General features: G+C 34.4%; 15 protein-coding genes, 2 long non-coding RNA genes and 1 pseudogene across 20 annotated transcripts in view; 11 read left to right on the plus strand and 7 right to left on the minus strand.

The window, feature by feature from the left end:
• Positions 1-10,025: 10,025 nt before the first annotated feature.
• Positions 10,026-12,548, minus strand: LOC145598355 (uncharacterized). Its single transcript, XM_081654699.1, has one exon. It carries the CDS (start codon positions 12,055-12,057, stop codon positions 10,537-10,539), a length of 1,521 nt encoding a protein of 506 aa, XP_081510825.1. The 5' UTR covers positions 12,058-12,548; the 3' UTR covers positions 10,026-10,536.
• Positions 12,549-19,425: 6,877 nt separating this feature from the next.
• LOC145598693 (mitochondrial import inner membrane translocase subunit Tim13-like) lies at positions 19,426-21,755 on the plus strand. The gene is made up of 2 exons (XM_081655073.1): positions 19,426-19,620; positions 21,331-21,755. Exons 1-2 carry the CDS (start codon positions 19,504-19,506, stop codon positions 21,478-21,480), a joined length of 267 nt encoding a protein of 88 aa, XP_081511199.1. The 5' UTR covers positions 19,426-19,503; the 3' UTR covers positions 21,481-21,755.
• Positions 21,756-22,850: 1,095 nt separating this feature from the next.
• On the minus strand, positions 22,851-25,951 carry LOC145598069 (soluble inorganic pyrophosphatase 1-like). The gene is made up of 9 exons (XM_081654367.1): positions 25,796-25,951; positions 24,530-24,684; positions 24,416-24,444; positions 24,221-24,286; positions 23,942-24,049; positions 23,745-23,810; positions 23,530-23,650; positions 23,320-23,401; positions 22,851-23,221 (listed from the first exon to the last, which is right to left on the minus strand). Exons 2-9 carry the CDS (start codon positions 24,678-24,680, stop codon positions 23,179-23,181), a joined length of 666 nt encoding a protein of 221 aa, XP_081510493.1. The 5' UTR covers positions 24,681-24,684; positions 25,796-25,951; the 3' UTR covers positions 22,851-23,178.
• A 1,431-nt stretch (positions 25,952-27,382) lies between these two features.
• LOC145599024 (uncharacterized) lies at positions 27,383-30,613 on the minus strand. The gene is made up of 4 exons (XM_081655436.1): positions 30,244-30,613; positions 29,871-30,043; positions 29,708-29,771; positions 27,383-27,739 (listed from the first exon to the last, which is right to left on the minus strand). Exons 1-4 carry the CDS (start codon positions 30,500-30,502, stop codon positions 27,528-27,530), a joined length of 708 nt encoding a protein of 235 aa, XP_081511562.1. The 5' UTR covers positions 30,503-30,613; the 3' UTR covers positions 27,383-27,527.
• A 1,623-nt stretch (positions 30,614-32,236) lies between these two features.
• On the plus strand, positions 32,237-38,783 carry LOC145597740 (beta-1,6-galactosyltransferase GALT31A-like; annotated as a pseudogene). Its single transcript, XR_014103395.1, has 11 exons — positions 32,237-32,609; positions 35,234-35,333; positions 35,433-35,493; positions 35,615-35,826; positions 35,912-35,975; positions 36,081-36,153; positions 36,825-36,945; positions 37,035-37,122; positions 37,200-37,325; positions 37,412-37,521; positions 38,330-38,783. The product of XR_014103395.1 is annotated as a beta-1,6-galactosyltransferase GALT31A-like (transcript).
• Positions 38,784-40,345: 1,562 nt separating this feature from the next.
• On the plus strand, positions 40,346-47,869 carry LOC145596612 (uncharacterized). The gene is made up of 6 exons (XM_081652812.1): positions 40,346-40,833; positions 45,171-45,333; positions 45,495-45,671; positions 45,777-45,860; positions 46,871-46,952; positions 47,056-47,869. Exons 1-6 carry the CDS (start codon positions 40,502-40,504, stop codon positions 47,502-47,504), a joined length of 1,287 nt encoding a protein of 428 aa, XP_081508938.1. The 5' UTR covers positions 40,346-40,501; the 3' UTR covers positions 47,505-47,869.
• A 1,842-nt stretch (positions 47,870-49,711) lies between these two features.
• Positions 49,712-51,039, plus strand: LOC145599013 (uncharacterized). Its single transcript, XR_014103681.1, has 2 exons — positions 49,712-50,576; positions 50,685-51,039. It is a non-coding gene; the product is annotated as an uncharacterized LOC145599013 (long non-coding RNA).
• A 3,306-nt stretch (positions 51,040-54,345) lies between these two features.
• Positions 54,346-59,503, plus strand: LOC145599463 (granule-bound starch synthase 1, chloroplastic/amyloplastic-like). Its single transcript, XM_081655843.1, has 14 exons — positions 54,346-54,490; positions 55,393-55,742; positions 55,846-55,926; positions 56,035-56,133; positions 56,238-56,327; positions 56,585-56,648; positions 56,766-56,866; positions 56,961-57,070; positions 57,189-57,432; positions 57,635-57,811; positions 57,906-58,097; positions 58,193-58,279; positions 58,765-58,893; positions 59,025-59,503. Exons 2-14 carry the CDS (start codon positions 55,401-55,403, stop codon positions 59,142-59,144), a joined length of 1,836 nt encoding a protein of 611 aa, XP_081511969.1. The 5' UTR covers positions 54,346-54,490; positions 55,393-55,400; the 3' UTR covers positions 59,145-59,503.
• Positions 59,504-66,446: 6,943 nt separating this feature from the next.
• Positions 66,447-68,864, plus strand: LOC145598609 (glucan endo-1,3-beta-glucosidase 11-like). Its single transcript, XM_081654984.1, has 3 exons — positions 66,447-66,810; positions 66,939-68,086; positions 68,631-68,864. Exons 1-3 carry the CDS (start codon positions 66,717-66,719, stop codon positions 68,697-68,699), a joined length of 1,311 nt encoding a protein of 436 aa, XP_081511110.1. The 5' UTR covers positions 66,447-66,716; the 3' UTR covers positions 68,700-68,864.
• A 509-nt stretch (positions 68,865-69,373) lies between these two features.
• Positions 69,374-80,474, minus strand: LOC145599498 (ubiquitin carboxyl-terminal hydrolase 10-like). The gene is made up of 14 exons (XM_081655866.1): positions 80,217-80,474; positions 79,873-80,089; positions 76,409-76,642; positions 75,581-75,725; positions 75,200-75,259; positions 74,965-75,063; positions 74,199-74,591; positions 73,949-74,089; positions 73,022-73,192; positions 71,907-72,164; positions 71,661-71,806; positions 70,996-71,490; positions 70,613-70,889; positions 69,374-69,981 (listed from the first exon to the last, which is right to left on the minus strand). The coding sequence occupies exons 2-14, from the start codon at positions 80,019-80,021 to the stop codon at positions 69,841-69,843; spliced, it is 2,709 nt and encodes a 902-aa protein (XP_081511992.1). The 5' UTR covers positions 80,022-80,089; positions 80,217-80,474; the 3' UTR covers positions 69,374-69,840.
• A 1,048-nt stretch (positions 80,475-81,522) lies between these two features.
• On the minus strand, positions 81,523-89,730 carry LOC145597751 (uncharacterized). The gene is made up of 8 exons (XM_081653994.1): positions 88,414-89,730; positions 87,990-88,291; positions 83,984-85,141; positions 83,668-83,826; positions 83,164-83,479; positions 82,996-83,066; positions 82,769-82,891; positions 81,523-82,353 (listed from the first exon to the last, which is right to left on the minus strand). Exons 1-8 carry the CDS (start codon positions 89,333-89,335, stop codon positions 82,003-82,005), a joined length of 3,402 nt encoding a protein of 1,133 aa, XP_081510120.1. The 5' UTR covers positions 89,336-89,730; the 3' UTR covers positions 81,523-82,002.
• Positions 89,731-102,187: 12,457 nt separating this feature from the next.
• Positions 102,188-106,785, plus strand: LOC145597303 (polyadenylate-binding protein-interacting protein 11-like). 2 transcript variants are annotated; one of them, XM_081653438.1, is made up of 11 exons: positions 102,188-102,567; positions 102,677-103,056; positions 103,177-103,284; positions 103,362-103,406; positions 103,574-103,646; positions 103,739-103,851; positions 103,965-104,024; positions 104,114-104,161; positions 104,251-104,319; positions 106,148-106,209; positions 106,310-106,785. In XM_081653438.1, exons 2-11 carry the CDS (start codon positions 102,742-102,744, stop codon positions 106,365-106,367), a joined length of 951 nt encoding a protein of 316 aa, XP_081509564.1. In that variant the 5' UTR covers positions 102,188-102,567; positions 102,677-102,741; the 3' UTR covers positions 106,368-106,785. The 2 variants fall into 2 exon arrangements, with proteins under 2 accessions (XP_081509564.1, XP_081509563.1); XM_081653437.1 differs by having other exon boundaries at positions 102,192-102,567; positions 103,174-103,284.
• A 2,075-nt stretch (positions 106,786-108,860) lies between these two features.
• LOC145599233 (uncharacterized) lies at positions 108,861-109,481 on the plus strand. The gene has a single exon (XM_081655636.1). It carries the CDS (start codon positions 108,861-108,863, stop codon positions 109,479-109,481), a length of 621 nt encoding a protein of 206 aa, XP_081511762.1.
• Positions 109,482-112,746: 3,265 nt separating this feature from the next.
• On the plus strand, positions 112,747-119,635 carry LOC145599025 (uncharacterized). 2 transcript variants are annotated; one of them, XR_014103682.1, is made up of 7 exons: positions 112,747-112,835; positions 114,305-114,395; positions 114,748-114,844; positions 114,979-115,103; positions 116,386-116,635; positions 116,759-116,856; positions 119,270-119,635. It is a non-coding gene; the product is annotated as an uncharacterized LOC145599025 (long non-coding RNA). The 2 variants fall into 2 exon arrangements; XR_014103683.1 differs by lacking the exon at positions 114,979-115,103.
• A 5,945-nt stretch (positions 119,636-125,580) lies between these two features.
• Positions 125,581-127,634, plus strand: LOC145599315 (NAC domain-containing protein 43-like). The gene is made up of 3 exons (XM_081655713.1): positions 125,581-125,862; positions 125,988-126,274; positions 126,823-127,634. Exons 1-3 carry the CDS (start codon positions 125,691-125,693, stop codon positions 127,390-127,392), a joined length of 1,029 nt encoding a protein of 342 aa, XP_081511839.1. The 5' UTR covers positions 125,581-125,690; the 3' UTR covers positions 127,393-127,634.
• Positions 127,635-131,605: 3,971 nt separating this feature from the next.
• Positions 131,606-132,715, minus strand: LOC145599357 (uncharacterized protein At3g28850-like). Its single transcript, XM_081655751.1, has one exon. The coding sequence runs from the start codon at positions 132,675-132,677 to the stop codon at positions 131,658-131,660; it is 1,020 nt and encodes a 339-aa protein (XP_081511877.1). The 5' UTR covers positions 132,678-132,715; the 3' UTR covers positions 131,606-131,657.
• A 5,196-nt stretch (positions 132,716-137,911) lies between these two features.
• On the plus strand, positions 137,912-140,476 carry LOC145599446 (protein IQ-DOMAIN 17-like). The gene is made up of 5 exons (XM_081655829.1): positions 137,912-138,062; positions 138,152-138,424; positions 139,050-139,292; positions 139,402-139,539; positions 139,737-140,476. Exons 1-5 carry the CDS (start codon positions 137,931-137,933, stop codon positions 140,469-140,471), a joined length of 1,521 nt encoding a protein of 506 aa, XP_081511955.1. The 5' UTR covers positions 137,912-137,930; the 3' UTR covers positions 140,472-140,476.
• A 1,189-nt stretch (positions 140,477-141,665) lies between these two features.
• Positions 141,666-142,289, minus strand: part of LOC145598847 (uncharacterized) — a 2,936-nt gene continuing 2,312 nt past the window's right edge. Inside the window, exon 4 of the mRNA XM_081655242.1 lies at positions 141,666-142,289. This exon is cut by the window's right edge and continues 352 nt beyond it. Within this exon, the coding sequence (XP_081511368.1) occupies positions 142,101-142,289 (189 nt within the window). The 3' untranslated portion in view covers positions 141,666-142,100.

The raw sequence follows: 142,289 nt of genomic DNA on the forward strand, positions 1-142,289 counted from the left end.
TTAACAATTGTGGTGTATACTTCAATATAAGAGATATTAGGGTTAAAGTTAAATCTTGAAAATAATGTGTGCTTTGTAGATTACTAGTATAAGTGCATAACTAATAAGTATGAAACAATATAATTGAAGGGTAATTTGATTATAAAATATAAAATGTATAATAAGACTAATAAGAGGATGAAAATAAAAATACAAAACATTCAATAATCACAAACAAAATGTAGCGTGATTAGGTCATAAAGTCCCAACTTAATAAGGACATTTAGGGAAACATACTAACTGTCCTATTACAATAAATGGAAAGTACGTATCTGCAGCAAAAAAAATTAAATAATGGAAAGCAATGTAACGGTTTATGTATAGAGTATCTGATTGGCTCGATTATGAATGACTGTATTCATCCGTTGTAAGAAAGTTGGTGAGCAGTCTGAACACACTGAGCTAATATGATGAGCCAGCTTGTATTCAAGGCTAATGAAACAATGTATTCACACGATTTGCCTTAGAATTTCTGAATTCACCGCCCTCTTACTTATTAGCTTGCATTCATTCATCAGCTGCCACACTTCTATCTACTTCTTCAACTCTGTTCGGCCTGATCCCTACACATTATACGTAAGTCACAAAGGACAACGATATAGATTCAACAGAGTAATATAATTAACCTTATTACCACATGGAAATAATTATTGATTGTACCCTTTTAGTTTTTGAGTTGTGGCTATTTCTTTTTTTTTTTTTTTTATGCATGCACCAAGTTAATTAATTCTAATTGATCTCTATGAACAAACGAACAGTACATGTTGAACATGTAAGCTATATAGTACATATATGCGTAACACATGTTAGGTACATGTTATATATCAACATGTACGTGAAGGTACCTTCCAATTTGTGGACTATAGTGAAACATAAATATATTAATTTTGTCCGAAATCAGTTGTCACATAACTAATTTATCAAATTACAATATTAACGCGAGAAATACCTTCAAACAAGTAGAGTTATAGCATTAGTTAGCTCTCCGCGTGGGAGCCTATATACCACGCACCCATGAGGCTCGCAAAGCCCTAAATGAAAGTATGTACTAATGTGAGTTCAATTCATTGAACCAAACTAGCTAGGTCTAGAAACATTAGCATGAATCGATCCAAAGGGTAGAGGTTTGGTCGTTGAATAATACTTTCATCCAATTGGTTTTATAATTCGCTTATCCAAGAAGCTAAGGACCTGAAAGTATGTTGTGATGAGAAAGTGGTCCATAACATGAGTTTAAAGAGTATACGCTTATTATGATCACGTACTATTGGTACGTGGACTCATACAAATGCACTAAATTAGCTTGCTTTGACACCATATAATATAAATTTTTATATTGAATAACTTGAAAGCCAAATGTATACAAACAAAAACAACTACGTTTTGTACTTGTTTTTGCCATAGAGAATGAGAGGGATAACACTGCTACACATAAGCTCCAATAAGTGTACTAGTAACTTGTTGACGTTTCACTATATATGTATGTTATACAATTATTAATATAAGAGCTTAGAACAGCCAATCATAAAGAAAGTGATGAATAGTAACTACTCTAATTATATTACTCTATATTGCTTGCTTTTAGATATGGGAAAAGTATGCTATATGCATATTGCATAATGGCATAAGAAGGCTGTTAGCTAGCTATTGCAAAGGACTAATTGAGAAGGGGACCTCTATAGAATCATGAAGGAGGAAGTGTATCTGCCTGAAATACTTACAAGACATGCTGAGTCATAAATGAGTATGTGAAGAGTTAAAAACCTAGGGTGGGCAAAAAAATGTGTGTCACTATTTATATGCACATATACAAGTTTGTTGTCTCAAGTATATAATGTTATATAGCTTTCTTAATTTCTTTGGTACTACGGGACGATGATATGATGCCATCACGATCTAGCCAAACTAATTTGAGCGAAAGCTATGTTTCCATTGGTACTAACTACTAATAGCATAAGTTGAAGGGGATTAGAGAGTAGAATTTACTAAAATTTAAGGAGTACGACATTAATAAATAAAATGAATAGCAAGAAAAATAGTAAAAGTAGACAATGGTGTTAAAATATGCTACAAAAAACATTGTAATTAGTTCCTATTTTCATGTATAAATTGTTAGTGTGTTAATGCTTTACTTAGTCAGCAAAATGATTCTATTTAGTTGAGAAATGTTAATAGTTAGTGGGATCTTGTTTATTCTCACGTTCCTATATTTAAGTTAGTTATTGGTATTTTAAAATCCTATATAACAGACTTTGTATGGTGTTAGTTTGTGAATTCAATACAAGTTTATATACTTCTTTCTCCTCTCTCTCTCTCTCTCTACACTATAACTTCGACAAATGGTAATTTTCAAAAGGAAACTTTTGTATACACCCGGTTTTCAGTAATTTACTGTACATCGGGTACATGCACTTTTGTCATATTTAGTGTCACTTTTGTCAAATTTAGTGTTACTTTTGTCAAATTTATCAATGAAGCATAAATAACTCTTGTATATGTCAGGGTAACTGTTGAATCCCATTGTAGCCCACTTATGAGTGTCCCACATTGGAGAAAGAGAAGAGGTGGTTCCACTTTATAAGGTAGAGGAGTAACTTCTACTATTGTCAATTGGTTTTAGTATGGAAGCTCCAAAGCCTTGTTTGTGGAGCAAACTCTTCTCTTCCTTGTTCGGGTTGCCCAGGCCCATTTCATATTGTCTCGAAATTTAACATGGTATCAGAGCCCAGGTTTGTTGGGCCGTTTATAACTGGGTAGTTGCCAAGCCACTGGTTAAGGGGCCTCTATTGGATGTTCATTCCCAAAGAGGATTTATATTGTACCTTCTGGTGTGCTCTAGTTCTAAGGACACTCATAAGTGAGGGGGAGTGTTGAATCCCATTGTAGCTACTTATGAGTGTCCCACATTGGAGAAAGAGAAGAGGTGGTTCCACTTTATAAGGTAGAGGAGTAACTCCTACTATTGCCAATTGGTTTTAGTATGGAAGCTCCAAAGCCTTGTTTGTGGAGCAAACTCTTCTCCTCCTTGTTCGGGTTGCCCAGGCCCATTTCATATTGTCTCGAAATTTAACAGTAACTTTTGTGCGTTTTAGTGTAATTTTTGCACATTTTATTGTCACTTTATAACGGATGTTCAATAATTTACTGAACATCCTTTTTATTTAAAAGTTTGTGTTTCGAAAGCAATAATCTTAAAATCTTCGCATGGAACGGTTCAACCCTAGACCTTAGGTTGTTTATCTAAGTTTTCAATTTGGTAAGACATACAACTATACAAGTACATGTTCATCTAATAAATTTGAAACATATAATTCAAGGTTTTTTATTTATTTTTTTTTATAATTAAGATGTAGTAATATAAATTATTTTCTTCTCCTAAGACGATTGTATAACTAATTGATATCAAAGGAAGTAATCAAACAAGCTTTATTATTACAGGGTTCAACTTCTAGAAACTGTCAATAAATGGCACAATTCAAATCAACAATTATTAGCTCCACAAATAAACAGCCTAAAAGGGCTCTAAAGTTAAGCACAAATACCAGAATTATTTCACTTTAAAGAGTTATTTGGTATGATTATTATTGATGACCATCTAATCTAGAATTAAGGTTGGACCAAATAAAAAGCAGTATTAACTAATTAATTAATTAATATGCTTAACTAAAGCTACTAGAATTCATCTTTTCATAAGAGTGGTGCCTAAACCCTACCTATACTCCTGCATAAGCTAGCTAGCTATTAGCTAAGTGAGGGAAAAAAGAGATGGGGCCATATATCATACATTCATACCATATCTATAACTATCAAAAATGTAGTCAGATGCCTAATTATAATTAGGTTATATGGCCTACATATACTCCCTCCGTCCCCAAATGATAGTCCCTTATGGCTTATTTTTAGTCCCAAAATGATAGTCCCATTTGCTTTTTTCAAGTACCATTAATATCAATTTTTTATCAAAATTATCTCTAATTACAACAATATTTGTGCAAATTTATCTTTCCTATATAAATTTTGTTTTCCAATGTACTTTTATTACTTTCTCTCTCTACTATTTTACATACCCAATGTAAATTTATCTTTCCAATGTAATTTTAATACTTTTATTTAAGTTTCTTAATTCCCGTGATTTTTGCCCATAAGGGACTATCATTTGGGGACGGAGGGAGTATATACTATAGCTTAGGTTATATGCATATTTCATGATCATACAATAGCATGCATATTATATATAGGAGTACCAATATTATTATAGTAGAGTATGTAATTTAAATTATATAATATAGTATTGGAAAATATATATAGGGACATTAAGTGAAATGCATGCATGTAATATGTGCGTAGAAAGTAGGGATTGTTGTGTGTAAAAATGGTTGGGTGCAGGTGGGTTGTCTGTCCTTGTAAAGCATGACAGAATTGCGACAACCTTGCTAGCTTTACTTCCATTAACCACTTTTACTACGTACACTTATTTTTTTTTATTATTCTTGTCAATCTCAACTATAGAATTGCTCATCCAATTCCTGTTTAATGCTGCAGTTAGTTAACTGTCTTGCCACAGTTCTCAGCCGTCATATTATGGCCAGGTTCAACTCATTAGAGCGTTGAGCCGTAAAGGTATGGAATTCTGATTGGGGATCGGATCAGATCAGATCAGACTCAGATAAAATTTGATCTCAAGTTTTGATACCACTGCACCTTTTATAAGTTGGACTAAATTAGACTTCGGTGTATAATCACTATAATGTGGGGTTGAACAATACATTACACTTAAACCCTAAAAATTAATTAAGAAAAAATATACTTGTTCCATAAAAGAAGTATGGTCTTTAAATAACGGGGTACGATAAATTTAAGTAATTAGTAAATATCAAATACTACATTAGTTTCTTTACGTACTTCCTAACTTGATATTTTTTTTTCTCTCTCTATAAAATTCCAAGTAAAAAGTATTTAATTTTCTGTCTTTTATTGCATGTCATACAAACATACACATAATACATATATTCTCTTAACTTTTGTCCCCTTTTTTCTCATGCTTTTCATGATACCAAGACAATCATAGAATTCAATTTGTGATTTGCACAAGCTAAAAAGCTAGTTAGAATCTAATTTACAGTTCACACAATGAATAATTATAAAATTCATATATGGTTGCGAATGAAACCAAAGTGCTCTACTAGTTACAGTAATTTAATCATCATATGAAATTAAACTACATACATACAGTATTGGAAACATCACTTAAATTTGTAGGTCTATGTGAGTAGTTAGGTCAATAGCTATAATCTTATTGGAAACATCACTTAAATTTTGTAGGTCTATATAAGGAAATTTTTTAACAGTATGACCGGTAGTTGGGTAAACCATATGTTGAATTAGGTTCCATATTTTACTCTCCCCTCCACTATTATATATATACTTCTGCCCTAATCTTTGTGCCATATACAAATTTAAAAGGTTTCATTTATATATATACTCCCTTGACTTTATATGAAACAGTCAACTTTGAACACATGTCGATACTGTTGAAATAATAAAATAGAGATGAGAGAAGGGAAAGAATAATAAAAGTTGTATTCAATCCATTTAAAATTGTACTACCTTGCAACATATATATAGTGCAAAATATAACTAAAAATAAGGAACATAATCCCATGATCATTGATCATGCTAACATTAACCCCCACTAAACTAACCCACTACTATTATGATTCCACTAACATTAGGAGTTAACTAACCACTAACAATTTGAAGCAAATATTCCAACAGATACATCACTTTGACTTTATTTATATATAATTAAATATTAATGAAAATTGTTTTTAAAATTATATTACGAAATTTTATATTAATACCTATCTAACAATATATTTTATTGTTTTATGATAAAATGTGATTTTATTATGTTACTAAAGAAATTATGGTCAAAGCTAATACATGAATAGTGAAAAAAGTTCAACGTCTCAGATATTCTTGGACAGAGGGAGTATATCCAATATAATTGTATCATAGTGTACCTACCTCTACGTACATCTGTATATAACACCTCTCATATGAGTACAATCGTAATAATATTATTGTTTTTTTTTTTTAATATTGCATCTTTTTCACTGAGCAAATATAATGACTTAAACTTTGTCATGATTTTAAGTAAATGAAAAAAGTAAATTGGGTCCATGACTAAAATTGAGTTACATATTCTACAAACCTTTTTAAAATAAAAGTTTTTTGTACTTCCCAATTAATCATCACTTCATATAAATCATATTGAGATAAGTGGTCCAAAATATTGGTTTCTTAAAATTTGGACATTTCACCGTATAAATATATGTCAAGTCACGGTTAGTAAAAGAGTAAAAATTACTGATTTTCAAAAAGGGTCCTAAAATGTTTACCATGTGGTGTAGTGACTAGTGATTTTTGGATTGGTAATTTTGGAGCGATTTTGAATATTCTTTATGCATTATTTTACAAATTCTATGCTTAATTTGTGAATAATGTGATCATTAATAAATAGATAATAGGTGGAAAAAGCTATTCTTATCTATTATGCTTTATAGGGTAGTATAATAGCATTTAGGGATTCTTGGGGGGGGGGGGGGTGCCCTCCTTTGTTTGACTACTATATTCTCTTGGATTTGAATAACATTGTCTAACAAACTAAAAAAAAAAAAGATATATAAACCTAATCCTTTTGGTGCAAAAATTGTTAATAAGTTGTGTTACAAATTTCAAAATGATTCATGCATGCTTTCTCTCAAAAACAACTTTAGAAAATTAGAAACATACTTACGACATAACTTTAATTTTTCAGTATAGATTGCAAGCTTGCAACTTTCAAATAAACGATTCAGATCATCAAATAAGATAAGAAATTAAATTATGAAACTATTAAGATTTATGAAATTTTTTAATTATTGTGTTATGGAAGAGACAGAATCACGATGACTAATAAATTCGAATTGATGTAAAACGAGCATAAAGAGAATCCTAATTGTTTAAATTAATATACTCATCACATTATTTTAAACAAAAATTTTCCTGGCTTTAGTCTAACCAGAGTCCAGAGATATGTAACACTTTACATACACATATCGTCAAAAACAAGGACAAACATAGGCAAGAATCCCATAGGCATGCGCATGATTGCAACATTATCTCTAGGAAATACGTTAAATAATCATCTTCTTATTACATATGATATGTATTATCACCAAACTCAATATTGATATATAGAATCATCTAGGAGCATATATTATATATGTTCCCTGGTCATCATGTACCGTCAATAATGTGATCATTAAGAAACCCTAACAATAATCTCAGTCACTAGACTCGAATCACAACCAACGACGAAAATCTCTATTAAATTAGCGTGTATCAACAGAGAAAGCGAATTGATCGAGTGACAAACTATCTATCAACTGGTAAGGAATATAGATTAAGACAATATCATCCTTTTGTTCACCTTGTATGTACTATTATATATCTTGAAGAACTAAGAATATAATTCTACATACCTCGAGATAAAAACAAGCCTAGATTTTGTCTCCTTACCTTTTGGAAAAGAATTTAGCTCTAATAATAAACTCTTAAACAATGAGACTCCAACTTGAATTGATTTGAAGGTCTCAATGTTCATTTTTCACATTAAATAAAAATAATTTAACAACTAAAAAACCAGCTATCTATTTAAGCTAATGTAGCAAGAACACAGCAGCAACAACAACTCTATAACTTCATATATTCACCCTATACCTTTTATGGAATTGAGATGGCTGGTCTAATAAAAAAAACCTAGGAATCTGACTGGTATAATCTAAATGTACGGATCAGATAAGAACTAAAAGAATGTCGTAAACAACAATAAATTTATTTCCACAATATGAATTTCACAAGCGAGCTAGTAGGGCAAGACACACGTATCCAACCATCAACACTCCGGCAGCCAACTCCGACGATCCCTACACAAACGGGCTAAAAAGCATAATTCAATTTCCTAGCATTCCAATATTCTAATAATTCTAACTTTCATATATGATGCTTGTTGACCCTGCATGAAATCGAACCAATGCATGTTTTCCTCATTCATGTAGAATATTATCAATTGCTCGAGAATGGCACCGTTTCCTGTTCTACATATTGCGTTTCCTACTATACATTCATGAGATAGATGGATTTCTAAGTAATATACAGATCTAACACTTATATTCTAGAAATGTAGTAGATAGATGAAACTATGTATACCTAATTGTTGATGTAAGTAGAGAAATGAGATATCCTCACTAAAGGATTGGAAGCAAGCCCTTAATGGAAGTTGATCCGATCAAACAATGTTTTAAAGGACAATGATAGTGAGCTATCACAAAATTTGCATGAGCTAGCTAGCAAATAATGTTCAAACTCGTTCATGAATAGACATAAGCTAGTATATTGTGTCCAAGTATGGACTCACCTATTTTGTACGGAGTATATAATAAAAAAAATCCATCCACATAACTATATCAAAGATATGACTACACTTATATACTTGAATTGAAGTTAAATAAGACACTTCCTTAACATAGGATTTAGTCGTACTCTCAAGTCTCAATCACCATCTAGCAAACATGCACGATACATTTATACAACTAAAAATCAGAGATTTTTGAGAAGGATGTACTTATATAAGTTCTTGTGTACTAAATAAAACTCGGCTCTTTAGCTATTTATGAGCCTCAAAACTTCTGGTTCACCATAGAGATATCTTATCTTCATATGCGAAAAGTAACAAGTTAAACACATATCAATGTATATCAATGTAGAGGCTAATTCTAAAACTAACGAATAATGATATTTCAAATGATCACATATAAAGTGTAACATGAAAATTAAGGTTTTCATCTAGTTTTTCACATGGCACATTATACTTGAAGCATTCAATAATACAATTACATACTAAAGTGAATGCGTTGAAGTTAATAATAATGCATTAAGTATAATATAGATCGAGTTGTAAAGGAATTAGAAGCAGATACTTTAGGGCTAGCTCTAATCAAGTGCCTAGGTAGGCTTAAGTATATCTTAAGAGGCAGGCAGATATATAAGATAAACATATGTACTAATCGTAGTACCAATTCTTAGATCGACCATACACACATGTATGGATGCTCATCGTACACATGCTACACACATTTTTTTTCCCATACCGTGCATGTTCATTCAATGCAAGATATTAAGAACAAATCATACAATCGAAAATTACTAAGAATTTTTTTTTTTTTTTTTTTTTTTTTTTTTTTTTTTTTTTACTGTAATACTATTAATAACAAAAATATAGAGGATATAACTGATTGAAGAAAAAATTGCATTTAACTGATGAGAAAGACAGTACCTTATAAAAGGGTCTGAAAGTGTAAATTGATAGAGGAAATTAGTTGTTTCAGCACCTGCAGGCATGCCGAATTCAGCAGCTAGCACTCTAGCAGCGAGCGACAAACAAGAACAAAAACAAACAGCCTCTACGTACAAATTTTGTCATAATATAGTGTAATACAAACACACAATATTAACAAAGAATTACATATATATCATCATACATTCAAAACTTACACAGTATATAATTATTATATATTTATATTAATATATAACTGTATATACTTCTCCTATATGATGGGGAAATAGACATTGTACCTTAAAATTACACAACTTTGTTAGCTTCTTAAGTCAGAAAGTTCGTTAAGAAATAAATAGCAGAAACACAGGTGCAGAAAAAGAAAGTAGGAGAGAGAAACAAGGAGACAGAATAAGAAAAAGACTGAATACTGCAGTTATTGAAATTTGGAAACCTTGATCAATTGGATGTACATACACTTATATATCAACAAATAAATTATAAATTTGATCATGATTGAGTAATTAATTAACTTATAGGAAACAAATATCTATAAAAAGTTGTATCATTCATATAAATTATATAAGTAGGAAGAAGCTAAGTCAAATGCAGTAATATAATAAATATATTGATATATAAGATGTAATTTACATGATGGAATTAAAGAAATTATGATGAGTAATATGATAGTAGGACTGAGTGAGGTAGTAGTGTAGTACTACTGATTTGGGGCGCTTTCGACTCGTCTTTGATCAATGGAGCTTGAATTTTCATCCTTTGTTTCCTTGGTGAATGCGGCAGTAACGTTGGTGTGATGGTTGAGAGGGATCCATGATTTTTTTGGATGGTTAATGGGTATTTTAGACCTACTATATCTAGTCTTCCTCTATTACAGCAATTGATACATTTTTTGAGGGGATAACTAATTATATTAATAAGCTGCAATTTTTTGAATACTGAGATTATTATAATATAATAATAATAATCATACTTAATTACCTCTTGTTTTTTGCCTAATAAAAAAAATGAACCCTTTTGTGCTCTCTGCATCTTTCTTTCATTCTGATGTCTAACATTTCAGATGTTAAAAAAAATAAAAATTGGTTTAGAAAGCATTTTCATATGTCCAAATCTAAAGACATGGATGATGATGATGTGGATGACTTGCCTTTGACAGGAGACGCACCGCTATAGAATGACCTTAGTTGCAAGGGAAGAAGGTGGTGGTGATGTTGTTGGCTAGGCGAGGAGGAGAAGGAAGAAGATGATGACGACGAAGGAGGGCCCATTGAAATACTAGTATTAGTATTATGCTGTTGTTGCTCTTGTTGTTGTTGTTGTTGTTGAAGAAGATAATGATGATGAGGCGAAGGGTGGTTGGGGGTGGACGAGGATGCCAAAGAGGAAGACAAGATGTCAAAATCATGAGTTTGATGGGAGATGGGGCAGTCCATATTCACGCCAAACAGCCTCAGCCTCTTAGCTGCAGCTTTGCCTTGGACCACCGGCACCGACTCGTATACCATGGGCTCAATCCCACCTTCCTCCCTCTGCACCTGCATCACTGACCCTCCTCCACCCTGCACCTGCTGTATCTGATGCTGATGCTGATGCTGATGCTGATGATCTTCCATATTTTGTGGTACCGATGATGTTGAAGAAGATGATGCTCCTAATGTTGATGATGAAGATCTAAGAAAAATCAATGATCCTGTTACTGGGTACTGCGGGTTGACTACATTCCCAAACCCAAATCCATAACCACCAACACCACCACTAGAGGTACTCGTGTTATTACCCCTTCGAAATGGATGTGATTGTGAAGGTATCACATTCATTAGACTCATGTTAGATAAATGAGTAGTATTATTATTAGTACTACCTTGGTGGTCCCAAACTACACCCCCTCCCCCTCCCCCACCCCCGCCTTGCTGAGGGTAAGGGTAAGGCTGAGAATACGGATGAGGATGAGGATGACCATGTGGATGAGATCTCAACACAAAAGTAGGACTACTACCAGTCCAAGCAGCAGCAGCTGGAACAACACTCCGGTGGTGATGGTGGTGGTGGTAGTGATATTGCGAAACCGATTGATGAGGATTATACTGATGATGATGAGGATGAGGTAGCAAGGTAGATGCATCAGGCCTTCGCCTCCAATCAATAAACAGCTTATCTTTACCAATCTCACCAACACCCCTTTGAAACGACACAACATCACCAGCATCCAACTTCTTCTCTTTCACAAACCGACTCCAACCTTTGGTCATCACATAACTCTGACTACTGTTCCAATACGAATACCGAAACCGCCACGGCTTCCCCGTGCGATCCTCAAAATTCAGCAACAACCCTTTCTCGTTGTTAGACGAATCCAATGGAAAATACTTCTCCGCGTGCTGCTTCGGTATTACTAACCGATTTAATTTCCCAACATCACTTGGAGTTACAACTTTGTCAAACATATGCTCCCTCTCTATTACTACTACCGATTTGTTCCCCTCTTCCTCGTCAACCACCTCAATCTTCGTTGTCGCTGCTGCCCCTGATGATAAATTATTATTATTCGTAGACGACGATGACATCCACTCTATCTCTCGATGTACCAAACCTTTGTAAGAAGACGGAGTATACTCCATTTTTTTTTTTTTCTTTGCTCTCTATTTCGTTTCAAAATCTCAACTCGACGAAAATAAATGTAAAGGGTAAGAAACCATTTTAAAGAGTGATGAGTAAAAATACTAAAACTATATAGCTAGTTAGGGTTTAAAGATATTTTTGTCTACCTACCTTCTGCTATAAACAACATTTCCTATTGTATTTTCCAAACTTTCATTAAAACAGATGAGCAGTGGTATAAGAATTCAGAACTATTAATTAGTTCAATCCCAATTTCTAGCTAGCTACCTAGCTAGGTAATTAATTTGATTTAATATAAATTTTTGAAAATGATAATTAAATTTAATTAAAATTAAAAAAAGATGGGGAGTCCTGGAAGGTTCTTTTGAAAGAAAAAAGAAGAGGTAGAACAAAATTAGGAAATAGTTATATAAAAAAAAAATGTGATGGAAAAATGAAGGTAATTAATTAAATAAAATTAAATTACAGTATGTTTGGGGAAAAAAAAAAAAAAGTTGAATAAAATGAGAAGGAGAAAGAGAGGGAAGACTTTATAGTAGAGTGGGGGACCCCCATCAAGTATCTGGTTGGGCTCATGTGACCACGTCTCTCTCATTCGTTTGGGTGCTATTTACAAAGATTTTATTAGGCCCATTAGCCAGCTGTTTTCTTTTTCATTTTTTTTTTATTTTTGAAAATAATCTCATTGTTTTTAATTATTGTATACGAGTAGTATTAATTAATAAACTACTAATACATGAAGGTGTACTTTAATTTGTACAGTATTTAGGAGTACGTTTATTTTAACAATACATGACACGAGCCTCTTGTATTATTCTATTCTCATTTCTCAGCCGTCCAAATAAGATACTCCTTTTGTAGGGATTTTTAAAATAATATATATTTCTAATGGTCTATATAAATAAAATACGCTTTTTATGTATCAATAATATTAGGAGTTGCAATTAGGATCAAGGACCGAGTTTGGTCGATTTTAATTAGGTTAAATTTTTAAAACCATAAAGTGTAAGTTTTAGTATTAAATAAATAAGATATGATATAGAATAGGTAAAATAATAAAACTAAGGGCTTGTTCTCTTTAGATCATTTTCAGTTCGGTTCAATTCAGTTCTTAATTTCCTTCTCTCATAAAATATTCAGTTCAGCTCCAATAAGTACAGTTCAGTCAATCAGAACAAGCTCTAAATTCGATCTAGCTTATAGGTTCATTTTAAGTTTGGTTCATACTTCAATCATAATTTGGTTAAAATAAAATAATCTTGTTAGATTCATTTTCATGTATGTATATTTTCATTAGTAATATTAGACAGTACTATATATGAAATGCAAACGAGCTAAGTGTAAAAAAAAATATCCTCTATCTTCTAAGAATTCGATGGATGAACAATCCAAATAGAATGAGTTACTTTTTATATGTTTCAAAAAAAAAGCTTGGAAGGAGCAGTATTCATAATGTAACATATATTTGCTAGATAGTTGTATGTTTAGTGAATACTACCTCCATTTCTTATTTCTCGCAACAAAGGGGTATTATTTGTGAGATATAAAATATTCATTTGTTGCAAGAAATAAGAAACGGAGGTAGTACTTAATTTTCTGACAGCGTGTTAGTTAGTTTTAAAATCAAACTTATTATATACTAATGACTGTAATGAGGTACTTGTACTAATCTAATGTAGTACAAGTTTATAATATCGATAATGCTTGTAGTTTAGTGTATGATGAATAAAGTATACTTGTTTCCTGTTTATGCAACATGGAGTGATTAGAAGATAGTAAACAAATTTATTTCGACCACTTTGATTTTGGACCTTTTCTCTTATTTTATGTATATTTTTAAAACTTGAAAATAAAATACGTGAAACAAATGACATATACTTTGTACTTGGAAGTTGGGATTCTTTTTCTTAAGGTCCTACTAGTAATTAAATAAATATAAGATAAATTAAATTAAGCATTTGAAATAAATAAAATAAATAATTGTAATGGAATATGCATTATGCATGCTCTCACCAACTAAGGGGATTAGACTTTGACTTCATTCCCATTAATTTCGTACGGACCACTCTATTGTTGCGTTGCTACATGAGGCAATTGAGGGGGCCATTACAGTTTTAAGAGTCCCAACTTTAAGTTTTCCTAATTTAGTGTAAATTTATAAAGTGAAAAACAACAACAATTGTGTAAGTCGTTTCAAGAGCTAACAATAATTAAGAAGGGAAAAGTAAGCAAAAAGTAAAAATATTAAGTAATTTTGCGAGTCGTAACATTTTAGCTTTTGTATTATTTATAAACTGTACTGTAATTGATTATAACTTTTTAATACGTAGGAATTTAATAAAAAAAAATTGTCAATATGTACAAGATTGTTGGATAAATAATCCCAAATTCCCAATGAATGAGCTTTATATAATACATTTTCAAAATACCAACCATATCATACTCCCATAGTCCGATCCCATTGTTTATTCTCGTTGTTCCTATTTAATTCAGGTTAACGCTTGAGAATAGAGGGGGGTGGGTTCGAACTTGTAACCTCAAATCTGCACCCGACTCCAACAAACTTGCTTCTTTTTTTTTTTTTTTTTTTGATAGTTGTATGAGCATATATAGGCACCTCACATAGATTAAGTGAATCCAGCTTTATAGGTCAAACAAGATTCAATTATATTGAATTTGAAATAAAATCTATAAAAGAATCCATAAACAAATGAAAAGAGTAATTCATATCAAATCAAATTACATATACTCCGTACAAGTATTCCTTGCGCTCTTTTTCTGACGGACCGTCCATGAGAATGGTACTGGTAGTAAAATTGGTTACGCTCCGTTCGTTCCTGGCTAGTTCCTACTACGGCTCATTGATTGCTAGTCACAATAAACACAGCCGAAATTTAAGAATAAAATGGAGGGAAACAGTATTAAAGAAACTAAAGTTTCTTTGATGCTTTAAAGTTTTGAGACATTTTTAACTAGACTATAATTGTGGAATGTTTCTAGACTACATTAATATTCAACAAAGTACTATTGTGATTTATACCAACCTCTTTGTAATACATACATACATACATGAACTAGTTGAACAATCCCACTCCATCTCTACAACATTATCACCACATTTTTCCATCATAGTTACTCATTTATGGAAATTTTATTTGAATAACGATAATGATACATGTAACTATTATACATTTAGGGTTACTATGTTCTTTCAATTAGTATGAATTTAAGATTTAAGATTGATTTACAAAGTCATGTCTTCATCAATATAATTAATAAGTATGTATTTGATTTTATAATTAAGCATTCCATTTTTGGCTCGCTCTTTATTTGCAACCCTATTATATATCTTGCTTTGCATATGAATAATAGTATCAGTTGATTCTGTTAAATATTTCAATTAAACGGCCTAAATCTTTGAATGTTGAAAATGGTGTATCACATCCATGAAAATCGTATGAGCGCATTTATAGGTCGATACCATGCACCTAACACGCTTACATACACCCAAAGATTACAGTTGTCGATCGACATGTTGTGTTGTGAGGCAAACTAACCATAAATCATATGTATAGTTCATCTCAAGTTAAAAACCTCACTAATAAGGGAGATTTGGGGATGAAGTATTTTAAATTGGAAAATTGAGAGGAACGTACAAAAATGATCATGGATTAGGTCATACTAGCTAATTAACTTTTAGTGCATAAAAGGCCTTGTATATGTAGCCCTAAATAACTCATATATCAATTTCCATTTGATAATTTCTTAAATTACATGGGATTGCTTTTATTTATATCACTGGACTATATATCATTTGATAGTACAAGTAGAGGTTAACATGTAGAATCTCAACATAAATGTCAAATTATGTGTCACTATTACCCATGTAATATATGTACCTATCAATTGTTTACCACATGCCGGGTCGCAATTGAAGTGTTCCACAACCGGACCAACTAGCTTTTAATATATATGACTTGGTCAAGCATACATCCACATTTTCTTTTTTGAAGTCTTTACTAAAACGAGTGATTGAGATTTGGGTAAATTATTGTAAAGTTAGCTAATGAGCGTTGGAAACGAATCATGAAAGCTAGGGCAAGCTTGAGTATCGCTTTTGAAATTTTCTATTTAAGTAATGACATCTTTTGTGTAAGTTCTAAGGTCGTTTTGACTCTAAGTTAGAGTTAAAACATATATACTTCGTATATTGTTACTTCTTTGTCGTTGTTACTTTTGATAGAAGAGGTAATCTAGAAGTAAGCTTTAATAAGTAAACTTAGAGGTTGGCAAGGTATGGGTTGTGTAAGTCCACACGTGTGAAGTCAGCAACCCTTTTGTCGAATTGTGCATGAAATATAAAAAAGGTCAAGTTTTGTTAAACTTGTACTGTGTTAGACTTGTACCGTGTTGAATTTTAAACAGGTTCAATATACCATATGGTCTATGTGTCGAGATGATGAATCATACCAAGTATTGAACTTGATTCTAATAAGCAATTAAAATCAAACTGTACAATATTGAACTCAACTTCTACCACGCTAATTCTGTTTAGCAACAAAGATTTCGGTCACATTAAAAAAAAAAAAAAAAAAACAAAAACAAAAACAAAAACAAAAAAAAAACAAAAAACAAAAACAAAAACAAAAACTTTTGTATACACCCGGTTTATACTAATATTAGTGCACATCGAGCAGTATAAGGTAACTTTTAGCTAATTTTAGGGTAATTTTTTGCCTTTTTTGGGTAACTTTAAACATAATACAATTTTTAAATAAATAGACAACATGAAAAGTTTTATAAAGGTAATTTAATAACATTCAATCACTAATAATTGATTTTTAGTCATTTAAGATGTGATTCTTTACAAATAAAGCGTAGATAATTTTTATTTATATTGGGTTACTTTTATGCATATTGGGGTAACTTTTGATCACTTTAGGATATCCTTATAATGGTGTACACCCGATTTTTTTAAAAGTTTTAAAAATATAGTAATAAACATTTTGGTCATATATACACAATTCTTTTTTATTCTATTTTTGGATGTCATACTCATTTACCATCCCCTAAATATATCTAATTATCTATGCTACTTGTTAGTGCCAACAATTGTAACTAGCTAACAAGTAAATGATGTCAATCTTATGTTCTTCCTCTAAGTAAACCCCTCATGTTCATTTTCTAATGTTAGATTATCATATCCTCGTGTCCAATCACATCTTTTTCACATTAGCTAGTTTAATAAAGATTAATGAGTATAAAAAATTATTAATTAGTGTATTAATTAATTTAAGTATCAACTTTTAGCCTATAACCTTTTCCAATTACAAGACATGACTTTGATTATTGGAATATTGGTCCTAACAAAACTTAAAACATCGCGTTCGTCATGCCTCATGTTACGGCTGACGTCCATGTTTTATTGAACTAATCTATCATAGGAATCTCTACCTTTAATCCTGTTATTAACAAATAATTAATAATATGAAATGTATATAGTATTAGCAAGTATTATATTTTTATATACCTAATTGTCTTTTTCTTCCCGGCTGCGAAGAAGCATGTTAATTGTTTAAGTCTTGTTTTTTGGTCTTACAACAATCACTGAATCAAGTTGCTCATGTCCTTCCCAAAACCTCAATTAGGGACTAATTTCTTATTTTATTAACGATTAACGAGACATCTACCATGTACTTCGTAGTGTTCGTACTACGTAGTAACGTAGTTTGTTTGTGCCCTCATATAATTATTTTTTAAACCTTAAATCGAACACATCTTATACTTCTATAAGAAATATGAAATCCTAAATCGAGGTGATGGATTTATATGGGCTATATGTTTCGGGATTATGCATTGGGCCTCCAAAATAAATTGCCTTTTGATGTACTTGTATTGAACAGATATACTTTGTGATGGACATTGGCGTAGTACGTGCCGGAGCGCGGTGGTCGAGGTTTGGTAGTGAGTGGAGGGTGGCCGGTGGTGGTGCAATATTGGTGTAGAGGTGGTTCTAGGGTTTACTTAGTTGATTAAGATTTAAAAGTAACTAATTAAAAATTAGTCGGATACTCGGATAATGATATCATTAAGGGCCTGTTCACATTTACTTAATTTCACTTCAGTTCAGCTCCAATCAGTTTAGTTCAGCTCTTAATTTCCTTCTCTCATAAAATAATCAGTTCAGTCCAGTTTAGTTCAGCTCTAATCAGTTCAGTTTAGTTCAATTAAGCTCAATTCAATAAATGTGAACAGGCCCTAAGAGATTAAATTGCCTAATTAGGGAATAAATTTGGAATTTTGGTTTTTCTCTGAATTTGGTCAGCCCACCTCTCCGCCGCCAAAGATTCCATGATTAGGAAAAAGGGTAGCAATCACTTGAATTAATCAATTTTACGGGTAGTAATTAATTTTTTTTTTTTATAGGGGTAGTAATTCACAAAGCCTCTATTTTTGAGGTAGTAATTAACAATTTTTCTTTTATTTTAGAGTGAAAATAATACTACTGAAGTATAGGTGTCATTAGAAATGTCCTGTACTAAGCAAGTTTTGTGAAGTTGGTGTTGCGTTCCCACCAATTAAGTTTGGAGGTAGAGGGATTCCCTTATCCTCCCCACTCTACTCTAAAATAGTGACCTATGAGAGATGTTAGTTCGATAAGATTATTCAGGCTTCGGCCAAATCATCTAATCTTAACCCAATAAGCTCACCACCAAACCCTTCAAGTCCCTCACTATATTTTTGGAACGAAGAAAGTATTGCGATTGTTGTGAAAGTTTTATTATTATGGACAACGAAAATAAATAGGTATCGAACTAGCCCAGAATCTCCAAATTGATAAATTAGATATTTAATTAGACAACCTAGCTGTTGTACAAGCTATTAATCAACAAGAAGCTAGAAGAGGGGAATGTGTCCATGACATAAGAGAATGCTTAAAGCTGATATGCGATGATCGATGGCAAGTTACAGTTGCGCACGTGTTTAGAGAAGGCAATAGAGCAGCGGATTGGTTGGCCAACTGCGGAGTAATTCATGACTCTCAATTGGAATTTTATAGTAATAATGTGCCGGTCGAGTCGTATTTTAGAGGAGGATATAAGAGGTGTGGCCATGCCTCGATTTATCCCTCCGTAGGTAGTTGCTTATTTTCTCGTTGTGTGCTTGGTTTAATTTCTTGTTATTTTCCCTTTTTCTTGGAAACTTGTATCCTCATTTGAATAAAAAAAATTAATTAATAAATAAATAAATAAACAATGGACCAAAAAAAGGAGTCCGAAAAAGTCCAAGGCACAAAAAAAACGAAGAGAGCCCAGCCCATCCAGCTTCCAGCTTGCGAAAGGGGAAAATACGATATACTCCGTAAAAGGTTTAAGCTAGGGTTTATCAGTTGAAGAAAAAGGAGAGAGAAAATCGCCGGTGAATTAAGGAGGAGAGAGAAAATCATGGATTCATTTGGATCTTCCACGAATGGATCATCTGCTGCTCAACCTAATCCCGAAGCAATTATGGATCAGGTCAAAAATCAGCTTGCTCAAGCCTACGCTGAAGAATTTCTTGAGGTATTTTCCGATTTTTTTGTTAAAATTTTGTTTTTTTTTGAATGAAATTTAGTTGATTTTTGCATATATTGATTTGTTTGAAGTATAATGATTCCTACATTATTCATTTAAATTGTTGAAGTTAGAACTATTAATTATTGTTGAACTTGCCATGATTATGATTCATGAGTGTTGTGATTACATCAATTGAAGTTGAGATTTATTGAATTATAAAATGTGTTATTTTTTTATTTATTTATAGAGCTTGTTGAAAAATTGTAAATTTGATGAATTAGGGGAAATTTTGGTATTTGAAGGAAAATACTGAATTTTGAAATTTGAAAATTAGCTCACCGGTCTAGAAACTGTTGTCTATACTAGTTTAGAATGTTCGGAAACATTTAGGGTTTATGATTATAAATTCTTCTTAAGATTGAGTAATGAGTAGAGCGTGAGAATAGTTTGACAGATTCGAAGGATCTGTATGTATTATTTTGCTGTATATGATTGATTCAACAATGTCTGATTTGGAGCCCTAAACACTTTTGGATGGAGAGGGTGTGTTCGTACATATGTCGATTTTAAAGCTTTGTTTTCTTATGTATGGCTTCTTGTCAAATAAATAAAGTAGAGGATGGGAAGAGGGAAGCTAGAGGAGATGTGTGTTACGAAGGAGAGAAAGTGAAAGGTAAGACTGGCCGCAGGGGATGAAAAACTATAGTATTTCTTGCTATTGGGAGGCTGTGAAATTATTTTTTATGCTTCATAAACTTAACAGAGGAGAATGCATAAATTTGTTTTCTTGTTATGATTTTTCTTCTCAATTATACTCGAGTTTGATGGTTATAGGTTAGTTTTCTCATGGCTATACTCGGGTTCTCTTAGGTTTTGGATTGTATGTTATTACACGCTCCTTTCATCTGTACATTTCATACATTTGAAATATAGCAATAACCCAATATTAGTCCTATAGAAGGAAGTTTTGGTGACCTCCAAATGTTCACAACCCTAACCTTTTATTATTGATTACTATTGTAGTCTTGTAAAGCCTATTTGAATGACTTCCACATTTCTCAATATCAATAATAAATATATTTGTAGATTATGGTTTCCCTAATTGGAAATTTTCAAGGTCTTTTTCGAGTTAAGTGATGTAGAGTGGATTAAAATAATATCTGTAATATCAAATAATATTATGAAGTACTTTTTTATTTCCTTTTTATTTTGGAAAAAAATTAATTAAATTGGTTAACTATGAAGAAGGGATGACACAATGTAGCTATATTTGTTTTGTTGAAAAACAAATTGTAGTACAGACTACAGAGTATATATTAAGTTCTCACTATGCTACCCTTAGTTTAGTTTAGTAAAAATGTTGTATTGAGTTGGTGTTTCTTTTTTACTTTTTTTTTTTTCCCAACATTGTAAGAGTATAATTGGAATAATAAGAATTGAGACCATTTTCATCTGATCATTAATGAAAAGCTTAATGTTACATTGTAGCTTGATGGTCACTTGTATTGCCAAATAGATGGGGTTTTCTTTTGTGAGCTAACAACAGATGAAAAGAATACAGAAATAACAGCTAACTGTGCTATGCTTGTGTTGTTAACCATTTATCTCTGTCCAAATTCTCTTGGTGTTTAGATATGAGTAAGGTGGAAAACTAGAACATCAGCCTTCATAATGCATGCATTGACTTTTTACCTATGTATATTCTTATGTCTACAGACTGTCAGGGGGAAGTGCTTCGAGAAGTGCATAACAAAGCCTGGGTCAAGCTTAAGTGGAAGTGAGAGCAGCTGTATTTCAAGATGTGTGGATCGGTATATTGAGGCTACTGGTATAATTAGCAAAGCTCTCTTTAGCCAGCAACGATAGTCTTGAGGGATGCTGAGCTAAATGCAAGTTATACATCATGCTTTGAATAGATTTCATTTAAAAAAAAAATACAGATGTTGCAAATTTAATGATCATTTCATAACAATGCAATTTTCCAAGTCCTTGATAAATAACTCTCTTACTGAGTGTTACTTAGCTTTTGTCGCGTTATATGCTGAAACTTTGAGCATGAACATTGTGGTACCATGCATGCCAATTACCAATTGTGCTCATATTCATCAGTATGAAAGAACTCCAAGTTATGATTTATTCTACTCTGTTTGGACTTCTAATTAGTTTTTATAGTTTGAGAAAGAAAATTTTCCTGTATACAATTTTGACAGTTTTTCTACGGAGAGCCATGTATTGTATGCTTAACCAGATTGAACAGAGGGATGTGAATGAAGTGATTTTAATACCACATATTGCAGGGATGTTTGTATGGTTAAATTTCAGATATAATGTCTAAAAACAACATAGTAGTAATAACTTCATTCTCACTTTCTTATCCCTTATGAGCTACCAGCCTATCATCATTTTTCTGTTACACCTGCCTGAGTGCCTGCAGCTTCTGTATATACATCAAACACTGCAGTCTCGTGGGTAGGGAATTTGTTCCCAGCACGACAGTTAGGGCATTGAAACCTTCTTCAGCCTCTGGCAGGTGATGTGGTCCTTAACCACCCCTGGCCTCAGATGAGGACTGTGGGCACAACTTTTGGTTATTGTGCTCTCCTTCAACCTAAGTCCATATTGCCGGAACTCGGAACTGCTGATTTCATGCATTATCTTATAAACCACATGGATACATGGTCTTTCTATAATAACAATCAAATTTAGCCTTCCTGTTTCCAAATTTTTATTTGGGCTTGTCAAAGGGAGGAAAGGTTCATTTGAGAAGGAACGACTTCAAAAGTGTAGTTCTTGAGAGTTGAGACAGTTATAGGGGGAAAAAGGAATGGCCGGATGGGGTAACTTTATGTTTGGCTCCCTTCCTTTCGCAATTTTTAATTGTTTAAGAATATGAGTGTAGCAAGAATTTCTCGAGTTGAGATAGTTTGAAACTTTCTGAGGGGGGACAATAGATGCACCATTAAGGAAAGTGAAGAGTTGGGATGTTGGAGGCTTGAAGCTCAGAGATGACATATATCACTTGAACGAAGTAAATGTGGAAAAAGATATTTGCTGACGATCACAGGGGATTAATGGAGACTCTTGCGGCCGATCATAGGGGATTAATGGAGACTCGATGCGAGTGACCACGACACAACATACTACATGATTCACAAAATTTATAATGCAAAATTTGGTTCAGAGTTTTGACCATAAGTAGAGACTTGGTATGAATGACCACAATCCAGAACACAACATAAAAACAAAGCTTCTCTGAAATTTCATTTAAGTTTATCAACTGAAATACAGAGTTAAAATGGAAAAAATTTCCGTTGAGCGGCATAACAGTAGCCTCCAAAAACAAACATGATCTAAGGAACAAAACTTCCAAGTTCATGAAGCATGTTGAAGCTTACTACAATGTCAGCTAGAAAAATAAATCAATACAGAAGAACAAATAAAATTATCCTTTTTTTTTTCAACATTGACTCTTTAATATGTAGCATCTAGAGTCATGTGATATTTGTAGCCAAAATCTTTCAATATTACTTCAGAATATGGCTGGCAAAAAAATCTAACTGAAAATCATCTCCTCAGTGTCTGTAGAATGTATTCTGCATAAAGATCCCTGAAATAGCAATAAAAATAGAAGATGTTAGGCCATTAGAGTTTATTGGCAAGAGAACAAGCTACAGAAGTTTGATAATATAATACAGTATTACTTACATGGAATGCTGGATGGCATCATGAGCAACTTGGGGTGGCAAAAATTCGTTCACAGCAACCTCTTTGTTCTCGTTTTTCTTGTCTAAAAAATCGTTAAGAAAAAGCTATATTGCATTCATGAAAGTTAAAAACAGAGTTCAAAATTCTACAGATAAGTTAAAAGTTTGATGAAAGTCATCAGCTTATAAACTATAAAATTGGTAAGGATACAGTCCTCAAAAAAGCGTCTGATCTCAGCCAAACGATGAGGAGGAAGTTGGTTGATGTCAGTGTAATGGCGAACTTCAGGATCATCAGCACAAACTGCAATTATCTTATCATCTTTCTCACCCTATTCAAGGGATAAAACAAAAGTAATCAACATAAAACTCAAGAAACAGCCATGACAATCTTTGAACATTTAAGCACAATAACCCTTTTAGAACCTGATCAATCATAGGCATCAGACCAATGGCACGGGCTCGGAGAAAGCAACCTGGAACAACTGGTTCCTGGAAAATATGACATATAATTCAGCTTTGTAGCAAACTTTTATAATTCTTTTCTCATCCCACATAAAGCAGTGATATTGCAGCCAGAAATACACCTACTAATCTACTATGCATATCTTCAGTGACATTACCTGCATAAGCACTAACACATCCATGGGATCACCATCTTCGCACAATGTACGTGGAATAAACCCATAGTTGTGAGGATAGACCACAGATGAGTACAAAATTCTATCAACCTGGAAAATAAAGAAACATTAGAAATGCCTGGAATGAGGAGATAATTACAAACTACTCATAAATGGTACCATTGACAAGTATAATAAAAACTTGAAACAGATTTTTATCCTTCGCGTTAACAGTAAGGCAAGTGATACGTAAAGAGTAGGAGAGTGAGAATATGAATTCACCTTGATAAGCCCAGTCTTCTTGTCAAGCTCGTACTTGACTTTGCTTCCTTTACTAATTTCAACAACCTGCAAAAGAAGGTTTCATAAGTTCTTTTACATTTGCAAGCAGAAATTGCCAGGTCAAACACAATCAAGGATCAAGCCAAGCCTTAGGAGGAAGTTCTGCAAACAGAGCAGAAGCAGATGACTACTTACACAGTTAAAAATTTCAGGGGCATCGGGTCCTGTTAACAGAACAAGTAAATCCAATTAATTACAATGGAAGATAATAGACAGAACGATTGGGAAATAACATATTGAGATACATACCAATCTCAAGATCATGCCAAGGATGGGCAGCAACAGATCTCCTTGACATTGAAGAAATGATCCTCTGGTTCAATTTTGGAGTTGGGCGACGCATTTCATTAAATTGATCCGCAACACCATTTATGTCCTTAACACCATTCATCTCAGCCATATTTCTGGAATATGTAACAAATTGAATAAGTACATCATGATAACACGTTAACCATATTTTAGATGCAGTATTATTCAAAATTGTCAAAGGGGATAGAAGGGGAAAAATGGACATGATTTGAACCATCCTATCGCATTAGGACTCTAGGGAAAGAAAATCAGTTTTTCCATATTTTAACAGAACCCTAAGATCCCATTGCTTTCCTCAATCCAAATTCCAAATCACCACAATACCATAGAATTCAATGCAAGTGATTAACTACCTATGATTAATCATATATCCTTATAAATTTAGCTAACAAGAGCCGTAGAGTGTATGGACTCATTCATCTAGCATAGGACCTAAGACCTTGTTGCAATCTTTTTGATAAGAGCACATATGCTACAAATTACCAAAACTCGGCCACATTCAGCCTAGCAGCCTAAACAACACCTTAGTAACTGCCCCTCTATATCCACCCTGCGCTCCACCCCCACGAGCATCGATCCAGCAAGTACAGGATCAGGAGATGGCAGCAAATGCCACTCTCAATGCTAGGCAACATTCAAATATTTGTCTAATTTTGACTGTTAATTCATTCATAATATGTGTTGACCTACATTGTTCATATGATCTTTTCGTTGAAATCATGTACCATGATAAAAATCCAAGGTCAAAGTTCTTATAATATCGTGTTTAGCACATTATTTCGAAATGGGGAGCACTTTATCATGCATGTGATTTTTGTGAGTAATAACTAATTCATGTTCATCTATTTAAGATCCAAATTAACAATGTATTAATAAACCTCCCAATTTTTTCAGATTAAACCAGAACCCTTGATTAATTTATACATAAGCATGAAACTAATAGAAAAATTAGTCTAATTAAAAATGAAAAACATTACAACCCCACCATAAAAATGAAACCTCGTACAAATTAGAATAATTTTCTTTTCACAATCAAAGACAAACTCAAGCAAAAAGCAAAACCCAGAAATTATTACAATAGATACAAAACAACAAATGACAAGTGGATAACAAAACAATGCATTAGAACAAAATGCAGCAAGAACATTACACATTTGTACCCAGAAAAGAAAACAAAAAAGGAAAAAAAAAGCATGAGAAACATACCCAGAAAAAATGAGCGAAGTTGCAGAAAATGAGAGAGATAATGCAATGAAAGAAGACAGAAAAGACGGAGATCTACAGAATTGTTGATTATGTCCTAATTTTGAGGGGTTTTTATAAGGTTGGAACTTAATTTTTTAATTAATTTTTTGAATGAAATGCGAAGGTACTAAATAAAATTTAAAAAGTTGCAAATTGGAAAAAGGGAGGGTCAACGTTATAGAATTTGAGATGGCAGGACGCGTTGGCTCGTCTTGCTGTCCCCACCTTCCTAAAATCTGGTCATAATCATGGAGAGTTTGTGTATGTCATGTATGGCTCAATTCAACTTCGTGCCATGAACAAATATTTTAAGAAAACGTCTTTCTTGTGGATTCTACCAATGTGATTTGTTAGGGGATTATTTAATACTACTATTTCTTTGGTCTTAATTTAGTTGTTGTAGTCATATTCATATATAATTGATAATGAGTTATGAGACTTATGACTATTGGTTTTGGATGCTTGGATGGGATCTTAGGAGTATGGTTTTAAGAATATTCGGATACACAAAATTCACTTCATGAACAAATTGGATCGATTGAGTATAATCGGTCTGATCTCTGAGTTAAAATATTCTTATACCTGTAGTAGTATTTTTCAATTACAACATTCTATAATAATTATAGTATGATTATAGTATTATAGCAATATATGAAAATCAATTATCATCATGTACAATGTTTCTGGGTAGGTTTAAATGGGAAGTTTCAAAATATTAACTTTTTAATAATTTTTACTAATGTTTAACACAAAGTCTTATATGTGGCTGGCTACACTGTGTGACATGGGTTACTTCGTAGTGTAATAGGGGTTACTTGATCAGTATTAAAGGGGTTACTTTGTCAGTGTTATACGGTTACTCGGTTAGTGTTATAGGGATTACTCAGTCAGTATTACAAGGGTTACTTGGTCACTGTTATATGAATTACTTTGTTCTTTTATAAGTGGCCACAACATGGTGTGGCTAGCCACACGAATGATCTTAACCAGACTGTCTAAAAGGTTAGCCATGTCTAAAAGGTTGGTAATCATGTGGCAAATTAGTTATTAGTCGGTGGAGGACTTGATCTATCTCCTTGTACTGAAATGACATTTCATTAACAGCTAAATCACACAAGTACTCCACATTTGCAATTTGCAAAAAGTTGCAAACGTATACTCCTTGCGTATCAACAAAAACCATATTATAATAGTGGCTAAATTAACGGAATTTTGCATGTTTAGTCAAAACAATAAACCGACTGGATTTGTCATTATTTTACAAGTTGCTCTACTCAATCTTATCTCGATGAGCTACGATGAGTAGGATCCTTCATTGCTGTACGATGAAGTACGCGTAAATATGACATATTGTGTAAATCTAACCGAGCCAGATTATGACCAATTCTAGTGAAAAGTATGTTACGGAGTATAATCTTCTTTCGGTATCGTTCGTAGTAAAAGAAGGAAATCTAGACGAACCTAGAGATCGATCACCTTTTTTTTTAACAGTTTGTAGTCTTAAATCCTAGGAAACAAATCAATTTCGCTAAGAGAGCAAGAGAAAAATGAGCATTACAATTGGCAGACTCTATTATAATTTGAACAGAGTAGTAAGTCCGAGTTACACAACATCTTAAAAGAATCGATCACAAAGAACATTTAAACAGCCTATATAGATTGACTACAAGATGAAGTAGGAAAACAAAATTGCTTAGAGGATTACTTCTTTCTTCTTCTTTTCTAGAACAGGTGGGTCGATGTCAATTCCCATGTTAGCAGCAGTTCCTGCTATAATTCTCATTGCTGATTCAATGTTTGAGCAATTCAAGTCAGGCAACTTTTCATTGGCAATTTGTCGTAGTTGGTCAATTGTGATCTTCCCCACCTTTTCTCTCATTGGGTCCTTTGATCCCTTTTCAATACCTGCATGACATCATCGCGGTTAAACAGCATTTAATCGAGTGAATGCTGATGTAATTAACAGATCATTATCCAGTCACCAAAACACGACAAATTAAAAGAACTAGTAACGATTGAAACCCAAAATTAGGGCTTCCCACTTTCCCAGTCCTCAAAGGCTCAACCTGACATTATCTCATCATTCTCATGTCATAATCCACTGTGAGATTAGATACACAAGCCATAACTACAGCTTTGCAAAACTGTGCCCCTTAAACACTAAGCGTTCAAGTTAGGTCGGAACAAAATATATATAGGCATAATATACTTGTCACCCTTGGCCTTCTGATCAGGTAAATTGCATGTTCTATCATCTAAAAGTTAGTCAAGGATTAAATGAAGCTCTACAAGATTAGAATGCAGCATCTCTTCCCGATCCTTTCTTGGATTGGGAAAGTATGCTTTAACTAATAACTACATTCATGGCTTTGAGCTAATGAAATTTATACTTCATCTCTGAAAAAATGGGCCCAACTCCACCATTTTCCATGAGAAAAAACAGATCATGTATTAAGATTTGTGATGCAAATACACACAGAAAAACCCAATGAACTGCTGTCCAAAGAAGAGACGCATGATGGAACCTCACATAAGAAAGTGCAACTTCCATGCTTTTAGGTCACATATTAAATGACAAACCCAATCCCTCCACACCACGCTCCCCCTCCCCACCCACCATAACCCAAAAATCCCATGAGAGGGGGGAAAAAATAGTTCTGAGAAGGCAGCACACAAGACTAACAGGCCAAGCATGCTAGGATCTGTTCTGAAGGAGTGTAGTAAAGTACTATCAAGATTCAGCGTAAATTTATGGAGTATTTTAATGGAAAGTACATTTCAAAGGAAATCGACTTTCAAACATCATTTCCCATTCTTTGATTCATTATTGGAATATTTAGAGCAATAAGGGGGAAGATAATTAGAGAGGAGAACATTAAGAAAGTTAGGGAAGGGGTAATATTTTTTACTCTGACACCATTGAAACAAAAATTTGTTTTGAACAAACAAAACTAAGTAGGAACTCAATACAATCTTGTCCAAGTCAAATCAAAACAATGACACCATTACGGACAATCCACATATCTGCTGCTTATGACACTGGCACCAGAAACACTGTGAACTACAAAGAAAAAAGTCACTCATGTTGATTGTTGAACGAAATAGTGAGATATCTGATCTACTTCAAGACCAAAGGATAGCATAGAATTTCTACATATGCAGAGAGTAAGAAAGCTCAACTCATGTCAGCATATCAACTATTGTTGTAGTACTGTCTCATCCGATTGCCCACACACCCTTCTCAATAGGTTCACCCCTTTGAAGAATTCAACGCTATAGCTAGGCTAGAAAATTAAAAGAAGCATAGGACTTACTAGGATGGTGTCCCATATATGTTCAAAGGAAAAATCATACCCAAGATCAAAGTTCTAGAAATAGAACAGAACTGAACTAGTGAACAATGCCTACCATACATACTTGCTCAAAGTTCTAGAAATAGAACTGAACTGAACTACTATCCTGGTATCAAGGCAACTAGTGAACAATGCCTACCATGCCCTCAAAATCCTATGGAGTTTTTTTATAGTTCCAAACAAGCCTTATAATTTAAGCCTTATTAGTCAGGCAATCGATTCAATATTCCCTCCATTCCTTATACTTCATCATTCAAGTGTGAAGCTACCAAATACTCCAAAGATGTCTATTACATGATTCATGTTGCATTAACACCTTATCAGTCACTGTTATAGTTAACTCGTGGCTTCGCCCCTGCTGGTCATTATATCAACTTAAGCTTGTTGTTCAATAAAATTTTCCACTACATGTTCACAATATCAATGTTATAGTACTGAACTACTGATCACTTTGTAATACAACCACAAGGTCCACAACTTTACCAATCAATTTAAAGATAGGATAAGAATACAGATATACCTGCAGCCTTACGAAGAAGAACAGAAGCAGGTGGAGTCTTCAAAATGAAAGTAAAACTTTTATCCTGTATAATCAACCAAATTCACATCAAAATTAACACAATATACAACAAAGTTTAAGCAATTAAGGAAAATCCAATTAAAACGAAAAGTGGGGTGCTAACATCAAAAACAGTGATCTCAACAGGAATAACAAAACCAGGTTTATCAGCAGTTCTAGCATTATAATCCTTGCAAAAGGCCATTATATTCACTCCCTTCGAACCCAATGCTGGTCCTACTGGTGGCGCCGGTGTCGCCTTTCCAGCCTCTAACGCAAGCTTTATCACTCCAATCACTAATCCAAACATCCAAAATCAAACAAAACCCACAATTTAACATCACATTTTCCAATTCATCATACAAGCTAGTACAAATTCAAGTATATGAATAGCGCAAAAGTCAAATTGTTGCGACAATTAAAGAACGGAACAAGTATAACATACAATAGTATGAAATTAGGATATGAGAAGATGAATAGTTGAAATTTGGACATACCCTTTTTAGCTTTGCCACCGGGTTTGGGAGCCATGGCAACAATGGAAAGACGACGGTGCGAAGAAGAAGAAGAAGAAGGAGAAGAAAGGAAGAGTTTGTTGTTGAAAAATTGAAGGGAGTTTCTGGGGTTAGAGGATAAGCTTAGGGGAGGAGTGAGGAGAGAAGAAGAGAGTTTTCTGGGTTTTTGGGAAGTGATGGAGGAAGAAGATGGTGCAACTGCGGCATGGTGGTAGTGGTAGGCAGATAGAGGTTGCGCCATTGTTGGTTGAATACAGAGCTCGAACTGGTGAAGTGTGAGAGAAAGGAAGAGAGAGAGAGATGAAGGATTGTGGAGGGTGAGGTTTATCCTCTATTTTTGTTTGACGATTTGGAATTTTGGATGATGGTTGTATTGGATTAGTTGCCAAAACGATGTCGTTTTAAGTGTGATTTCTATGGGTCTGTTCTGATTGACTGAACTAAACTTATTGAAGCTGAATTGAATATTTTATGAGAGAAGATATTAAGAAACGAACTGAATTGAACTTAACTTATTGGAGCTAAACTGAACTGAATTGAAAATAAGTTGAAGAGATCAGACCCTAATTCTAATATACTCCATAAGACCAAGGACCATACCCCCATAGGCCCATATTAGCATATCTAGGGTGTTAATGAGCTGAGTATGCTTGCTAACTACTGATGCTCGGTTCGATTAAAACTCGGTCAAAGAACGATTTAAGTAGGCTCAATTCGAGTTCGGGTTTAGCTCAACGTCTCAACAAACCAAGCCCTGTCTATCCTTGACTCAACTTTATTTATTTTTTTATTTTTTATTTTTTTTAATGTTGATATCATTTTTTGTAACCCAAATTTATATATTGGCAACTGGGTCTCAAGGGTGTTATCATATATAGGCCTTATTTGAAGAAATTCTATTGTCAATTAAAATAATTTGATACAAACGAGTAAATTTGAGAGCAGAACAATATTTGTTAATTATGCCTTGAGTAGTCGAATCGTATTTAAGGGGTTTTAAGCTCAATTTTTCAAGCTCAACGAGCATGGAGCTCGAGCCAAGCTTGAATTGTAGAGGCTCCAACTCGGCACATTAACACCCCTAAGTATACCCCTTTCACTTATAACTGGCAAACTAGTCATATTGTATTACACATGTGTTTGTAAATGAGTTGGGGAATCTCAACACTAGCCTGGCCGTCTAATTATATGTATTGTGTCATTTTGACCCATGTGTTGAATATCTTTGACAATTGACACTAATGCATTTTTTTAGTGTTTGATTCATTGAGAGTGGTAAAGAAAACCAAATGCAACTATTACTTTATTAGCAATCCATATCTGAAATCAGATGACATAAAATTAAACGATTAAACTCACATGAATCTATCGCATGAGAGATTGGATGTCTCGATAATGACTCAGTCGAACAAACCTAACCTGGTCGAAATCGAATTGTATTTGAAATCAAATTACCCAACCTCAGATCAGAAAAGCCAAGTTTATTACCTTATGAAACAAATAATGCAAATCAAACGATGAAATTGTAATTAAATCAACAACTTTTTTATTACACGTGAGCCCATGCCTTGTTAATTATTTGTATTACGAGCTTGTCAAAGTGACTGAGAAAATTTTTAAATTTGATAACAAATTTGTCATTTGATTTACACTTTTTGTTCTTTTGGGTGATAACCGAGGCTTGTTCATCTCATAGGCTCATACTAAGGGTCTGTTCTGATTTACTTTATAAGAGAAGAAAATTAAGAACTGAATGAGTTGTTTATAAGAGAAGGAAATTAAGAACTAAACTGAATTGAAATTAAATTGAAGAGAACAGACCTTACACGTCACTAGATCACCGCACGGGAATCTTCCTTTAAAAAAAATTTAAAATTTGAAAAATAGTTGGACAACGTATAATTGGAGCCAACCCTACGTATATAGCACACAGGACAAACAAATCGACCCAACCCACTTCTCACTCGGTCACTCCTCATACGTCAATACTCAATAATAACACTTGGAAGTTGGAACAATCCACTAATTCCCGGTTGCATTTCATCACCTTTACGGCTTAACACTTACAATTGTTAGATTTGTTACATTCTACCAACATTATTATTGTTTCATATTTCTATAAGATCTACATTTCATCCAAATTTCTCTCTATATTCTATCAAATTTCCTGTATTTGTTATACAAAATCTTCATCAATGGCGGAAATATCTTCATAATTTGAATGTACTCAACAAATCAACGTAAATGGGAGGCATTAAACCTCACAAGTTCAGTAATGGAGTTTCTGCTCGATGCGTCACTTTCTTCTGCATCGCTAGCTTCTTATGCGGCGTTTTTGTCGTCAACAGGTGAAACTTTCCCTCTTTTTTCTTCTCGATTTCGGAATTTTATTTAATTGATTATATTTGGAAGGATTTATAAATTAGTAGATTTTTTGTTTTGTTTGAGGATTACATTTCTATATTTGTCCTTTGATTTATTTTAATTGTTGTACAGTAGAATGTCGTGATTCAAGAAGCATAATGTAGCTTCAATGCTTCATTAATAATGTATTTTTGGTGTGGATTAGATTAGTTTACTGTTGTTTCCTGTTAAAATAATGGAAATGCCAAATAAATCTATGTAAATGTAGGTTGGGTTCGTTTTTGAGTAAATAATATGAGCAGTTTAGCAAACAGGGCCTTTGTTTAATACGTTCAGATAAGTGACAAGTACGTGTTACTGAGTTCTATTCACGATTAAAAATAAAACTTCGGTAACCTGAGATAAGGTGTAATAAGTTCAGTTAACGTTTGGAAATTTTTATATGAAAAGAACATGGACTATAATATGGTAAGATCAAGGCAAAATAATGTTTTCACATTGCCTCTTGGCGATATATATACACAAAAGTTATTGGGCTAAACCGGAACCCATACACATTATAGGAAACTAGCATGCATTAGGAAACTAGGATAACAAAAATTATTGATAAAACTCTTGTAATGACTGTATGAACTATATGAGGTATCATTTCGCTTGTATAATTATATCATGCACTATGTGATTAGTACCAAAATTTCGTGATCTTACAGAAAACTAGTATTGGCCGCAATAGACATGATTCAGTTTATGCTATTGATTCAGCAACTATTTGTTTTTTTTGTTTCAAGGTATATGAAATTGGCCCAGTAAGGTTTAAAAGCCTGTGGTTGGTTTTATGGACATTAAACAACCTGAAATAAATCATGACATTCATAAGCTATTTGAGCTGCTGATATCCTGAACATCCAAATTTATTGTCTGTTGCGGCAACATGTACAAAAACTCTCATTTTGCTTCTTGCAAGTGTACTATGGTTGGATGTATGCTTGAGTGAGCATTTATATTGTAAATGCAAATCCATTTGTAGTAATAATGATGAAGTAGTTAGCTTGCCAATGAGGCAAATGAGACTTTGATAAGTTGTAGCTCCGAGTAAAGGATTTCAGGTTTCTGTTAGATTGAAGTGAGAAACTGAGGATACATGGGAAGTTTTATAAAGGCTTTGCATTTGTCATGCTAAAATCATGGGTTTTGTGGTATGAAAATCTTTTGAGCCAATCTCTTTACTTCCTAATTTAAAAGTATCCAAATCGCCCTTGCTGATAAGAAGGCTTGTATGAGGTTACAATTCTTAATCTATACAAACCAACACTATCACAATGGTGTTTCCCTTCCATTTACTTGAAAAAAGAAATAATTTTTCTTTGATTGCATGATCCATTGATATAAAGCCACAAAGGCTGTTGATACTTTGCTAATCATTGTCTGGGGGATTTTTAATTGTAGACTTTTCTGGTTGGAGGTAAAGCCTTAGAGCTTTAGAGGATATGCTGGGTGCTGTCTGGTTAAGACCCTATCTTGTCAATCTTGAGACACCAAATTAACTCCTGGACCAAGTAACCTTTGAAGAAGTTCCATACATGCATCTTTAGTATAAAGTACAATGCCGCTGAATCCATCTGGTAGGATTACCAGTTTTGTGCAACTGATTGACTGTATTCATTTTAGCCACAGGAGAATAGTCACCTCACAGTCTTCTCCATTCCTTTGCATGCACTATAAAACTAAGAACCAATATAGCCTTGTGTTTTTCTACCAAGTCATCAAATTACGTTTTAATACCCGTACCCACTCATAGTTTATCTGTGCTTGTAATTCATTATTCATGCGTCCAACAACTTTTGTTGTAAAAATCCTCTTGAAATGTATTGAGATTCCTGTTGATCAATCAGCTATGAAAGGAAGACAGAGTATGTGGGCTTAATTTATTTGTAATATGCAATATTAGCAATAGGTGTGTACTTTTGTCTTATGGAAGTGGAAGGAGTTATATATTGATGAGCCAGGCAGTAGTTGATTCTTAGATCTTGTTAATCTGAGGGTTACAGACTGGTGGGGGCAGCGGGTGAAGCTGCCGGTGTGGAATGACTCAAATTCCTAGGCATGGGATATGTTGGTTTTTGGGGTATTGAAGTAGGTAAATATTCATATAATAGTAAGAAGAACTCAAATAATAGAAATCTATGTGTTCACAATTTGACATCTCTTATAATGAAGGTCTGTCATTTTGTGAGGCTTAAAAAATCTGTTAATGTATATTTTCTTTTTCTTATTGGAAAACAGGCTTGTACCTCTATTTGTGTTTGAGAGTTTGAAAAAAGGCTTGCACCCCTTTTGGGATCAGGCTATCCAAAGGAAAGCACATGAACTCCCTTTTCAATCAGCCCAATTGTGTTCGCTTGTATTTTCTTGTTTGTATTATCTAAAATGTTGTAGGACTTTGGGTCTGTCTCTGTTGATGGAGTCACCTGAGTAGACAGACTAGTATGGTCCTAGCCCTCCTAGGCCATTGTCCATGATATCCTTTGTCCACATATAAATTATAGACTTGTCTGCTGACTTTGTAACTCCAGTTATTTTCTTCAAATGTCTGCTGACTTACCAATAGGTTCCAGGCAATTCCTGAATCCGTAACAGTGGAAAGCAGGTCTTTGCTGCCAAAGCAGAATGAAATTCAAAATCAACCGCTAATAAACTGTGGGAACAAGGCAAGTTGAATTGATGACATGAACACTGCATTCTCTCCAACCTTTTTGTATGTGTGTGTGTGTGTGTGTATAATTTTACCTTTGCACATACAGGAACAGGAAGCATCTTTACAAGCCAGGGACATCTTCTCTAAGTTTCTCGTACGCACAACGTAATCATGTAACTTTCTACAGTAATTGTGATGCCTTTCTATACTATTCAAGAGTTCTCTTTTGTATTGGTTAAACATATCAAATGAACTAGTATTGCTGCATTGTTGAAAACATTGTTACATGTACAGGAAACTAGACAAGTCCATGTCCTCTTTAGAGATGCAGCTGGCTGCAGCAAGAGTTTCCAAAGTTCACGATGGAGTGTCAACTCCAACTACTACAACAAAAGGAATTGAGCAACAAATGGACCGTCCCAAGATTTTCTTTTTTATGGGAATTATGACTGCATTTAGCAGCAGAAAACGCAGGAATTCAATAAGAGAAACCTGGATGCCACAAGGTTCATTTGACTTTTGACTATGTCAGTCATCAAATTCTTCATTAGGAAAAGTTTTATTCTTGTAACTTTCTTGCTTTTTCAACAGGTGAGCAGTTAAAAAAGTTGGAAAAAGAGAAAGGTATTGTTGTGCGATTTGTTATAGGACACAGGTATAGTTATAACCTTAATTTACTTGTCTAGGACTCTTGGTTATATTTTACTAAATTAGTAAGATACATGCTTGAATGTATCTGTTGTTCTTATCCTTGTTTCAGTTCTAGCCCTGGTGGAGTTCTAGATCGGGTCCTTGACGCAGAAGAAGCTCAATATAAAGATTTTTTTCGATTGGTAAGTGAGGCGTGTGGATAAATTATGCAGAATTTATGTCCATGCTATTTATGTTCAGTGTAGAAAACTATACGGAATAATCACTTTTGGTTCATGTAGCCAATCACACTTATGGGATTAAGGCTTTGATTGATTGATAATTACACTCAGTCTCTTGTATAAACAGTCAATCTTTTACATACCTGTCAGAGTTAAAGATTTCTATGAGACAAAGAGTTAGTGAAGTATTTTGCATTTATTATTGTATGGTCCAGTTAATATGTTGAAAGTTTATCCTTAAAACTTGACAACCTATCCAAAATAAAAAGTTAACCCCCATCTAGGGGTGCTTTATGTCTCTAAATCCATATTTCACACAGGTCTCGTGCAAAATTATATCAAATTTTTTGTGCCGTTTGATAGTCTAAATACCAATTCATAGGCATCATTGGGGTTCGACTAGAGTTTGTTGAAACTTACAAAGACTTCAATGCACTAAATATAACATCCTCATGAAGTAATTTAGTATTTCTCTTATGGTTGCTATGCTATATAGTACTTAGTATTTGCAAATTAAAAGAAGAATACTAAGATATTTTACCCTATGTTCTTGTAATTTTGGCGGTAACACTATTATATTCTTATCTATGGTTTAGAAGAGCTTACCTAAATGGAAATTTGCTATATTGCAGGACCATGCAGAAGGATATCATGAATTGTCCTCAAAAACTAAAATTTACTTTTCAACAGCTGTTGCAAAGTGGGATGCTGACTTCTATGTTAAAGTCGATGATGATGTGCATGTAAATCTTGGTTAGTATTCCATATCTTCACTAAATTCTATCTGTTGGGATAATGGGATATATTTGTAAAGATAAAATATAACATGTTTTTTGTGTCAGGTATGGTGGTTTCTGCACTGGCGCGCCAGAGGTTAAAGCCCCATGTTTACATAGGCTGTATGAAGTCTGGATTTGTCCTGTCCCAAAAGTGAGAAAAATAAAGGTTTCTGTCTCTCCTAGTTTCTTGAAGAACTTGGACTGAGGGTTTACTGCTGTTCTTTGCAGAGGGGTCAAGTACCATGAACCAGAGTTCTGGAAGTTTGGCGAAGAAGGGAACAAATATTTCAGACACGCCTCAGGCCAAATATATGCAATTTCAAAAGACTTAGCTACCTATATTTCAGTAAATAAGTGGGTTCTTTTATTCTTTATCTTCTCTCTATTTTATGTATAGTGTAGTTGACAGATTCTCAAGCTATTTTTTTTGTATGCTTTAGGGATGTACTACACAGATATGCCAATGAGGATGTATCACTTGGTTCTTGGCTGATCGGTCTTGATGTCAATCATATTGATGATAGAAGCCTCTGTTGTGGAACCCCTCTTGGTAAGATGTTGTCAATGCACCCATTTGTTTTCTTACATTGATCACTCTCTTTTGATCTCTCTTTTGTGATGGCTAAGAGGATCACGTGGGCTTGAGTTACACAATGCTTTAGCTTAGTGACTGACTAGTTCAAGTGGGCTTTGGGTATACTGCTATTTTGTTCAAGTGTTGAAGCAATCAATTTCTTTGGTTACATATTTTTGCTGGTCCGTTTGGAAGCATGACCAGTAAAGACCTTATTAGAATATCTTAAGTGTTGTGTGCCTATGTCACTTGGCACATGCTCAAATAGGCAGTAATTCATACTCCATAGTAGAGGTACTTTATTAAGTTTTGCTCAACCCTTATTTGTATAAAGTATTCTGTTGGCCTTTAGTGGTTATGGTCAAGCATTCATATAGGTGTGTGTCTTGATCTGTTGTCAGCTTTTGAAACGGAAGCGACAGACCTAGTTACTTATAGTGAATCATTGGTTCATTTTCTTTTCTGGATGAGTTTAATTACAGTTATTCTGTTTAATTTGTGAGATAGATAGTCTATATGGTTTGCTTGAAAGGGGACAAATGCATCTATTGTTAGCAAATTATTCGGCTGCAAGATAATTAAAAAATATGATTTGAGTCTGATACTTTCTAAAGACTGATGGTAGTGCTTAATAAATTGCCCTACTCTTTTTTTTTTTTTGAGAGAAAATTGCCCTACTCTTTTCAAACCAAATCAGTGTGAATTATAGTCTATTTTTTTCTTTCACCCCAATAATCATCATTGCTTGTCTTAGTCCCTTGTCATGTTTTTTGCATTTGTGCAGATTGTGAATGGAAGGCACAGGCAGGAAACCCTTGCGCTGCATCATTCGACCGGAGATGCAGTGGCCTATGTAGATCAGTTGAGAGAATGGAGGAAATTCACCAACGGTGTGGAGAAGGTGATGGAGCTATATGGCATGCTAGTTTCTGAAGCCGGTGTTCATACTCTTTTTTGCCGGGGTGGTGGACAGGATGTGATAGTTTTCTCCCTGGTTTCTGTCTGCTAAGCAAACTATCATCTGCCCAATTTTTTGTATGGCCAATTAACTGGTATTGGCTCAACTGTATCATTCAATTTATTGGTCTGCTATCAGTTCTTATGTTATAGTCTAACGAATATAAATAGATCAATGAAAGATGTGAGCTTTGAGTGTTCACAGCCATCACAGGTCCTCAATAAGTTTGTACATTTCAAGTTTGGGAAGATTACAATTAATGACTTAGCACTGAAGAAGTCAAAAGTTGCAAAGAAGTATTAAATTTTGGTTGAGCGGAATTGATGAGAGAGAAAAGTAGTGTGACCTTTATCTTTGTGAGAGTAAAGTAGTGGTTCCTATGTATATTAATAGTATGGAGTAATCTTTAAGGGACGGCTTAAAAGGGAATTGGGACAAATAAAAAGAGACAGAAAGAGTACGGAGTATTATTTAGTCTAATTTATTGATTGAACTATTTACCGTATAAAAGAAGATTTTAGATAATGCACAATCAATGAGTAATATTAATTAAAAATAATAATTTCACATGTCTTTGTTCCAAATTTTTGATGTTTTTGTTAATATCATAAAAAAGACTTTCAATTCAATTGCATGTAATGTGATTCCATGACCAAATAATGATTTCAAATCAATTCATTATGCTCTGTAATCACTCATGGCCGTTTATCTTTGTCTAATAATTACTTTTGTTTACTCTATTAATCATTAGCATTATGGAATATTTTGTACGTACCCATTCACTTACAAGCATGCTAACTATTAGGTGAATGTATTGATGGTTGATGCCAATCTAATATGAATTTCGTGTACATTATTGCTGTTTCTTCCCCTATGATAAACAGAAAACTTACAACTTCATATAATCAACAAAGTTTAAATGGGGGTTTCCAAAAAAAAAAAAAAAAAAAAAAAAAAAAATTTAATTAAATGGGCATTATCTCATAAAGTTCATAAAACAATTAAAATACGGTAATTGCATTATATTTAGGCACTTTGAATAACGTTATACAGGTGTCTAATTAGTGCAGGTGATCACAGCATCATTATCAAATTGAGAGGAATTCTATATAATGCTTCAAGTATCAACCAACTAATAAAGTTATAGATTCTTAATCAATTCAACCAACTTTATACTTAAAACATTTTTAAAAAAAATGGAACTTACTATGTGACATCTTAATAGCAACTATGGAATACATATTGAGTACAGTATTAAATTTGATCAAATAAAGCTATATGATCCTTGTGTATAAGATTTGACATTTATGAATATCATTCTTAATATTGTTGTTTGATATCCTAAAATACAATAATTATAACTACGTTATTTTTTTATTTTTATTTTTTTCAATTTCAAACATCATTAATCCTTTATAAACTTAATAACTTTGATTTTTTAAAATCTAACTCCCCTTTTCAACTCTAAATATAATACATGATCAATTTATAATAGATTAATTTTTTTTTTTTTTGAAACAATTTATAATAGATTAATAGACTTAGTTTTTGTAGTTTTGTTCATTTCACTCTCACCTAAAATAGTAAAATTAGTCTCAAAATATAATTAATTTGTAGCATTTATTTGACGGTGTAAGATAATTAGAACGTAGCATATTCGATATCCCTTATTTAAACTTATCGAACATAGACTCATTAAATAAAAGGGTCCTACAATAAATCCGAAAATCTCTGGTCTAAGTAGCAACCACAGCTTAAGCTCATAAGCTGGCACTTATCTCCAATCCTTATCCACTTTTTTACTTCTCATTTCTGTGTTTCTTTCTGATTCTGACTTAACCCTTTTTGTCTTCTTCTTCCTTCAATTTATTCAAACATCATTCAATTTAATTTTGTTTTGGGGTTTATCTTGATTTATCTCCCTTCTTCCCCATATACCCAAAAACCCTCGATTCAACCCAGATCAAATTGAATCGAGGGTTTATTAATTAGGGGAAAATGATTGTGATTTCATTGTTATTGGAAGTTTTAAAGAGTCCCAGTATCTGGGATATGTTGTTGGAGCTGATGTTGTTGACTGTACCTCTTTGGATTGCTGTTTTTGTGGGTGTTGTTGTGGGTTGGGCTTGGAGGCCCAATTGGGCCATTTTTGGTGGTGGTGTAGCTCAAAAGCAATCTTCTTCTTCATCTTCTTCAAGTGATGATAAGGGTTTTAAGTCAAATTATAGTTTAATATCTTTGAAATCACTGGTTCCCAGATTCTTGTCTCAGACTGTGTCTAATGGCAACTTGGACGATGAGCAAAATAACATTTTGAAGTCTAATTCAAGGTTGGTTTTTTTAATTAATTTATTCTTATGCAATTGTATTGTATTATGTTAGGTTGTTTTGATCAAAAGTTTGTTGACTTTTAGATTGGTAGTTTGCTGTTTGATTAGCCAAATGGGTAGTTTAATTTAGCTCATTGCATCATATGGGTATTTAGATAAATTTAGGTTTAAGTTGGTATGTGCAATGCTGGTGTCATGTAATTCTTATGCACCAAGAATCTGGTAGGATTATAGTATAATGAAAGCATATGCGATATGATTGATCGGGGTTTGAATTTGACTAGATTTTTGGTTATTGAACAGTTCATGGGCTATTGGGCTTAAGAATGTGATTATAAAAGGGAAATTGATTAAGGCTTGTCTTAATGGGCAAAATTGAAGAAAATTGATGCTTGTGTTGGGTTAGAAGGGTTGGCTGGAAACTGAAGCAAATAGAACTTGTTATGATTGAGAAGAATATATTGAGTATATGTGAAATTGAGTAACACTAACATGTTTCATTCCATTATCTGTCCAATACTTAGAGTGTGTTTGGATAAAGATAGGGGAAGGAAAACAAGGGGAGGGAGGAGAAGAGAAGGGGAGGGAAAGGGAAGGGAGGGAAGAATGGTGAGTTTTCCTTCCAAATCTCTCTATTGTTGGAGGGATCAATTTTCTACAATTTAATCCCTCCTTTTCTCTCCCCTCCAATTCCCTTCCTTCCTCATTTGTTATCCAAATGAGAGATACCCCATCTCTCCATTTCCCTTCTCTTCTTTTCCCTCGATTTCCTTCAATTCAAACACACCGTGAATTTACTTGTACTTATGTTCAACTTTGTTGGAAGCTATATCTAAAATCGTATTGAATTTGGATCCCAACATGGCTGACAAGGTTGGAACTAATGGAACCACAGCGAGTTCAAATGTTCATCCCTACTTACACAGTTACACTTATTTACCATTTGGAAACCCTTCAATGTTGAGGAAAATACAGTGGTATTTGCTACTTGCATATGAAGGAACAAGGTCTATCCAAGATGATATACAGTGGTATATGCTATTTGCAGATGGTGTTTTGTAACTTTGTTAGTTGATGGGACTAGAGTTGATGCTAGTAAGAGTGATGGAGGAAAAAGTTAGAATCACCAGGGTTTAGAGTAAGTTTTTGTAAATCTGATAACATGGAGGGAGTGAATTGAAGATGTTGTGACTTTAGATGTAAGATTTTACCTATTACGGCTATTAATGAATGTTTTTCAGGACTGATTAGGATGTAACTCATAGAGGTTATGTTTGGGTGGTTCAAGTGGAGAGCAATGACCAGCAACTAAGTTATTATGTGATCGACCTGGTCATAGTGTGCCGTTAAGGTTAAAAAGAATTCTGTAGGATGGCAATTAGACCTGCATTGCTATGCGAGTGCAAATGTTATGCATTTAGGAAATAAGAAGATGAGTGTTATAGATATGCATATGTTGAGATGGATGTGTGGGAACAATTTGAGAGATACAATTAGGACTCTAATATGTGAGGCAATGTTGGGAGTTATGAATATTGAGTGATAAGATGAGGGAGAATCAACTATCTTGTATAGCTGTATTTGTCATTAGTGATGTTGACTACATGATTCACCGGTAAGGAAGGTTGAGAAATGAGAATTGAGATAATGGAGATTCGAAAAGTACTTGAAGAAGGCCCAAAATGACTTGGATAAAGGGAGATAAGAATGACGGTGAGAAAGTAGGTTTGGAGGAACATGTAGCACTAGATATCAATCAATCAATCAAAGCCTAGCACTAGATAGGAAAGGGGGAAAAAACGTATAAAAGGAATCTTTGTGGGTACAAGTGATAAATTCTTGGTTTATGTAGCCAACCCCGTTCTTTTGGGATAAAGGCTATGATTTTTGTTGTCATTGTTATCTTTTTAAAATGTTAAGAGAATTAGATGGGTAACTCACACGTTGGCTTTACCACAATCGATGAATTTTTGGGTACATGTGATGCCTGAAACATAATAATGTACCTAGTTGTTGCTGGGTAATTTATATCCTGTATGTTATAAGGGAGAGTTGGAGTTAATAATATACCTCTGGTAAATTAGCTGTTGTTTGAACGTTTTAAGTACCTTGTAATTGAGTTGGGAATTTGTTAATTTAGATGTTAGTACTTGATGATAAATTACAACTCTTATGCCCTCCCCTGCCCTCTTATTTTGCAATTAGACAAAGTTTTTCCTTGTTTGGGCTAAAGAGCAATGATGGGTAAGCAAGGCTATGTTCTCTTCACCTTATTTCAAGAACTAATTCTTGTTAAAATAAGACAAAGAGCCCATACCATAAAGTTTCACAACAGACCTGACTTAATATAATTAGACCACAACACTTGATCTCTATTGATGAGGGCAAAACTAAATTGTATTTCCGTTTCCGGTTCCTGTTGACATTAGGCAGTGATTTAGCTTATTACACAGAACTAACTATAGACTTTGGTAATGATGTTTAGAAAGGAGTGTAGTTTTTAGTTTATAAAGTTTTTGTTCTAAGAAATCAATGAACAAGTTAGATATATTTTTTCCCCTTTTATTCCTCTTTGTTTCCTACTTTTCGTCTTTTCCTTGTATTAACTTTTTTTTTTTTTTTTAATTTTTTTTTTGAGAATCCATGTGTTACAAGTATCCCAATTTAAGAGATGCTTTTTTGTCTCTGCAAAATATAAAAACTTTTTTTTACTAATGGATCATTGAAGGAGGTCATAGTTGTGCATTTGGCAAGTGTGAAAGTCAAAAGGTTGCAATCAGTCAAAGCCTTAATCTCATAAGTGTGGTCAGCTAACATGAACCAAATTTGATTATTCCGTGTAGTCATCGACATTAATCTTCCTCCTCCATCCCTTACGATCCAATGCTTCATCCTCATGTAAATCCGTACACTTTATATCCTTCATAAGTGCTTCCAACCAAGTTATTTTCAGTCTCCCTCCCCCTCGTTTGACCCCTCCATAGTCCCACTCTTCCACTCTTCGAATCGGTGCACCCTTCGTCTTATATGCCCAAACTAATGCAAGCAATTTTCCCTTAGTTTATTTGTAATGCCTGCCACACTTACTTTCTTGCGAATAACCTCATTTCTGATTCTATATCTTAGAGTGTTCCCACACATGCACCTTAACATGCACATTTTCGTAACTTCCATTTTTATTGTGCTCCTTCTTAGAAGCCAAACATTCTGTTCCATAGAGCAACACGGGTATTATGGTAGTCATGTAGAATTTTCCCTTCAACTGTAAGGGAATGCTTCGTAGCTTCGGTCACATAACACTCTTGTGGCCATTCTCCATTTAAACCACCCCGACTTAATCCTGTGTGCCACGTCTTGATCAATGTCACTATTCTTCTGGATGATCAGCCCAAGATACTTTAAACATTCACTCATGGTCAAATCCTTTCCATCCAAACTCACCACTTCATTGCTTGCCCCCCTCTGAGTACCAAAGCGACATACCAATACCAAAGCGACATACCAGATATTCTGTCTTACTCCGACTTAGTTTAAACTCTCTAGATTCCAACCTTTGCCTCCATTGCTCCAACTTGGCATTAACTCCATCCTTAGTTTCATCCACCAAAACGATATCATTCGCGAACAACATACACCATGGAACCTCATCTTGAATTGGTCTAGTTACTTCATCTAGAATCGTTGCAACAAAGAAGAAATAAATAAAGTATAACATTAAAGTAATTTGGTTGCCTATTATACGGTGTATAAAATGTTTGCCTGTTTGGATCATTTAGGGGCCATCAGAGTTATGCCTACCTATAAAAAAAAAAGGTATATATAGCTGTTCATATATTAACCTACAAATGGTATGGGTCACATAGGGTCTAGTATTGCTAGTAAGTATGATTAGCAATCACTTCTACACGGTTATCTGCTTATCGTGTCAATTTGACTATGTATTTATTCAGACTGTCCTGTATCTGAATTTAATATGCAAGTCTCTTTTGGCTTGTACCTTGAGTTTGATTTTTTTTTTTTCTTTTTAGGGGGGTGAGGGTGGGGTGGTGATGGTGACATATATGCAATCTGGGTTTAGTCGACATGGTAAGATTCATATTGATAAATAGATATTAGAAAAAGTTAAGGGTAGCCAGTCCAATGAAGGTTTCTTTTACTAGGCTTTGGGAGACCAAAGATGAAGATGCTAATGGCTGTCTTGCTATATATACATTTTAACTGGTTCTTGGGTAATACATCTAATGAGAGAGTTTGGTAGAATGATATCATTTCTGCAAGTGCTTTTTTGCTCTGCTCAATGATCTGCCAAATAATTTGAATTATAATTCATGTATCAGTTTGTCAAATCATGAGAGACATGTGGCCTCTACTGTCAATGAAGCTGATTTGAGGCATTTGTATCAATTGGTTGAAGTGCAAGATGGAGGACCTGCTTGGATTCATATGATGGATCGTTCTACTCCAACTATGACCTACCAAGCTTGGCGCAGAGATCCCCCGGTTAGTTTCCCTTGTTTTTTCGTATTTGTCATGTTAGTTAATTACTACCACTTGACCATGCTTTGTTATTTTATTCAAATATTATTTAGAATTTTGATTTGCAGTCTGATTCTTTGTGTATTTGAAAGTAGTAAGTAACCTTTGCATGGTTTATTTTACAGACTGGTCCTCCACAGTATCGTAGTAGAACTGTCTTTGAAGATGCTACTCCAGAAATGGTGAGAGATTTTTTCTGGGACGATGAATTTCGATCCAAATGGGATGATATGCTCATACATCATGCTGTATTGGAGGAGTTTCAGTCTACTGGCACCATGATAGTGCAGTGGGTACGCAAGGTATATTTTGGCATCATCTATTCTTTTATAATTCCTCCTCATTATTTCTAGATAAAGCATTTGTGTTTCTCTGTTGTTCATGTTCATAATTTGTGTTCCTTGCAGTTTCCATTCTTCTGCAGTGACAGAGAGTATGTAATTGGTCGCCGGATCTGGGAATCTGGAGGCTCTTATTATTGCGTCACAAAGGTAACATTTGCTTTTGTGAGCTTTTGACTATACCTCCATTTTTTTTTTATTTTGTTTTTGTGCAAAAATATGGGGAATCTATATAGTAGCATGAACTTGATGCATTCTAGAGCTAAAGCTCAAAACTCCTAGGAGCTTGAACTTACAACACCTAGAGGTGAAGCTCATAAATTCTATGTACAGACAGCTCAAAATAACGTTAAAAATTCATAGATCAATAGATCCATCAGCCGAAGCTCAAACATAGATGCAGAGTAATGCCAAAGTTCAAGATGGTTGAACAGTAGACGATGTTGAAGTTCCTCTGGAAATTTGAAGTTTTGAACTACAACTTCATTGCTCATACAAGTCATACACATTAAATGGCGAGAAGCATGATCGGTTTCAAGCTCCATGAGCAGCCCCAAAACACATTGCTGTAATGTTTTTTGGAAGTTACTGAATTCTAGAAGTCTAGATTTCAGGACCTTCCCTAGAATTGATGACATCAGTGGAAACCTTGGCCCTCCACCAGTGACAAAAAGTGAGAAAGATGTAAGCTGCATCTACCTCCGCAATAGCATCCTTTATGGAAGTTTAAGTTTACCTAAATGAATATCCTTTTGGATTGGGGTCTGATTGTGCTCCCTTGCTTCTTGGTAATTAACCAATTACTATCAGTGAATCTTTGAATGATTGTGGGTAAATTAGTAGGGACTGGGGGTGTTGTGCAAGTGCATGTGTAGATTACCTTGTTGCATATCTAGTGAAGGTTATCTTTGTTATTATTCCTTTGGCCAACCTTGGTTGCTCGCACTTGTGGACTATCATGAGTTACATCTGAGAGTTGCATCAGGCCAATTTCTTAAAATTCCTACTGCTTATTAGAACTGGCAGTGTACTAGGTTTTTGCAATGAAATGACATTGGTGTGGATGTATCATTTGATAAAGAGTACCCAATAAGCTGTTACCGTTCAAACATGTATAGCTGAATTACCTGACCAATCATCTCCTTTCTATTTTGTTACAGGGTGTACCTTTTCCCTCTCTGACTAGACGAGATAAACCAAGGCGTGTTGATCTTTATTATTCAAGTTGGTGCATTCGTGCAGGTACTTAAGTTTAGCCAGTAATGTTTATTGTTAGCAGTAGTTAATTTTTTATGATGGACTTGGAAGGTAATACTGAACTAATAATCATATGAAAATGAACCAGCTGAATCTCAAAAAAAGGAAGGCCAGCTGACTGCATGTGAGGTAATACTTTTCCATCATGAAGATATGGGTATTCCTTGGGAGATTGCAAAGCTTGGAATCAAGCAGGGTATGTGGAATGCAGTTAAGAAGATAGACCCTGGCTTGCGCACATACCAAAAAGAGAGATTGTCTGGAGGTCCACTTTCTCATTGTGCTTTGATGGCTCATTCTAATACTCGAGTAAGTATAGATTACCTCAAGGCCTTGGAGGCTGCAACTGGTGATTTGCCAACTGAAAATCATGACACAGATACAAACTCTTCGGAGAAATCAGGAATAGCCATACCTAGAGCTGTCATAGTAGGCGGGGCTATTGCTCTTGCGTGCACTGTTGACAGAGGGCTCTTGACCAAAGCAGTGATATTTGGAGTGGCCAGAAGATTTGCAAGAATGGGGCGGAAGACATGACTTGGGTTGCTCATGAAAAAGTTGCAAGAACCATTTGCTTGCATTTGGAGCAAGCCCCGCCTCTCGATGGGGAATGAAAGAAGGTCGATGGCCATGACCGTGGCCCTGCGAGTTGAAAAGGCTGATCCTTGTATTATAAACGGGAAAGAGATAGGGCTCTTTTTTTTTCTTCTCTTTTTTGGGGGGACGGGGAGTTGGGATTATTTTTCATCTGTTAATTAGTCCAAAAAATCTGTACAAGATCTTATGTCTGATCTTCACATATCCTTATTATATGATTTTCTTTCAGTTGTCTAATCCTAACTTTAAACATTAGCGATTAGATTACTATAAACTAAATAAAAAAGGCTTTGTATCACTTTAAATCATTGTGAAGCAGCACAAGAACATCACACATTGTATCGCAAGTCATTCGGAATATATCCATCATATTCATAGAGGAAGGTTGTCCAATGTAACCTTGATTTAGGGCATGTTCTCATTGATTGAACTTAGCTGAACTGAACTGAACTCAGCTGAACTGAACTAAACTGAATTGAACTGAACTGAACTAAACTGAAATGAATATTTTATAAGAGAAGGAAATTAGGAGCTGAACTGAACTGAATTGAGCTGAACTGAACTCAGCTGAACTGAACTGAACTGAACTGAATTTCAACGTAAGAGAACAGGCCCTTACCCTGAATGAAAATTGTTTTAGATGTATGGGGGGCGGTGTTTAGGGGAATGCTAATCCAAAGTAAAACTTCTAAGGATTTTCATCTATTATTTTTTTTTCCAAGAAGGTCATGTATTTATCATAATCATTTTATCTCATATATTAGAGAGATTAATTAAGGATTTGTTTGACATCGTTGTGGTTTTTTGTTTTTTTTGTTTTTTGTTTTTAAAAAGTATATTATATATGTCACATAATGAATCAAAAAATATTTACACTTATTAAAATCATGATAATTTTTGCCTCAAAAAAAAAACTCATGATAATTTTAAAAACTGACAACAAAAAAGTGGAAACACCCTTTTCTTGTTTCCTATTTTAGATTTTTAGTTTTTAAAAAAATAGAAAACTGAAAATAAAAAATGATGCTAAACAAGCACTAAGCAATTATTTTTAATTTTCTTATCGTTGAAGCCCACAATTAGCTTCTCGATATACATGACATATGGGGTGATGTTACATGATTCTAATGTCTTGACAAAAATTTTTCTAGATATATCTTTTAATTATCATAAATTCATAATCGTACTATCTCCTTCAACATAGAGTTTATCAAGCAATTATTAACGACAGTCTGAAGACTATTGCTAATAACTTTAACCAAACTAAGAGTGTCAAAGTAACTAGCAATCATCAACGACAATCAGAAAACCATTGCTAATAACTTTAACCAAACTAAGGGCCTGTTCACATTTTATGAACTAAACTGATTGAAGCTGAACTGAATTTTTTATGAGAGAAGGAAATTAGGAGCTGAACTGAACTGAAATTAAGTAAATGTGAACAAGCCCTAAGAAAGCGTTGAAATCACCAACATTATATTTAACAAACTCCAATTAATTTTTCCGATATATCTAGAAATGATAACATCGGCTTTAGAACATCAAAATTGAAAGTCTCATATTTCACATTGACAACAAAATTATTTTCTTTTTTTAATGGAAAAATTAGAAATATTAATCCCAACTTTGCTCCATTTTCTTTTAATAATCCCAACTTTGGATTATTCTAGAATAATCCCAACTTTGAGGGCTGTTTATTTTCTTGAATCCCAAACCGGTCAACAAAAGTCAATGACCTGCTATCACAAGTTACGTGACACGTGTCACATTGTGATTGGTCCAAAAAAGAAAAAAAAATTAAAAAAAAAAAGAAAAATTAAAAAAATGAAACCCCCACCCAGCCTCGGCCCTCCACCACTGCCCGCCGGATTCCAAAACCCCAACCGTCCCTATCCCCTTTAACCCACCGGAAAACTTACCCAACCCTCTTTACCCCACCGGCGAACCCAACCCAACCCTCCCCTCGGCCAGCCGCCACCTCCTGCCATCCCGTAAACCCCCTCTCTTTCCTCGAAAAAATCGTTAAAAACCTCCCTCGCGACTTCAAAAGCCCAAGAAACCCTTCCCCCCACCCACAAAACACCTGTCCCAGATGATTCGAGGGTGGAGGGAGGGGTTTCGTGGGCTTCTGGAGCGGCGCGGCGGAGGGAGAGGGGGTTGATGGGGATGTGATTCAAGAGGAAGGAAAGGGGAGGGGACGACGGGACAAGAGGAGTGGTGGCAAGGCGGCGGGAGGAGGGGTGTTGGTTTTCCGGCGCGTGAGGGGATTGGGGCTGCTAGGGTTCTGGTGGGCGGTGGGGGCTGTGGTGGTCAGGGAATGGGCTGGGATTTCATTTTTTTTAACTTTTTGTTGTTTTTTTTTTTAATTTTTATGGCTAATTAGATCTCAACACGTGGCATTTATTAAAAAAAAAAAAGAAAATAACCTTTTCAACCGGTAATAGGTCAAAGGGATTGAAGAAACTAAACAGCCCCCAAAGTTGGGATTATTCTAGAATAATCAAAAGTTGGGATTATTAGAAGAAAATGGAGCAAAGTTGGGATTAATATTTCTAAAATTTCCTTTTTTAATTAAGAGTAGTGAAGACTTTCCCAACCTAGTAACCCCAAACCTAATCTAATTAATTGAATGCTGTAATCCTGTAAACCACCCACCATAAATAACTCAACCAAAATTAGCAAGAAATCCGATAAAACAGAGAAACAAAGAAAGAAAATCGTGAAAATTACAAAGTACACAACATTTGTTCCTGGCAAAAGAGAAAGACAAGGGTAGCTTCAAAACTACTCTACTGTTCTTCCAGATTCTTCTTGGTCGAGATCCGGCGGAGTTCTTCTCAGCCGGATTTCGCCCATTTTTCTGTTACCCTTTTCTTTCAATTTTCAATTGATTCGATTCAATTATTCAAATTCAATCGAATTTCAATCAATATGAAAGGATCTAGCGGTCTTGTTGCATCCATTCTTGCAGCTTCTACCGTTCCTCTTTTCACATTTCCATCCCAATTACAGGTAATTTTCCCCAATTCAATTCTATTTCTTTTTGGGTTTTTGATTCAATTATAATTTTATTATGAATTTGTGAATGTTGGGGTTTATTTATTTTTTTAATTAATGCAGGAAAATGCGACTTTTGGCGCGCAATCATCGTCATCATCAATGGGGAAGGTGAAATTTTCACCCAGATTTGACGGGTTAAGGTTCATTGAAACCTTAATTACCGCTCATCGATGAAACCCTAATTTTTCAATCTAATTTCGGCGTTGAGGTTTGATGGAATTAACCTGGTTATTTGGAGTAATTGTTATCAATTTTGTCCGATGATGTTCTGAGTTGTACTCCAATTTGTACTTTCTCTGGCGGCTTCTGATTTTAATTTATAGACATTACAAAAGGATTTCCCCCTTTATGTTAAATCTGGTGTATCATAGATTTTTTCTTATATTGATTTGGTTTGAGCTTAATCTTGGTAAAATCTTGTACTTTTGGCATTGCAATTCATTGCAGCTCATTATATTGGTTATACAGTAATGTACGAAGTATATTCATTGTTCTAGTTGTCAAAAATGTGTCGAAATTTTGATTGTATGTTTTTTTAGTCATGTGTATGGCTCTGTGTTGTTGAGATAGCTGAAGTTTATACTTGTTACTTTAGAGTAGCTTAGTATTGGCATTAGGAATGCTTCATTCATTGAAGTATATGTTTCTTGCTTGGAGATCAAATCTTTTACCGTACACCTCGGTGTACCATCCTGGGATGGTATGTGATAAACATGAGTGTAACACGCACGTATTGTGCATTGCTTGTAGATTAGCTTTGGAGGACTAGTAATGATCATCTCTACTATTTCTCCTTTGTGTTGATGTCTTTCATATATCAAATTATTAATTTTATAGTATTAAATTATTTACTTAGATTTATTTTAGGCTTATGAGATGACATAAGAAGGGACATGACTCAGTTCCCTTGAACATTGTCTCATGACTCGTGAGCATATGGGGATAGGGGAAGTCTGGGTTGAAATTTTTGAGAAGATAGAAAAATGATGAATAATTCTTGAACTTAAGGTTGCACATGTGAAGGGTCTACATTCGAGATGTTCTAGGAAGTAGATAATTTTCATTTTTCATGCAAAAAGAGTCGTTCTAGGAGACAATTTACATCCTGTCTATAAAATGTGGTCATGTTCGGTTGGGTTTGTGAATTTTAGGTTGATTATCCTTTGTTGATCAGGATTCTAGTTAATCTGGAATGTTATGATGTTCGAGGTTATTATTTTTTATGTATGGCCAGATCAGTGCAAGAGCATTTGGTAGGGTCAAATTTGACATAAACGGTTTATATTAGGCAATTAGCTGTCTGATTTACCATGTACCACAACATAATGGAGGCATGTTGATTGTAACAGGTTTTTTGTACTCTGAATTTTGATACGGAGTATGAACGTAGAAGGAACTACTGATATTATTAGGGTTGATTCTGTGAAATACTTGTAGTTGATGTAGCTTAGCATGTCGTTTTGCATGAATGGCCCATGACAGTTGTGTTGCGGGACGAATCCATGCCATTAAGCATTTTACTTAGGTTAAGTGTCATGCATTGGTGATAGCGAAGGCTGAAGGCTGTTGCTTATGTGAAGCCAAACCATCAGAGTTAGTTGTGGGATATTCATGGCATTTTAATTAAATACGGAGTAATAAATATAGTCTAAATGGGTGGAGCCCCTCGATAGAGAGGGGCAAAGATACCTTGTGAAGTTCAAGCTTAAAATGTTGAATATTCTGAGTGTCATACAAAATATCATGTGGTAGTTCTTTCTTCTAGTTCTTTGGCGGAGGGGACTAAGTGATCTTGGAGTCGAATGAAAGCTACTGTTCGATCAACATTTTATAACGTATGGTCATCAATTGTCGGTGGTATACAACAAACAACCAAAAAAAAAAAAATGTAAAAAAATAATTGGTGTTGAGGATGGTTAATAATTTAGGTGGATAATTTAGCCCTCTGTTATTTTTCTTGATGGAGATTTAACTTAGTAATGGTGCATGAGACTATATATTCTGCAAGAATTCATCATCATTATGATATCAATAGTCATTCATCTTGTTCATGTTGATATAAATAGTAGTGTGAATTATCAGCTAGGCTAGTGGTGATTACTTGTGCTGGGCGATCCTCATTATTTGTTTTTAATTTCGCCTACATCATTTGCCTTTTGTATCTTTATCTATACAAAAAGAAAAATGATAGTATATCATATACAATTATGCATGTAATATTACATATGGTTCAATTCATTTTGTACGTATGACATAAGTGTACATGATTTTTGAAGTGTTCTTAACTTAAATTCGCAGTGATTTTTGAAGTGTTCTTAACTAAATTCGCAGCAGATTAAAAGGATTATACTACCTTCATTTCATATTATTTGCAACGATTGTCTAATCGTTACAAATAATATGAAACAGATGTAGTAAAAGGATTAATCTTTGGTATTGAATATTATCAAATCGTTGCAAATAATATGAAACAGATGTAGTTCAAGGATTAATCTTTGGCATCGAATATAGCAATTAAATTGCTATTTGAATAAGCAGAAATATAATGAGAGGGGCTAAATATTTGTTTCATGAGGACCGTCCATTGCTTAGTAAATGGGCCCCATAACTTCATATGATTTGGGATGCGGGGGCGTCTGTTTCTGCCAATTTGAGCATTGCCTTATAAAAATCTTCTGAAAGAGGACACAGCAATTGGCTAATGGCACACATGTCTAAATAAATATAAATTATATAAAAATAAAACAATTACAAAACGCCAACTTAGACCAATTTGCCAAATGGTACTGCATTTTCTCAACCTCTAATGTTTTCCCCATACTTTTCCGAGGTTGGCCCTCTTGTAGGAATCTACCACAAGAGAGAAATATTCTTCTGTTCTTTATCTATTGCAATTTATTGAATAAACAAGTAAATTAATTTTTAGGAGAAGAAATAGGATAGAAAATGCACCGAGAAAGAAATAATTACTTCAATAAAGCTAGTAATGTATTCCATATTATCCTAAGTGTATTATTTATCATAGGTATTAGTGTTTAGTTTTGCAACAATACACTTGCTAAGTTGGAAAGGAAACTATGGCAATAGTTTGTAAGATCATAACCATTTATGAGGAATTGATTCAATATGGGAATTTTAAATTTTTTGTATGAGAAAATTAAAAGGACAAATCAAATAATGAATGAGTAGTTAGCTCCATTGGTTAATAGTCTTAATACATTGCCAATAACACCAAATCACTTGCGAATGTTGTTGTAAAGATTTGATTTAGGTTTTGTATTTGTTGAATAGAAAGCCATTAATTCTGAGTCTTGCAACAAATTGGTCTATGATATTCATCGAATCATCGTGCTTTGTTTTTACTAAAGCATAGATGGTACATTCAACACATAAAAGATATACACATTTCCACTCACTATCATTATTCTACACGCTTGTTTCATTAGTTAATGCATTAGGTAATTAGCGAATTTGAACACTACAAAATCTCTTCTTGTTTAGGACATGTGATGATAAATAATCAAAATATTATAAATGCAATTTACAGGCTGCAAGGGAAAGAGATAGAAGATTACTTTCTAATCACACCCGAGTTATGAGGCCAATTTGGCAACATATCACTTAACAACGAAATTAATGTATTTTCTCCTATTAAGGAAAAAAAAATTAAAAAAATAATTGAGGCTAATAGAGCTTAACCGTTAAAAAAATGCCACGTATAATAACACGTGAGAAAGAAATAGACACTCCTACAAATAAGTGGAGGTTGAATGACTGATCCCTCACTCACTCCATTTCAGTACAAAAGGGGTGTCCTCTTCTGAGAGAAACCAGCAATCAAAGCTTTCCTCGTTTAGAATTTTCAGGTAAATTTTTCATCTTTTTTCTTTAATACTTTAATTTATGTGTTTATGTTTATGTTCTTGGTTTTGAATTGATAAAAAAATGTTGTAATTGAATTGTTTTTTCCTTGTAATTTTGGTTGTAATTTGGGATTTCGTAATGTAGATTGGTTGGGTTTTGAGAGTGGCATTTTCAAGTGTATAAAGGAGATGAAAAAGTTGGAATTTTTTAGAAAATTGCTGACATGGGGTTAGGGAATGTTTGTGAAAAATTAATTTTTTAGGAACATATGATATGCTTTTGGAGGTATTGTGAATTTATGATAATGTTTATGTTTTATCGTCTGAATAGAGTATTCATTTTTATTGTTATGCTCACCAAAATGTTTCTTAGAGTGTTTTACCCGTTGTTAGAGATTGTGACAACTTTCTTGTTAGGTGGGGGGATAAATTAGTGTTGGTTTCATGTTTAGTGACTTCAATTACTGCTTCCGTTTCTATTTAGTTGTCACGACTCACGAGTTATAGTTAGATCAACGTCGATGTGATAATTTTTTCAGGACAAAGGGAGTACCATTAGAAATTACATGAGGTTGAATGTATAAGAATTTGGATCTATAAAATGGCCGAGGCTTTGTTCTTTTCAACTAATTTTGCAATGGTATTTGCTAATTAAAGTTGATTTGTAATGATGTTAGCCAATTAAAATTGGCTTTTACTGATCAAAACTGATTTCGGTTGATAAGTAGTTAAATATGGTTCTGTTAGTGTTGTATTAATCCTTTCAGCCCATCTTGTCCCTTGTATTAATGGTGTCACTTCGTAATGTTTTAGCCTCATCTTTAGTCATGTTCTTTGTCTTATGAACTTGTCTAGGATCAGTTTTTATATATTTACTCATATCTATTCATGTATATTGGTTTCAGGCTAAGCAATGGCATCTGTTGCTTCCTCTCATTTTGTGTCAAGTGGAGCGCGCATCAATTGCGCAGGTCCAGAAACTAGGACAACTTTGGCGCAGATTGATCTAAAAAGACGTCTCACCACTCACAATGGGTTGAGATCATTGAACATGGGTGACATGCTACAGATGAAATCCAACACGAAAGCATTGACTAAGGCTGTAAGGAGCAAAGGGCACAAAACTCAGAATGATGTGCCATTCAGAGCTGTTATACGTGGGATGAACATTGCATTTGTATCCACTGAATGTGATAAGTGGTGCAAAACTGGTGGTCTTGGTGATGTTGTTGGCGGTCTCCCACCAGCTTTGGCGGTCAGTCTTGTGATTTGTTGTTTGACTGTGTCGATTAAAGTTAGTATTCACTAATGTTTTAGCATGTAACATTGTTTTTCTTCTTTTTATACCAAACTTTTAGAAAAGAGGACACAGAGTCATGACAATCGTACCTCGCTATGACCAATACAAAGATGCATGGGATACCAGTGTGCTAGTTGAGGTAATCTATTACACTTCTGTTTGGTATTGTGATGTTTTGCAGGTCTACGTCTCTTAGTTTTAGTTAAAATGGTTTGGAATTTGACAAACTGTTGATTATCCGTTGCAGTTGAAAGTTGGGGACATGCTTTTCACTGTCCGATTCTTCCATTGTTATAAAAGGGGAGTAGACCGTGTTTTTGTGGACCATCCAATATTCCTTGAGAAGGTTTGCACCAACTTTATCATGGAAACTATGATTGATGAACTTATGAGATTTTCAGGTATCATATGAAATTATGAACTCTTGATTAATATTCATTAACTTTTCAGGTATGGGGCAAAACTGGTTCCAAGCTTTATGGTCCTACAGCTGGATCAGATTTTGATGACAACCAGCTTCGTTTCAGTTTGCTCTGCCAGGTATTTTTTTTAGTGCAATTTGCTGTTATAGTCTTTCCTACAGCATGAAGGAGAATTTTGGTGCTTCTAGCTGCACTACCGCATTCATCCGAGTTTTATACTTGCAGATTGAGCTGTGAAATGTTATAATCTTTATGCACTGATTTATTAGAATAATTTTGCCCTCTCAAATTTCTGTTGGGTTTTTACCATCCTTCAACTAGTCACTGAAGCATTAGCTAGCAGGCATTGATGTTTTGTGAATAACTTCTCTGCAGGCAGCTTTGGAAGCCCCGAGAATTTTAAATCTGAACAGCAATCCGAAATTTTCAGGCCCATATGGTGTGTATTATTCATCTTTTAGTTTAATTATGTTACATAAGAATATAAGATTCTTATCAATATGCACCACGATAATACATATTTTATAATGCATATGCTGTTGCAATTTACTTGCAGGGGAGGATGTTGTCTTTGTTGCCAATGACTGGCACACAAGTCTTCTTCCATGCTACCTCAAGTCCATGTACCAATCTAAGGGCATCTATCAGAATGCCAAGGTAAGCCTTCGTTATTTTGTTTTTATACTTAAGTATCACTTAAGCAAGACGTGAAAACCAACCCTGGATTGTTTAAAATGTATAATGATGGCAGGTTGTCTACTGTATCCACAACATAGCTTACCAAGGGAGATTCGCCTTTTCAGATTTCCCAATGCTCAACCTCCCTGACGAATTCAGGGGTTCCTTTGATTTCATTGACGGGTAATGCTGTGAAGTTATCATTCTGTTATTTGAAAATTTCACCCTCTATGTTAACCAATAAAGCTTTGTTTTAGAATCTTAAACTTTTCCTGATCCTGGAATTTCTTTGGATGTGCAGGCATGTTAAGCCTGTTAAAGGAAGAAAAATCAATTGGATGAAGGCCGGGATCTTGGAATCTGACAGGGTAGTGACTGTCAGTCCTAATTATGCTCAGGAAATCCTCTCAGGTCCTGCAAAAGGTGTCGAGTTGCACAATGCCTGTCGTACTGCAACACTTACAGGCATCACCAACGGCACAGACATCCAGGACTGGAACCCGTTAACTGATGAATACATTGATGTCAATTATGACAACACAACGGTAGGGAACCCACTCCCCCTTCTTATAAAATGATCTGTTTGTTGGGAGAAAATTGAGGTTTTAGCTTTAAAATAACCCCCAGTATTTTTTTTTTTTTTTTTTGTCAATCATAGCCTTTACGGTCTTTTAGTCAATTTTTTGTACGAAAAGAAAAATCTAATCATCATGTGGGAACTTTTGTGCAACTTTCTGCTGCTTCTAGGTGATGGATGCAAAACCACTTTTAAAGGAAGCCCTTCAAGCAGAAGTTGGGTTACCAATTGATCCAGATGTTCCACTGATAGGCTTCATCGGTAGACTCGAGGAACAGAAAGGTTCTGATATTCTTGCTGCAGCAATTCCTGAATTCATTGGAGAGAATGTCCAAGTCGTTGTCCTGGTAAAGTGGTAAGTATTCTTTTCTCATGTTTTCCACGCTTAATGGTTGTTTCTTGTAAGGCAAACAAGCTGATGGCGTTATATCGTCTTCTCAGGGAACTGGCAAAAAGACCATGGAGAAGCAGCTTGAAGAACTTGAGACCATGTACCCCGACAAAGCTAGAGGAGTTGCAAAGTTTAACACCCCCTTGGCTCATATGATTATTGCTGGCGCTGATTACATAATGATTCCTAGCAGATTTGAACCTTGTGGTCTTGTCCAATTGCATGCCATGAACTATGGAACTGTATTGTCTTGAAACCTTTCTGAACTTATGTGGTTGGCATATTGACTGAAATCTATGTTTCTTATCGTCCCCTTTCCGAATGCTTGCATTGGCAGGTCCCTATCGTTGCCTCAACTGGTGGGTTAGTTGATACAGTTAAGGAAGGCTTCACTGGATTCCAGATGGGAGCTTTCAATGTTGAAGTGAGTTGTTTAAATTACCTTTATTTTTTGGGATGAACTTTTTCTGTGTCTCCTATGAAACTATTATTTGCTGATGAAATTTACCTACTCCCTCCGTCCTGTAATAATCTACTTGTTAAGTTGTTACCTACTTTGGTAAATCTCCCCCTCCTGTGATGTGAATTCTACCTTTTATCTTTCCTAAACACCAACCCTTCTTTTTCTCTCAATTCCTATGCTTTCTCTTGCACTTTCTAATTCACCACTCCATCCATTTGTCTTTATTTACTAGTATTTTTTATTCACATATAACCACTTTTTGCAATATCCCTACAACTTTTCTAATGTGTGTGGTTATAGGATGGAAGAAGTATATAATTCAATATAACAGAATATCTTTAAGAATATCAGAGAAGTAAAATGCTGATTCTGTTCGAAGAATTACATGCTTGATAAGCTTTATATGACTGAATATGAATACTAAACCTTGCCTCTATTATCTTCAGTGCGAAACCATTGACCCAAGTGATGTAGCTGCTCTAGCCACAACTGTCAAGAGAGCTCTGAAAACCTACCGTACCCCTGCAATGAAAGAGATGATCCAGAACTGCATGGCTCAAGATGTTTCTTGGAAGGTCTGCTACTTCTTTCTTTTATTAAGTCTTTGGCTTTCGATTTTTCATTTTGAACTGGCATTCTAAGATATTTCAATTAGAGATAATTTGTCAGTTGGTGATTTATTAAAGTTGTGAGTTGCAAAATACAGGAGCCTGCTAAGCTGTGGGAGAAGCTGCTGTTGAGTTTAGATATTCCTGGAAGCGAACCTGGTATCGATGCAGAGGAAGTTGCTACTTCTGCCGAAGAAAAGAAGGCTGCTGCTGTATGAACCTTTTAAATGCTGTGGGAGCTACTAACAATACATAATATATTATGCATGCTGACATCCACGGGAACAATTTCAGCGTTCCATCCTTATGTCCGGAATGAAGTCACATGTTATGTGGCTGAACGCTAATATGTATAGTATGTTCGAGCATTTGCATTTTGAAGAATGCGCAGTTCAATGCTAAGATGTATTTTATGTTCGAGCATCCATATATGTAAGAAATGTGTAGTTATGCACCATGATATGAAATATAGGTGCAATGGCATTTTCTGCCTAAAGCAATAAGCTGTATAAGGTTCTAAACCAGTAAGAGAAATTGTTTAAGAGCTTCTTTTAATGCATTAGACATCATTTCCATACTGTGGCTGTTAATTCAATTCAGACTGCAATGACAGGCCACAGACCAGTTCAGTTGTGTGCCGAGTGCTGAGCTGGGCTGGATGGGTCAGGTGTATATGGGTGTTTGGAAGGGTTGGGTCTGGTTATCCAGGTGGGCTGGTCTGGGTTGAGTTCACAGAACTTGGACCCATGGCACGTACAGACTCGTGAATAGGTTGTTTCGGGACTGCACCAAGTAAGACCCTGGTCGTTCAAGGTTTGCTAATAACCCCATCAATAAATTGTTTGCATAAGCGCAGCAGTATGACAAACACACATGCATCATAAGATTTATAACATAACTCTTGTCTCTTCAGGTGAGTTTAATCAGAAATTCAGAACTGATTGCAAATATATGTGATCACCAATTTACCATGGGTTGAGCCTGGATCCTCCTGAAGTTGAGTCATTGTTAGTCCAATTGTTAAAGAACATTCATATAATTTCAAATTTCTTTATCCATTTAACAACTCTCAACTCACAAATCATCAATATGATTATCTCTTGATAAAGGTCAAGTGCAATTATTTTATGAATATACGTCAATACATGTCAATGTACAAATTTGACTCAATTTCGGAGTAAAAATGTTCGAGAAGCATGAATCATTATCCTGTTCAAGAAAATGACAGAAGTGAAAACGAATGAACAAGGTCGGCTTTGAATAATTGAAAGAATAGAAAGGTGGGCAAAGGGGAAAAGGTTACTTTGCAGGTACTTCACGTCTCTATTTATAAAATTTTCTCTATTTATTAAATTTTATTAAAAAAAATATGCCTAATTTATGTTAACGTTGTTGTTACAATCAAACAACAGAGTAAGCCATAGAATAAGATATTTAGTTAATCAATCAGAGATTCAGAGTACTTTGTTGGTAAAGAGATAATAATAACTCGAAATGGGTGTAGTACATGTGAAAGCTGTCGGACCAAATATTTTTCACACTTGTTTGGTGCTCATTCATAACAAGTTCAACTTCATCTTCTTCAATTCTAACTCTAACTACGAGTACCAACTTTCCTAACATGGGTACGGGTGGGACCCGTTTACCCATCACTAGAAACCATCATATTATTAGAATTTCGATACTTGTCTTTCATCAAACCTATGTTTCATGCACTAAAAAACATGTCAAACCGTTAGATCTAAGATGATAATCAAGTCTTGGTACTAGATACAAGTATTTATTTTATGTTATCTTAAGTGATGGAATAGTCTATTTTCAGCAACAAGTTTAGCAACTAATCCTAGTTAATGATTATTTACGGAGTAAGGGCATGTTCTCATACGATTATTTTCAGTTCAGTTCAATTCAGTTCAGTTTTAATAAGTTCAGTTCAGTTCTGTTGAGCTCTAATAAGTTCAGTTTAGTTCACTTTAGTTCAGTCCAGTCAATGAGAACATGCCCTAAGAAATATGTCGTTGATAAATTAAATTAGAGTTTGATTTCAAAGTACTTGTATAAAGTAGAGTGAGCTATAGAGTGAAGACAGTGAAGTTAAGTTAGTAACTTATCGTTTATGTTAGGTGTTTGAGTGTGATAGTTCTTCATTAGCTAGGTTAAAATCAAACCTGCATTCGTACAACTCTAACAATATTTATCCTTAAATAAAAGGTAGAGTCGTACATCCTTAATTAAATTTAAGGTAGAGTCGTCGTACAAAACAAAGTTATGTTTAATTCATCTAATTTAAATTAGCCTTGTTTTTCATTTAAGTTTCAATACGGGATAATATATTTATTCATATGTGAGTTATTCTTACACTGTATTAAACCAATTATAAAAAGTTAGGGGCCGAGGTTGTAAAGAAAGTTACTACTAGCAATGAAAAAAATCAAGTATTGACAAACTAGCCAGCAAAAAATCATATGGGGTCATAAGCATAGGTGCTTTCAGATAGGAGTGGTGGAATCCAGAAAAGATGATAAAGTAGAAAAAGAAAAGAAAATAATAGGAACCTCATCAAAAATGATAAATGAGTGTTTACTGTAATTGATATTTGTTAGGCAAACTTTTTTGTAAAGCTAAGTTAGTTTTATAAAATTGTTATGAAAAAAAATCTTGTCATTAAAAATTGTTACTTTTGTTTTATATTTTAATTATCTATATTTTAGCTATGATGATGACACCCCCCGTAAGACAAATAATGGTAGTGAAAATGAGTTTAGATACGATTTTATAAAGAAGTTAGTATCGTTTTACAGTTTGTAGCAAGCTAGCAACATACTATCTGACTATCATACTTAAATAACCATTTTGAAATGAAGAAGCATTACATTGTTTACAATGGTCCCTAATACACTGTAATGCAAATGATCATTTCAGAATGACCATTTAAAAGCATTTTAAACTAACTTAGGTAAAGTATACACTGATCTATCCCTAATACACTGTAATGCTTGTTCATTTCAAAATGCTTATTTAAGTATGTTTTGCCATCGGGCCCTGAAACCTCAAAATTTCATCAAAATGCGTGGATTATAGCCTTCAATTTTGTAATTTTATGACCTTCTACCATGGTCCCTAATACCCTCCAAGAGTCCAATTGGGTCAGTGGAACCATCCAATATGCCCTTAAACGGCCATTTTACCCGTTCATGATTTGTAGTGATTTCCTAAACTCAAGCCAACCACGGACGTTTCTGACAACATATAATAATCATATATGGTTTCAAACGACACTATATAACCCCGAGATGTATCCCTTAGGGTTTCATGGTTTTTTGCCACCAGACCCCGAAACTTCAAAATTTCCTCAAAAAGCGTGGATTATAGCCTTCAATTTTGTAATTTTTTAACCTTTTTTCGACCGAAAATAAAAATTGTCAAAATGTTTACAATGGTCTCTAATACCCTCCAAAAGTCCAATTAGGTCGGTGGAATCATCCAATATGCCCTTAAACGGTCATTTTACTCGTTCACGATTTGTAGTGATTTCGTAAACTCAAGCCTATCACGGACGTTTATAACAACATATGATGATCATATATGGTTTCAAACAACATTATGTGACCCCGAGGTGTACCCTTAGGGGTCTCAAGGCTTTTCGCCACCGGGCCCTAAAACCTCAAAATTACATCAAAATGCGTGGATATAGCCTTCAATTTTGTAATTTTTGACCTTTTTTCGCCCGGAAATAAAAATTGCAGAGATGTTTACCATGGTCCTTAATACCCTCCGGGAGTCCAATTGGGTTAGTGAAACCAACCAATATGCCCTTAAATGGTCATTTTACCCATTCACAACTTATAGTGATTTCGTAAACTCAAGCCTAACACGGATATAATGATCATGTATGGTTTCAAACGAAATTATATGACCCCGAGATGTATCCCTTAAGGTCTCAAGGCTTTTCACTACCGGGCCCTGAAACCTCAAAATTTACTCCAAAAACGTGTATTATAACCTTCAATTTTATAATTTTTTAACCTTTTTCGACCGGAAATAAAAATTACCAAGATGTTTCCCATTGTCCCTAATACACTCCGGGAGTACAGTTGAGTCGGTGGAAACGGTCATTTTACTCTTTTAAAACTTGTAGTAATTTCGTAAACTCAAGCCTACCACGGACGTTTATGACAACATATAATGAAAATATATGGTTTCAAACGACATTATATAACCCCGAAATGTATCCCATAGGGTTTCAACGTTTTTCTCCACCGGGCCCTGAAACCTCAAATTTTCTTCAAAAAGAGTGGATTATAGCCTTCAACTTTGTAATTTTTTGACCTTTTTTCGACCGAAAATTAAAATTGCCGAAATGTTTACCATGGTCCCTAATACCCTCCGGGAGTCCAATTGGGTTGATAGAACCATCCAATATACCCTTAAACGGTCATTTTACTCGTTAAAAACTTGTAGTAATTTCGTAAACTCAAGCCTACCACGGACGTATATGACAACGTATAATGATCATATATGGTTTCAAACGGAATTATATGACCCCGAGATGTATCCCTTAGGGTCTCTAGGCTTTTTTCTACCGAGCCCCGAAACCTCAAAATTCCTCAAAAAGCGTGGACTATAGCCTTTAATGTTGTAATTTTTTTACCTTTTTTCGCTTGGAAATAAAAATTGCCGAGATGTTTACTATGGTCCCCAATATACTCCGGGAGTCAAATAGGATTGGTGGAACCATGCAATATGTCCTTAAACGGTCATTTTACCCGTTCACAACTTCAAGTGATTTTGTAAACTCAAGCCTACTACGGACGTTTATGACAACATACAATGATCATATGTGGTTTCAAACGACATTATGTGACTCCGAGATGTACCCTTAGGGGTCTCAAGGCTTTTCGCCTTCGGGCCCCGAAACCTCAAAATTTCATCAAAATGCGTGGATTATTCTATTTTGTAATTTTTTGACCTTTTTTCGCCCGTAAATAAAAATTACCGAGATGTTAACCATGGTCCCTAATACCCTCCAAGAGTCCAATTGATTTGGTGGAACTATCTAATATGCCCTTAAACAGTCTTTTTACCCATTCACAACTTGAAGTGATTTCGTAAATTCAAGCCTACCACAGACGTTTATGACAACATATAATGATCATATGTGGTTTCCAACGGAATTATATGACCCCGAGATGTATCCCTTAGGGTCTCAAGGCTTTTCGCCACCGAGCGCCGAAACCTCAAAATTCCTCAAAAAAGCGTGGATTATAGCCTTCAATTTTGTAATTTTTGACCTTTTTTCGCCCGGAAGTAAAAATTGCCAAGATGCTTACCATGGTCCCCAATATACTCCGGGAGTCAAATTGTGTCGGTGAAACCATCCAATATGCTCTTAAACGGTCATTTTACCCGTTCACAACTTGAAGTGATTTCGTAAACTCAAGCCTACCACGGACGTTTTTGACAACATATAATGATCATATATGGTTTCAAACAGCATTATATATCCCCGAAATGTATCCCTTAGGGATTCAAAGTTTTTGCCACCCGGCTCCGAAACCTCAAATTTTCCTCAAAAAACGTGGATTTGTATTTTTTTGACCCTTTTTCGATCGAAAATAAAAATTGCCGAAATGTTTACCATGGTCCCTAATACCCTCTAAGAGTCCAATTGGGTTGGTGGAACCATCCAATATGCCCTTAAACGATCATTTTACCCGTTCACAACTTGAAATGATTTCGTAAACTCAACCTACCACAGACGTTTATGACAACATATAATGATCATATGTGGTTTCAAACGGGATTATATGACCTCGTGATGTATCTCTTAGGGTCTCAAGGCTTTTCGCCACTGGGCCACGAAACCTCAAAATTTCTTCAAAAACCGTGGATTATAGCATTTAATTTTGTAATTTTTTAACCTTTTTTCGCCCGAAAATAAAAATTACCAAGATGTTTACCATGGTTCCTCATATACTCCGGCAGTCAAATTGGATCGGTGGAACAATCCAATATGCCCTTAAACGGTCATTTTACCTATCATAACTTGAAGTGATTTCAAAAACTCAAGCCTACCACGGACGTTTATGACAACATATAATGAAAATATATATTTCAAACAACATTATATAACCTCGAAATGTATCACTTAGGGTTTCAAGGTTTTTCGCCACCGGGCCCCGAAGCCTCAAATTTTCTTCAAAAATCGTGGATTATAGCCTTCAATTTTGTAATTGTTTTATCTTTTTTCTCCCGGAAATAAAAATTGCCGAGATGTTTACCATGATCCCTGATACCCTCCGTGTGTCCAATTGAGTCGGTTGAACTATCTGGTATGCCCTTAAACGGTCGTTTTCCCCGTTCACAACTTGCATTGATTTCGTAAACTAAAGCCTACCACGTACGTTTATGACAACATATAATGATCATATATGGTTTGAAACGACATTATATGACCCCGAGATATATCCTCTAGGGTCTCAAAACTTTTTGCCACCGGGCCCCGAATCTCAAATTTCCTCAAGAAGTGAGGATTATAGCTAGAGCTGTCAAAAACTGACTCGACCCGAGAACCCGATCTTAACGGACAAAGATTTGAACCCAGCCTGTACTCGAACAATGGGGTGGAACTAGTGACCTGTAACCTGACTTGAACATGACCTAATTTATACTGAAATTCATTTGATCCAATACTTTATGACCTGAACCCGAACCTACCCCCGACCTGATAGCATTCTTCAACCGATTTAATCCGACCCGAAAACAATCCGAACCTGAACTAGTACCCGACCCAATTAAAGCATGAACCCGAGTCATGGAATGTTTAATAAAATTTTCTATACCTTTTATTCAGCTCATATACTGGTATAATTCTGTAAACTCTCAATCCGATTTAATAAAATCTTTTGTTCAGCTTATATAACTTTTGTTCTCTATTACTTGTATATAGGTTTAATAAAATCTTGATGATGCTTGATCAAATTATGGGAGACGTAATTATATAGTTCAACTTGGCCACATCGATATTTATTAGAATTGAACTTGAACCAGATCCGACTCAACACTAACCCGAACCCGAATGTACCATCTTGTTAACCCATCCAGACCCGAACACAACCCGAACCTGAAATTGAACCCGATTTGATTTTAACTCGAATTGAACCCGACCTATATCCGAAAAGGTGAACGACCCGTTATAAGTTGAACTGAAATTGACCCAACCTGAACGGCTGAACCTGATATGAAGCTAGACTGACCTGACATAATTAACCTGATCCCGATTTAACCCGAGACCTAATTTGACCCGACTCAAACCCGACTTGAATACCCGAATTGACAGCTCTATCCCGGAGCGTTTATTAGCTACAAACTGGAGAGAAATAGAGAAAGTATAATATGCAAACTGGACCCAAACAAAAGATACGTTAACCACTTTTAAGGTTGAGCGAATAATCTGCAGTTCTCCATGGCATACCAACTAACTATGATAATATTATTAATTGAAGTGGTTTATTATAAATATAAATATTAGCAGTCCATATTATTAATAACAAAAAGAGAAAGAATCAAGCAATACTAGTTGCTGCCTTGCTCGGTGCTGTCAGTCTATACACACTACTAAAGCACCTCCTCTGTCTCTCTCCCCTTCTCACTTCTATTTTCTCTTTTCTCTCTCTTCCCCAGATTATTTCAACATTTGGGTACTTACCAAAATTCATAAAAATCAAACATTTCAAACTTTATTACTCCATTTTCCATTTAATTTCTCATAAATTCAGTAGATCTTTCAAATGGAGTCACCAAGCAGAGATAGAATCACAAGAACAACAACCAAATACCCACATTCATCATTCTTCTTATTATCATTCATTCTTCTTCTTTCAGGTAATTACTCTAATCTTCATCTCCCATTTTCCATGTTATATTTCTAGTAGTACTTCCATTTTAAATTATTTGCAACGATTAGACATTTTCTACCCACTTGGTAACTAAGATTTACGAAAATTTATCAGGTACAATCCCAGTGACAGTGGTATCACTCGGAATAAACTACGGCCAAATAGCCAACAATCTACCAACACCAGACAAAGTAGTACCACTAGTCAAAGCAATCGGAGCAACCAAGGTTAAACTCTACGACGCCGACCCGAAAGTCCTCAAAGCATTCGCTAAAACCGGCATCGAATTTACTGTCACAATAGGAAACGACCAACTACCCCAATTGGCAAAAAACCCAAAAATAGCAATTGATTGGGTTAAAAAGAATGTCCAAACTTATCTACCTGATACCAACATTACATGTATTTTGATTGGAAATGAAGTTCTAACTTTCAATGATACAACCTTAACTAGTAGCCTTTACCCTGCAATGCAAAACATGCATTCCGCGCTCCAAACATTGAGTTTAGATCGGAATGTTTGGGTTACCACGGCTCATAATCTAGCCATCCTGGATACGTCGTATCCACCGTCTGCAGGATCGTTTAGGTCGGACTTAGGAAGTTGCATTTCGCAGATCTTAAGTTTCCACGCGAAGACAGGCTCCCCGTTTTTAATAAACGCGTACCCGTACTTCGCGTACAAGGGTAACCCGGAGGAAGTAAACTTAGACTATGTTCTATTCCAGGCTAAAACTGCACAAGTTTTAGTCGACCCTGATTCGAGCCTACACTATGATAACATGTTATACGCACAAGTCGATGCGGTGTACTCCGCAATGGGACCCAACTTCAACAAGAAGGTGCTAGTGCAGGTATCCGAAACTGGGTGGCCATCAAAGGGGGACGAAGACGAGGTTGGGGCGACACCGGAGAATGCGAAGAAATACAATGGAAATCTGATAAAGATGTTGGCAACACAAAAGAAAGGGACACCAATGAAGCCGGATTGTGATTTGAATGTGTTTGTGTTTGCATTGTTTAATGAGAATATGAAACCAGGACCAACTTCTGAGAGGAATTATGGGTTGTTTAAGCCTGATGGTACACCTGCTTATTCTCTAGGAATTCCTTCAATTCAAGCTGTTAGCAATGGTACTTCCGGTGACGATGGTGTTGATGGTCCGTCTTCCGCTGAAACTGCAGCTGGTGGTGGTGCTAGTGGCGGTGTTGGTGGTGGTGGCTCCTCATCTTCTGGCTATCTCTCCATTTCTTTTTCAACGGTAAGTTTCATTTATTAATATAAAAAATTAAGGGTATTTTTTTTGTGATTATAAAAATAAAATTTGATTAAATAATTGGTATGTTTGATTCTTGGTGATTAAAGTGTGCCACCCCACAGTGGGAAATGTAAAAAGCATGAGATTCGTGTTTGTGACAGATTGGTTTAGATTCGCTACTTCAACTTTTTATTTTATTCCTATACGTACTTGTGTTTTAGTCATTAGAATTAGTATTTGAATTATTGATTCATTAAACCAGCTATATTTGATTAGATTTTTCTTTTAAGTTAATCATTGTTAGTACTTCAGAGGTTTAATATATAGATGTGGAAATTAAAGGGGTTGAAATTTGGTAGCCTAACATTGGACATATTTGCTGTTAATCACTGCGTATTTCTTGGATAAAGTTGATAGTGTAATCTGAACTAGTTACGGAAGGGTGGATATGTATAGATTACATTATACATAATCCTGAGATAAGTTTAGTTCTATTGTTATATAACTCAATTCTAACAACTGATTGTTTTTCTGTGTGAATTTGCAGGAAAGATATCCCTCATTCGGCTTCTCGGTCACTTCATTGGTTATGATTGTTATGCTGGTAGTTCTTTAGAGTAGATTGCATCCATTTATGATTGTATTCTCGGCGGAACGAATTGAAGATCAGGAAGAGAGACTTGAGAGTTAGGGAAAGGAGGAATATAGTTTCTTTGATTGTACTCCTGTTAATATCATTATTATTATTATTATTATTATTTTTAATGACTCATTCTTGTTCTTTTTGACACTACAACCATTGGATACCTTTAACTTTTCTATTGCCTTTTTCTTCTTTCTTTGTAGCATGTATGCACACCGCCTCAAGGCAAGTCATCAGCTAAGCCCTAGAGATAGGATTGTTATTTCCATCTCTTAAATCGGGTTATCATGAGTCATGACTAAACGACGGGATCACTTAGATATTAGTAAGATGAAGATAGTAATTTTTACTCCCATGTTTCAGATTATTCACTGTTTCATGGTTAATAGTGACTAATGAACAAATCTAGAAAAAAACATATTCATAAATCATAATCTTGCAATCCCTAATTTGAATGAGAATATAAGCACATGATATGGAGTACACGTCATTTGGTATTATAGTCAGCACAAGCCTTGAGAATTTTTATTAATAACTCTGGAGTACAATATAGCTACATGATGTAATCAAGTGCAAAAAAATATTACGATGTATAACCCAAATGTTGAGCTTGGGGCACCACTGGATGCATACGCAACATGGCAAAATATACATCAACAAAAGAAAATTTCATCACGAAGGACGTAGTAGTTACACATCAAGTCGTTCTCCAAAAGGAAACTAAATAAAACCACCACAGAGGTGGAAAGAGTGTTATGAATGCTTCCTAGTATAATTAATCAGCAACTGATAGCCAGACCTATACACAAGGCCTAGGAAAAATAATTCCAATAATCTATGATCTAGCTGCTCACTTCAAAATTTTGTTGAACAAATGAGCAAATGTCGGTGGAATAAATGAAGGCCTACCTCCCAATCTTACTAACCAAAATTCCGTGCTAATCAACTCCATCTAAAGCCAACGTCAGCCTGCATCCAAAAGCTAATCTTCTGAATATTGCACAAAAAACACATGTATAATGTAGTTTGCCTGTAATATCCAGGCTGAATGAGTATTAGCAGTTGTAGACGTGCACAATCAACACTGCCTTTAAGAATGACTATGATCCCAAGATCATCCTCTGGCTTCAGATTTTGCTTCAACTTTGACCCTACGGTAAAATAAGACATATGCAGCTGAAGTCTTGATATCTGCTTCACTTACTGGAGAAACGTGACTGTCGTCAAAGTGATACCATTTGTCCTCCTCAATCAACTGCACAATCAACAAATAAAGCCCAATAAGTTTCCAATTGAAATGAACCATACACTCTACAGCTTTTAAGATAGTTAATACCTTCACTAAAAGGGCTAAACTCAATAGGAGTAACTAACATGATACATCAGCTCTATTTTTTATTTTTTTATGTTTTTACAAAGTCTCACACCACAACCAATTCCGAGACAGATGCTCGTTTGAAACTGACTCAACCAACTGTTTTGATAGGGCTAGTTGGCGGGCCTAGACTCGTGGGGGGAGCAGCAATAATAGTATGACATGGTCTATTTAAAGTAGCTCACTCAAATTAGTAAAAGTTAAAGAGGAATCAGTACACTTGATTGTCAAATTGCAGACCCAAAATGCATCGAGGATATCCATAAACTACTTAACAATGTAAACATAATGACCGTTCACTGAAAGAACATTTAGAGTTAACAAAAATGAATGAGAAAATCTGCCATGCACAAGGTCAACCCAAGTGCAAGTCTATAATTGCAATAAGAATGAAAAATAAATAGATACTTGTAAAAAATATGCATCTTATGAACATTAGTGATCAGAATCACACATCACCAAGAAACACAGTTTCAGCCAAAGAAGCAAAGTTTTACGATAGAATTCTGACCTTAGCATATGCAGAGTAGTGTCCGCCACCAAGGCCACCATAATGATTGCTGATGGCATACAACTCGTATATGTAGGGAACATTAGATGAATCTTTTTCCTTCACATATTTGTTCAATTCTAAGTTTTGGATGGGGAAGCTCACAAATGTATCTAGTTTGTTTTTAAAATATCTGCTATATGAGAACCGTTTCAGGTGAATGACGAGTATCTCTGGCAATTTCCAAAGATCTAACTTCTTGGAAGCCTGTCTATGTTCTTTGCAATTTGGGCAATACCTGTATTCAAACAGAGAAAATAATAAATTACGCGCGCTGATTTTGAACATGCTGAATATAACCAAGTACACAGGCTTTGAAATTAAAAAACAATAAGGTGTCCTACCACATATCATCAGGTCCAAGAGGCTCCTCCTTCAAAAATGCATCCATGCATGAAAAAAGAGAAACGGCTTCCTGACGAGTTTTCTTTGCAGTAAATCCGGACTTGCACACCTCAGGAAAATCCTCCAGATAGCTAATATCATAAAGTTCGTGTACACTATCAGTCCAATGAAGAGCAACTCTCAAGAAAGAACTACTTCTGACATAATCATCATCAAGTTGTCTGCCAATTGAAGAAAGCCTGTCCTCGGTTACAGTGAGCTGGAAAGGCAAATCGCTGCTACACTTGCATCCCGCAGTGTCATTCATGAACCCATTATCTGTTTCATCATTGCCTCCCGACGGAGAGCCATTTTCCTTCTCACTGTGATTCTTACTCAATGGCACATGGGCCTTCCTCAAGGGGGAAAGGATACTTGTAATGGCAACACAAACATCAGCAACAGTTTGTGGCTCTTCTTGCAAATAGGTTACAAGTGGCGATCCTAAAAGCTTCCTGTCATCAGGAGTTACTATGAGAAATGTAGCTCGATAATGTAACAGCACAGCAGTGAAATTTGAAAAGTAAATTTTTAAATCAAGCAAAGATCCCTGAAGACCAATACATTCTTTAAGGAGGGTAGGGGAAGGAGATTTCTGAAACCTACTTTTAGTAGTGTCACTTACTTTTCAGTGGATTGATGAACTATCTCCAGTTTCTTTAGCCCTAGTTTCTTAGGAACTCGGTAAGCTACAATATGTTCATCATCCTTGATGGAAGACAATGACTCCTGAGCAGATTCCATATACCGATAAATTTTGTGATCATAAACCTGAAAGTAAAATATAACATTTTAGTGACAGCCGACAAATGTATAAAAAAAAATGCAATTTAGCCAGGAGTAGCCAGGGCACAATATAAAGCATATCCACCTCAGCAAGGAGGAGGCTCTCGTCATTCTTTAGACAGCAAGCAGTTCCGAGTGCCTGGATCAGATCTCTACAGGATCCATGTTTTGAAACTGTCACAGTATATGGCATTGGAAGCCCAACTCCATTAGTGTACAGCACTGTAATCGTCATCGTTCTATTGGTCATTGATGGCAGGGGCAAACTCAAGTACATAAATGGATCAAATGTAATTGAGATCTTGTTGCAAACTGGACAAACTAGTGTAGACTTGTACTGGCCCTGTGCATCGAAATGCCACCAAACATGGTTAGCGTCTTAGCAAACAGCCAAATATATCTCATATGAAATGAAAATTACTGAATTTAATGCATGGCCAATAAGTTCTGCTGTTCTGTTGCAAGTGATCTTTGTATTTTTGAACAACACAACCGGGTTTCAAATCTCCTTTTTTTTTTTGGACGGATGGAAGATTTTAGTCTTTAGCTCAGAATATTGATAATATTCTGCAGCAGCATAATATAGTCAACAAAGCAATAAATCATGAATAAAGTACACCAAAGTCACTTTTGTGATCCATTGCAAATACTAGCTTGCCCAAAATGGGATAACAGGTCAATTAAATTTCAATAATACAGAGAGCAGTGACATATGTTGGCATTTTACCCATCAAACAGAATCAGAGTAGTTTTAGGACAAAATGTGGCCAATCATCCAATTAGCTCAACTACTGATCAAGTTTCAAGCATGTGTTGAGCTATAAGCAGAGAAAAAGAAATAAAGTTGTGCAAGTCAAAGTACGTAGCTAAAGATTATGCAATTCGATCAAATACATTCACCAGTATAACTTTTTTTTTTAATATTAATTGCAGACATTTCTAGGCATAATACGTGTTAAACCACTTCAAGGCCATTAATAGTGAGGACAAATAATGGAAATTCTGAAAACAAGAGATACACTTCCTAAAGCCCTTACAGTAAAATTACAGCCCTTCCCACCTCGTCAGAAAAATAAAAAAGATAAAGAGTACTTAGTGGACAATAGATAATCAAAAAAAGATCAGTCTTAATAGATCAACAACAACAACAACAACAACAACAACAACAACAAAAAAAAAAAAAAAAAAAACTCTACCAACCTGACAAGTATCAACAATGATCGAATCATTACGCGCCTTGTGACTTCTCCAACACTCTTCGGCATATTCCTCATCTGGCCGGCCATCTGAATCTTTCATCTCAATGTAAGGTTTTTGTTTAACACGATTCAAATCTTCATGCAATCCATCCAACAAGAAGGCAAGCAGTTCCTAAATGATATAAAATTTTATCATTAAGCAACTTATGATGTATTGTAGGAAACTAGAAAGTTACACATGAGAGAAAAATAATTATTTGGACGTGGGAGTGGGAATATAGAATAGACAATTGTAGGTCTCGTCCTCAACTAGGCAAAAACTAGAAGTTCACAGAATTAAAACTGCCTAAAAAATCAATATAATAGAAACCATGGGATTTGGTGGTCAAAGCTCGTAAGCTTTGGTAGTAAATTTGTCAAATTAAGTATTTTGTTAGAGAGAGAGAGAGAGAGAGAGCTGAGAAACTAATCATATATCCAGCTCATAGTAAAATAAATTCCACCAATTATCAAGTCATTGTTTTGGTAGCACAACCAACCAAATGATTCCCTAAATTGCTCAAAATCCTAACTTTCACTGCCACCTCACTCTCCAACACAACCACCAATTCCTCTTACGAAAAGAAGCTCCATCACCAGCACAATACAACCTAAACCTCCTCGCACATTAACACCCTCTCTTCCCTTCGTTGCCCCATCGCTTCCATGACAACCCCTGCAGCATTCTCTCTTGTCCAACCCTAATCAACCTACCCCAAAAGAAAAAAATTCCACCAGAACGCAGTTTTGGAGATGACGATCAGGTAGAGTGGTGAGGTAACAGGGTTAGCAACAGTGAGTGAGGAAGGGGTAATCATTTGGTAGAGGTAGTTACAAGGCAGCTTAATAAATTATACAATGCAAATAATGAGCACCAAAAGGCAATAACCTGAGAATCATGCTGATTATACCCACTGAACTGAGGAGCAAAGCGAGCAAGTTTCCCCTTAAAATGACGCGGTGCAATCGATGTCCGCCCAGAAGACCACATCTCCCTCAACAAATCACCGAATGCAATGGCCAGCTCACCCTGCACAGAAAAAATCCACACACAAGCTCAATACCTCATTCTACATCAAAAATCTAGATAAAGACCAACTCAAATATACAAAAATGAAGAATATTTGAAAAGTGCATACATGCATTCCCAATGGGTTTTGCTTGTTTATCTCATCAGTATAATTTTGAAGAAAGTACTCAACAAGAGGTGCAGTATGGAACAAACACTGAAGAGCACTATTCATAAAGCAGGTATTCCCAAGATTCTGTAACCCTGATAAGCCTCCTTTTTCCTTTTTTTTCTGACTACCATTGCTATCATGACCACCATTCTCAGCAGTCGAGCTAGTACTCAATCCAGAATACAAATTGGAACTGTATCTTGTTGAGTAACCATTTGAAAAGGCTGGGCCCCCAGCAATAGTCACAGCAGACCTTGATGGTTCCATAGGAACCAAAGCAAGTTCATTTCCGGTTGATATAACCCCAAGGCCAGTTGATACCTCCCCAACAGTTCGCACCTCCAAAAGAATCTACAGAAGAAGAGTCAAAAGTCATTATAAGAGTAAAAACAACAAATCCACAAGAATCAGTGCAAGATTTAATAACTCAGAAAGCAGGGTAAAAATTTCTCTCCCTTTAAAAACTTGGTTCGCCAATTAAGATTGTTCTTATGATACAACAACAAATCCACAAGAATATTCATCTCACTGGTGGAATTGTGGTGTTTGCACATGGATACAACATTATTTTTTAGATGAATTGCCCCTAATTAAATTCTTTCACTAGCCACACTTTACAAAGAGCCCCCCACAAAGTGAAATTTTACATACAAGTTCTTTAAATTCAGTGACAACTATTTTTACACTGCAAATTAGACAAAGAAAGAAAGGAAGCACTACTAACATGCTGGTCCATTTGCAGGTTAGCATCCTCCAAAGTCTTGTTGCCCGAAGGAACTAATATACATTGCTTCCTCTCATTGAAGTAGTCCCATATTTGGACCTGTTCAAATTATTTAAAACCCAGTGAAATTGGGACCTCAGGCAAAAGAAAATAAATTATGACGTGTAATAATAAAATTGGAAGAAGAAAAATAAGAATTAAGTAGGCAAACATCTGTATAAAGAGACCAACACACCTTATCTTGTGGTAGCCCTTTGAGTGCACACACTTTTTCATAGAGCTCAAGGGTAGAAGCCTGAGCATGATGATCAACTCTTAAAATCAGAGCCAGACAATTTTTACTTGAAAACAAAAAAGAAAATATTTAAATATGCAGAAACTGAAATCTAAGCGACATAATCAAGTACTAATTTCCTATATATTTTTTTAATAAAATTAATATTCCATGGTTAAAGAACAAGAAGTATAGACTGTCTAAAAAACAGTGACCATTTACAGGCTGATTCTAATAAATCTCAATAATAGAGTTGAGATTGAAAGGAAAGTCCGACATTATTTTCAGGAAGCAGCAGAAAAGGTTCCACCAAAGCTGTAAATTACATCAAGCATTTAATACCTTCTTACTGAAACTTATGTCAGATTGGCTATTGTCCCTGGAATCTGTTAGCTTAAGAGATAGAGGATAAACTTCAACATTAAACTTTTTGTTGATAGCACCTTGAGAAATCAGCTTCCTAGGCAGTGGAGGTCCTCCATTGTACCTGAGAAATTTAATCATTAATCAAAGGTATTACAGAATACAATATTATTATAATAATGTTAGCACTGCACGAGTCTGGAATCACCCTTAATATCATACTTAATTAATGTTGGAACAGGGGTTGAAAATTAAAAAAATCCAAGCATCCCGCACACATATAATTAAAGAAGATGTGGAAAGAGGCATATGATCACAGAATTTTTCTTGTCCCTAAGATGATCAAACCATATTAGTGCCCATTAGTCCATTATTTAGTTTCTCTCATCTAACACATTGAGACATTGAAGGCTGGCCTATTTGTGCAATCAAAAACAGAAATCTTCTTGTCCCTAAGTATGAATAACATGTTGTTAAAGGGTGAGCGAATAGTGTAAAGTGCAAGCATTGCAATATTAAAGGAATGGAGGAAGTACAAATTGAAGTTAATATTTGATTCAGATCCAGCTATGATAAGTAAAATTAAGTGTGACTATAATCTTAAATCATAAATTACATTCTATGTGCTATGTGCAAGCATGCTATCTAAAATTGAGACTATACTCCTGAAATTGACTCTTAGTAGCTACATACTCAACAGATGAATGTACCTGACATGACAAAGTAATATTTGGTTGGGAAATAAAAAGGTTTAAAGGGAATAAGATGCTTGAAAGGGAAAAAAATTAAAACATGGGGTGGTCTTACCATTCCAATAGCTTCTTCCAAACTTCTTCAGGAACTAATACATAATTTTGTCCTTCCTCTAATGTTCTAAGAAGCTCTAAATTATCAGCATCACCACCGTTTACATTTAAAATTAAATCAGAGTTGTCAATCGGCCCTGGTCTTTCAGCTGGATTTGGTAAATCTGCTGTATTCCCATTCATTTCACAATCTTCACCATCTTGCTCAGTATATCTCTTCCACCCAATAAACCATCTGAACACAAGGGAAAGAAAGCACCATATCAACAACTGTAAACAACTAAATCTGACACAGCAATCTTTGATCTGCTCATATGCCCAGAAAAAATAAAATAGGTTTGTCGTGGAATTCAAATGTGAGTAAATAGTGACAATAGATATATATTTTACAGCATGATGGCAATCACTTAAAAATATTCTATTGAAAAAGGCATTTAAAATTGCTCTGTTATTTGTTCAATCATACACCCAGCACCTGAGCGGAAAGAAAAACAGCAGTACATGTATGAGAAAAAAAGTAAGTGGGATCTTAACAAATTAATCACGGTAAAAAAAACACAAGAAGCACAGAAGCTTACATATCCAACTGCATTATAAATATCAATGATGTGTCTGTATAAATCTCAGTTCATCTTGATTTTTTTCTTTGATCACTTGTGTGTTTTCTGGTCATCTATATTTAATTTAATAATTATATAAAACAAGAGCCTAATGGCTTCTTAATCAAAAGAAGTGAATTTTCCTTTTAAGACAATTTAAACATGGATAATAAGGTCAACAGCAATGTCTTAAGCATTGTTGTCCTAGTCTTGAGCTATGTTACTCAAGAGTCACACGGGTATAAATTCATATGCTGGACCCAACAAAGCTGGAATTTCAAGACATGGGGATCCTGTTGAAATTTTAGACATGGTCAAGGGAATAAGGGATCAAAGAAAAAGCAATAAAAATATTTATAAAATAATTTTTTTTCTTAAAAAGAAGTATTAAAGAAAAAAAATATATTGAATTGAAGATGTCAAGAGAAAAGCTATAATAAGTATCAATCCCTCATTACTCAAAGTTTGAGATTAGCAATGTTGAAGACAATGAACAAGAAATAAAATTCAGATAATGTGAGGCAAAATTGGGAACTAATGTTACTCGGACTCGGGTACTCATGCCTGATATGTGTCCAAGTGTCCGACTTGGCTATTTTGTGATAAAATTCTAAGATTTTGAACTAAAATGAAGTGTCCAAGTGTCATACCTCATACCCATGTCCGAGTGTCGAGGGTCCGACACGGGTACTTGAGTTAATACAAAGAGTCTGAGTAACATACAGCTATAAAGTTATAGTATCATGTGGGGTAATTATTTCTCATATACTTCATATTAAGTATTCTATTCTACCCCCTCTTTACCTACCCCTACATGAAAAATCATACAGCGCAGCAAGCATGTGAGTTACTAAGTTGACAGCCTTTGCCGTTGCAAGAAAAGATCACTGAAACAATGATTATCACCAAAAATCACATCAGTGTGATAGTGTTTACATTCTCAGCAAAAGGCCCAATCTTTTAACAAAAAAATAGGTTATCCCCCCCCCCCCCCCTCTCTTCTCTCCCAATTCAGAAGTAGGGTTAATATAATAGATTGAAACAACTCTCGAATATCTTCTTTCTCCTCAAAATCACTCTTCCTTTTAGCCTGCCGTGTCTGACTGGCAGCCACATATGATGCCATTCCCAGATGCAGATGCCATTCCCAGATCCAGAACCTTTCATGTCGAACTGGGTATGAAACATAAACAGCCTTGTCGGAGTAAAATAGCTCATGAGTAGTAGCTGAGAGTTCTAGAAAAGTATTTTTCATGTTAGCCAGTTACTTTTATCTTTCATGTTAGCCAGTTACTTTTATCTCAATAGATACTTATGAAGCTAAATATCTCAGTGAAACATTTCCTAACAAATTGTGTATTGCAATTTCTACATGGATAAGACTGTGACAATGGTGTAAAGCTGTTTGCATCAGAGAATAGTAATTAGCAGATTTACCACTTAGTAGATATATTATTATACCATAGACATTCATGTCATTCACGTTGATTAAACAGTTTCAAAGCCTCATACAAACTTACAAAGATCTCAATAATCATTCCAATCATAAAAAATTAAAATAGGAACTCCATAGGACATGTATCTACTGATCTACATAGACATGGGAGCTATTCAGTTACTTAAATACCTTTCCATTTAGAAACAGCATTTCATATAAAACCTCTCAAATGTATGGAACTCACAACATATAAAACCTAATCATTAAGTCAGCATCACTTCCAAGTGCCCACTTCTTTGAGTCATATTCATCTTTAAGATGATCAAGGTTGGCTATCCATTATGCACTGGTCATCAGATTCCACAAATTACATCCAATAACAGGCTAGGGCCAATCATATATATATTCTTGTTCTCAGTACACAGTCTTTTCCAAAATGAAAACTGCAAAATACGTTCCTCCCAAAAAAGATCAAATCATGCTACGTTGATCCACAAGCATTTTATTTCCATTCCTTACTACCAATCAGTATGCCCTTTTTTACATTCCTTGTTTCACAAATAAGAGTACATTGGCTGCTTACTACTCCTAAAAACATCTTACTTAAGGGCTAAGGCAGTAGAGACCCTACTCACAAGCTGAAGCATGGACAAAAGATTGAGTGCACCTTCTCCATTTCTCTCAGTAAGGATTTTAAAAGGTGAAACTCGATTGAGTTAGTAGTCTAACAGCAAGGGTTCAGCTAGCCGAAAGGATTGAAAAGAGTATCTCATAAGGGGAGGCACTTTTTGTTGTTATTAAGTTTATTGGCAGTAAAGCAGGCACAATCAAAGCATAGCAAATGTAAGGAATCACTTTGATCTAGACATGAAAGAAGCATGAAATAACTTATAGTCTTTAGACATTTTACAGAGTATAGTCAGAACAAGTGAATGAACTCCATTAATGTAAATCCTTCCATTTAGGGTGATATTACTCTCCTTTTTACAACAACATATTACTAAAACCACAACATCTCACAGTTGGAAAGTGCCGAGATCACCATTGTGCTTTTATTCACAGCTACCCTCTGGTTGCACCCATACAAAGCTACATAGAGCAACGTGCTGAAATGTCTAATTCCTATTCACAGTAACCATAAGGAATTAAAACAAGTAAGCTGAAATTAATGCTGGTCTTGACAAGTACACTCGAAGAATCGAATTCGCAATACCTAGAGTATAAAATCACATATCACATAATTCCCTCCTTCACCCACCAAAACTCTCATCACATTAAACACAGTTCAACTAATTAACCAAAGAAATCAAGAAAAACTGCTTAAATGCAAATCAATTTCCCACTTCAGGCAATTCTACACATGTAAAGATGGCAAAAATAGAAAGAAACTTTAAAAATTCCTCAAAAACAAATTCATGAAAATGTTACCTGCTAGAGACAACATAGTATAAGTTGCCTTCTTGAAGATTAGATTCAGCTTGATCATTCAACTCCTTCACGATGCGTTTCTCCTCTTGCGGCGAGTAAATTACTCCATTTTTAAACGAATTCGCATGCCCAGATTCAAAAACCGTCATTGTAGATCCTAAATCAGCTCTAACTGATGAATTGATTAATTCAATTAACTAATAAAATTGAATCAACCCTGCAAAATTGATAGATTTGAAAAGGGGAAAAACACTTAAATCAAATTGAATACAACCCAGATCAGACAAAGTGCAAAATTAATCGAGTAAAATTGCTAGGGTTAGTGATTATCAATTAATACTTACCAGTGAATTGAAAAGAGGAAATTGAATGTGCAGATCAAGAAATGGAAATGGGGTGGTCGAATTTGAGAAGAAATTAATTGGAATAGCTGTAAATGACAAGATTAGACAATGTGATTTGATAAGAGAAATTGAGAAATTGGGGATTGAATTCAATTGAAAATAGAATTGAATTAAAAAAAGTAGGGAGATTGAAATCCCTAGCTGGAAAAAAGGAATATGCGAAAAGCGAGGGTCTGATTGCAGAGCTGGGAAGGCAAGTTGTAGCACGTAATAAGATGTGTGTTTTTGGTTTTGTTGTCTGGTTTTGAACGTTGAGTACTTGACCTGGTTAATCGTTAATCTTACCCCTTCGCTACTCCACCGTTTTGGGTGCACCACAACGTATGGGGGGTGTTCACTGGTCCAACACTCGACCGAACCGAACCCTCTTGTTTTGAAAATCAAGGAATGACAGCTAGACCAATTGCATTAGACCATTTTTAAAGTGCGTATGTTACTCTCTTTTTTTTTTTTGGACGTAAGCGTATGTTACTTTTTAAAAACAATAAAATATGGTAAAAAAACATCAGTCTAGTTCTAAACCGAATTTAGCTTTAGAACAGATTCGATCAATGTTATCAATTCAAATTGATTTTTCAACACCTCTAACACCAACTCGCTCGAAAGAATGGTGTAAGGCAAAGATCGTTTATAGTTTGTTCAGATCCAATCCAAGTCTAATTCGATGTAAGAAAAGAAAAGTATTCAAATGTGAAAACATGCAATTGGATAATAGTTTAAAATGAAAGTAATTTGATAGGACTCATAATGTTGGTAAAAGAAATACTTCTAATTCTTTATCAAAGTCTAATCACTTAAATTTCTTGATTATTCACATTTGAAATTCTAATAAGAAAAATTCTAATCCAAATTTGAGATATAAACATTTTGAACGACCAGTTGTTACCAAGTTGTGCAAATAACAACCATACTACCAACAAAAATATTTCTTTATTAGTAACAAGCTACCAATAATCTTTCAAAAAAAAAAAAGAAAAAGAAAAAAACCAAGCTAACCAATAAGGAGACAAACATAGAAGTCAGAATTTAAGCTTTGTTGGTAACAGTTTTTTTTTTTTTCTTTTCTTTTCTTTCCGGGTTGGTAATAAGAATATAAGATGTGTAATATACTAATATCTATGCACGGCTTAAGTATTAACAAGCAATAGAGTCATTGAGGACACGCATTATTATAGGCTTAGAAATCCTACATGAAATGAAACAATCCAGCTCCTACTCCGCCACATCAATAGCAACTACAAATAAATAGGCAAATCAGCAATTAATATGCGATTATAGAATTTACAGGATTTTTACATTACAAAGTAATCAAGCTGGATCAGAGTTGAAAGAAACAATGATTAAATATCGTGATTTCTAACCTCCTCCCCCAACCTCCAACAAAAGAGCTACAAAAAGGAATACTAAAATTTAGTATTTACACTAACACCTACTTTGTATTTCTCTATAGTACACACTAAAACTGGAATCATTTCCTCTAGGGGAAGAAAGCAGGCCCATCTCCTCAAAACTCGAAGGCAACACTTTTAACACAGCAAGATAACAGCATTCCTGCTCTTGCAATAAACCAAATATTTTGAGGGGATATAGGACTGGCTGAGTGGCTGCTGAGAAACGAGACCGCATTTTGAGTATAGAACTCTCGGTGTTGACAGGAGTTTCCCACACCAGATGTTAGTATATAACACTTGCGATCAACTGGATTTTACATGCTTCAGAGTTTACACTATGAGGCAGCATTATCAGCTGAACTGGCAGAAACTTCACTTTTAGCTGCACGCCCGCTTCCTTGGCTGTCATCATCACTAGAACCACTGTCTTCACTGGAATTGGAAAATGTGCCAGAGTCATCAGAACCGACTCCCTTCTTCGTTCTTCTACGATCATCTTTAACCCCTCTTCCTCGTAAGGCTAATCTCCTACGCTTTCGAGCTTTCCTCCTGCCCTTAGGAAATTCATCTTTATTTGAATCAAAGCTCTTGCTCTTACCATTTCTACGAGTTCTGTCCTCACCATCCTCTGACTCGGTATTAGAAGGCTCAACATCAACCTTGCGCTTCTTTCGACTTGCACTAGTCTGGGGAAAAAAAAAAAAAAAAAAAAACCTTAATCATTAGTAAAATGAAGCACCTATAACTCATCCTCCACATGGGCAAATTATATAATCAACCATTTTAACCACCACCATCTCCAGCATGCAACTATTGGTAGGGACTAGAACAATCATACGCATGTCACATATCTGCTAATTAGTCATTAATAACTAGCAGAGAGGGGTATGCTGAATTAAAAAAATCCAAAAATTCAAGGGTCACAATATAGGTTTTCAGCTGAAAGATTTCCAGATTTTGGACTCCGTCATGAAAAATCCACAAGTCGTCTTGGTGTAATTGGTCACCAAAAATAACAGCAAGAGTGATAAAAGAGAGTGATTGATGAAAGTGAGCAAATAAAAGATAAGAAGCAGTTGATTTATTGGGATGATAACATACCTTGGGACCACGATCAACCAATCGTGCCCATTCAGACCGGTTCCTCAAACAATCAAGTACGGCTTGAGAATGACTGGAGTAGGCATACCTCTCGCCATTGTGCTTTCTCAAGTTTTGCCAATGCTGTAAAGATTAATCAGCAAAAAAGCATCAGAGATTCAGAGCCATGCCCTTGACCTGTAATAATATATTCACACATTAAGCATCATGCAAACTGTAGAACTCACCGGAAGGACAGCATTACACAATTCTTCATATGTCATACGCCTGCCTGCGCCCATAATTTCAGCAATAAGTCCTACAAGTGTGAACAAAAAAAAAGAGCATCCATTAGTGATGCCACATTATTTGGAATCAAAAATCAAAAAAAATTGATCACATATTAATGCAGCAACCTGGTAGAGTGCGATGTATTGGAGCAAGGCCCTTATTTGTGCCTGTATCATCTTCAGGCTTATTGACAGGGGAATCACGGGTAGATGATGATTTTCGCTCATTAGCATCAGTGGAGGATGGACCACTATTTGCTGCTGATGTGGAAACATCTTCACCATTCTTCCTCACAGAATGTATTGACTCACATTCTGCATGAGTCAAAGCATCAGATGTTTTTACGGAATCAGGAGATGAAGGTGCCCTGTCTACCTTCCTAGCTTCATTATCTAGATCACGAGAATTGCGAGACCCATCCTTGTTCTTTCTTCTTGAAAACTAGCACAACATATACACACAGTCAGATGCTCAAATCGATGCAAGGACAAAATAGTCATAGATGAAAGCATGTAAAGCAAAGATCCTTAACACCACTATCAAGCTCCAGGAAAGAAAATACAGACAAAATTTAAAAAAAAACATAGTTATTTATTAGATTTATTACTATAATAAAGGAACCATCTTACTGTCTGCTGATCTTTCCCTCCAGAACTAGCACTGCGCTTGTTAAATATGCTTGTTGCAGAGGCAGAAGATAACTGAGGTAAGCTCCCAGCATTACGTACACGTGGTACTCGAGGAACTCTGGGGGAACTGTTAAGTTCCTGGTGTAAGAGCAAAGCAAGCTGCAATACAAAACCCAAAAATTGTAAGGCACAGCTTGTGTAGCAAAAAAAAAAACAAAAACAAAAAAAAAAAAAATAAACAAAAAAGATAATATGTAGTAAAAAATATATGTATACATATATTTATATGAAAAGTAGACAATTAATTTATTCTGACCTCTTCATCACTTAATCCAGCAGGGGTACTTGACGAAGGTGGCAGGTGACCCAAAGATGACTGAGTTGACTTGGATGATGGCTGCAAGTTTGGCTGAAGAACTTTTTCCCCTCTATGTTGTCCAGCAGATGCTGTATTTTTACTTTGCCCAGTTGAAGCATGTTGAGTCTGCTGTGTCCCAGCAGTCTCGTCAGTACTTGAAGGAAGCAAGGCACCATCAGTGGAGGACTTTTTTGAAGATAAATGCCTTGATGAATCCTTTCCTAGAGAAGTTTTATGTTTAAGACTAGGACTCATCAGAGGCTTGCTTGGCTGTGATCCCTTCAACACAGCATTGGTAGAAGATTTTGACTGATCTTTAAACAAGCTTTTTGTTTTTTCATATTTATCTTCATCTTTAGCTTGACCAAGAGGTGCATTTTCCTTCTTAGTACCCATACTGAAATTTGACAACGCTCGTTTGCCAATGGAACTATAATTCTGTGAGCTTCCAGCCCTATTTTTATCAGAAAGACAAGATCTTGAGATGACAATGGTTGAAGAGCTTGACGACGACTTTCCAACAGACACTGTTTTATGATGAATGGCTGGTGGAGGTAGGATTTCCCCACTCAATTTTGAAATCTCACCTGAAACTTTTGTAACTTCTTTACTGTCTGAAAGAGTTCTTTGCACCTCAATGGAATTTTCTGAACCCTCACAATTCACTTTGTTATTACATTGATTTTCCACTAATTCTTCATTCTTCACGAGCTGATTGCCACTCAGTGCCTCAAAAGTTTTGTCATTGTCTTGAACCTCTTGCCCAAGGGGCTGGGAACTAGTTACAATAGCCTCATTCTGTTTGGAGTCTTCACATTCTCGATCAGGAGATGATATTTGCTCAGAACAATGCAACTCCACATCAATATCAGAAGGATGACTCCTCAAAACCCCATTAGGATTATCAATATCTGATTCTGTTTTACTAACACAATGTCCAGAGATCAAAGGCACAGTAGTCTCTATATCCTTAGCATCCCCAGTATTATTAACTTCTAACCTAGCATTATCCACATCTTCAGTGAGAGGCTTTAGCGTCGAAATATCACTAGTTTGTCCTTCTGGAATGAGTGGAAGCACTCCTTGATTTTTATCCATGACATCCAAAACAAGTCCCTATAAAATATAAGAAAAATCAACAATCGCATTGGTAGCAGTCATGTAAGGCTATTAATGAAGAAACATAAGCCGACAACGATAACAATGCAATCTGTTAATACCATTTCAGTTATTCCTTCAATTATAAACTAACAATACTACCTCTTTTTTTTTTTTTTTTTTTAGATGCATCACTTTCAAATCATGGACTCCAAGGCAATTTTAGGAGATAAGAGAAGAGAGAATTTATTAACTAAAAAGGAAAGTGATGCATGCAAATTGAAACTACTAAATATAAACAGTGATGCATCTAAAAAAACCGAGGATGTGCAATAATCTTACCAACAAAGAGGGGGTGGGGTAGGAAACAAAGAGAGAGATTGAAAATATTGTTAGTAGGTTTTAAAAAAAACCTCCCCGATCGCCACTCAATCAATTACCTGATCTGCAACAATAAATGCCATAAGAGTAAAAAGCTACAATTACATGCTAAGCTTTCCTTGCCAATTTTCCATTTCATCCTCAATTGTCTCTAAGAGCATTAGCCAGAAAATGAGTCAGGGAAATTATAAGAGGAAACAGCTACCTCTAATGACCTGGGAAGTAGCAGCATAGGCATAAGAGGCACAGAGGGAAGGCAGGCATGATGAACAACTAAGTTTGCATTTTATTTAATCACTTCATAGTGAAAGATACTAATGCTACTCCTTTTGATCCTAACTGAACAACATACAGCGTAATATCGTATATGCAAGATGCAACAGTTCCAATTCCCTTTTACTTTTGTGTTTAGATGAGGATATTTGGGGAGAGGAAAGGAATGGTAAGTAAAGTATCTACTTTGCCATGATTGAATGAGATGAGAAACAAAAGAGAAGAAAAATGGACACATAGCCAGTCATACTCAAAGATTTTATAGGTTGTCGCCAAAAGAAAGTATTTTAAAAACCACATATAAAATCTTGTACATCAGTCCTTTCAAGCACAGTACATGGAGTAGATGAGTGAACAAGTGTTAAAGAGTCCATGAACAAACAGAAATATGTGAACATGCGTGTGAGAGTCTTGGGGCGTACTTTGGTTAATTGCCTCAAAACCCTATTCTTAGAAAGAAATTTACAGCCAAAGTGGCTCAACCAGTCATCACTTTCCAAGGCTTCATAATATACACTCCATAAATATAAAATAGACAGCCCATCAATCAGACATGGCAATACCATCAGACAGCAGCAACACCATAGGGCTCATTTGGTAACCCTACTAGAGATGCAAAAAGTCATATGACGCAAAATGTATAATAAACTCAAAATAAGTAATACTTACACCAGTCATGTTAGTTTTTAAAACAGACTGCTGAACTATATTAGTTATTTCCAAATTATAAATCTTAGGAAAAAACAAAAAAAAGATAATGCACAAACACTTAGCATGTAAGCTATAGGTGAACAACCACCACAGTCATCCTTTTGTGATATTGCCACACAATTTAAACTTGCAAACAAGTGAACAGCACGTTTCTCCTTTGGGAACCGTGATTCTGGATGGAAGTTTCAAGTCCTCGTTTGTTTGGGGCAATGGAAGGTATCCTTGTAAAGATAGGTGTCTAAACACAATTCATATGTATTAACCTTTTGTAATTGCAATAAAAAATCTAATTAACAGGCGCAATGGAAGGTATCCTTGTAAAGAGGTAGCAGGCGCAAAAGAAGCATAGGCAATCCCGGTATTTTTGATACCGAGGACGTGTGCCATCTCCTCACAACAAAAACAATGGCTCATCTCGCTATTGAACACAAATGTGTTCATGCCATCAAAAGAGCGAGCTAACTTGTAAACCAAAGTCCTAGATGATTCTTTATCATTTTTAATATTTACAAGTTCGTTAAAAAAATTAAAAAATATATAAAAAAAAATAATAATAAAAAACCCAATAATGTTTTCTTGTCCTCATCCAACTTAAGGTCATAGATCTTATTTAAGTTAGATGCCAATTTTGGAGGCTGCTTGTTTGAAAACATAGTCATGGCGGTCAAAAATTATATCAATTGAAACTTAAACAAAAATCCTATAACAAATTTCTCATTTCTAATGCGACAAATTAATTTGTTGGGATTTTTTATAGGATTTTTTCAAACACTCTTATGCTTAAAAAGTGCATTATCCTTTCCAACCAATGGATGTTAAAGAGTGCATAAGCTATGAGACTCATGACCAAACTTAGGACATAGTCACAAATCTCCGTGTCCTAAGTTCGAGCAATTATGAGCCTTGATGAGTCATAACCCGTATCAAACATCTATTGGAACCCAATCAAAATAGCCATGGGAATAATGAGTGAAACAGTTACTGTCTGATACAAGGCTTTGCTAAAGCTGGGAAGACTTTTTAGATATCCCAAAAAGAACAACAAACAGAAGTACAGAACAGAGGCAATAATTCTAATTACTCAGCAATCTCATAAGCAAATCACTCTAGAGTCTAGAGCCTAGGGAATCTTTTATTACTAAGCAAAGTTTCATGTGGCTAAACATGTGAAGCATGATTTGAAAAGACATTAAGTCCAATTACTGTTTCCCAACGATAAGTTCACACAAGGATCAATCTACAACTACTATAAGTTCTAAACCATATATTTTGGGAACAAGTGAGCTTGGGTGAAAAGACACACCCAGACCCTTAGCTACAGAACAGCAGAGATATTGTGTAATATTGCATAAGGAGCCTTTATTTTATTATACCATGATATCATGGATACTATTCTATGCCAATGAAAGACATAATCATGTGGTCATAAGTTCATACCTCATAAGCAAAAAAAAAAAATGTTCAACAGCATAAAGCACAAGACTTTGATCAGCAAACATACCTCTTTCTTTATAGGACTAATTATGCTGTCCTTCTCCGCAACGACTGCATCAGTTTCAGCAGACTTCTGAGAACTATCAGTAGCATCATGGCCAGGCTTTTCTGCTTTGACTCTCTTCTCAATTGAATACCCAAGTCCAGACACTTCAGGGGACCTAAGTACCAAATTTCCCTCATCAGTAGCAGCAATTCTCTTGGGTTTTTCTATGTTACTACCCTCAGATAGGCTACCATTTGATGCTACTTTTTGAGCTTTGCTTTCACACACTTCAGCTTGCCTAGCACTAGTTGAATGTATGACAACTAACATAAAAATAAAAATAAAAACAATAGCAAAATCAATGAACAAGAAATTGTGCAAAGTCTAAAACACATTTAGCAATTTAGTATATCAATGAAACAGCATTAAGAGTTCCAGCAATTACCTTCTTTAAAATTTTGAACTTTACTCTTCTTCACATCATCCTGTTCTCTATGACTAGCTTTACTTTTCTTCTTCCCACCACGATCCTTTGACAACCCCAAATCTTCTCTACTTCTCTTACTACAATGTACCACAATCGACCGACTCGTACCCTTTTCTTTCTTCTTAGATTCACCATTCTCCAATTTCCTATCCTTAGAACCTTTCCTATCAGAACCACCACTTTTAGCTTGACCTCCCCTCATACTAACAACCCCATTCTCTTTTGACAAAGAGTACAACACACCAGCCCCTCTATCAATCACATTCTCCGGGCTCCCGGCCGCCTTCGCCTCATCCTCCCCATCATCCTGCTCCTTCTCCCAACAAGGAAACTCCCTATACCTAAAATTAAACTTCTTAGGAACATAACCACTACACTTCCACAACTCAGACCCAAAAAGTATAGGAAACCCTTGAAAAAGACTAGGATCATCAGCACCCCCAGGAACCCCCTGCACATGTACCCTCTCCTCCATCGGTCGATTCGCCCACAATCGATAAGGCGGTCTCCGAGGCGGGGGCGGAGGTGGAGGATGATTACTAAAACCATAAGAATTACTACTACTATAAACATTATTATTCCCACTACTCATCTTGATCGTTTTGGTGGGCAATTCAACGAGCAATTGCGCAACCTCAGTCTCTTCACTATCATTGTTAATCCTTGTAGCTTTACTCTTGCACTTATCACAAGCAAATGATTTCTCCCCCTTTACGAAACGAACGCAACGAGTGTGAACCCAAACAGCACACTCGTCGCAATTCACCATCTCCTCTCCATCGTCGAAATTCACGCCGCAAATGCAATCCACTGTCCATGAACCGTCTACCCAGTCATCCGGCGGGTCGGATGTCGGGTGACGATTCGACCTGCTCTTCATAGTTTTCGACCAGCTGTGAATTGGGATTCTATTCTACAAATTCAATATTTAGAGGAGTAGAATCTCAATTTTGGGTGAAGAAATTCCACTGTTTTTCAGATCTAGGGTTTAATCGGAAAAACCCTAAACTTTGGGAATCAACTGGTGATAATTGAGAATTGAACATTAGGGCTAAAAAACCACCGGAAGAAGGGAGCGTCGAGTTGCAGCGGCGGTTATATTGATGTCGATTTTCGTCGGCGTAGAAGGGTCGCCGGTTTCCGGTCGCCGGAGAAAGGCGGCTGAGAAATACGGTGGTTTAAATTTTTGGGGAGCAAAGGGTGGGAAGAGGTAAGGTGCTGCTTGCTGATATGAGAGACAGAAGAAAGAAGGTGTGCGCAGAGGACTGGGTCCATTTATTTTATTTTTTTTATTGTTTCCTTAGTAAAATGAGGGAAAATCACGTGAAAATTAATTGCGTCAAATTTGAAGATATTTGGAAATTGACAAATTTAATAAGTGGATTGCTAAATACCGCCAACGTTTTTTATCAAACCGCCAACAAAAGTAATGAAGGGACAAGATTACCCTTATTTATCCCCATTTGGCTCTCTCTCCTAAGTCCATCAAGGTTCAAGACTCAAATTCAACGATCAAGGCATCAACCTCCACAAAATTAGAGCAACCACCGCTGCCACAAACCACACCACCGCCACCTCCCACACAACCACAAGTCCACGACCACCACCAGCACCCACCATCAACTCCCATAACCACAAAGAGGTACCAATTGTTTTTATGTTGCCCAACAGAGGTAGTCAACATCTGTCAAAAAAAACGGCGACCCACCACCTTCCTTCGTCGGCAGGATGGTGGTGCTTTTTATTAAATCCGGCAACCAGCACGACCGGCGCGCAAAACCGATCAACCAGCACGGTAATCGGCGTTCAAAACCGGTTACCGTGCCGGTTGACTAGTTTTGGACGCCGGTAACCGTGTTCAACCGGAGGCCAAAACCAGTCCACCTGCACGGTAACCGGTTTTGGACGCCGGTTACCGGAGCCGTCCACCAATTTTGACTGCCGATTAATGACGCCGGAATAATTATAAAAAAAAGTATCCCTTTCCCCACCATCCCGTCAATACCTTCACTGTCATATTCGCCGGTCGTTGCTGCCTTTTACTCGCTGACCCTTTCTCTGTCACAAAGCTTTAACCACCGTCGCTGATACCCTACATTGTTGCGCTGCCGCTTCTCTACATTGTCTTGTTGCCACTGCCCTTCACCTCCGCCCAATTTGGTTGTATGGGTAGTTGGTGACAATCAATGTTGGTTGTGGATGGTCAAAGGGAGGAAAAAAAAGTTGAAAGAAAGAGTAAGGGTATTATTGTCTCTTAACATCAAATGTTGACGGTTTTGATAAATATTGTTGGCGGTATTTAACACCCCTCTTTAATAAACATTTTTTTTTATTAACATTAGATAGCACATAGGAGTACTCCGTATATGGCCTTATTTGGGAGTAAGTTTATTGGGGTATATTAGCTTATTTGACTAAGTTTAGCTAATTGACTAGTCAAACAAGCTAATACAAGTGTTTGGTAGTAAGCTTATTGAAAGAGCTTATTCCACTAAATAAGCTCTTTTTGAAAAAGCTCGTTTTAGGAGCTTTTTTAATTAGCTTATTCATTAATTATTGTGAAATGACACTTATAACCTCATTTAATTTAAAGTCCTATCTAAACTACCTACCCCACAATTAGCTTATTGGTCATTTCACATACTCAATCACCTTTAAGCTATCAGCTATTTACCAAACACTTTCATATAATCAGTTAATACAATAAGCTAGTCAAATCAGTTAATAAAATCAGCTAGTCAAAATCAGCTAACTCAATCAGCTTCAGCTTTCAGCTTTCTCCCAAACAAGGCCTATATTTTTTTTGACACAACTAGTTGGGTCGCTGCGTGCTACGCACGCATCAACCAACTGTAATAATTAATATAAAATTTACAACCTATAAATTAAAGAAAATGTTATACATAGCCCTAAGGGCTATATATAAGCATTAAATTTATACTTGAAAATCGTAAAAAGTTAAGAAATAATCAAAATATAAACACTAATTACACTGATTTACGCGTGTTTTTGTCATGAATTTCTAATTTTATACAATTTCCAAGAGTGTATTCAATGCTTATATCTAGCCCTTAGGGCTTAATATTTAATTTGTATAAATTAAAAAATGTAATGTAAAAATCGAGTTAAGTATAATACAAGTACCTCACTTTTACAATTTTTCACCTTTAAGGACCTCACACTTTTTTTTTAACCTTTAAGGACTTAACATTTGGTTTCTGGTGATGATTTATATTTCTTAACTCAAGTTGAGTTAAACCAGAGTTTAGCTAACATAAATCATAATGAGGGGGCTGAAGTGGCATGGATAAGCGTGCAAGTTGTACAAAAAATAACCCATCTTCAATTCTTCCTCCCCTGTTTATTTCACCATTGTTTGAAGAAAAACCATGGCTCCAAATCTTACTTCAAATCCTCATTTCCTATGAAAGATAATTGGCTAATTCTAATCTCTTTATTTTCCACTTCTTGACCTCTGATTTCCTATGCTATTGTATGTTGCAATTATTTCTCCGATTATCTTTCATCATGGTCACTGTTGCAGCAATTTTGGTTGTTGCTTGTTGGTGCTCAATAGATTGTAGATTTTTTTTTTTTTTGACGTATTACCCATGGACAAGGATGCTATGTTTCTCTATTAACTTTCAGTCCACTATCAACTGACGCAAATTCTAGTAGTATAATTCCTTTTTTTTTCCTTCCAAATTTCGATTGATTTTATTCCTAACAAATTTGATTTGTAGGTATATTTTGGGGATTTTAGTTGATAAGATGAATAACGTAGGTTTATGTAAATCATCTTGTTCCTCGTTGATTTGCATCTTGTTCTTACTCGCGAGAGAAATTATGCATTTCCATCATCCATAGAAAATCATCCCCTATTCCTCGTTTTTTGGTAATGCACTAATTTATATATTAGTATTTTTTTTTGTAATATTAATGCTTTGAAGGACTTAACATTTCATAATCAAGAGATTAACATTTCGGTCGAAGCTCAGGTGAGTTAAGTTGCCGGAATGTTAACCCCAGGTCCTTAATAAAGGTGAAAAAAAAAAAGTGTGAGGTCCTTCAAGGTGAAAAATTGTAAAAGTTAGGTCCTTGTATTATACTTAACTCTATAAAAATCTAATACTTGTATTATACTTAACTCTGTAAAAATCTAATACTTGTATTATACTTAACTCTGTAAAAATCTAATATGCATTAAAAATTAATCATTAATATATTTTTTTTCAAACGTGCATGTACAGTTAAAAAAAATTATTAAAAGGGAATGCATAGTTAGTGTTATTATGGATCATTTTTACCAAAACTAATACTCCATAGAAGGAAAAAAAAATTACCATTTGATCTAAACCCTACAAATAATTAAGTTAGATTGCATTTAAAAAAAAAACATTTTAAATTAAAAGTGTATGTGATGTATTGTGAATAATAACGTTAATAATTAATTAATCAGTAAAAATCGTTGCTTGGATGCAAAGGCTTACAATAATATTTGGTACAAAGAGTGAGCCTACATATGATATGTATATCATATTTATTTCTCATAATCATCCTCAAAAAATAGTAAATCTACTTTAATTATATTTTGGGTCACCTGCATTTTAAAAAGTTTAAGAAACTTCAGATTATACTCTCTAAAACTAGTTATTAGCCCGGGCGATGCCCCGGGTCATTATAAATTTATTACTTTAATCAAATATATATATTTTGGCTTGTTTGTCATTGAGAGCTTAAGTGGTGGTTTTTATTTATTTAATATAATAGCTTAGGGTAGCTTGTTACTTGTATGAGTTGGTTTGATTATAAGAATAATTTTTTTATATTAAAATCATAAAAATATGATAAATCAAATCTTTATAAATTTCATGTCAAAATATATACTACTCCATAATGCACAAAAATCTTTTACTCTATGATTACAATTTTATGAGTTAATGCACAAAATAAAAGTGGAGTAATGTTTAATTTCTTACTAACTTTATTATTATGTAATTATTAAGGAGTAACAGTCCAAGGGAAATTGTCATGCATATGAAGAGTTTATCAATTAAACTTAACATTAATACATGAAAGTTAATGCATAGAGTTTTTCAATAATTAATGCTATAGTATGATTTGGCGACGACACATCATATGCCAAATGGCAAAATTGTTGACACATGGCAAAACATCATGTCTTGCCATGAGTTTTAATATATATATTGATTGATTGATATTGATATTGATTGATATTGATATTGATATTGATTGATGTTTATGTAATTCTCTATCCTCATTAATGATAAATGTCTTTTTTTTTTTAAAAAAAAAAAAGCTCTTTATAATAGTGTGCGGATATTGATACCTCTAAAAATATTTGTTTATATATTGTCCCTCGTTATTAATGATGCAACAACTTAAGTTTAGACAAAAGCCAAACTAAAAGTGCTTTTCGAATATGGCTAATTGTATATGGCATGTGTTAGGTGCTTTAACTTAGTATAATATAAAATTATTTTAAAAGTTACGACTACTTATATCCTCTTCTATTCTTTACCATACACATTCATTTGACCTTTTTGTGATAAATGCATTTGAATATTGGAAAAATAGTCATGAGTAATCTTATTTGATTCACCCCTAAATTCACTTTTATTTTATTATTTTTACTAATATGTAATTAAATTAATGCATTATAACAACCTTGCAATAGGTTTATATGGGGTAAAATATATTTTAAAATAAAAAGTTCCACAAATTCTTGAATGCTTCATACTTTCTTTAGCTTATTGAAAGACAGGTTAGAATTAGCCTAAAAAAATTTAAGTTAGACTTTTTATATAACATTAAAATTACTACTTGAATACATTTGACTTTCATTAGCTTATTGAAAGACATGTTAGAGTTATTCTAAAAGTTTTTAAAGTTGCGTATTTTATATAATATGAAAATTACTACTTGTATATTTAACAATTAATATAAATTTTACCCTTTAGAACACTAAATAAATAATGTATTAGTTTGATTTTATTAGTCTTAAAACATGCATTGATTTGTATACACATAAAATAGAATCAAAATCATTACAAATTAAAAGTTATCCTTAAATTAAATGGGAAAGTTACTTTAAAAAATTTGTTTAAGTCACTATAATATTGATTGTCATTCAATAAAATTAGCAAAAGTCCGTCTTTATTATACAAGACATATTAGAACTTTAGAAGGACTCAATTATATGGAGCATTACTCTATCAATCAATCATATATACAATCCCATTCACAATTCTACCTACTTACAAATTCTCAAGGGGTAACAATTAAATTTAGTTTTTCCTTAGGATTTTTTTAGACAAATATCATCCATTGAATAAAAAAAAAACTGTACATTAATTATTTTTTCTCAACAAAAAAACGAATTAAAAGAAATAAAAAGAAAAAGTTGTATGTATCATGCTTCATGCATTATCTACATTAATTTCTTTGATTTAATTTTTTTTGAAGAGATTTTCTTTGATTTATTTGTTTAGCAACAATAGAGTAGTACTTGTTGGAATCGTTTCAATGATTATATTATTAACTTTTAAATGTTATAATTTACACTAATTTATAATTAAAGATATTAATTGTCAAAATTTTGCCGAGAAGAAATAGAGCACTTATTAAAATATGGAAGGAACAATATATATACTTCCTCTGTTTTGTTTTATTTGACCTGTCTCTTTTATCACACTTGCAAATGCAAAACTCTAAAGATCAATAACTTGAATTCTCCATAAGTAAAAATTATAGAAATTATATATTATGATAGTATTTATTGTAATGAATTCAAAACGATCTTACATGAATATAGTTTTACTTGGGTATTATTCACAAAAGGCGGTCAAAAGAGGGATGATGAATAGTGTAAAAGTCAAAGCCCAGTTAAGTAATAAAGAACGGCGGAAGTATACCATAATATTCCCTTTGTTTTTTATAAGTTAGAGTTACTATTTTCGTCCATTTTATTAAATAAGCTACAGTTCCAGTTGTGGAAATCTTCTAATACAAGCACAAAGTATATCTTTACTCATTATGTTCCACTGTTTCTTACTTTATCATTTCCCACTCCTTCAATGGTCCTCACTCCTTTTCACACCACTAAATTTTTCAACAAAATAATAACCTTATCTACCCCACTAACATCTTATTTTTGTAAACCACCGAAAAGTCCACGCAATCTCATCTTTAGCCTATTTAAAAAACGAAGGGAGTACTAGAAAGGAGTAAAAATAACAAATGAATAAAATTACTTAATGTTTCATAGTATAAATATAATAAATACGGAGTATTTCATTTTCACAAAAATAAAATAATATGTGTTTCATTTAGTTATTACGTACTCCCTCCTTGTTTAATACTCCGTAAGTGCTCCATTATTTCTTTTTGCACTATTCACTTGACCTCCTTTGACTAATATTTGTAATTTATACATAAGGGAAAATATAATCATGCGGGTACTTATTAAAAATCGTCTTAATAAATAGATTATTATTTTTTAATTTTTATAATTTACACTTATTAATAATTAAAGATATTATTGATCAAAAATTTAAATTGAAATACGTGCTAAGGAGAGGTTTAACACTTATTAAAATATAGTAATAGTACTCATAGTATATATCCAATACCCAAAAAAAAAAAACATGTAAACAAAACAAAAATTACTAACGCTGGACGCATTTGAACGGTTGAACTCTAAAAGAGTTTGTATAAATATAAAAATAAAAATAAAAAAGAAAAAAAAATAAAAAAGAAAAAAAAAGGGGGATATGAATGATATTTATGTAAAACAATATACTGTGCATATGCCCTTTTCAAGCAAACCTCGTTTCCTCTTTTTAGAATGTAATAGAAATAGGAGTATATATTACTCCAACATAAATTAAGCAAAATTCAACAACAATCGAATTATCGAAGTAGGAGATAAAAATTTGAGTTTTTTTTTTTTTTTTTTTGGGTATATGGTAAATTATATGCGGAGTACAATGGTTAAAACGAGCCTAAGAAACATCAGTGATAGCACAAGAAACTAACGTAGCATCTAATTCTACTTCTATGGCATGTGAACAATCAACTGCCTGTGTGTGAGGATACGCACATAGTAGACCCTTTCATGAACACAAATATGTTAGTGAATACAAATTTGTACCAAATATGATATAACTATTCCGGCTTTGGTTGTAGTTTGTTGAATGAATTTGTTCGATTTTTTTTACAATTCCATATATACGCATAAGGAAATTGATGACATCAAATGTTATGTTTGATATGTAATAATATTACAATTACTCGTGTTAAGTAGTGTTACTCCGTTAGTGTATATACGATATATTTGTACCTAATGTGCATTATTTTAAGCAAATAAAATGATAAATGCTTATCTCAACGTTGTGTAGATCAAAATGCCAATTATCGCATCATGGTGAATCACTACACTAACCTAAAAGATGATCCACACTACCCTTGGTGCAGCTTACATCAAGAGGTTGCCTTCGTGATAAACACGACGCTAGCGTTTGTGTGCACTCGCATACTACCAAACTGAAACTCAAAATACTTGCTCCCATGACAAACACTTACCAACACGCATTAACCTATCTATCACTAACACATGTTATTTCATGCTCTTAATTCTTTATTATTGATTCATGATATGACAATTCCAAAATGTTATTAGTTAATCTTATATTATAAACTAGTATTTTCATGTATGAGGGAATGAAGAACAATACATTTCCTTCATTATGTTTTCAGTGGCGAATTTAATGCTTAATTCTTGAGATGATTATAATGATAACTTTTAAAGTGATCATGAAAGGGAAATATTGTAAAGTGTATGTAATTGTGTCATTATGTTTGGGAGTCCCTAACTTGACTTTTTTTGTCCCCCTTTTTCCTTATGCTTACGCATCATGAGTTTTCATCAACTTCTAAAGTTTTGCTATCAGGACATTATAAAAGTATGATATTTCAATAATTGCTTCATTATGGTTGTTGCTAGTAGTGAACTCTTAACATAGGTTGCAGATATGTTGTCATTGATCTGCACATCATCACTATCAGGAGTGCTAGCTTATTACTCTAATGATATACATTGGTAGCTTATTAGTCTGATGATATACATTGGTAGCTTTTTACTCTGATGATATACATTGGTGCATCGACAACGCTTTGGTGTTTGTGCTATGTATCTTTTCCCTGTTGTATTTTCTTTATTGGCCCACATTTGTATTTGGCTATATGTTTTTATCGATTTCTGGATTCGATACTCAAAATCCATAACCCTACATCTCACTCTTACAGTGCCTTGTTTCCGGCTTGCTAGGCTCCCCAATGAGCCTAGCCTTGCGTGGCCTGCAACTTATCTAGTCGGTCACTATAATTGTTGGTGTGCAAGCTACTCCAGATGCATCTACGATTTTATTTTTCCGATAACCTTTTCTTTCTTCGTTCTTTTGATCATTAGTGTACGTAGTTATTTTATAAATGATCAACTATTATATAATACAAATATCATACAATTTAAATTATTAGTATATTTATATTGGGTGGATGTAGTGTTAATGCTACATGATACATCATCTACGATAAGGAATCTAGTAGCCGAGTCATTGGTTACTTAACATAATTATACATACAATTTCAAATAATATATAATATATAATTTATGCACATAAATTGCACATATATTGTGAAGGGCTTGAATGAAAGAATACGTTTATCTGCGCTTTTAGTTTTATAAACTCGACTTCTATTTTTCAACTGTCCTGGATCCTGTACAATATGGGATTCGATATATACGGCATTACTACTAAACGTGTTGTATACTCTCCTGGATCATGTACAATATGGGATTTGATATATACGTCATTACTACCAAACGTGCTGCATTGGAACGTAAATTCGTTCTGTTTAGTCTTTTTGGTGCTTTGGTTAGACCCCTGCAATTAAACTGATGTTTATATTTTCATATCTTGTTCTTTTATTATATTTTCATTGCTTATACATTCACTAATTGTGCATACCATAAATCATCTCTTACTTTTTGCCGCATCGGGAGCTGGGATGGTAACCGTTTATTTGGGATACAAATTTCATTTATGCAATATAAATCCCTGTGGCCAAATTTTTTATTTTTTTTAATTGTAGGCATGAGTTTTCTAGCTTACATTACTACTGCAGTTTAAACTTATTTGAACTATAGGTCACTTTAGTTTCAACGACACTAATATGATTTCTCTTCTTGTAAAAAATAGAAATAATTATGCTCCTATTGCTATTAAAATGCTAGTTTTGAAGGTATTAATTGTTTTAAGAAACCTATCTCGTTGTTGAAGTGTTGAAGTCAATTTATTCTTCAAATTACAATTACTTGTTCATCAGTAAATTATTTATAGTATAGTGGTTTAAATATAGTTCCCATGCTTTGAAGTTTCATGGGTATTCGAATTGAGTTTCCTAAGAGTTGAAATTAAAGTGGGTCTTAACATGTCAATTCCTAAATTCTAACTGCTTGCCTGCTTGGTGTACCTTAGTTATGGTCCTTAAATGTTCATATTTTTTTTTGAAGGGCCTTAAATGTTCATATTAAATCCTTGTTGTTTAAAGGTCGGTGCCATGCACGGTAATTTTCACTATTTATTATTAGTTTTTTTTTTCGACAAGAAGAATGGGAGTTTTATTAATTGCTCAAGGCTTCAAAGATTACAGCATCCGAAACACAATCCGACACTTCTTCCATCCAAACTCTTATATCCTCAAACATAACACTACTTTGAGCAAGCCTATGAGCTACCCCATTCTCTTTACTACCAACATGAGAAGAAGCAAAACTACTACAAGAATCAGCTAGCTTAAGAATATCACTAACAATTAGACCAAATCTGGAATTCTGAATTTGTTAAGTGCTGATGGAGCTTCAAGTTATCAGTTTCCAAAATAAACCTTCGAAAGCCAGCTTCAATGGAAATTTTGAGTAAATTAATGTCTAGTAGCAAGCGCTTCTCCAATATCCACTTCGAACTCCTCCTTTAGTCTCCAACTTGTAGACAGTAGCACATTACCCAAATAATCCCTGGCCACGCCACCAAGGCCAGTTGTTTTGTCACTGAAACAGGCAACATCAGAGTTGATCTTGCAAACGCTAGCAGGGGGCAACATCAGAGTTGATCTTGCAAATAACATCACTATTTATTATTAGTTTACCACTATTTTTAAGTACAAAAATTTATATCTAACTGGAAAATTTATAATTACAAAATAAAAATAAATTATATCATACTTAAGAAAATCGTTGGAGTATTATGCACGACTAATGACAAATAGTTATGGATTATGTCACAAAATCATAGATAGGAAAGTATTATTGCATAGTATGAAAATAATTATATAATTTCCAAGGATAAGATGATAAGTTGTATTCGTATTAGAGAAGCTTGGAATATAATTTTCAAAGTAATGTTAAATAGGGCAGTTAAAAAAAAGAAAAAAAAATCATCCTTGCATTTAGACGAAAAAAAATTTGATAAGAAAGTGACACATGAACAATGATAAATTAATAATATCAGCGGTTGTTACTTTAGTATTATTTATTTATTATTCAATAGATTGAAAGTACTAATTAAAACCAAGTTTATAAAAAAAATTGAAGTCTATGTTCGATTGATAGTATAATAATTGCTCCATGGAGATGTACAAATCCTTGAAATTGACAATACTACATTATAATGTAGTGTTCATACAAGATTGAAATGTTGAACATCAAGTTATAGCAACAAGTGTATAATAAAGTTGGGCTAGTGAGAGTGAGGGATAGCTCATGGTTAGAGCTTCTCTCCCGATTCCAGGAGATCCTAGGATCGATTCTCACCCCCGTCTTTGTGGCTCTCTAAATACCAAAAAAAATAAAGTTGGGCTAGTGGAACACCAAAAAAAATTGGGCTAGTTGGGACTAAAAGGGGCCAAGATTTATTACCGGTCCATGTTGATAAATTGTTGTGCAAATGGTTTAGTTTGAGGTCCAATCCAATTAAAAAGGATGAGTGTATTTTTTTTTTTTTTTTTTTTTTTTGAGTGTATAGTAAAGTCACTTAACGACAAAAATAGTGGGTGAATGACTGTAGGAGTACAGGGGCAGAGAAAGCTGCATTGTCCACCTGCAGCTGTGCATGCCACAACCAAGCAAGTACCATCAGGGCATGAGGTGTGTGTGTGTGTGTGTAAGGGTGCGGTACTGCGGTGCACTATTGCAGTAGGCAATCGCAATAGGCCACGCCCAAGTGTACCGCCACCTAGTGAAGTTATTAAAGTATTATTCACGAGTTGGTTAACCAAACTCTTCCATATTCCATTCATTCCTACACCGCTTTGGTACTACCCTCCTACCCATTTATTTTGTGTGCATTCAACATTTACATGTATCGCAATATCAGTTTTCAAAAAAAAATAAAATGTATCGCAATATCACATACGGAGTACATTACATATACATTGATCCAACAAAACTATATCATTGCCATAGCACATGGTTGCACCAATTTCATGTACGTAAGAACTCACAATTCTTAGTAAATACGTTAAAGATTATTATATTGTCATCAGTTAATAATCTAATATGCTCATAAAAGAAAATAATATACGGAGTACATTAAAAATCACTCCCTCAATTCCTGAAAGAGGGTTACTTTGTCATTTTAGGCGTTTTCCTTTAAGGATTACATTTCAATTAATATTTTTACACATTTTTCCTTGTACATATATATTTTTCATGCTACTATTCTCGTTTATCAAACCATTTACATTCTCCCAATGCAAGTATTTCTATTTACAAAGATATTTACATGCTCTCTATATAAAGCTTCCTATTTTCAAAGTTAATTTAATGCTATCCTATTTTTCTTATTAACAGTGAAAAACCACCAAACGTAACCTTTTTTCGAGAATAGAGAGAGTTTGTTGTTTGGTTAATACTCGTTTGGATACACTAAAGACTATTTTGCACATTATGGGGGAAACCACCTATTGTGTAAAGTAATCTATCCACCTGTACCTAGGTAATTCAAATTTCCTAAGAATTGTAATTTCTGTAATGCCAACCAAACAAACTAATAAAGCAATTTCTTAATAACTCAATCCAATACTCCATATCAAATAAAGAATCTGAGTTTTACGAAGTAGTTAAATTGGAGTAAATTCTGTAACAAGCAATATAACTGTGTATTATTTGAATTATGCAAAATCGAATGATTATTTCTCACAAGCTGACTACTTCAATTATAAATGAGAAAATTCAAGTTTATATTCTAGATAAACAATTGGTGTTTTATATCATAAGTAAATGCGTAATTTTTGTACATATAGGTATATGGTTTTAAAATTTACCCTTAATAAACGAGATATGTTTGTCAAGGTTCACAATAAAATCCAAGAATCGTAATTGAAAAACATCTCCTTCCCATAAACTTTATTAAGGTAATACTAAAGTGAAACCACTCCCAATTACACCAATTATCACTTGATAATCAAGCAATTTAATTATATCATCTCTAAAATCTAGATCATATATTAGCATGGGACATTATGGCATGCATCATCCTATTCATCCATTATTCTCTCTCACCCTCCAAAACCCACTCCATCACATCCACCAATCAAATCCAACCACATGTCACCTTTAGACTTGGCACCCCTTTTTCTCATATTTCCAATACGTCAAAAATTCATGAGAAATTTTTATTTTTAAATATCAATCATAATAATAACACAAAAAATAAAAAAAGTGAGTAGGTTCTGAAAAAGGAAGCGATTTTCGCCATTTTTGGAAGGATTTGTAGCAGACTCAAACTTGATCTTCTGCTCCCCTTTCACCTTATGATCCAACACGACAAAATTTTCTCTCCCCTCTAATTTTAATTCAATACTTTCTCATTTAATGCCCTAATTTTTCTTTCATAAAAATAGAAATTCCCCTATTTTTTTTTTCTTAATCTTTCCCCCCTTTTAGAAGAATCTCGAGGTGGGGGTTAGGTTTCAAATAAATCAATCACTCTTTGGTAGTTCATTCGATCATTCAAACTTCCATAAACCCAGGTAATACCCTTTTCTCTAATTTCTTTATACAATCAAATCTTTATTTTTTTTAAAATATTCAGTTAAATAATCTATAGTTTCTTATATGGTTTTATATTGATTGAATTAGGTAGGCGGATTTTTCAAAGGAGAGAGAAAAAAAGAGAGTTGTTGAGAGCTTAGGAAGAACAAGAAATGGCAGTGGTTGAAAATGGTGTTAAGGGTGATTTGGGTGTTGAAAACGGGTCATCAATGAATCGGACCTCCAACAACAACCCCAACAACACCAATAACAATGAAAATCATAACAGAGAAATGAGAGAATTGGAGGAAATGTTATCAAAATTAAACCCATGTGCTCAAGAATTTGTTCCGCCATCTCTTCTCTGTAATCAGCATCAGTTTCCCCCTCAATTTCCTCGATCTTTTGTTCCAAATTTTGGTCCTCCCAATATGGATGATCCGTTTCGAATCTTCCCCAATCCTCAGAATAATCTTAATCTGAGAAAGGTTCGATTTTTTTTTTCTTTTATTTGTTGTTGTGAATTTTTAACTGTTTATTGAATCTATTGTTGTGTTGTGTGTGATAAGATTGTCATTTATTGAAATGGGTTTTTTTGGGTGTAGAAGAAGACTAATTATGGTCAAGGAAAGCGTAGGCCGAATAATCGAACTGGTATGGCACAAAGGGAAGAAGTTATTAGGAGGACTGTTTATGTATCTGATATTGATCAACAGGTATTCTATCATTTTCATTGAAAGAAGAAATTAAATCTTTTTTGTATTTTCTAAATTATATCTGGGTTTTCTGGTAGGTGACTGAAGAGCAGCTGGCTGGTCTTTTCATCAACTATGGGCAGGTATTTGATTTCATGGACTCGAATTCTATCAGTATTTTTTTGCAGTATTTGCTTTTGATTTTGTTAAAAGTAAAATATTCTATGAGCAGTAGTTTTTCTTTGTGTTTTTGTTGAATATTGTCATTAGTTCTGAGTAGTGTTGTATCTCTTGTATCACACTCTTTTAGGTGGTCGATTGCCGTGTTTGTGGTGACCCGAATTCTGTGCTTCGTTTCGCTTTTGTTGAGTTCACAGATGAGGGTAAAGCATTGAATATATCCTTATTGTAATTTAAAATCAAGACTTTTATATTCTTTAAGCTAAACAAATCAACTTGTTTTGTGGCACTGCAGATGGTGCACAGGCTGCATTGAGTTTGTCTGGTACCATGCTTGGCTTTTATCCGATCAAAGTTCTGCCTTCTAAGACTGCTATTGCTCCTGTAAACCCCACTTTTTTGCCCCAGGTGAGTGCCACCGCCACCATCACCATCACCATCACATTCTTATTGCTTTTAGGCTTATTGTTTTGTTTCTCCATTTTAACATATTATACTTGCTTGGGTAATTTTGACTCCAGAACGATGATGAGCGTGAAATGTGTGCAAGAACTGTTTACTGCACCAATATCGATAAGAAGGTGCCTTTACTTTTACTTGCAGTTGTTTTTTTGTCGTTCATTGTCAAAATTTGTATGCTGGTTTAATGTATGTTACTCTGGTTGTGTAGGTTTCACAGACTGAAATCAAAGTATTTTTCGAGACAATTTGTGGAGAGGTTTGTGGCTTAGGCTTGCTTGGAAATCTACTGTATTACTTTCTTTTTGTTTAGGGTCTTTATTGAATTGCAAATCTTGTTTGTTTCAGGTTCGTCGCTTAAGGATGCTTGGAGATCATCACCATTCTACTCGTATATGTTTTGTTGAGTTTGAGATAGTAAGTATTTTCATTTTCCATTCTTTTTGGTTCCTTTTTTTTTTTTTTTTTTAACAAATGTTGTTCCTTGATTCTGCTCTCTGTTTAAACTTGAACACCTACAAATATTGTTTCCTGAAGTTCGTGATCATCATTTCTAACAATGTTCACCTAGTTGGTTTGTTGATATCTTAGTTCTCCCAAAATTTCACTATGGAAGTTGTAAGACTTCAAGGTTTCATTGCTTGATTAAAATAACTTAGCATTGACTGAGAAAGTGTAGTTCTAGACCTTATTTTTGTTTATTTTTCTTTAATTTTGATTTTTAATTTTATTGATAAGGTAATATATCCTTTTAGGGTCCAACATTGTACATTGATGAATAAGAAGTCAAATTATGTACATCAATATAACCGTACACTTTTGTTTTTGAGGCGTCTGTGGGAATTAGTTAATGCATTAAAAGTCTTATTGGTATATACCTTTATTAAAAGGTAGCCTGCTCAATGTAATTTTTGATCCCAATTAACAATGTATTTATCCTCTAATATAACTGACCTTCAGTCAGTTAAAATGTTGTGTTCCTGAATCATGTTTGCAACCAAAGCTAATTGAGTATTTATACACTAAGGAAGTGTATTTCAAAAAAAAAAAAACCATATATATATGGAAGTGAAATAATCTTATTGTAGGATGAAACATGTCTTTTCACCTTTCTGCGGGAGCTTTTCACTGTGGGATTATTTTTAACTCCTGCTCTTCTTCTTTTTCTTTTTTTCTTTTTTTCTTTTTTTTTTTTTAAAATTTTTTTTAAAAGGGTTTGATATGGTGATAAAGGTGTTGAATGCATTATATGTGCTTAGCTTATAGTGGAAATTGTAGCACAATCACCACTGACATTGTTGTTTGAAAGTAATAAGTCGAAGTATCTAAAAGGCACGGAGCTGTAAATCACTAAATTGCATGATGATGAATGTTGGGATGCAATTTAGGTGGTCCTGCAGTACTATGGCTGCAATTTTATGATTGATGTTTTGGCTAATGCCCTTAATCCTTCTTTGTCCACCAATGTAACTCTCATGCAGCTCAAATTTGGAACTTTTTTTTTCTTTTCTTGTGGCACTTGCTGTCAGCATACTTCCTAAAATTTTGAATTATCAAAAATATCGACGTTTACTTGCTATCAAATACATCTGTTCCCTTTTGGTTAGATTAGTGTTTCTAGAGTGTGACTTTTGGGTGCTTAAAATTTTTCTTCAACAGAGTAGAGTATATTTTAAAATTTTTATTTCATGTTTCTGTGGTTGTCTGTCCTGCAACTTGCAACAGTTGGAGAGTATTGTACTTCTAATCTCTATGATAGAGGAATTTCTGAAAGTCTCCATCTGTGTTGTACTGTCTTTCTAGTTGAACTATTGGCTAATATAGGCAGAAGTTTGTAGGCGTGTATATATGTTGTGCAGCAGAAGGCACAAGGGCATTGTCTGTGGCCTGTGGGACAGTGGGAGCATGCTTACTTTGGCATAAATCTGTTTTGCTTACCAATTTCATGAACTCCGTCACCTTATTAATGCTGCCACCGATGTATTAGGGGTAGTGGGTGATGTGGTATAGCTGCCTTTTGACTTCTAAGCGAATAGAAAATAATTCAGCACGTATTAGTCTCTGATTTGATCAAGTATCAACCTAGTAACCTAGTTGATGAACCAAAAAATAGTTATTTTAAATCATCAGCCTACTGAATGAAGAGAAAATTGAAGAAAACAGGGTATATAAAGATCATAGTGAAGATTCAATGGAGAATTTTTAAAGCATGTTACTGATGAGCATTACCATTTGACCTCTTCAGGCTGAAAGTGCTATAGCAGCTCTGAATTGCAGTGGTGTGGTCTTGGGAACTTCTGCTATAAGGTCAGATACCATATACCAGACTTCGGTGCATTTATATGAATACCCACGTATTTCACTACAGCTCTTTATGTGTTGTTTTTGGTGGATTGTATTTGTACAGGGTTAGTCCATCCAAGACACCAGTCCGCCCTCGTGCTCCCAGAAAACCTATGCACTGATTCATCTTTGCTCTTTTGAGGAACAGGAGTACTTTTTGTATATTTTGGACATAGATGACTATGTAAAGATGCTATACTCCTACTTGGTGTTTATGCCTATCTGAGCCTGAATTATTCTTATCAGGAAGTATCGTATTTCATTTTGGGTCTACGTAATGGCATAGAGTTGGATGGAACTTTGAGGATCTTGCAAGGTTGTATATGATGCACGGCTGAATGAAGGTGCAGCTGTTTTTGACTTGACAATTCTACTTATAACTTAACTATGACTACCCGTTGTGGTAGCAGTTATTGAGTTTTTTTTTTTTTAAATGTTCCCTATCAGCTATTATGAGTTTCAAGCTCATGTTTACGTTATCTATGTCATCCTGGATTCTTGAATTGCAATGAATTTGACACATCTGCCATTTATTTGCTATTACCTGCCTAACTTGTAATCTGTTGTATGCGTATGACTGTATCTGCCATTGGAATTCTACATGTACTATTTGTATACAGGATGGAACATGAACTATGTTTCCAACTTTCCATGTAAATATCATTCATTTGCTTATGCAGACTTATTTGGGGCTTTGAGGAGGTCTTATTACTCCTCACTCTGCCTCTTGTCATATCAAGATGAGAACGTTTGCTCAAAGAGTGGATTTAAGAGTCCACTCATATCCTCCTTATTCCTTAGGGTGTGCCTTACTAGTTACTACCTAAAATTGTTCTAGAGTGTTTCTACCCAGATTTGTTTACATTATCAGACCTCTCTGGGATGCTGATGGTCTGATGTCTGTTACTCTTAAGCGAGTCACTCTAGGTTATGAATCATGATACTTGATTCATACGGAGTTACTAGTAGAAAGATTATCCATAGAGGGTCTGAAAAGTCCGTTGGAAACCCACCACAGGCTGAATATTTTGGAAAGAGGGTCATAAGGCAGTTTTTGCAAGTGTTTAGGCATGGACCAACAAGGTGAGGACATGCGAAGGCTCATATAGGTTGCATGTAAAACTTATTAACGTATTATGTAGATTTGTTATTGTTTCTGAGACCTGAAATTTGGTGATATTATCCTTACACTTCACTGTGAAAATAGAGCTTGGGTTTTGGAAATTACCAAACTGTCATCTGTCCCCTGAGGGGATACAGGAAGCTTCTAGCAACTGATACCTTTTGGTAGTTATTACATCATATTAATGGAGTTACTTGAGTAACAGACTGTCATTAAGCAGTATCTGTCTCAAACACTGCGCTGGCAGTAATTAGTAAAAGTAGGGCAGCCTGTGCAAGATACCAAATATGTTAAAGAGTAAAAAAGTGGGATGCTATATGCTTTTGTTGATTTTTCCTTTTCTTCTTTACAAAAATCTAAAGGGAACTACCGGGCGTCGGGTGGATTTAAAGTCGGGAACCACCCTCGAGTAGTCGAGTCCATGTATAACATTTTGATTTATTTTGGTAGGAAAAAAATGTGAAGGAATTTTAAACTCTATGTACCGTGTTGGACTAAACCTATTTTTTAATTTTTTTTTTATTTTTTTTTTTGTATATGAGTGTGGTGTTATTTGTACGGACAGTTATTAGAGGTTCTATGTCAATATATTAGTATTTCTTTTCTTATTAAGTTGCATACTTTTGTTAACACCTTTTGAGCTGCCAGATACTATATTAGTCATCTGCATTAGGAATGTGGTTATAAGGTGGATTATGGCTTAAAGTAAGAGGATTTTGAGGGCATTTTATTCTATTTTGTAGATTTTGATGATTCTTTAATAAGAAGTGCATGTATTAGTGGAGTTAACAACCACTAATATAAACCTTTTTAGCTGCAAACTGCAGTTAATTGCTGCATAATACTCCACTTACTTTAAAAGGATAGTGATACTTTGGGATTGGGAATATTGTTTGTTTTTAAAAGCAGCGGGAAATAAAAAGTCTTATTCCTTGGTATAGAATATAGACATAGCCTTTGTTAAAGGGAAAGTGAAGGTTATGATGAGGTTTAGTGGACCACTTCAATGAGTCTTGGGTGTGTTTTTTACCATCTTTCTTTGGCTTAGCCTTTGGATGTTGGAGACACTATCAGATTCAGACCACTGCTTACACTGGCTTATTTATATGTGCTCGTAGCGTGATGTCTAATTACTCTTAGATCTCGGTATTCTTGTTATAAGATGAATCGCTTTTTGTTTGTTCTCTTATCATTTGTTAGTCAAAAGATTAGTAAAGATTGAGGTGAGGGGACCAGAGGAACATAAATTTAATACTTCACTATTTTAGAATATAGTCGTGGGTTTGTGGCATTGCCCGGGTTTAAAACTAGTTTTTTTATAAGTTATAAATCAATAATTTGCCGACCAAAACCAACCCCCCTGCATTTATACCAGAATCCCACTAGATCAGCATAACTGCATTGCTGAAATTAAGGGGATGACTGGAAAATGCTTTCTCTGTCAAAAAAGCCTCTTATAGTTGGAACAAACCAGTAGTTAGTACTAGTCATCATGGGAAATTGCTTGTTTGGTGGCATGGGAGGTGCGGAGGAGGCTGAGACCATCCAAGTTGTCACTGCAAATGGCGGTATTATGGAATTCCATGGCCCTATAACAGTAGGCTTTATCTTGGAGGAATTTCCTTGCCACGCCATTTTCAAGAGTGATGATCTCTTCTGGAAGCCATTGTTAAACAATGAAGAGCTTCATCCTGGAGTTTCGTACTTGCTTCTTCCGCTTCATACGAGTAAAGAATATAAAGATGAGTTTGATGTTAAGGTAGGGCATGTTAGATCCAAGAGTATACCTACAGGTACAACAGGAGGGAATGCAGGTTATAGGATGTCCTTTGATAGTAGGAGTACAACTCAAAGCAATGTTCTCAAGAGATCAAATACTGATGTCTTTTCGAGGTACAACAATAAAGGAGGAGCAAAGGAAGGAGTTTGGAAGGTGAAGCTGGTGATTACTCCAGAGCAGTTGGTGGAGATACTGTCACAAGAAGTGCGAACTGAGGAGTTGATTGAGAGTGTCAGAACCGTAGCAAAATGTGGTTGCAATGGGGCCGCCTCTACCGGGTTTTCAGATCAATGGAGTGTAGCCAGTAGCAGGGCTTCCTCAAAGAAAGATTAGTATCCGAGAAACTTAGTTTACTCCGTAATCTCTTATTAAACTTTTTATTTTTCTTTGGGGGAAGAGGGGTGGGAACAAAGAAAAGAGCATAGCTGCTGATTTTGCTTGTGCTACTAACAAGATTTCTGTCTGTATAGTTTCTGGAAGAGTCCTTTAAGAGATGCTGAATTCTGCCTTCGCAGACATTTGAATGTGCAAGTGTTCTGATTTATGCAATGAATTCCTTTAGCTAATATGATTATATCTAATGAGTTTTATGTTCATGTAATTTGTGTTTCTGCTTGTTATTGAAAGTTCTGCCTCTAAAATTTATGCCCCCTTCTCTGTACTGTGATTAATCACCCATGGAAGAGCCGCGAATCTAGCATAAATCTAGATTAAATTATTCAGGTGTATTTATGGTGATTGTTCTTTGCTACACATGTAGTGTTTTGCAAATTTCATTAGCATAGCCAATCTAGTCAGTGATCAGGTGGCATCAAAGTCACCATCTCGGATGTCCTACAAAACAACTTGGATCGAGTCTCGGATGCATCATTTCTCTGTATAGGGTCTAACAACGACTATGCATTGAGGTCTAATCGGATTTGTGTCTGGTTGTTGAGGTTCGATGAGTGGTCCAAGATGGTCCTGATCCGAAGGCTGATAATATACCTAGCCAACCTATCCACCCAAAAAAAAAAAAAAATCTGCAATAAAGGCTAAAGTAAATTTCCTGTCATTGTAGGGCTGGGTGAAGGGTGTTGGGCAAGCTAAGGCTTCTTTGGTTGCAATTTAGCTTTCTTCCTGAAATTAGGGCCTTTACTTTAATGCTCTTTATGTTAGATAGGCATGAAAATTGCATGGGGAAATCATTGGCTGCTGTCTTCTTTGTTCCTCTTTTTGCTTGCTTTGCCTTGATGATGTCTACCTCATTCTCATTAGCTTGCCTTCTCTTTTTTCCCTTTTTACTTTCTTTTACAGTTTCTGTTAGGTCAGTTTCATTGTCATCTGTATTATTTGCAAGTCCATCAAGAAAGAGCATTGTCATTGGGGCGGCAAGGCCGGCAACAATTCAATTTATTGTGCTCAAATATCACATTAGGTGAATTAGACGTTTAGAGTTGACACAAGTTATCTTAACCTAAATTGAACCTAATGATCAGAGTTTGACATGAGATAAATTAAGCTGGATTAAAGTTGACGTATTCAACTCGATAGTTACCGACTTTAACTTGTTCATTGTATTAATTATTTCCAAAAGAATATACTAGTAGTATTTCTTTTGTTAGAGAGCATGATCAAGCTTTTCTCTTCTCAATTTTCATGTGAAAAAGAACATGTATGCAGTGGCGGATCCAGGATTTTTAAGGTGCTGGGTCACTGTCACCTATATCGATCATCACTCATCGACCGCATACCGGAGGTAGATCAATTTTGTGATAGACGATGAGTTTGTAGAGGAGGATGCTTGGGACTAAAGAAACTTGTTATATCATATGTTTTTTATGAAAATTAAGTCACAATTTCAATTTAATTACAAAATCCAATATTGTCAAAAATAGATTAATTCAATCTTTTTGCAACTTATCTATTCTACCCAAGTGGTTTTAGAATATTATAGCCAATTAAGTCACAATACCCAATTTAAACAAACATAATATATACAACACAAATTAGAAAAACCACTTAATGTAATGTCTCAACAACACAAAATATAACAACATTGAAGGATAATCAAATTAATCACATGATAATCAAATATCATAAGTTCATTATCATTTCAAAAGGAAAACCAAAAAAAAAAAATATTCTATTTCTAGCTAATGCTACTACAATGAATTAAATGAAAAAAGAAGGAAAAAATTGAAATAATCACATGAAAATCAATAAATCACATAACCATAACATAGGAAGGAAAAAAAAAAAAACAAAAAGATAAAAGGAATTCCAAAAAAAAAAAAAAAAAACAAAAACAAAAAAACAAAAAGATAAAAGGAATACAAAAATTACAAGTAATAAGGCTCGAACTCAAGACTTGTGTGGCTATAGGGCCTTGCTAATTGGGCTTTGTCCCAATCCCTCCAACCACTAAGCTACAAGATTGTATTGCTAACTTATAACCAAAAATAATGCTTATATCTTATTTTCCAATAGGTGCCATTTAAATTTTTTTTTTTTTTTTTTTTTTTTTTTTTTCTGCTAGGTCACGTGACCTAGCAGGACCAAGGCTAGATCTGCCACTGCATGTATGAATTTGAAATAAACTTAACAATGTTTGAGACTACACTTTCAAAGACTAAAGAAATCATCCATCTTCAAAGTATGTGGAAAAACAATTTTATCAAACATCACGAGTTTCCTACTAGTCTACTACCCTAACTCCCTAAGATATGGATCGAAATGCTTATGGGTGAACAAGGTAAGATTAGTGTGAAAAGTGTGAATATACATCTAACACAACACCTGTCTATTTATTGTTGAATTGACTTTTGTTTGACCAATTAGTTATACTTAGAATTGATTGTTTAGGTTTGCTACAAGTACTAATTATTTGCAAAGATATTTGGTATTGTAAATTTACATGGTGGTAATTATCAACAATATGCATAATAACTACACACCAATAAAAGGGGCTATTAAACAAAATTTTACTGAACATGTGTTTACATATTAAAAGGATAAAAGTCAAAGTCAATATTAGTTGTTGCAAAATTTAGTGTTTTTTTTTATTTTTTTTAAGAACAAAATCCATTACTCATTTAAAGACTCCAAACTACTTCCCAAAATTAAATACAAGGGCAACTGTGTCTTTATTTTGGGTTGTTTGCGTTTGTTTAGTGAGACTGTGAGAGTTATATATGCGAAGTTGCAAACGGCTGAATTTGCTATAAAGCATAAGGGCGGACCTACCCAGAATAGAATTTTATTATATATAAATACTATATTGTTGCACTAAATACAATAAACTTGTGTTGGCTAAGGGCCTGTTCACATTTACTTAATTTCAGTTCAGTTCAGTTCAGTTCAGTTCAGTTCAGCTCTAATCAGTTCAGTTTAGCTCTTAATTTCCCTCTCTCATAAAATATTCATTTCAGGTCAATTCAGTTCAGTTTAGTTCAGTTCAGCTCCAATCAGTTCAGTTCAGTAAATGTGAACAGGCCCTAAGTTGGTTTTCATTAATTAATCTCAAATTAAACCAAAATTTACACTAACAAGCTAATAAGGGTATATTAGTAACTTTGTTATGAGTAGTTATTCTCAAATTTACTCCAATTTTCACTCTCCAACGGGAGTAGCCGGCTGCCCGGCTCCGGCCTCTCCCAGGTTAACCCACCGAGTCATTCACAGTCGCTCGATCGATGTATGCATAAGGTATTCTTATGGTTTCACTCCAAATTTTATTTAAAACATAAACCTTGAATTTTGTGCTTTTATTTTCTCTCTGTTAGATTTTATTCTCCTTTAATTCGTTGTTAGTTTCGTCTTTGTGAAGTTGAATCTGTCGAATATTAATCAACTTCTTTTGTGCTAGGATTATGAGGTACATTGGTTGAATTTGCCGGATGTTGTTCATGAATGTCTGGAATTTAATTATACAGTTTTTGTAATTGTTGAGGAATTTGACAATTTGAGAAGTTTAGGAATTTCGATTGAACTTGTTATGATGATTGTAATATTGTGGTTGAATTGTTCATGCAATATGTTATTTATTGATTTTTTTTGAAGTTATTCTTAATTATTTCAGGCAAAATTTGTAGAAAAATGGAAATTTTGACAATTACCACCTTCTGTTATGTCCATTTTAGCAATTACCACCTTGTATTTTTTTTTTTGAAAATTACCACCTTCTATTTTAAAAAACATCAAAAGTTACCACCTTCTTGCCCCCTAACTACCACGTGACGTCATTTTGGGCTTATTCTTTCCCTTCCCTCCCTATTTCCCTCACATTTCTCATTCCAAATTGGATTCTCATCTCCCCTTTCACTTTTTTTCCTCCAAACCACCAATAATTGTTCGTCAATTTTGATTTGGAGGAGTGAATTGAAATGTTTTTGATTGTTTGGGGGAAAAGAAGTGAAAGGGGGGATGAAAATTGAGTTAGGAATGAGAAATGTGAGGGAAATAGGGAGGAAAGGGAAAGAATGAGCCCAAAATGACATCACGTGGTAGTTGGGGGGCAAGAAGGTGGTAACTTTTGATGTTTTTGAAAATAGAAGGTGGTAATTTTCAAAAAAAAAATACAAGGTGGTAATTGCTAAAATGAACATAACAGAAGGTGGTAATTGTCAAATTTTCCTAGAAAAATCAATGCAAAGTTTACTACTTATATATAAAGTTCTTGAACTTGGAAAAAAAAAAGATAAAAACTCAATTACTGGTTGTTTGTTCTTCCTGAGAAAAAGTTTGAACCTCGGTTTGAACAGTAGTATGGCTGCTGTAATACCTAGTCTATCTATATGTGCTCCTATATGCCTCTTGACCGATTGGTTGAGGGCCTAGAACCCGAGGTTTTTACATTTTCCACTTCATTTATAGTTTTCCCTGATATATGTTTAGATTTATTGTTGGTTTGTCATGAAAGTTGTAATATCTACATTGTATTTTGCTGATGAATATGCGTGAGACTTTCAATTAAATTACATAGGTATGGTTGTTATTGTAAATGTTGGTTATAGCTTGTTGCTTGTATTGCTCTCTTATTTAAATTCAATGAGAGGAAGGTGGTCGAATCCAATCAATCTTTGCATACAAAACCAATGTCTCAAGAACTTCATTTGTAAAGTTTGCCATTTTTGCTGACTTAAACTTTTTTTTTTTGAATTGATTGTGATTTGTAGGCAACCAAAAGTAGACTATTCGTGTGAGTACATTTTGTGAAGGTATGGGTTCTTCAAATGATGCTCATGACATGGTTGACACCATACCCTCGTAAGGTTCCTTGTCTTTTTTTTCCTACTCTTCAGACATCTCATATTGCACATTTGCATTCATACAGTCGTACGTACAAATTAACTAAGCCCTATCACTCCTATTAGCTCATCTCTGTTGACTTTCGCTTCTTAATAAGTATAGTTTTTTTGCTTTATGGCTGCTGATTCTTAGAACAATAAAATGTCTTCAAGGATCTAGATGATTGACACCAACGCTTTTTACTTGAATTGGAATTTGTTCAGTGTCTCGCCAATCCAACTTACATCCATTGTATATAACTAATGATGTGAGACCTAGAGTTGTACAATGTGATCTTCAAAATAAATGGAAAAGTTTTACCTATGTGCAGATTTGGCACAGACTCGCTATTTTGAAGACGACAATTTCATTGGTTATTTGAAATATCTTCAGTATTGGCAGCGGCCAGAGTTTTTAAAATATATAATGTAAGCATATTTATTATGTCCACTTAATTAGCTGATTACTTGAAACATGCAATTTGCCAAATGGATGATATTTATGAAAATTTATTTTGTCTAGCCTATTCTTTTGCCTGTTAACATGACACTGTCACAATTAGGTATCCTCACTGCTTGTTCTTCCTTGAGCTGTTTCAAAATGCAAACTTCCGTAATGCAATAGCTCATCCTGGGAGCAAGGTATCCAATGATGAGGATGAAAAGAATTGTTTGTGACTCGTCATTGGTTAGTGTATCTCTATATTTCAGAGCAAGGGCATTTGTACTACCCCATGTAACCTGTTTTATATTTTACACTTTGATTTTGGATACAGCATGATTCGTGTCGGTTTGCTTTTGTGTCCTCATGAATCATGATCTAGGCAGCTAGCAATAATAATACATTAATTCATGGGCTACCTAGCTTATCACAGTCCTTCTAACAGTCATCCAGGCTTTTTTTTCACCATTAATTATGAGTTAGAGGAAATGTAAGATGACTGTCAAAAACTTAGGTAATCTCAAATAAGGTCTACCTAGTTTATCTTCATGATTAAAGTTAAGTCCAGACAAACTCTGATTTGAACAAATAAGAGTGGTGAGCTTAGGGGAATTCAGGCGAATTGAAAAAAATGAAGCCGTAAACTATGTGATAAAATCATAAAAGTAAGATTCAAAGCTGTATAGCATATGATACTAAATGCAATTGTGTTTGTTGTGTACTGAAGCTGTACAGAAATCATATATCAGAAGTTAAGCTTCGTTTTAGGGATGTCAAACGGGTTGTGTTCGTGTCGGGTTCGTGTTCGTGTCAATATTAAAACGGGTTGATAAACCCTTGACCGAAACCTAACCCAATTATTAAACGGGTTGTAAACCCTTGACCCAATCCTAACCCGCTTATTAAACGGGTTGCCCTGGTAACCTTTTACCCACTTACTTCAAGACTATAGAAGATTTTAAAGTGAATTATTAGTAAATTTTGGCTGCCCAAACCAAAAATTTTGTCCGCTAAAAGTTTTTTACTAAAATATTAATACTATCAAGTATCTAAGTTATGTAGTTTGGAGGGTTAGTAAGATTGACATAAATAAAAATTCAATTATTTTGACTATTTCAATAGACAAGTTAAGCATGTCAAATTCAGTTTAACGGGTTGACGTTCAACCCATTAACATAATCGGGTTATGCGTGTCGGTTTTGGGTTGAAAATTTCAACCCAAACCTAACCCGTTTAATTTCGTGTCGGGTTCATGTCGACCTAGTTGCTTAAACGGGTCGAAAATTTTTGACCCTAACTCTCTTATCTCGTGTCGGGTCAACTTTTGACAGCTCTACTTCGTTTACACTTCACATTTTTTTTTTTTGGCATGATATCCAAGGAATTAATTATTGTAGTGTTGCCTGCTGCTGCAAATGATATGCTGGATTGCCCTTTTCCCCGTTTCCCTAAATCTAGAGAAGAAATAATTTTGTATCAGAAATTTAGGATGCTCTTATATGATAATCTATCACTTCAAAATTTTCAGGAATTGGGACACAGACAACAGTTCTATTTTTGGAAGAACTACAGAAGCAATAGGCTAAAATACAATTTCCCCAGATTTCTTTGTGAACCTATTCGTGCACCTTCTTCAGGTTCAACCACTGTCCCACCACCCCTACTGCCTGCTATTCTTCCAATTCCGGCTCCTTCTCCTATGCAATATGCATTCCAACCTGCATTTGGTGTTGCAAGAATGACATGATGTATAGTGGCATTGATCGTAAAAAGTGAAAGTAAGTTTGCTTTTTACTTGTTTGATCAGGAGAGCCGGCATTGTGCCTGTAGCATATTTAAATTATGCATTATCCAAAAGAATCAAAAGGTGCACAGATGCTAATGCCAGAATTTTTTAACAGGAAAGAAGGTTGACCATCTTGACTGCTTGATGTGCTATTGCCTACTAGTGGATTTATTTGACTCTTTTGGGGAAGGAGTAATGGAGTATGTCAGTGTGGTAAGACTTCATATCATTGACTATGTTACTCGGACTCAATCACCTATCCAAGTGTCCAACCCGGCTATTTTGTGAAAATTGTACATAATTTTGAACTAAAATGAAGTGTCTTAGACTCTAAGTGTCCTACCCATGCCCGAGTGTCAAGGGTCAGACATGGCCACACAGGTACTTGAGGTAAAATGAAGAATCTGAGTAGTATAGATCATCGAAGGTTAAATCATGTCTTTTTTTTTTCTTTCCCTTTTGTACTAGCTCATCAAACTTTGTCTTTTTTTTTTTATCTATCTAATATTATGAATGGATTTTAACATTAGATATAGAAATCAGAAAGTGGACTTCACAATTTCTATAACAGATGCTTACCAGAAGATGAATACTAATATTTTATTCACTTTTGGTGTCTAAAAGAATTGGTAAATCTTTGGTCCTTTTCAAAGCCTTGCACCCATAAGCAGATAAGAATCCTTGAAAGTGCTAAGAGCCTCATAATTGCTCACAGTAGTTTGAGAGATTGGCCTCCCTATTCCATTCTCAAATAATGTGACAGATAAGAGGTGGATGAATATTGAAGAAACTCTCTTTCTCTTCTCTAGTTAATGTTCTTGATTGATGTGCCATGTGTGTATAGGACACATTTTGTGTCTTTGTCCTGTCTCACCCTTCCTAAATTGATGTGTGAATATGGCACATTTTATGCTCTTTTCTGTCTTGCCCTTCTGTGGGACACTACTAGCTACCTTTGCCGATGATTATTAGAGTTTCTATATGTCATATGTAGCTGGTGCCATACTTTTGTGCTATGGATTAGTTACTAACTTTTATGCAATTACGAGTTTAGGCTGACATGATTTCCCTGAAAAAGAAACAAGTACGGAAGAAGAAGAAGAACATATTCATCATGCTTGAGGAAGTAATGAGTTAGGTGTTACAGTTCTTATACTTTGTCACAGTCATTGTTTGAAAATGAATTTTTTGCCCCAAACATGCTGGGGTGATGTAATTCTTCTAACTGGCTCTGCTCTAGGACTTGCTCATGATTTTAGATGCCCTGCCCTCGAAAGTTTTAAGACTACTCATTCTGGACAAGGTATTTTGTAGAGATTTCCTTAAGCCTGTCACCCATATCTTATATGGTTTAACACTGTAGCCTTACTAGATACGCTCGCAGTAGTTCAGACTCTAATCATGATGAGCAAGACTTTCTTGTTAACAATGCTGAATGTCTTTTGAGTGTTTTTTGGGGAAATTAAAAGTTTGATATGTGTGCTGAATCCTGTATATAATTTGTTGCTGTGATGCATGTTATAACCAATATGTAAATTCTGTCCATTTCTTGTCATAATTTTAACATCAATAGCACTTCATGAAAAGTAGTGATTGCAACCTTTTCAGGTAAAAAACATGGGAAGAGAAACTTGAGAAGTTTGTTCTTGTCATACCCTTAAGATGAGTAGTTCAATTGTAGGGTGTTAAATAGGAACAAGGGTGAAATATATCTAAGTACTTACATAAGCCTGTACTTTTTCTGGGGCTTGTAAAGGTGAATGTCAAAGTACTTGATATTGGGGCAATGTTTTACTTGAGAAAATCTTTTGAGGATAGATGAATGATGAATTTTCTCTTATAAATAGCTATAATAAGATTGTATTGACCATACTGGTGTCTAAAAGCTAAATGTCTTAGAGCCTTTTCAAAGCCTTGCACCAGTAAGCTGATAAGAAGCTCAGAATTTTTAATAGTGTTATGAGAAATTGGGCTCCATACTCCATTCTCAAATTGTTTTACAGGCAAGATGGAGAATAAACTTGAAGAAAACTCATCTTTTGCTTCTCTAGTTAAATAAGTTAATGTCCCTAATTGATGTGTAAATATGATACATTTTGTGTCCTTACCCTGTCTTGCCTTGCCTAAATTGATGTGTGAATATGACACATTTTGTGTCCTTGTCCTGTCTTGATCTTCTGTGGGACATCTACTAGATACCTTGCCGATGATTATTAGAGTTTCTACAGGTCATAAGTAACTAGTGGATCAGATAGTAACTTTTTATGCAATCACGAGTTCAGGCTGAGGTGATTTTCTTGAGCAGAAACAATTAGAACAGAGTTTTTGTTCATGGAAGAATATCTTTATTATGCTTGAGGAAGTATATGTATATCTGTATACAAATTGGGCATTAAATTCTTATACTTTGTCATGGTCATTGTTTGAAGAATGAATATTTTGCCTAAGGCTCCCAAGAGATGCTTACATTGTTTACATTAAGCTAAGAAGCTTAATTACACAATTATGGGATTAAGTTTGTTAGTTTTTAGTTACACAATTATTGCCTAAGGCCCCCTCCCCATGTAATAATGTTATGCTACGAAGCTGTACTATGTCGGGGCTCTGACGTTGTTAACACATGCAGGTCTGATGTATTTCTTCCAACTGGCTTGCTTTAGGACTTGTTCATAATTGTACTTCTTTCAACTGACTGCTAATCATTCTGGACTAGGTATTCTGTAATTTGTAAATATTTTCTTATGCCAGTTTCCTGCCATGCCTTTTAGAGGCAAAGACTTTAGCTTAGAAATTATTTCTGATTTACTGTCGTTAACCTCCCATATTGTATTTGGTGTAACACTGTAGCTTGTTAGATACTTCCACTGTAGTTCAGACTCTGATCATGTCATCATGACATCATGATGAGCAAGGTGCCATTCTTGTTAAGAAGGCTGATGTCTTTGAGTGTGTAAGATTTTTGGGGAGAATTAAAACTTGATAATTGTACTTAATCCTGTGTATTATTTGTTGCTATGATGCATTTTATTACCAACATGTAAAATTTGTCCTTTCGACTAAAGTAGTAATTGCAAAGTTTTCAGGTTGATAATGTAATGCAACTTGAAAAATTTAATTTGTGCTTGTAATACTTGAAAATTAAGAAATAATGTTGGGCTAATAGAACTATGAAGAGATAGTGGGCATGTAGGCCATGTACACTTAGATATGGTCGATGCATGAATGATACATGCTTGGAACTATATGAAATGTGGATAGTGAACTAGAGGGATTGAACTTAGATAATGAGGTCGAATGTAAGGCCATGATACAATATAAGTACAATTGCATGAGTTTGCATGAATGAATACTGACTTATCACTGAGATTGTTGGGCCTTGGCTTTTGAAAGTGAAATAAGGAAAATTATTTTGGGTTTTGAATTGACCACTTGTGGAAAAAAAAAAAAAAACACAAAAGAAATAGGTATAAATGGAGCAAACTCCAAGTTTATTCACCTTGAATAATTAGTATTGCAAATTAAGTGATAATTAAGTAGCTAAGTAAACAAACAAATCCAGTCGACATGAGTACATTTTCGCAATAAGTTTTTATACGTAATTAAATATTGGGTCTACATTGTTGATATCATCGCAAATATGTTATGTTGACCGAATATCTTTGGTGACTTAAATTACAAGATTGTTGCTTAATCTGCAGTTTTTATTCATCATGGTGATTAACCAAGACTTGCTTTATTATATGACTATGGGATATTATTTGAGGGAGGGGGAAGGGGGGGGGGGGGGTTTGGGGGTTGGTATAGAGTGATCTAGAGATCAAGAGATGGAAACTAACTTAAGATGAAAATGGATCTTTGTGTGTATGAGATTTTAGGTGTAAACAACTCTTCTAATAATGCATGAACACTTGTTATGAGAGAATACTATGACAAATTGAACCCTTATCATGATCACCTATGACAAATTGATGACTGTAGACTCCTTATGGAGATAGACTTCTACTGCAAAATGAAATGTAAGTGAGACTCTAAAATGAAATGTTAAGATAAAGGAAACCATAGATGCATAAATTTCTCATTTGTAAAAATTTCCATAGATGATCGTGAATTTAGTCTTGATGATGCATGAAATGATGACTTACAAGCTAAGACTCTTTGAAGACAACCACATAAGTTTGAGTTAAAAAAAATCTTAAACGTTTACATTTATAAAAACTAGAGTCCAACCAAGTTATTTTAAGGTAGGAAACACATGACATAAATCATATTGTTATCATGAAAATCAAACCTAGGGCTAGGATTTTAACTATGGATAGGCTTAAGATGGTCAAGAAGGTCCATGCTACCATATAATCTTCTTCCTTGCCAGTCCCGAGCACGAGTCAGTTCACTCAGTTGCCATGGTTTGGTGGGTTTGGTATTAAATCAACAACAATGTCCTAAACCCCTAATGACCTATTTAGTAAGCGATCATAAATTATGGGAATGGTAATAGGATAACCTCAAGCATAAACATGATTTACTAGGATGAATTTTTAGCTTTGATCACCATTTAAGGCGAAACAATGCAATAAAAAAAAAAAGATGCTTACAAAAAAATGTTATTAAATTACAATTACGTGTCAAATATATATTTTCAATTCTCATTAACTCGTTCTTTAAATTTCCGATTATATAAATCTAAAATCCTTAAAAACTTTTTTCCAATGGAGTCGTCAAATTGTAGCCATGTTGAATAGCCTATAGCGTGACACGTGTGAATTTCTTTAATAATGTTGTAAATTATTTTGCTTTGAAAGGGACATGATAGGGACTAGTAGAGAAAGTACTAACTATCTGTAATGGAGGACTTATATATTATTATTGGATTCTATAAAAGGGACAAGTAAATGAAAGAGACTCAAATTTGTGTCACATTGAATAACCAGATGGTCATCAATTAATTAACATCTTATTATCTTATATAATACGAGTATAGACTAATAATATACTAAAGCTCTCGTCAAAAAAAAAAAATAATATACTAAAGCTGATTAATATAGCACATTAAAGCGTCCGAATTAAAAGGTATGTGAGCCAGTTGTCCATAATCTTATAACAAGTGATTGCATGTTAATTGGTATTGATTAACAACAATTACAAGGGTTGATAACAAACATGCAAACCATACTACCATAGTAGCACACATAAAGACATAAAGTACACACAATTTAAAAACTATTTGACATCATTTTACCTATTTTTAAAAATATTTATAACTTCTTACTTAGCTTAAATAATACCCCTATATTATGAGTGAGTTTATGTGGCCTTTTTTTAATAAATAAGGAGGGTGTTGAGGCTTCCAACGATCCCTCTTAAGTTCTGCCTATATATATGTAAGTATAGACGAGGTTTGATCTTAATACTAAAATTATACTTACATATATTAATATTAAGACTCTTAAAATTAAATTTTATAGATAACTTTTATCTAACTAATTAAACTAAACAACATCTCTCGCAAATTTGTGATTAGATATGACAACATACGTATGTAATATTTCAATCCCACCTCACCAATATTTTAGAAATCATGAGGTTTATGACATGCATAACATAATATGGGTGGCGCACTGCACCAAAGCTGATTAATTTCTGTTAAGAGAGTTACTACTTACTACTCCTGCTACTTACATAATAGTCTTGCTCTTAATTATGGCCATTAAGCTCTTAAAATTCTATCCATAATCATGATTTGGGCCAAACTATCAATTGACAGAGCAACTACTTCCTACACTACTAACCTGCACTTTCAGCCCCTTTCTCCACATACTTGTATACTCGTCTATTTCAGAAAAGAGCTATACGTCACCATTTTTTTTTTGTTTTCTTTTTTTTGTTTGAACGAATCCATCACTATTCTTGGTTGCCTATTTGAATTTTCTTGTGCTTTTTTCTAGTTTCCGTACATAGCTCGTTAGGTCCATAAATGCACATGTGTATTAGTGTACAGAGACGGGATTACAAATGCTAAAGTGGCCCAGTGCAATTTTGTTAAATTGGGCCCTAAAATCATTTCTTTGAGGAAAAATTTGTTACTAAATTTAAAAACCGGCTCTTTTATACTAGTTTCACTACGGGAACTTTGTGCAATTGACCACCCTGCACATGCTCAGAACCACCCCTGTTAGTGTATACGGCTAATTTGTTAAGTAACCCAACACTTGACACAGGTGTCGCCTTGGTGGTGGCCTAGTGCAATTCTCATCTCTTGACTTTGAGGTTATATGTATGTTTAGAGTCTGTTCCATATCAATTGGGAGGGACTTGGCCAAGGGGCGATTTTACCCGAAATCCTCTTCCTCTAAGGGTTTGGTTTGCAAAAGTTGGATGGGTCGACATGTTCAATGGTGTATCGTGTATGTAGGATAAAGTACTCCATATATATGTATCTTATACACAAACTAAGAAAAAATCACTTAATCACGTGATTTAATGAGATTTAGATGTACAACATTAAATTATAATAACCAAAGCATGCACAAATTTCGAGTTTAAAACCACTATTACAGTACTAGACTACTAGTACTACTACTATATCGGGAGATTTATCTTAAACATAGTACGTTCACAAATCACAACACCTTTTTAAATTTTATTATCAATATACTTCGTATACATTACGGCTAAGGGTGAATAATGGTCAAAGTTTAGCCTAAAATAAAAATCTAAATGGATAGACGAGAATGTAGGTTAATTATGTCTCTCTTCCAACTGTTTCAAGCTGAGCTCCAATGTTTAAAATTCTTCTCTATAATGTTGATTGAAACTGTTTACTTGATCTAAATTATGCATAAAATTAAAGGACAATTAAAAGGCTATATATAAGCATTAAATACACTATTGAAAATTGTATAAAATTAGGAATTCATGACAAAAACACACTTCAAATCAGTGTAATTAGTGTTTATATTTTTATGATTTCCTAACTTTTTACGATTTTCTAGTGTAAATTTAATGCTTATATATAGCCCTAAGGGCTATGTATAGCATTTTCCAAAATTAAATATTAAAATCACATAATAAGCCATTTGTATAAGAACAAAAATAAAGCCACTAATATAAGTACAAAAAATAAATTCTATTTTTAAATGAACGACTTATTACACAGTCATATAAACGTAAAAAGAACAACTCTCAAAAAAGAACAACACTTGAAAATTGATGGACCACATTTATTAAAACTTCTACATCCTCTCTTGTTCTAACTAATAATTTTAATTTAAGATTTTCTTTGTATAATCATCATAGGGTGCCTTAAATGGTTTAATAAAGTCATATTCTCATTGCATGACACATTATTCTAAGAATAACCAACATAGTCGTCTATATAGATATAGAAAATACTTCATAGTAGAAGTGTTATAAAGCTTAAAATTAATCAGATTGGTAATTTGGTATATACTACGTATAAAATATAAAAAAGGTTCGATACCAGCCATGTCATATTGGTAAAAAAAAGTCGGAGATATATTAACATAATAAAATGCACGAGTCATTTAAACTTATATTGTGGTCGGACATGAGAAAGGGAAGAGGTTAATTTCCTTGTAGTATAAGCTCAAAGGATAGGAAGATTGTTTCTCAGTATCTCCTTTTGTAGATATGGTCATCTAACTTGTACATGTACTTCTATTTATACTTGAGATGGTGCTTTCACCGAAGATTATAAGGTGAAGGGTCATAATATGACATAAGATGGAGGGCTTCCCCTTACCCTAACAAGCCCCCTTTTGTAGGACCAATTCATGATGTTTGCCTTTGGCTATTATATTTTTCTGCTTACTTTGTGTTTGCAGTAGAAGAGAGTGGCCCCACCAAGTGAACTTATAACAAGTTTTTATTCTAAATTTACTTGGTTAAAAAATGGCGCAACTTAATTGATGAACATTTGAACAACCCATGAGACCTAAAAAAATAAAATAAAGAGAAATGTTGTAGTGCAATCGATGCTAGATCGAACCATCAATGTTTCTAATATCACTTGTTAAAAAAGTTGAAAAAAAAAATGGTTTGATATGATCTGATCTGCTCTACTAACAAGGCAATATTGATTGAGATTCCATTTAAATATTAATTTGGAGATGTGCAAACCATCTTAAACCTATTAAGACATAGAAAATAAAGGGTTGTTTATTGGAATGAGTACTTGAGGAGTATGTATTTACAATTATTTTTTAGGATCTCAAATGACAAATTACATGTTTTATACAAATAATTATTAACTACTTTACTTTGCTAGTGTGGCCAACCAAGCTATTAGCAGTTATTTTTAGGGTTTGATGGAGTCTAACTTTTGATTTGAATGGAATGGAAAAAAAAAAAAAAGAAAAAAAGAAAGTTAGACTCCATCAAACCCTAAAATAGGCCAAAGCTATTTGTATTGATCGTTTTCAAATTTCTTTTGATAATATCAATTGTTAAATGCTTACTATAATGTGCTAATTAAATAACAATAAGCCAAAACTAACATAGGTCATTGAGAAAAATTTGCTTCCATTAGCCTTTTTATTTTAGCTAAAACACTGTAATCCAACGCAATTATTACATGACGTATAAAAGCCGATTACCAAATAAGATGAAAACTTTTAATGAGAGATAACTATTAACTAGTTAAAAGACTTAAAATTGATTCACACTTATAACTTACACCTTATGTACATTCTTATTGATATTTTAGGTAGTTAGCCCCTTCTGGAAGCCCCTCCATAATAAGGACCCACAAAGTACACTAGAATGGCCATGATACCAAACCTTTCCATGCAGTTTTTGGACTCTTTTCACCTTAATCTTCATTGCCTTTATATATATTGTCTTCCTAATAACCATCCATTTGTCCCCCACAGTTCTACTTAGCAACTTTGTTTTCCATAATTACATACAATGCTCAAAATTCTTTGAAGTCTTTAACAATATTATTTCTATCAACTCTTGATTCAAACACAACTCACTACAAGAACCCGCGTTTTTTGATATATTGTTGATACATATATAGCTGAATCGAAATGAATCTTTCAGTGAATGGTCACTCAAAAGTGCCTCCGGGTTTTCGATTTCATCCTACAGAAGAAGAGCTTCTTCAATATTACTTGAAGAAGAAAGTTGCTTTTGAAAAGATAGACCTTGATGTCATTCGAGATATTGATCTTAACAAGCTTGAACCATGGGATATCCAAGGTAATTAATTTATGTGACTAGATTTCATTTCATAACATATTTTCTCATATCATTAATGTACAAAATTAAATCAAAGCAGTGTAGAAAATTGATCATTTTCCTTAAACATATATACTATTTTTCAGAGAAGTGCAAAATAGGATCAGGGCCTCAAAATGACTGGTATTTCTTTAGTCATAAAGACAAGAAATACCCTACTGGAACTCGAACAAATCGTGCCACAGCAGCCGGGTTTTGGAAGGCCACAGGCCGCGACAAGATGATTCATAGCAACAACAAACGCATTGGTATGAGAAAGACGCTTGTTTTCTACAAAGGTCGAGCTCCTCATGGTGAGAAATCTGATTGGATTATGCACGAGTACAGGCTTGAAGACTGTGGTTCTAACACAGTGCATGATCATCACTCCTTTGTAAGCTTAAACTTTAAATAAATTTTACCTTTTTTTTTTCCAAGCATTATTTATGAAAAGCTTAGGAAATCAATGCAAAAGATAAAAAGAATGATTTATAGAGTCAAAGAGTTATGATTTTGTTATGAAATACAGCAAATGTAGACCTCCTTTTCAAGCAGTACATATCAATAGTCTTCTACTTTAGGATAGTTTTACCTAATTATCCTGTGTTTCTATTTACGTTTATACTCAAGGGATAAAAATTACCCTTTAACATCCATGCATGATGATTCTTGATGTCAAAATTAGTATTGACAACTTGACACGTTTACATTTTTTTTTGGATGGTTTACAGATATTGTATACTTCTAAGTAATTCATGTTTATTTGTTGCACTTAAAAAAAAATGATCTATGATATTACTTAGATTTCTTATTTCATATAAAGTACCCTTATCGGACCTTCAAAACGTACTCTAACATAAATATTGACACATGACACTTGTGATAGATCATGAAAATCGACTTACAAATTAATTTAACAACCGATAATTGATGTTCTTATAGGTGCCGAGACAAGATAATTGCATAACAGAAGAAGGGTGGGTGATATGCCGCGTTTTCAAGAAGAAAAACTACCAAAAGGCAGTTGATAGTCCAAGATGCTTCCCCACATCAACCGATCCACAAACCCAATTGTTAAATTTCAGCAGTAAAAAGGTGCTTGATCACATCTTTTCTTGTATGGAGAAGACCTATGAAGATGAGATTACCAACAATCATGATCATCCAACAACCTGTACTAGCACCACCACCAACAACAATATCATCCCTACCTACAGCTTTTGTACTGAAACCACCCCCAGTATCGAGGCCTCGAATCATCAGCTATTACTCAACACTCAGTTCTCAGTTGATGATGATCAGTACAATCTTCCTATGCTTACCTGCAGCAACAACAGCAGCCCACAACCAGCTGACTATCATCACGACGATGATCTTATGCTTACCTGCAGCAGTAACACAGCAAGTTTAAGTGATTGGATGACACTAGACCGCCTTATTGCTTCTCAGCTCAACGGCCAAGATCATCCTCAAGACTTAATATGCTCAAATTCAGTCATGTATCATCGTTAAGTCATATCATCCTCAAGACTTAGTATGAAATCGCGCTTTCTGCCTGCTGTCTCCTGATGATGATGAGGATGGTGACATTAGTTAACTTTCTGCACATGATTCGTGCTCGTCGACGTCCAACTTTTTCATCAAGTCATTTGTGGGAACCAGCAACAACCCGATGGTACAATCTATGAAAGTTGACTAGTTACTGAAGATCTTTGTCGTTACCAATCCTCATCATTACTTACGTTGAAATTTAGTTCATATATACCCTGTAAAGTCTTCCTCTATGCATCATTATATATCATTCCAACTTTAAATATGGATGATTTCGCTAAAACTATACAATAAAAATCACTTGTACATCTCATCTTTATACGGAGTAAGTATTCATATCAAAGTGTAATTTTGTAATATTATTGATTTGTAATTTTCATAAATTATTATTTTCAGAGGCATTAATGATTACAGTTTGACTTCAATGATGGGTGTTACGGGTTAAAGTCTTCCTCTATGTACGATTTTCATTCAAACTTTAACGGTTAATAACTCGCTCTCAAAACTCTGCTATGTACATCTTTATATGGAGTATTCATATCATATTGTATCTTGAAACATTATTGTTTGCAATTTAAAAAAATTATTTAGGGAAAAATTAGTGATTAAAGTGTTGACTTCTATGATGGGTGTTAGTGGTAGCTTATCTTAATGATTTGTATATTTACCACCATTTAATTACTTGATGAAGAGAGGGATGAAGTTAAGGATTATAATGGTTCAATGATTAATAGTTTGTACTAATTAAGATCTTAATTCACATTTTAATCATACACAAAGGTGATTGAACCTCAGCTATAAAGTAATCTAAGATTTTAAATGATTTCACGCAGTAAATATTGAAAGGAATTAAGGAGAACTACATACTTTTTCATATTAATTGGACTACCACTTCTTATAATTTTCCTTTTTTTTTTTTTTTTTTTTTTTTTTTACGAGTACTTACTATGTACTGTGTTAATTAGAGATTGAGCTAGACATCAAAAATAATAATAAAAAGTAAAAAGATAAATTTACTCTTGGCCAAAAGTACAGTTAATCAGTTAGTTTTAAGTGGCTCTGCATATTTAAAAAGCTACTTAAGAGTCTTATTGTTGGGACATAGTTGTTTTTTGAGTTTCATTTTCCTCCTGTACTTGGAAAGCTATTTGGAAAACGTCATTGAACATGCTCTGATAGGTTGCTAACTCCGAAACTTTAAATAACTAAACTATTGAACATATACAAAACATTAGTTTTAAGTTTCTAACTACTAGTATAAGAGACATATCAAGTACGTATGCACATGTTGAATTTGATAAAAGGAACGAAGGAAAGGCCCGTAAGAGGCCGCAGCATTCATTTCTCTTGTCGTTCCAAGACCTTTAAAGTTTCAAGTACGTACACTAACTTATTATAGGTATAATTGAAAGAATAATATGATGTTACCCCAATATTAGCATCATGAATTAGAAAAATGACAAAGCATGACAACAGAGTCTACCAATAAGCAATAACATCACCAACATCAACAAACATCAATATACAAAAGTCATGCCATACCTAATGGGTACATGTCTATTCCTTCAACTCAATGAAACACCATTAATTTGTTGGAGAAAAATGCCTCAACAAAATAATTTGAACTTGCAAAATAAAGTATTTTTGTACGCGTCTATTTGTAGACAATGAAATACGCAGATGGTTTCTCTCAAAACAAAAAAATACGCAGATGGTTCAAGGCATAGTTCAATGCACATTCATAGATTTACGTGCTTATGATATTCAATTGGTCTTAAGTTGAAAATTCAAACTTCTTGTAATTAAAGATTGAGCTTAATAAATGATGGTAGAGATGTATGCACAATGCTCACCGCGCATTCATTGAACATTAAGCCTAAAATCAAATAATGTGAAAACTAATTCCAATATTCTTAAACCCACCGATGAACATAAGAGCTATAATTAAGATAATGTGATGCTCATCGGAGTTTATGTTCTTTTGTTTTAGTCTTCATGTTCCTTGGTTTTATGTTTGATATTTGTCAGATGCCCAATGTGCAAAAGCAAGCCATCATCTCTTATGTTTGACTGAAGTATGTATGTATTTGGGAAAAAAAGGAAAGATTTACTTCAGTTTAATTACTAACTAGATAGATTCAATCCTAAAAGCAAGTACAATTTCTCATGTCAATTCTAATGTTTCTCAATGCTTGTTCTTTACATTACATAACACTTCCTAGTTGTCAAGAAAGAATCTTGATCAAGATAAAAGGAAAGGTGGTGAATGATACCCTTTCTTTTGGTTGATAGCGAGAAGGGTGAAGGGTTATATTAATGGCTCATATCAAACAAAGACATACGGAATAATTCAAAAGATAAATAAAAGTTTTATATAGGATTTTATTTAAAATAGTGTACATACATTGAAAGAATAGGCAAAATTTCATCAGACTGTGATAATGTATTAGTAGAATAACCAAGATCGGTATGTACAAAAAAAACATCTACTTTCATATTAGTAACCTAACAAGTAACAACCATCAAATCGACCAAAAATATCATCATAACCTATGAAGAAATATATATTGAAGTGAAAATCACTATATAAAGTAATGAACTGAATCTTACAAACACACTAGAATTTCAGGCAAAGATGATAGTAGATTGAGATGAGGATGCATTCACTTCCTCTAAAATCGTCAAATCAATAAGGCAATAAAATTTCATATCCCTCTTATCCTTTGCCTTTATTTCATTTCCCTCATTAGTAGCCAACTAAATTGATGATAATTGAACAGGACAGGATAACTTCTTGGAGGAATGTGGGGTAATCAACTAAACCAATCACTATAGACTTTCATCTTGGTTGGTAAAATGTTGTGTTTGTTTCACAAGACAAAATTATGGGTAATCTTTTAGGTATAAGTAGCAGGTAGCAAGCTACAACCATGCTTGTAATGTATCTGCCTTTCAAATTACTTACAACGACTTGTTTGATACACGAAAATAAACTATATTTATAGTAATATACTCCGTATTCATGAATATTTTCAATAGTCACTACACTCTTAGCAGCCAGATCCCGATTCTTCAAGGTATAAATAAAAATCAAGCTAATTAGGAATTAGAATTATCCAGTTTGTTACTTGTTAGTTCAATTTGATTTTTGGGAGTTGTTACTTACACAAAGTGTTGATAAGGAATCCAACGTAAAGGTGTATTGTCCATATATATATGGGGAATTTCACACATTAGTTTTTCCCAGGTTGTTAAAACCTACATAACTACAAAAATTAAATTATTTATCTATTCCACTTTGTTATGCAACTTTATATTAAAGAGCAATGATAAGCCCTCCCTAGGAGTAGACAACTAGACAAACCGGCCAAATCTAGACACAGGATTAATTTAGTAAGTTGTTAACTAGTGTAATGATTTTACTAATTACTCTTAACAATGGATAATTTTGTCCATTAGAGGATTGGACACTACGAAATGTCCTTAATGGCACCCAATGTACATCTTTGAGCAACCATAACAATAGTGAGTTAGTTACACCTCTATACATAATAAAGTACTTATTAAACTCCAATATTCAAGCACCTTGACAAAAATACATGATAAAATAGCAGACAATCTTATATAAAATCATGACAAAGAAGACTAATAAAAAAGTGAAATCATGGAGGATGCACTATGACACCAAGTATCAACCTAAATGTCGTAGAAAAATTATGCATCTTCCTAAGAAACAACTTATCCAAATGCATGATTTTAGATTTTTAGTTGTAGTTGGTACAAACCAACAAGAGTAATGTCATTGTCATTCTGTGTAGGTGAAGGTATCATCAATCAATAATTCGATATCTTGAAAATTTCAAAAGTCGTATAATACTCGTAAAGTCACGAGTTCAAATTTAGCCATACTCACACAAATCATGTCAATTAAAAACTAATTCTGTTCTCATACGTTGAAATTCAGTTCAGTTCAGTTCAGCCCCTAATTTCCTTCTCTTATAAAATATTCATTTCAGTTCAGTTCAGTTCAGCTGAATTTAGCCAATGTCCTAGCAGCAACAACAACAACAACAAAATAACAAACAGAATTTTCTAGTTTATAATATCTTGTATTACTACATTAACAATACACAATAACAGTATGATGATATAATTAAAACTATAGTTTAAAAACTCAAATGAGAAGAATTGAGATAGATAAACTTACAAATTAATTTATGATTTGATCAACTGCAAATAGGACAGAGCACTAAACCATTCTCATTACAATCAGGGCATCTAATCACAACAGACCTCTTAATACCATCACTACTAACACAATTATTCTTACTAATAACATTTTCCACATTATCATCATCATCAACCTCTTTCACAACCACAACCAATTTACAACTCCCATTACACCGAAAACAGGGCAAGAACCTAACATCACCGCACCCTTGACACACGGTACCGGCCTCGAGTCTCGGTAACCCTTGAAGCAGCTCAACAAGCCCACCTTCCTCATGTAATTTCAACACCTCATCAACTCCACCAATATACCGCCCTTTTATAAATAAACAGGGCAGCAGCGGAGGCGAAGGCGAAGGCGAAAACAACTTGTTCAATTCATCTCTTAGCCCGCGATCCATTGATATATCTCTTTCGCAAATGCTAAAACCCAAACCTCGAATCACCGATCTAACTGCATTGCAACCCTCAAAAGTCTTCCGAACCCCTCTCAAAGAAGTAGTGTAAATTACTACTTTGTCCTCCCCATTTGGAGGACAAACTTCCGGAAACTTCTCCAATTTACACTTGGTTCCGCAACCATCATCTGGTTCTGGAAACAGTTGCCGGGGTTTTCGAACCCGAGTACTAGTATTTGGGTTTGAATTCTCCTTTAATTTGGAGAAGAATTTAGGGGTGCAAGGTTTGGAGTTGGACAAGTGGGGAGTGAATCTGAAACTTTTATTGTTATCATGAACCTCATTATTTTCTGGTGTGGTTGAGTCGAGGCCGGCCATGAGTTCCCATGAATTGATGACTTCGGTAGGAGGTTGGTCGACGAGTAGAGATTTGGGTGTTAGAGAGAAGCGAGGGAGCGGCTGAGGCGGTGTCATTGGGGAAGAGGGTGGTGGGGGATCGAGCGAAAGAAGGCCGTAAGTGGTGGAAGTGAGGGAAACAATGTGGTGGTTAAAGGCGGTGCTTCCGATTTGGGGGAAATCATCGTCTTGGTTTAGGAGAGTTGAAGATACACAACCCATTTTTTGTGATTTTGATTTTGAATTTGGGTTTGGTTAGAGTTTTGTAGTGAGATTGATGAGGAAAAAGAGGGGAAGTTATGAGAACAGGAGGAGAGAGAAAAATTCAAGATTCAAAAATGTGAAATTGGGGGGAGAGTGTGAGTGAGGGGGTTCACGAATGTTGTGAGGAAGGCGCCGATTTCAGTTTGAAAATGTCAACTCACTGTAGTAGCATAGTGACTAGTGAGGGTCATTTAAGGCTATTACGGGCCATTGCCCAATTGCTACGGAGTATAAGGATTACATTTGTGAGAGTTGTGAGACATGTGACTTTATAAAAAGAATAGACAGGATTTGGAACTTTTGGGAACTTTAATTGGTAACAATTAAAGTTTAATTCATAAAAATTTGAATATAATTTGATCAAATACTCATTTGAGCTACCCCTAAATTTTGTTCAAAAGATTAAAGGTCTAAGAGAACACACTCTAATATAAGATTTTACTTAGAAAATATTTGAGGTGATCATGGTTTAGATTGAGAGAAACATTGGCAAAATTAGGTATCTTGGAGCAAGCATTTTAAGTGGGGCTTGACTTTGGTTTGAAAATATAATTCACGTTGTAAAATAAAGAGTAGAGAAACGCAATAAGACGTGCTATGTAGCATGAGTTGAGATTCTTTTGAAAATTTCGAAACAATATGTGGTTAGTGGATTCAGTCATGAGCCTAGAGGTGATCAAAGTTAGCCCGACCTGGTCCAATTTAGGGTAGAATTTTCCGGCCTGACCCAAAAATTTATCTTTTTTTGACGAGTTTGGGAACGCATTCTTATGCATATTTAGTTGATTTATTAGGCCTGGCCCGATTTAGTAGAATTTGTACTGCTTGTAATATAATACTCCGTATTATTTATTGTGAAAGGTTAAAGCATAATTGAGAGTTAGCCTAGATGGTTAAACAACAACCTTTCTTCTATGAGGTCAAGTGTTTAAATCTTCTCATCCATATATATTTTATTTTCAATATAGTTGAGACAACATAAAGTTGATTAAGTGACGTCGCAAAATGGGGAGTCTACGTGGCGTATAGATTTTCTTAGAAACGCCTTTTAATATATTAAAAAATAAAAGTATAGATAGTTATGTTAGTAATATTTACAAAATTACAACAATCTTTAACCTTAAGAGAGCTCGTGGAATTGTGGGCCTTCTGATTGCCAATATCAGCTTTGGGCTGGGACTAATTAGAGATCCAAATAATCCATTGACGTCAATTGGTGCATCCTCATGCACCTAAGATAGGTGCAACAAGTGAACATTTAGTACAAAAATCTGAACATGAAAAAAAAATGAACATGTAATAATAAAAATTGAACACGTAAAAAAATGAACATTTAATACTTATAATGCATATATTTCATAATCATATTATTTTTTATTTTTTCAAATTTTTATGTTCATAATTAAATGCATAATATTCATAATAATATTTTATATGTTCATATATAATTTCAAATATTCATAATGTAAATATGTGTTGTTCATGAAATAGTAATTAAATCTGTTTATGCATATGTTGTCTTTCTTAAATGTTTATGTTCATATATTTTTACGTATATGTTCATACTTTAAATGCTTATATTCACTTTAAGAAAACCAATGCTTACGTTCATATTTTGAAATGTAATATTCACTCTCTGAAATGCATAAGTTCATATTTTTTATACCTATGTTCACTTTCTGAAAAGATAATGTTCACATGTAAGCGAACCTATGCATATGTTCATTATTTGGATACCTTATATTCATAGAATGTTTTAAAACGTTCATAATATAAATATTTGTTGTTCATATGATAAATATTCTTAAGTATATATTACGAAGTAATGTTTATAAAATATGTTCATATTTTGAATGCATATGTTCACTCTCTAAAATGCATATTTTCATATTGTGAATGCTTATGTTTACATTCTTAAATGCATATGTTCATACATTTTTTATGCATGTGTTCACTTACAGGGACCCAATGCATATGTTCATATTTTGAATGCGTATGTTCATTTTCTAAAATACATATACTCACATTTGTAATGTATATGTTCATATTTTTTTAATACTTATAATGCGTATGTTTTAATTTTTATGTACTAAATGTTCATTTTTAGTATACTAAATGATCATTTTTAGTTACTAAATGTTCATTTTGTACTAAATGTTCACTTTTAAAGTACATCGTGTTCATTTTTTTCCAAAAATTATACACAAATATTAGCAACTTAATTAAAAAAATCAAAATCGTAATAAAAAAACAAATTTAAGATGCAGCAATTCGATAATTCATCACAAATTCATCAACCATAATGTTTGCAATATCGATTACAAATTAAACCTAATACTTACAAAATCAAATGAAATTCATCACAGATTCAACAGTTGAATTAATATTCAAATAATCAAATTCATCCCAAATTAAACCATTTTCTCGAAAAAAAAACCCAAATTCATCAATCTAATTGATATCCATCATAGCAAATTCATAGAAACTAACTTGCATTGATCTCTTTGGGAATAACAATCAAATTCATCTATTCAATTCACAAAATCAATGGAAGATAAAAATAGAAAAAACGGAGGAGAGAGAAAGTTTAATCAATGGAAAATAAAAATAGAAAAAAACAGGGAAGAGAAAAAGTTAATGAAAGTGATCGAAAGTATAGAATTCAAAGAAAAATTTGTTGAATATTGTTATATAAATAAAAAGTGAAGAGAAAATTTTTAAAAAGGGGAAAAAAATCAAAAAGAAAAGAAGAATTACAGGAAGAATAATAACTGGAAAAAAAAAAAAGAATGGGGTGTTGCACCTATTCTAGGTGCACAAACATGCACCTAAGAATATGCCCATTGACGTGAGTGTCAGCCCACAACTATCTACCACTTGTGACTTTTTAAAGTGTGTGCGGTACCTACCTACCAAATATAGTGAAACCAATACAATTTCAAGATTTCGGATTCAATTTTCATTAGAGGCACCTTAATGATTGGAGATTTTATTAGGCCAAAACCTCTTAAGGATCTAAGTGAGGTCCCTAAATTGCCCTTAGAAAGATACTCTCTTTTTCATTAGGCTAATCTTAGGTTAGTTGTATGTACTAACAATATACTAAGAAAATAAACTTTTAAATTTATAAAGGTAAATCACATTACTCCGATTTTTTTTTTTTTTTTTTTTTTTTTTTTTTTTTTTTTTTATCATCATCAAACTTATCCCTTGATGATCACCTTTTAAAATACAGTTGACATCAAAACATGTTAAAAATTACCTAAAACAGATTAAAATTTACCAAAAGTTAGATTAAATTAGTCATCCTAAAACAATACTTGATGCACCTAAAAGTTTTTGTATTTAACTTCAAAGGATAACTAAAAAGATAGATTACGTAATTGGTATAAACTTAACATATCATTTTTACTAGTAAATTTCAAAACTAATGATTGACAATATAAATAGCTATACATTAATCTTATAAGTTAATAGCTCGTTCGATCTCCCACTCCTCCTTCAATGCAAGACTTCTAATTATTCTTTTTCTAATAACAAAAATACAAGTAAGCAATAAAGTTAAACCAAGCATGCCAAAATTTGTGTTCAAAAGAACTGAAACCATGTCTAGGCAACAGACAACGGTCCAAACCACATGGTTACGCAAGCAGAAGCTGCTGATCGATCAAACACAATAATAATTTTTGATTTCAGAAACATTTATAATCTTATTTAAGCGTTCAGATCCCGCACTCTATATAAATCATCGATTGCATTAAACAACAAAAGTATCATTTAATGTAACAACTACGGACTATATACTATATACAATTATGAATACATGCATGTATATAATATGATTAGTATAAATAAATACTCAAAATTGTGACAGTTTGACCAGTCTAACGGCAAAAATTGGCAGAGAGGTCTCTGGTACCCAAAAACAAGTTCCCCATCAAAAGTTTACCACTACTATAGTAATGGCTTCAAAATGGCAGTCTTCGAGGTCTCTAAACTCTCAATATCATATCTTATAATAAAGAAATTTATATTATAAGATATGGTTTTTATGTGTAAAAATTGGGGTAGCAGCAATATTGATGAATTTGGGTAGTAAGTATCTTAAGTGAAAGTTGCACATCCCAATAGCAGATAAGCCAACCAACAACACTTAACTTCTCCCTCCTCTTCTTCTCTCGTCTTTCAGTTGTCTGTACTCTTCTCTTACCCACGTGATTGTCTTTATTTTCTTTTTACATTTCACATGGTTTTCTTTTGCATTTGTCTGCTTCCTTCAGTCCTCTTCTACTCTACTTAATACATGTACATGTACTCATGTACATGCACTCCCTCTTGTATCACTTTCTCCTATCTATCTCTTTTTGTTGGGTTAATGCTTGCATGTCCGACTCAAAATTATAAATTAACATTCAAAGTGTTGTATAATTGTATTGAAAGAGAAAAAAGTCAAAACAATGCAACTATTGTGAAATAGAGGGAGTAAATATATCATAGTATACTTAATGAGTAGTTTGAGTAATAGTGACATGTAGAATTCAAAACTTGACGAGTCAGAATTCTTGACTTATTGATGTATGAGTTACTAAGCTATTTCACTTTTATGTGATGGTTATCACGTGTTTGATTCTATTGCTCCTAATTCATAAAAAGTCGCTGAAACACTAATTTATCTGTTAACATATACATTACCAAATAATTCTCCAATAACCCAATGTATTATAAGGATTTGATTTTGACATGTGTAGGGACAAGATAGGTATTTCTCTAACAACATACGGAGTAGAAAAATATATCGATTCGAGGGAAAGAGGTGGTGATTGTGCATGGCATATAGTACTTCTCTCCCCCATATGCCATATCATCTCTATTCCCTAAGGACCCCTAAACACTAACGTTTCCCAATATGGGTTTATTTTAGTGGGCTTATGTGCCTCCTTATTTTCTCCTCCATCACTAACACTTATGTTCCCCAATATCAAGATACTCATATTTAAGATTCACTGACATGATGACTCGATGTTAAGAGTATAATACCATCATACACTCACATTACTTACTTACTACGGCGAGTATATATACATTCTAACTCTATTGTAGTCCTACACATATACATGTCTTTGTTAGTCTTATTATAGTAACATCAAATTATTTACCTCTCAAATATTGATACCTGGCTCAGTTAGCTGCATAAGTTTTTATGCAAGCTGAATGGGGAAGGCAGGCGGTACATCCTGGATTACCGCGGTGAAGAAGGTTTTCCGGTCTCCTACGAAAGCATCACCTAAGAAAAACTGCAAGAGAAAAGAAGAATGTGCAAGAGATGATGAAGAAGAAGAAAAGGTAGCATGTTTTTTGAATGTAGTTTTAATAAAAGTTTTCTGAAGTTCTCACCTGCTAATCTGCTGTAATTTTTGAATGTCTGTCCACAGAAAACAGAGAAAAGAAGATGGATTTTCAGGAAAAATTCTAGTCATAATCAACAATATGAGGCTAGTACGAGTAGCAAAGAAGTGCAAGCAGATACGATTTCAATCCATCAGCACAGACGCATAATAGCCGCGGCAGAAGCTAGTATAGCAGCAGCAAAATCAGCTGTGGCAAATACTAAAACTGCTGTTAGAGTTCAGAACATAATACCTGCATATTTGGCTAGAGAATACTATGCTGCTTTGATTATTCAGACAGTTTTTAGAGGCTACCTAGTAAGTAGCATACTCTCTATCTATTTTTCTTTTTTTTTTTTTTATCTTTTTGTCATCTTCGCGTACTGTTCGTTGTCAATATACATTGTGCCCCTGCATTTGTAGGACTACAAATCACAAATGTACAGATGCTTTCAGAAAGACAGAAACTAGTAATTCTTTACTTCAATTTAAGTATTGTTCATAAGGAAAATCCTGGATATTTAACCTTGCAATCAAGCCTGATTTAAAATCTTATATGAAGATACTTGTACTACGTAGTACTTTTCGAAAATGAATAGGATATGTTGTTTTTGCCTGATGTATACAAAACTCAAGTTATACTCATGGATAAGAACTAAGGAGTAATTTTTATTGATATGCTAGTGTTTTAGTTATATGCAGTTAATAATTATTATTTGTCAAAACTGATTTCAATTGAATACCGCAAATTTGTTATAATGCAAGTATCTGATTAATATTTGTAGTAGTCTAGTAGAAGTAGATGCCAACAGATATGAACAAGGTCATTTTTTTTAATTCCAATTATTATAATCAGTGGCCTCTAAAGCCATATCAGTGGATTGTGTGACTTGTGAGCATTGTTCAGTAATCAGTACCACTGATGCTAATTGCTTGTATGAAGGCAAGACGAGCTCTGCGAGCACTCAAGGGGATTGTGAAGCTGCAGGCATTAGTGAGAGGCCATAACATAAGAAAGCAAGCAAAGACGACATTGAAATGTATGCAAGCTCTGATTCGTGTGCAAGCTAAACTCTGTGATCAATCTTCACCAAAGGTTTCACATGGTCTAACCCGAAAGTCTATGTTTGCTGAAAGCAACAACTTGTGGGACAAATACAAAAACATCCGTCAAAGAAAACCAATGGTAAAACCCCTCCCCCGCTCTCTTTCTATGCATGCAAAGCTCGTGCCCTCTTTTCGACTTGTGACTAACTAGGCTGGAATTTCACACCTTTTTGCACCCTGATTTGCAGTCTGGAGATGAGAATAGCATTGAAGAGCAATTCAAAAGCCCTTTATACACAATAGAGGATATTGAAGCCATGTTTCAAAGTAAAAAGGAAGCATCTTTATGCCGCGAACAAGCCCTTGCCTTTGCATTATCTCAACAGGTTTGTCACTTTACATACATGCTTTGTTCTTTTCACCTTAAAGTTGTTTAAGGGCTCTCTACACAAGCTCGATTTACAACTAAAATAAGTTTAGACGTGTTCCATAACGGGGAGAAGAACAAAGTATTTTAACTTCCATTTGCATAATCTGTCATTGCTCTAATGATCACATGTTGATGTTTCTTATCTACATCAAGATACGAAGATTTGACAGGAAAGTATATCCGAAAGATGAGAAAGATCAGGAAAACAAGGACAATGAATGGCTCAGTCAGTGGCTGGATTCTAAAGAGTATAGTGAGAATCACATCAGACTAACAAAGCACAAAATAGAGGCAGTAAAGAATGTTGAAATGGAGTCATTACCACCTCATCTCAGCACACCAACAAGTTTTCAGAGATCACAGCAGCATAGAAGACACAGCCTGCATGTTGCCTCTCCAGCCTTACACACCACACGCCCTATGACCCCATCACTACGCGATACAAGGCAACAGCAGGTTCAATCAGCAAGTCCACGATGCAATAAAGGATATAAAAGCCATTCAGCAGCAAACACCCCTAGCTTACGTTTGAGTACGACAACACCAAACTACATGGCAGCCACAGAATCAGCAAGAGCCAGATCTCGAACACAGAGTACACCCAGACAGAGACATTCTACATCAGATAGAGAAGTTCGAGGGGGATCATCTTCAGTAAAGAAACGACTTTCGTTCCCTAATCCTGATCCACAGTATTCAGGGAACATCTACACTACTGATTATAGCTCCTTCAGCCAGAACTTAAGAAGTCCAAGTTTCAGAAGTGTTCAGGAAGGTATGTATAGTCGTATCGATAGAGCGACTACTTGTTCATCTTACACAGATATTACAGGAGGAGAAATTTCTCCAGCCTCAACAAGAAGCCATCTTAGAAGGTGGTTAAGTTAAAGGAATAGAGATGAATCAGGGAGTTAAGGGATCATATCTTAAATCTGACAGGTTGATTAATGTTGTTTACTAGGGAGTCGTCTAGGATTAAATCCAGTGTTTTATTATCATTGCTGTAGAAAATTAGTTCGAAATCTTACTCTAATTTAAATCCCTACTTCTGATTCTATATCTTTCCGTTTAAATACTACTCTATGTTAATAAAACTTAGCTTAGAAATAATCTCATCAAAAACCATTAACACACCATTCCAATGATGATCATTTCTTAATTCCAATACAACTTCAGGTGTAGCCTTAGAGTCCCACTCTTGCCGCGACTCTGTGTCAACTGATGAAGCATGTTGGCACGCGTACACTCTAGTTGTTATTATCTCTGCCAAATATTGAACAGGTTGTTCAAGACCAAATAGTCTCAAAGACAGACTTCCAATGACTACTGCATTTGGATTTTGTCTTATTCATAACTGATACTCTTTGGTTTATTGATATCTCTAACATATTGTACTCCTAAACAATCTAAAATTCGTAAGTTTTCGCAATTTTCCTAAACCTAATGAATAGGGCAAGATTCGAAAGAACGAGAGTCTCAATACATTACAAAAACATTAAACAAAGCCAAGGTGTTATGTTGAAAAAATTTACTCATATAACAAAACCTTTTCACAATTCATAAATGACTACAGTAGATAACCCTTGTAATGCATGCATATGCCTAAAAAAAACAGTTGAAATAGACTGCAATGGCATGCAGGCAAAGCTCCACCATCAAAATATAATCCTCTTACAAATAATGGTGAGAAAAGAAAGAGAACACCACTTATCAGATAGTGTACTCAAAGTAACTTCTAAATAATGTGTTGCTTGTACAATTAAAACAAAATGGGCGAAAGTAAAGGTATCGATTCAAGGCACTAGGTAGGGTCCGATCTAATGTACTTCATAATTTAGGTTTGAGTTATGCTAATTCATTGTGCCCTTTAAACCAAATTTTATTAGTCAATTTTAATCGAATTGGGTCAGACACATCTATAGTCTAGGTGAAACTGTGAAAGTATGCAAGTAAGCCAAGTTTTTTTTAGGTAAGCCAGCTGATAAATCAACCCTGTGAAGAACATGTGGTGGACTGGTAGTATAAAAACAAAATTCCAAATTTAAAAAATACATAGTCAATGAATGATGTGGTGAACAGTAAGGTCACGGCATAGACATATGTAACAGAAAGACAATTAGGCCAAAAATACTGAAAGTGACACATGATCTGCATTTCAGAATCTCCCACTGTCTAATAACCATCCTCCTAACATCTTCTCTGATCATGAAAAAGGTAAACAGGAGACAGAAAGTAAATTAAAAAAGAAAATAAAAAAAATGACAAAAATATAAACATCTTTTAAAAATACTTGAGCTACTTAAAAAGTGCATTTCTATCTTCTATTACCCAAAACTCTTACAAAAAAGAGTTGCCCCAACCTACAAAGAATTAACAGATTGTTGCTTCTTAGCTAGTGTGCTCAATTAGTGGAATGTGCAATAAAAAGCCAAACATTGCATGATAATCTTATGATATACCAATGTTAAGGTTGACACTGTTATTGTTACCACTAGCTAGGTTGCATGCCATTTTTGGCTATCCCAGGGTGGTGGTACTAGAGCTTGTGCTATGTCCATGAGGTGACACCATTTCATCCGAATGACTCGCCATTCTCCCATTTCCCGATCCGGATATCCCGAGACACAATGCTTCTGCCAATGGACCACCCGGGGCAGCTGGTGAACCAATCCACGAGTTCATCCAATTCAACGGCTGATGATGATG

This window comes from Chenopodium album, chromosome 20, assembly GCF_948465745.1.
Source record: "Chenopodium album chromosome 20, dcCheAlbu1.1, whole genome shotgun sequence".
In the NCBI taxonomy this organism is placed as follows: Eukaryota; Viridiplantae; Streptophyta; class Magnoliopsida; order Caryophyllales; family Amaranthaceae; genus Chenopodium; species Chenopodium album.

What these genes read in the sequence shown, in the direction of transcription:
- LOC145599357 (XM_081655751.1), bottom strand. Translation starts at nt 132,677, where the DNA reads ATGGGTTGTGTATCTTCAACTCTCCTAAACCAAGACGATGATTTCCCC.
- LOC145599463 (XM_081655843.1), top strand. Translation starts at nt 55,401, where the DNA reads ATGGCATCTGTTGCTTCCTCTCATTTTGTGTCAAGTGGAGCGCGCATC. An exon ending in TCAATTATGACAACACAACG is followed by an intron (nt 57,433 to 57,634) that starts GTAGGGAACCCA and finishes TGCTGCTTCTAG; the next exon opens with GTGATGGATGCAAAACCACT. An exon ending in TGGGAGCTTTCAATGTTGAA is followed by an intron (nt 58,280 to 58,764) that starts GTGAGTTGTTTA and finishes TATTATCTTCAG; the next exon opens with TGCGAAACCATTGACCCAAG.
- LOC145597751 (XM_081653994.1), bottom strand. Translation starts at nt 89,335, where the DNA reads ATGAAGAGCAGGTCGAATCGTCACCCGACATCCGACCCGCCGGATGAC. An exon ending in TTAGTCCTATAAAGAAAGAG is followed by an intron (nt 85,142 to 87,989) that starts GTATGTTTGCTG and finishes TATATTTTATAG; the next exon opens with GGACTTGTTTTGGATGTCAT. An exon ending in AATACATCGCACTCTACCAG is followed by an intron (nt 83,067 to 83,163) that starts GTTGCTGCATTA and finishes TCACACTTGTAG; the next exon opens with GACTTATTGCTGAAATTATG.
- LOC145596612 (XM_081652812.1), top strand. Translation starts at nt 40,502, where the DNA reads ATGATTGTGATTTCATTGTTATTGGAAGTTTTAAAGAGTCCCAGTATC. An exon ending in ATTTTGAAGTCTAATTCAAG is followed by an intron (nt 40,834 to 45,170) that starts GTTGGTTTTTTT and finishes TTCATGTATCAG; the next exon opens with TTTGTCAAATCATGAGAGAC. An exon ending in AAGTTGGTGCATTCGTGCAG is followed by an intron (nt 46,953 to 47,055) that starts GTACTTAAGTTT and finishes AAAATGAACCAG; the next exon opens with CTGAATCTCAAAAAAAGGAA.
- LOC145599446 (XM_081655829.1), top strand. Translation starts at nt 137,931, where the DNA reads ATGGGGAAGGCAGGCGGTACATCCTGGATTACCGCGGTGAAGAAGGTT. An exon ending in ATGATGAAGAAGAAGAAAAG is followed by an intron (nt 138,063 to 138,151) that starts GTAGCATGTTTT and finishes GTCTGTCCACAG; the next exon opens with AAAACAGAGAAAAGAAGATG. An exon ending in CAGTTTTTAGAGGCTACCTA is followed by an intron (nt 138,425 to 139,049) that starts GTAAGTAGCATA and finishes GCTTGTATGAAG; the next exon opens with GCAAGACGAGCTCTGCGAGC.
- LOC145599024 (XM_081655436.1), bottom strand. Translation starts at nt 30,502, where the DNA reads ATGGCGCAACCTCTATCTGCCTACCACTACCACCATGCCGCAGTTGCA. An exon ending in CGGTGGCAAAGCTAAAAAGG is followed by an intron (nt 30,044 to 30,243) that starts GTATGTCCAAAT and finishes TGTTTGGATTAG; the next exon opens with TGATTGGAGTGATAAAGCTT. An exon ending in TCTTCTTCGTAAGGCTGCAG is followed by an intron (nt 27,740 to 29,707) that starts GTATATCTGTAT and finishes GATGTCATGCAG; the next exon opens with GTATTGAAAAGGGATCAAAG.
- LOC145599315 (XM_081655713.1), top strand. Translation starts at nt 125,691, where the DNA reads ATGAATCTTTCAGTGAATGGTCACTCAAAAGTGCCTCCGGGTTTTCGA. An exon ending in TGAACCATGGGATATCCAAG is followed by an intron (nt 125,863 to 125,987) that starts GTAATTAATTTA and finishes ACTATTTTTCAG; the next exon opens with AGAAGTGCAAAATAGGATCA. An exon ending in TGCATGATCATCACTCCTTT is followed by an intron (nt 126,275 to 126,822) that starts GTAAGCTTAAAC and finishes ATGTTCTTATAG; the next exon opens with GTGCCGAGACAAGATAATTG.
- LOC145598355 (XM_081654699.1), bottom strand. Translation starts at nt 12,057, where the DNA reads ATGGAGTATACTCCGTCTTCTTACAAAGGTTTGGTACATCGAGAGATA.
- LOC145599233 (XM_081655636.1), top strand. Translation starts at nt 108,861, where the DNA reads ATGGGAAATTGCTTGTTTGGTGGCATGGGAGGTGCGGAGGAGGCTGAG.
- LOC145597303 (XM_081653437.1), top strand. Translation starts at nt 102,742, where the DNA reads ATGGCAGTGGTTGAAAATGGTGTTAAGGGTGATTTGGGTGTTGAAAAC. An exon ending in ATAATCTTAATCTGAGAAAG is followed by an intron (nt 103,057 to 103,173) that starts GTTCGATTTTTT and finishes TTTTGGGTGTAG; the next exon opens with AAGAAGACTAATTATGGTCA. An exon ending in TGTTGAGTTCACAGATGAGG is followed by an intron (nt 103,647 to 103,738) that starts GTAAAGCATTGA and finishes GTGGCACTGCAG; the next exon opens with ATGGTGCACAGGCTGCATTG.
- LOC145598609 (XM_081654984.1), top strand. Translation starts at nt 66,717, where the DNA reads ATGGAGTCACCAAGCAGAGATAGAATCACAAGAACAACAACCAAATAC. An exon ending in ATTCATTCTTCTTCTTTCAG is followed by an intron (nt 66,811 to 66,938) that starts GTAATTACTCTA and finishes AAAATTTATCAG; the next exon opens with GTACAATCCCAGTGACAGTG. An exon ending in TCTCCATTTCTTTTTCAACG is followed by an intron (nt 68,087 to 68,630) that starts GTAAGTTTCATT and finishes GTGAATTTGCAG; the next exon opens with GAAAGATATCCCTCATTCGG.
- LOC145599498 (XM_081655866.1), bottom strand. Translation starts at nt 80,021, where the DNA reads ATGACGGTTTTTGAATCTGGGCATGCGAATTCGTTTAAAAATGGAGTA. An exon ending in ACCTGCAAATGGACCAGCAT is followed by an intron (nt 74,592 to 74,964) that starts GTTAGTAGTGCT and finishes CTTCTTCTGTAG; the next exon opens with ATTCTTTTGGAGGTGCGAAC. An exon ending in AGAGCCTCCTCCTTGCTGAG is followed by an intron (nt 71,807 to 71,906) that starts GTGGATATGCTT and finishes TTTTACTTTCAG; the next exon opens with GTTTATGATCACAAAATTTA.
- LOC145598693 (XM_081655073.1), top strand. Translation starts at nt 19,504, where the DNA reads ATGGATTCATTTGGATCTTCCACGAATGGATCATCTGCTGCTCAACCT. An exon ending in ACGCTGAAGAATTTCTTGAG is followed by an intron (nt 19,621 to 21,330) that starts GTATTTTCCGAT and finishes TTATGTCTACAG; the next exon opens with ACTGTCAGGGGGAAGTGCTT.
- LOC145598069 (XM_081654367.1), bottom strand. Translation starts at nt 24,680, where the DNA reads ATGGCTGAGATGAATGGTGTTAAGGACATAAATGGTGTTGCGGATCAA. An exon ending in ATGTGTTAGTGCTTATGCAG is followed by an intron (nt 23,811 to 23,941) that starts GTAATGTCACTG and finishes CATATTTTCCAG; the next exon opens with GAACCAGTTGTTCCAGGTTG. An exon ending in CAGACGCTTTTTTGAGGACT is followed by an intron (nt 23,402 to 23,529) that starts GTATCCTTACCA and finishes ACGATTTTTTAG; the next exon opens with ACAAGAAAAACGAGAACAAA.